This window comes from Phodopus roborovskii, unplaced genomic scaffold (genome assembly GCF_943737965.1).
Source record: "Phodopus roborovskii unplaced genomic scaffold, PHOROB, whole genome shotgun sequence".
NCBI classification, from domain to species: Eukaryota; Metazoa; Chordata; class Mammalia; order Rodentia; family Cricetidae; genus Phodopus; species Phodopus roborovskii.
The window spans coordinates 1,225,233-1,363,237 of NW_026125489.1; the positions used below are offsets into that span (position 1 = coordinate 1,225,233).

General features: G+C 49.0%; 10 protein-coding genes across 18 annotated transcripts in view; 3 read left to right on the top strand and 7 right to left on the bottom strand.

Moving 5' to 3' along the window:
• Positions 1-8,213: 8,213 nt before the first annotated feature.
• On the bottom strand, positions 8,214-11,302 carry Cnpy2 (canopy FGF signaling regulator 2). Its single transcript, XM_051176066.1, has 5 exons — positions 11,186-11,302; positions 10,936-11,051; positions 9,120-9,323; positions 8,762-8,858; positions 8,214-8,372 (listed from the first exon to the last, which is right to left on the bottom strand). Exons 1-5 carry the CDS (start codon positions 11,271-11,273, stop codon positions 8,329-8,331), a joined length of 549 nt encoding a protein of 182 aa, XP_051032023.1. The 5' UTR covers positions 11,274-11,302; the 3' UTR covers positions 8,214-8,328.
• A 1,634-nt stretch (positions 11,303-12,936) lies between these two features.
• Pan2 (poly(A) specific ribonuclease subunit PAN2) lies at positions 12,937-31,112 on the bottom strand. 5 transcript variants are annotated; one of them, XM_051176070.1, is made up of 26 exons: positions 30,967-31,112; positions 29,952-30,347; positions 25,710-25,879; positions 25,487-25,607; positions 25,258-25,335; positions 24,625-24,892; positions 23,466-23,808; positions 23,199-23,295; positions 21,031-21,150; positions 20,768-20,887; positions 20,335-20,463; positions 20,019-20,218; positions 19,786-19,919; positions 19,553-19,659; positions 19,320-19,418; positions 18,971-19,041; positions 18,726-18,873; positions 18,344-18,487; positions 18,144-18,203; positions 17,627-17,717; positions 16,059-16,216; positions 15,820-15,963; positions 15,519-15,698; positions 14,892-14,985; positions 13,890-14,087; positions 12,937-13,563 (listed from the first exon to the last, which is right to left on the bottom strand). In XM_051176070.1, the coding sequence occupies exons 2-26, from the start codon at positions 30,231-30,233 to the stop codon at positions 13,529-13,531; spliced, it is 3,591 nt and encodes a 1,196-aa protein (XP_051032027.1). In that variant the 5' UTR covers positions 30,234-30,347; positions 30,967-31,112; the 3' UTR covers positions 12,937-13,528. The 5 variants fall into 5 exon arrangements, 4 of the variants coding, with proteins under 4 accessions (XP_051032027.1, XP_051032025.1, XP_051032026.1 ...); XM_051176068.1 differs by having other exon boundaries at positions 19,786-19,922; XM_051176069.1 differs by lacking the exon at positions 12,937-13,563 and having other exon boundaries at positions 13,814-14,087.
• A 5,851-nt stretch (positions 31,113-36,963) lies between these two features.
• On the top strand, positions 36,964-38,783 carry Il23a (interleukin 23 subunit alpha). Its single transcript, XM_051176336.1, has 4 exons — positions 36,964-37,209; positions 37,422-37,523; positions 37,763-37,909; positions 38,011-38,783. The coding sequence occupies exons 1-4, from the start codon at positions 37,048-37,050 to the stop codon at positions 38,188-38,190; spliced, it is 591 nt and encodes a 196-aa protein (XP_051032293.1). The 5' UTR covers positions 36,964-37,047; the 3' UTR covers positions 38,191-38,783.
• A 285-nt stretch (positions 38,784-39,068) lies between these two features.
• On the bottom strand, positions 39,069-54,832 carry Stat2 (signal transducer and activator of transcription 2). Its single transcript, XM_051176071.1, has 24 exons — positions 54,738-54,832; positions 51,304-51,441; positions 51,051-51,198; positions 50,721-50,816; positions 50,289-50,378; positions 50,121-50,196; positions 49,659-49,744; positions 49,369-49,520; positions 48,130-48,288; positions 47,936-48,028; positions 47,592-47,651; positions 46,945-46,962; positions 46,199-46,292; positions 46,063-46,110; positions 45,897-45,980; positions 45,638-45,736; positions 45,380-45,515; positions 45,223-45,275; positions 45,012-45,106; positions 43,763-43,899; positions 42,495-42,677; positions 42,220-42,277; positions 41,234-41,514; positions 39,069-41,036 (listed from the first exon to the last, which is right to left on the bottom strand). Exons 2-24 carry the CDS (start codon positions 51,432-51,434, stop codon positions 40,897-40,899), a joined length of 2,517 nt encoding a protein of 838 aa, XP_051032028.1. The 5' UTR covers positions 51,435-51,441; positions 54,738-54,832; the 3' UTR covers positions 39,069-40,896.
• Positions 54,833-55,293: 461 nt separating this feature from the next.
• Apof (apolipoprotein F) lies at positions 55,294-56,872 on the bottom strand. 2 transcript variants are annotated; one of them, XM_051176337.1, is made up of 2 exons: positions 56,655-56,872; positions 55,294-56,425 (listed from the first exon to the last, which is right to left on the bottom strand). In XM_051176337.1, the coding sequence occupies exons 1-2, from the start codon at positions 56,668-56,670 to the stop codon at positions 55,482-55,484; spliced, it is 960 nt and encodes a 319-aa protein (XP_051032294.1). In that variant the 5' UTR covers positions 56,671-56,872; the 3' UTR covers positions 55,294-55,481. The 2 variants fall into 2 exon arrangements, with proteins under 2 accessions (XP_051032294.1, XP_051032295.1); XM_051176338.1 differs by having other exon boundaries at positions 56,520-56,680.
• Positions 56,873-66,501: 9,629 nt separating this feature from the next.
• On the bottom strand, positions 66,502-83,663 carry Timeless (timeless circadian regulator). Its single transcript, XM_051176272.1, has 29 exons — positions 83,516-83,663; positions 81,033-81,191; positions 80,741-80,894; positions 80,539-80,653; positions 80,384-80,446; positions 79,175-79,276; positions 78,783-78,938; positions 78,432-78,565; positions 78,165-78,252; positions 77,582-77,758; positions 76,802-77,019; positions 76,449-76,552; positions 76,168-76,337; positions 72,915-73,049; positions 72,686-72,837; positions 71,944-72,041; positions 71,746-71,863; positions 71,458-71,659; positions 71,075-71,220; positions 70,270-70,355; positions 70,063-70,180; positions 69,847-69,929; positions 69,566-69,708; positions 69,230-69,404; positions 69,082-69,150; positions 68,857-68,975; positions 67,627-67,882; positions 67,422-67,523; positions 66,502-67,311 (listed from the first exon to the last, which is right to left on the bottom strand). Exons 1-29 carry the CDS (start codon positions 83,661-83,663, stop codon positions 67,241-67,243), a joined length of 3,861 nt encoding a protein of 1,286 aa, XP_051032229.1. The 3' UTR covers positions 66,502-67,240.
• A 4,194-nt stretch (positions 83,664-87,857) lies between these two features.
• On the bottom strand, positions 87,858-92,447 carry Mip (major intrinsic protein of lens fiber). The gene is made up of 4 exons (XM_051176339.1): positions 92,088-92,447; positions 91,178-91,342; positions 90,715-90,795; positions 87,858-88,052 (listed from the first exon to the last, which is right to left on the bottom strand). Exons 1-4 carry the CDS (start codon positions 92,445-92,447, stop codon positions 87,867-87,869), a joined length of 792 nt encoding a protein of 263 aa, XP_051032296.1. The 3' UTR covers positions 87,858-87,866.
• Positions 92,448-102,437: 9,990 nt separating this feature from the next.
• On the top strand, positions 102,438-104,335 carry Spryd4 (SPRY domain containing 4). The gene is made up of 2 exons (XM_051176076.1): positions 102,438-102,522; positions 102,818-104,335. The coding sequence occupies exons 1-2, from the start codon at positions 102,438-102,440 to the stop codon at positions 103,354-103,356; spliced, it is 624 nt and encodes a 207-aa protein (XP_051032033.1). The 3' UTR covers positions 103,357-104,335.
• On the bottom strand, positions 104,305-120,024 carry Gls2 (glutaminase 2). 3 transcript variants are annotated; one of them, XM_051176074.1, is made up of 19 exons: positions 119,786-119,927; positions 119,550-119,646; positions 114,955-115,054; positions 114,504-114,625; positions 113,875-114,004; positions 113,210-113,289; positions 112,604-112,767; positions 112,367-112,425; positions 110,248-110,280; positions 109,915-109,973; positions 109,353-109,419; positions 109,166-109,216; positions 108,807-108,983; positions 106,809-106,940; positions 106,400-106,492; positions 106,172-106,233; positions 105,436-105,512; positions 105,087-105,150; positions 104,305-104,965 (listed from the first exon to the last, which is right to left on the bottom strand). In XM_051176074.1, exons 3-19 carry the CDS (start codon positions 115,033-115,035, stop codon positions 104,809-104,811), a joined length of 1,608 nt encoding a protein of 535 aa, XP_051032031.1. In that variant the 5' UTR covers positions 115,036-115,054; positions 119,550-119,646; positions 119,786-119,927; the 3' UTR covers positions 104,305-104,808. The 3 variants fall into 3 exon arrangements, with proteins under 3 accessions (XP_051032031.1, XP_051032029.1, XP_051032030.1); XM_051176072.1 differs by lacking the exon at positions 119,550-119,646 and having other exon boundaries at positions 119,786-120,024; XM_051176073.1 differs by having other exon boundaries at positions 119,550-119,927.
• A 12,666-nt stretch (positions 120,025-132,690) lies between these two features.
• Rbms2 (RNA binding motif single stranded interacting protein 2) overlaps positions 132,691-138,005 on the top strand; it is a 31,635-nt gene continuing 26,320 nt past the window's right edge. For both annotated transcript variants that reach the window (XM_051176079.1, XM_051176080.1), the window contains exon 1: positions 132,691-132,836. In XM_051176079.1, the coding sequence (XP_051032036.1) occupies positions 132,771-132,836 (66 nt within the window). In that variant the 5' untranslated portion in view covers positions 132,691-132,770. The remainder of the gene's footprint in view (positions 132,837-138,005) is intronic.

Consider the following 138,005-nt stretch of genomic DNA (forward strand, 5'->3'; position numbering starts at 1 on the left):
GTGAACTGTGGGGAATGTCAGTCTTACAAAGGCCCTCTTAATATGTAGGCGTCTGCGTCTTTCAGTCTTTGCGTCTTGGGCATATTCTGTCATCCTTTATACAACCCCATAGAGTCAGCCCACCTCACATTTAGCAAGAGGATGCAGATCTACCCTCCAGGCATTAGACACTCCCTGTTTGTTTGTTTGTTTGTTTGCGTCACATCATTCGCAGTATTTCCAAAGGGTTCTAGGACACTTCTCCTACTTGGCTATCTCTCTCATCCTCTGCTCCACCAGAAGCCATTGCACCAAATGACACAAGAATTTAAGATCTTACACAGCACTGGGTAGGACACCTTTAGTACTTTCCTAAGCCTATCATTGTAATTGGCCTCAGGGTGGAGAGAAACTGACCCAAGGATTAGGGCACCTTATCTATAAACTCCAAGTGAACGATCTTTTTTTTTTTTTTTTTATCTTCCCACATGACAGTACCAAAGTGCAGAGGTCTCGGTATCCATGTAAGCCAACAGTCCTTGTTTATAGAGGATGCAGTTTGTGGCTTAGATTTGAAAAAAGAGAAAGAACCTTCACTCCCTACAAGTTCTCCCATAGTGGTTCAAGTATCTGCCCAGCAGTGTTCGTCTTTTGGCTTGGGAATCAAGGTAGTTAGTTCTTGGTAGTCCTTTGGAGAAAATCTTCAAGAGAAACGATACCCCTGGAAAAGCAGCTACCTCCCTAGGAACTTCAAAGCTTCACTGATCAATATTGGCTCCCAATTTAGCATCTCACATAAGGTTTCCTCATAACCCCAGAATAGTCTGACCTGGCCCACTTCCCCTAGTTAATTATCCACAGAGATAGCCAGTAGGTTAGAGAGCTAAACTCCAGTGCCCTAAGAAAAAAAGGCTGTCACCATCAGGTGAGGCTAGCAAAGGCACAGTTATTGGGTGGCCATAATGGCAACTGGAGTTTTAATAATTGCAGGGATAATGTGGGGACAGCAGTGTTTTAATTCCCTTGGTGTAGGGTCCTGGATTTTAACTTCAGCATTCAAAGTTGTTCAATCCCTATATTCACGGTTCTAAAGGTGAAAGCCCAGAGATGAAAGGGGCTACGTGGAATCTCCCAAAAGCTGAATCTGTGTGTCGTCTGTCTCTGGGCGCCGGGAATTAAAAATGCAGCTTCTAAGCAGGGCGGCTGTGGTGAACACCTTTAATCCCATCACTCAGGAGGCAGAAGCAGGCGGATCTCTGAGTTCTAGGCCAGCCAAGGATACACAGGGAAAACCTTTCTTGGGGGTGGGGGGTGGAGTGGCTTCTATTGTGCTGTACTAATGCTCAAACACTAAGGCACAGCCCAGTCTACAGTCTCTTTCTGAATATAGGTGGGAAAGTTAGGGCTGCCATGAATATAATAGCTAAGTAAATCCCAGGTCCAAATAGAATCAAGTGAGTGAGAACAAGAATGGACAACTGAGAAGGCCCAGGCTTGACATCAGTGTGACCTTGGAAGGATGTAAGACGCACAGGGACAATGGTGCCCCCTGGTGGCCAAAAGCAAATGGGTACACACAGGCTCTAGCGCTCTTAACATTGTCTACTATAGGTAAAATGAACTTCCTTATTTAGACAGTGGCTTGCTCTCTGTGTGTGTACATGAACACGTGAGTGGTTCTGTGAGTCTAACATATGCTAAGCCATGAGTGGTAGCACATGTATGTAATTCCAACATTTGGGAGGCGGAGGCAGGAAGATCTGGTGTCCAAGGTCATCTTTGGTTACAGAGTAAATTCAAGGACAGCCTGGAGTATGAGATCCTGTCTAAAAGAAAAATTAAATTTACTTTGAGGCAAAGGCTCACTAAATTGCTCAGGTTGGCCGAGAACTTCTGACCCTCTGGTCTCAACCACTGGAGTAGCCAGGATCAGAGTCATGCACTGCTATGCCCAGCTGACAAAAGCCAGGATGTATTTAGTGCTTACCACTTCAAGTTACTATCTAACTATACTACATGAGTCACCTTAATTAATCCTCATGACTCTAAAATACGTAGACTCAGATAAAATATCTTGCCAAGAGCCATTGCTCATAATTGGCCTAGCTAGAATTCAGACTCAAGTCAATCTCATTCCAGAGCCCATGTCTAACTGCCAGGCTTTACCATTTACTCCATAGGTGCCGGGGGTCAAATCCAAGACATCCTACATACTAGGCAAATATTCTACCATAGAGCTACACTCTAACCCCAGAGTATTTTTTGAATCATGGCCAGTAGTGTCCTGTGTCCTGGAGACATCAGCACAATGTCTGGCTATAAAGATAATTTAAAAGATAATTATGCAGTCTCACCCATCTGTAAACCTTTGTACACCCATAACTGATATATATATATATATATATATATATAGAACACATACATTAAAAAAAAAAAGCCACCTAGAACAAGATGGACGCCATTTTCCTTGTAGTGGTAGGGACCAAATACAAGGAAGGGTTCGTGCACACTAGAGAAGGGTTCCAATGTGAACCACAATGTCAATCCTAAAACATTTTGGTGGAGAAACAGGGTCTTATACTATTGCTCAGGCTGGCTTCAAATGCGTAGGCTCAAGCAATCCTTCTGCCTCAGTCTTCCAAATGGCTTGGGCAACGGGCACGGACTACTCTGCCCAGCTGTATAGCAGACTGCTTCTTTTAGACAGTTCAGCCTGGAGCTCACGATCCCTCTCCCTCATTCCCAGAATGGGCATCTGGAAAAATAATCAGAGGGTGTAAAGCTTTTCTACAAGTGATTATTAGAACCCTGAACACATGCATTCAAACTTGGAGGTCATTTTCAAACACATTTTAGGAGTATTACTTTTACACAACTCCTAGAGACTCCCTCATAAAATGAGGTGTAGCAGGAAGATCACTGGCTAAGAAGATCATAGGCAATGGAGTCCTGCTTCCTCACTGACAAGCAAGACCACTTAACCTCTCTGAGTTTGCTTCTTCATCTATAAAACAGAATAATGAGAGGAGGTACAGTGAATACCTTGAATCCCAGCACTTTAGAGGCAGAGGCAGGCAAGTCTCTGAGTTCAAGACCAGCCTGGTCTACATCCAAGATAGTCAGGGTTACATAGAGAAACCCTATCTCAAATATAAAAATAAAATGAAAAATAATAAAATAAAATATTGCTTGGTATGGTAGTATGTTAAGAGCAGTTTTCCTGCCAGCTTGGTTCCACAGGCACATCAACCCCAAATAACACACAGAGACGCTGATATGTATGTATGTATGTATGTATGTATATATGTATATATGTATATATATATATATATTACTAGCATTTCTTTTTTTTTTTTTTTTTCCGAGACAGGGTTTCTCTGTGGTTTTAGAGACTGCCCTGGAACTAGCTCTTGTAGACCAGGCTGGTCTCAAACTCACAGAGATCCGCCTGCCTCTGCCTCCGGAGTGCTGGGATTAAAGGTGTGTGCCACCACCTCCTGGCCTGTTATTAGCATCTCTTATTGCCTAGCTCTGTCTTAAATATTAACCCATTTCTATTAATATAAGTGTTTCCACATGGTCTTATCTTACCAAAGAGAGGTACAGATCTCTTTTCTCTCAAGTCTCTACATCTTGACTATCCTCTCCAACAGCTCCCAGAATCCTCCTTGTCTCCAAGTCCTACCTATCTTGCCTTCCTATTTGCCAACAGTGCTTTATTCATTAACCAATAAGAGAAACATATTTACTGAATGACATCTCCCATCATCTCCTCTTTTCTGTCTAAATAAAAAAAAAGGGTTTTGACTTTAACATAGTAAAATTACATATAACAAAAGTTAATAAGCAAGAACTATAGTTAACAATATTTAGTCCATTAACATTACAAGAATTAAAGAAAATATTCTATCATCTATCCTATCTTTTTGAGTCTAAAGTCTTCTACGTAACTTATTTTTTAATCCTAACTAAGGAAAACTATAACCATAACTATCTGTCTTCAACTCCATCAAAGACCACAGAAGGATAATATATAAACTCTAGAAATGACAGAGACATCTTGTAACCACTGCCTGATCAGCCACCTGAAGTTCTTCTGTAATGTTCCATCTTCAGCATATAGGCCATAGTGCGTCTGAAAGACTCCTCAGCAAAGCAGGAAACTTTAAACTGTCCACCTGTAGGGGCAGTTTGTCAGTCACTTTTCTCTGTGTCCTGCAGAATGTCTGGCAGACTCTTCCATGGAGCAGAAACCCTACAGCAATGTCCATCTTGTTTCAGCAGTCACTTTCCTGTGGGTCCTGCCCGTCCAGTTTATACAGCATAAAGTCAAACAGTCCAGACAAGAGCAGATCTTGCCCAAATGGCAAGAAAAACCCTAAACCATTTTAAATGCTATATTCTGTAGGTCTATCCATTTGAAATATATCTCTGTATATCTAGAAAACCTAAGTTTCGACTATTATAGGTAACTATAATCTGTACTTAACTATACATTTTTAAATGAGCTATATAAACATACTACCTAAACAAAAGGAGAAATATACATATCACAAAATTGGCCATAAATTGTATCAATAAATGAAAATCCATTCCAAAACTTCAGGTGACTGACTAGGTAGGGACATGTCTGTCATTTCTAGAGTTTATACATTATCCTTCTATGGTCTTTGATGGAGTTGAAGACAGATAGTTATGGTTATAGTTTTCCTTAGTTAGGATTAAAGATAAGTTACATAGAAGACTTTACACTCATAAAACTAGAGTAGATGATGAAATGTTTTCTTTAAATCTTGCTAAAATGTTAATGGACTAAATATTGTTAACTATAGTTTTTATTTGATAACTGTTTTATTGTATATTTTACTATGTTAAAGTCAAAACCCTTTTTTTTTTTTATTTAGACAGAAAAGAGGAGATGATGGGAGATGTCATTCTGTAAATATGTTTCTCTTATTGGTAACTGAATAAAGCACTGTTGGCAAATAGGAAGGCAAGCTAGGTGAGACTAGGAGACAAGGAGGATTCTGGGAAATGTAGTAGAGGAGATTCAAGATATAGGGACTTGAAAGTGAAGAGGTCTAGACCCTTTCTCTGGTAAGATAAGACCATGTGGAAACAGATTAATAGAAATGGGTTAATATTTAAGACAGAGCTAGTCAATTAGAAACACTAGCAACAGGCCAACAGCTTCATTAAGAAACACTAGTAACAGATAGAGTCTCTGTGTTATTTGGAGCTGATGTGTCTATGGGACCAGGCTGGCGGGAAAACTGCCAGTAACAAAAGTGGTGCATGTCTGTAACTCTAGCACTTGTGGCTGAGGCAGGAAGATTGTGAGAGGCCAGCCAGGGCTTCATAGCAAGACCCTGTTTAGGAAACACCAAGCCCAAAGTGGTATGCCTTTAATCCCAGCACTTGGGAGGCAGATGCAGGTTGGTTTACATAGAGTTCCAGGCCAGCCGGACAGGACTACATAGTGAGATCCTGTCTCAGAAACAAAACAAAAATTCCAGCAAAGAAATAATGTCTATTTCAGTGTTTTGCTTTGTTTTTCTTTTTTCTTTTTCCATTGTTGAGAATAAAATTCAGGACACGTAGACGCACACAGGCTCTGGGTTGGCTCAGCAGGTTAAAGAAAGCTCCAGTCCAAGAATCATGACAAGGTGGAAAGAAACACACTTAGAGCTGTCCTCTGACCCCCACCAGTGCCCATATGCCATACAATGAGTTTTCCCCTTTAAAAACTTCTCTTTTGAGACAGGGTTTCTCTGTGTACCCTTAGCTGTCCTGGCCTGGAACTCACTCCGTAGACCTGGTCTCCACCTCACAAAGATCAGCCTACCTCTGCCTCTGGAGTGCTGGGATTAAAAATGTGAGCCACCACTGCCCGGCTTTTTTTTTTTTTTTTTTTTTTTTTCCTTAAGTGTGCTCCAGAAGCTGGGTGGGCTCAGTGGTTAATGGCATTTTTGTTCTTCTAGAGGTCCTGCGTTCCACTTGCTGCACCCACATGGTGCTCACAACTGTCCAAAAGTATAGTTCCTGGAGACGCAATGCCCTCTTTTGGCCTCCATGGGCACTAGGCAGTCCAGATATATACGCAGACATACACACATAAAACACTGGGAGAGATGCTCTGGCCAAGCCTTGGGGCAAGTGTCTTTAATCCCAGTACCTAAGAGGCAGGGACAGACAGATGTTTGGATTGGAGGCCAGTGTGGTCTATACAGCAAACTGAATTTAGGCCATCCAGAGCTACATGTTAAGACCCAGTCTCAATAATAATAAATAATAATAATAATGATGATGATGATAAATGAAAACTAAGTCACAAAATAAAGGTACTTTGTAACTACTTTAGATCAGATTGAAGGTCTGCAAAGTTATAGACCCAGTTTTAGTACTAAATTCAGGACTTTTGGATTTGTGGCCTCTTTGGACCCCATCTTATTCAGCTGCAACATGAGCAGAGGTGAATTACACGAATTTCAAGTTTGTTTGCTTTTGAGACAGAGCCTCACCACGAAGTTCAAGCTGGCCTCAAACTGGCACGCTTTCTCCGAAATGTCTTCATTACAGCTATGTACTAGCAAGCTCAGCCCAAGGTCTCTTTAGCGTCTACAAACGCTGTAATTTTTAAAAAGGTATTTACTTATTTATCATGTGTATGTTTACTTTTGTCGCCGTGTACACATGGAGGTCAGAGGACAACGTGTGGGAGTCAGTTTTCTCCTACCAAGTGGGGTCCAGGGACTGAACTCAGGTCAGGCTTGGCAGCAAATCTTGCAAGCGCTTTTATTCTTTTTCTTGAGGCCAGGTCTACGAAGCCCAGCTGTCCTCCAATTCTGGGCTTTTCTGCAAATGCTGGTTCCAGCTGTCTGTGGTTATCATAGTTTAATCTGATGGGTGGGTGATATGCCTAAACAGGTAAAAGCACTTGACACCCGTGTGAAGACCTGAGTTTGATCTCTGGACCCAGTCAGGAGAGGACTGACTCCCGAAGCTTGCTCTCTGACCTCCAAACGCAGTTCACAAACAAAATTAAAAAACAAAGAATCCAGCTGGGCCTTTAATCCCAGCACTCAGGAGGCAGAGGTAGGCAGATCTCTGTGAGTTCGAAGCCAGCCTGGGCTACAGAGTAACAGTCTAAAGTTACACAGAGAAACCCTGTCTCAAAAAACCAAAATAAATAAATAAATAAATAAATAAATAAATCCAAGATTCCACCCTGCCCCCAGTAACTCCACAAAGAAACAATAACAAAAAAAAAATTGAACAATTCATTCAGATGCCCTAAGGTGTATTCCTGAGACAAGAATGTTTTTAAACTCTGAAACATCTCAACATCAGGGTGTTTAAGAGGTTGCAAAAGGTAAGTATTTTACATTCCCAACACTATGTCCAGGGCAGAATAGTCTACTAGATTATCAATGGTTTGTGATACATGACGATACAATCTTTATTTTCCCTTTCAAGACAGGGTTTCTCTGTAGCTTTGGAGTCTGCCCTGGTACTCACTCTGTAGACCAGGCTGGACTCAGAACTCACAGAGATCCACCTGCCTCAGCCTCTGGAGTGCTGGGACTAAAGGGTGTACCACCTCCACCCAGTGACAAAACCTTTTCCTAACAGTGGATCAAAACCAGGGATGTTCACATGTTAGACAAGTTTTACCACTGGACTGCAAAGGAAAGACACACTTTAATTGCTGCCATTTGCGTCAAACCCAACACTTAAGGACAGCAACGTTCCTTACCTCCTCTGTCCCTATCTGACAAAGCCCTCACTTTTCAGCTGAGAAGGTCACATCCACTCTCCCTGTTCTGTCTCTGCTCTTGCTGGGCCCTCCATCTGGAATGGCAGAGGGAAGAATAATGCATGTCCATTCTTTACTCCTGGTCAAATTTCCAATTCCCACCTTTACTGTCCTCGGTGCAAATACAAGGCCTTTGTATAAGCTTGTGCCATCACTTATGTCCCTCTGCTCACACAGCTCTTCACAAGGCCAATAGCTACTAAGTGCCTGCCGAATAAATAGTTCCTGTGGGGTATAAGGAGACAGGGTCCCAGATGATGGAGAATTAAACGGTCAGGGCCTAACTTTACACTATGCCAACCCCCAAACTCTACCCTTTTTTTCTACCTCTTTTCTTTCAGTCGGCAATTCCCTACCTCCAAGCCTAATATAAATAAAGGCTAAATTTGGGCATGAAGAGACAACACAGTTCGTACTCTTGGTTTCAGACATTTTTTTTTCAGTTCATTTCCATAAAAACAATATAAAAGGCAATGCCACCATCTCCCCTCCTGGGGGCGCTCCATCGAGCTGGTCTAAGCTGCTGCAGTGATTCATAGCTCATCGTGAGATCTGTCCAGGGCATGGTCACAGAGATCTGCAAAAGGGACAGGACAATGTGAAGGAAACGACCACTCTCACACGCACACATAGCCCCTTTCAAGGAACTGACAACCGCCGCCACTGTTCAAAGGGCAGGCGTATAAATGACAAATTATCCCCACTGCTCTATCTCCCATATCTAAGGAGGACGAATGGACACACGTACTCTCAAAGCTGATGAGCAGAGAGCAGAGGGATTAACCCAGTCCCTAAACTAAGGGGGATGGATGGACGTCAGTTGTGGGACATCAGTCAGAGGTGTGAGTGTGTGGGCCTCGAGCACAGGAAGTAAATAAAGGGGCAGGCACTTAGGAAGTAAAGGGTGAGGAATAACTTAGGAAGTACAGGGGGAGTGGGCTGGGAAGCAATGGGGGCGTGGCTTACCTGTCCGTTTACTGCAAAGTTTGTCTTTAACATTGTCAGACTCTCGGGAAAAGAATTCTATAAGTTCATCTTCATATTCCTCCACAATGCTCTCGCACTGTCAAGCCAGGGGACACAGTGACACAGGGGCCAAGACATCGACCCAACCCTCTACTTGGGTTTTGGGAGAGAATCTTTATAGACGGGGTCTTATTATGTAGCCCTAGCTGGCCTGGAGCTCACTATGTGGACCAGGCTAGCCCTTCCTACCTCTGCATCTTGAGTGCTGGAATTATAGACACGAAACACCACATCTGCCTCCAACACCCAACTTACCACTAACAATCCCAAGAGCCCGCTACCCACAACCACAGCTCACCGCAAACTTGAGGGTGCCACTGATATCTGAATCGATTCGGATGCCCTGTAAGTCTAGTTCACTGGATTCTCCATTCCGGCCCATAACACGCACGTAGTTCTTGCGGTGGGTGGAAGGGTCAATCTGTTCCCCATACTCCTTCATGCGATCACACACCTCCTCCAACAGCTCTGTGAGGTGGGCTTCTGAGCGGGCATAAGGAACCTAGAAATGTACTAAGCTTTAGGTCTCTCCATCCACCTCAATCTGCACACTTATTTTCCCTTGCAAATCTAGCTCAAACAACTCATTTAAAAAAAAAAGAAAAAGAAAAATCTTCCTAGTAAGGAAAATATAGTTTTAATGTCTGCCCACCCTTCCTTTCAAATTACTTTCACATACACTTATTTTGTTTCTCTTGAAGCAGGATTTCATCCTGTAGGCCATGGCCTTGGGCTCATACAAATCCACCTGCCTCTGTCTCCCAAGTAATGGGTGTAAAGGAGTGTGCCACCACTCTAGGCAAATGTACCCCCCTCAACTTCCTTAGTTCCTACATAATCGAACTGCAACTCCAGTTCCTGGGGAATCAGAGAGCCCCACACAGACACACAAGCAGGCAAAACGCCAATGCACATAAAGTAAAAGTAAACCCTTCTTAAAAGTTCCCTCGTGTAATACTTACTAGGTATAGCTTTGTGCATGTATTTTTTTATTTTTTTTAATGGGCATAGGTGTTTTGCCTGCATGTGTATCTGTGTAAGGGTTCAGAACTTCTGGAGCTGGAGTTACAGGCAGGGGTGAGCTGGAAACTGAACTCAGATCCTCTGGGAAGAGCAGCTTCCTTCTGGGAAGAGTGGTCTTAAACTCTGAGCCAACTCTCCAGCCTCTGTCTATGTATATCTTATGTTTCTAATATAAACTTCTTGAATACAAACTTTTTTTTTAAAGAAGATTTTTATTTTATGCGTATGTTTGCTTGCATTTATGCATGCCTAGTGCCCACAGACAAAAGAAGAGGGTATCAGATTCCCCAGGAATTATGGGCCACCATGTGGGTGAGAGCATCTGAACCAAGTCGTGAACAGCAGCAAGTGTTCTTTGGTCTAGCTCCAAGGAAGACTCTGGGGACATGCGGGGATTATAGGTGAGTACCCGTATGCTGGGTTTATGGGACGATAAAGACCAAACCCAAGCGTTGTGCATGCTAGGCTAGCACTCTGCCACCTCAACTGTATAATCCCAGCTGGAGGAGACCTTTTATTCTTTTTTAAATAAATGTATTTAGTCTATGCTACTATAGCGAAGCAAGAGTCCTGTGAACGAGGGATGCAGAAAAGGAGACTGATCAAGGTCTCCCATCTGCTAACTTGCACAGCAGAAACAATGAATTGAGGTTTGCGACCAAGACGTCTGTAGGTTATGAGCTTCCAGCGTCTTCCAATAAGCCCGGCCAATAAACCCAGCTATGCGTGGTGGTATCTGTGCGGCAGGGTCTGGAGTAGTCCGGGCTGGCCTTGAACCCTTGATCATCCTGCTTCTACCTCCCAGTACTAGGATTACAGGCCTGCAATACCACACCTGGCATAGAGCCCAATCTGTCAGACACAGAATGTTCGGGTTGGTTGATGTTTTGTTTCTTTTCTCTTTGAAAACAGTATTTAATTGTGCGGTCCCGACGGCCCGGAACTCAAGAGATCCTTCTGCTTTAGCTTCTGAGTGCTGGGATTATTACAGGGTCAAATGGCGCCGCCTTTCTTCCCTTCCGAACTAAACCCCAGTACCTAGTCAAAGCCTGGGTGAGCGACTTTATGGGGGGGGGATATCAGTAAGTTACCTCCACAACTGACTGGCTGCCGTCTGGATTGATCCGGAACGATCCCATCTGAATGGTCTTCTTGGGGTCCACCCGGGCGATTTCCCACTCCAGTTCATCCACCAGGGCCCTGCAAGCTGGCGCCAGGAGAGAGAAACCGGGGTGTGATGAGGACAGAGGAGAATGGGCTCAACCATCCTTGTTCTACTCTTCAGATCTCACGCCTCCCAAGGGTCGGCTTCCTCCCCCTTCTCCTTGGTTGTGCCTTTACCTCCACAGTGTAGATCCTGGCTCCTCCGAGCCCAAGCAGTTCCCAGCAGGGCCCCCAGGAGTAGGGCCAGCCAACCCCAGCCTTTCATCTTTAGGTCGCTCCACCTGGGTTCGCGTGGAAATGAAACACACGTGTGAGGAGACAGATCCATTTCCCCCTGCCCGCCACCCTTTATCCCGAGGCCCTCAAAGTCCTCCGTGCGAATGGCTCCATTACCCAGGAAAAAGCCAAGTTACGAACCCCCGGAGGGACCAGAGTGCCTGGGGGTGGGAGATGGGAAGTGAGAGTTCCAGAAACTATGTCCTCCGCAGGTGACGGCCTGGTGATTTGTATTTTAGCACTGGAGGGCTCACAGAGCTACGCAGCAGCTACGGGATGGGGACTAGCAATCACGCAAGGACGACGGGCAGAAAGGGGCTGCCACGAGGCCAGCGAGAACACTCCATAACTAAGGGCCTATGCGGACCGAGCACCAAGGGTTCCACAACCCGCATTTCCAGCATGTGCAGACCGGGCCTCGGGCCCCTTCCCAGCCGCAGGGCGCCCACAGCCTCTGGTGCTCGCTCGCGTCTGTCCCACCTCTGCTCCCACGGCCGCCGTGGCCCAGGCACTGGGAAGCCGCCGGGCTCTCACTTTGTTTTCTGTGACTGCCACCCCGAGCAGCTGTCTGGGAGGAGCGAGGCTGCCCCGGCTTTTCCAGAGCGCTGCGGCGCCCGCCAGGCTCAGGGTGGCCAGGGACCGCCTGGCCGAGCGGCCCGCCCCTCCCTAGGCACCTAAGCAGGGATCGGACGGAGCCATGCGAGCCCCTGCCCGAAACCGATCCTGAGCCCGCCCCTCCAAACTCTCGCGCGAACAGGCAGTTTAGGAGCGCCTCCCGGACCGCGAGGACCCCTCGGAAGGTTTAAGGACCCAGACTTGCGTGGCGGATCCGTCCACGTGACCACCCGAAAGACCAAAGGTAGCCTCGCCTAAGGTGAGGCCCCAGCTCGAGTGGTGCACAGGGGATGATGCATCAGCCCGGGTGGGCAAGGACTTCCAAGCAGATGCAACTAGTGAAAGAGAGACCCAGGGTCCCATAGACAAAGATTTCTTTACACAGGAAACTACATTTCCCAGGAAGCACTGCGGTACCAAGCTTTGACAGTAGCTACAGGTCTTTTTGTTCTATTTTTTTTTAAAAAAAAAAACTAGTTAGTTTTCTCTTGTGCACAACTAATGAGTTATCGCGATTATGTATGGGGAAAATCACTTTTAGTTATTATCTGCCTTTTCAGGCGTTCTTGGAGAGTCCCGAGAGTCCCCTAAATTATCCTCTGAGGATGAGGGAGGAGCTGCAATGTTAATATTAGCTCGTGGGCTGTGACTTTCCTAGGGCAATTCCTCTCTGAAGTCCAGCACATCGCTGGTACTATTATAGGTTCGATGGTCTTGCTATGCAGCCCAGGATGGGCTTGAACTCAACTCCCATTCCAGGCTGGCCAGACTGTTAGGATTACAGGCAGACACCAAGCCTGGCTCCACGGGTCTTAGGATAAACTGGAATTTGTGATCTTTTTATGTGTTTAGGGCGCTAACTACCGCAAAGACCAAACACTGTCCAGGGGAAATTATATCCCTCCTGGATACACCCATTTTGGACTCCAGAATCTACCCTTCATCTCTATGTGTGGATCTGAACACAATTTTAATTCTTTCTTTCTTTCAGCGAACAAAGGAAGGGCAGAAGACAAAAGAACCCCACACTAGCAGTCTTCTAATGAGATAAAAATACTTTTATTTTATAAAACATGCTGTCTAAGCAAACTTTTGTAAAAAATTAAACAAAACTCAAGACAGAATGTATGGAAGACATACTTGTCAGCTGTCAGTGGGAATGAGGCTGATAGCTCAGCTCCCTCCACACTGGTTCGATTGGCCCATTAAGAACCCACATGCTGGTTCCCAGCCATCATCTCTCAAGCAGCAGGAGGCTTGAGATGTCTAGATCTCTTGATGTACCGTCACTGTCCAGGACATCAGTCTCTAGCTGGCTGGGAACTGAGAGTTCTGATTCTAGGAACTTTTGGTTTAGTTACCAGTCACTACCCAGGATATGTATTAAGAACACCAATTGTTTTCCACCTGGGTCAATTTAGGCTTTGCTTCTGGCCCACTATTTTGCAGAGGATAAAGAGAGAATCTAGCTTCTAGAACATTTGCAACAGCTCTGCTGCTTTCCAGTTCTATGAACGGCAGCATCTGCAGGCCCTGAGCAGATCCAGTTCTGGAAGTGGACAGGGTAAAGCTGACTGGAGAAGCCGTCTCTCAGGTCCGGGGACACAGGATGTGGATGGCAGGGGCAGGTCAGAGTGCCAGTACTGAGGGGAAGACAGCTGTGCCTGTCATGAGACACAGTGAGTGAGACAGAGGGTGAGTAGGGAAAGCGTTGGAGACACTTCCTATGCTGTAACTCTGAGACAAGGGAGGGCCTGGCACAGCTCCTCAGATGTCCTAGGATTGGGCAAGAGACTTCACACCAGTGGATAACTTAAAAAATAAAGTCCATCTCACTGGCTGTTAGAGCAACTGGGCCATCTGTCAACTGTCGGATGGCTCCTTCACGGGTAGGAGGCAGGAGTACCATTACATTAAGGTGGGGCTGTACAGTCTGTGCACACCATCAAAACCTACCCAACCCAGTTCCCTTGTCTCAACCCAGCCTTACTCTTGGGACTTGTCTGGCTTTCAGGCTCAGGCACCTTCCAGTCCATCTTTCGGCCCTTCTCATAAAGACCCTTGAGCACCTTGTGGAAGGACTCGGGCTCAGTGCCATTCTTGCTTAGTTCCAGGTACTTTCGGTAGAGTTGAAGGGCTGTGCGGGCGTCCTCAATACTGTCATGGGTCTCGCCTTGAATCTTCAGGTCTGGCATAAATACAGTTCATAAGGATCTCACACAGGGGGACCCCATTTCTATCCTGACTCCTGAAGAACTCCTCTACATGCTCCCCTACTCCCATGCCGACTCCCTGTCTCCCAGAAGACATCTTTAAACAATTAGGATTTATGTGTTCGCCTGCATGTATTTCCGTGCTCTACAGCTGTGCAGGTGTACACGGTGACCATGGAGGCCAGAAGAGGACGTCAGATCACATGTGGGTGCTGGAAACTGAGCCTGGGTCCTCTCCAACAGGTGCCTTTTCACCACTGAGGCAACTCTTCAGCCCCAGAAAGCTTCTTAAGTTACTGGCAGTGGCTAACGGAAACCATCAGCAGAAAAGACATTATAATTTTAAGCTGAGAAATCACTGTTTACTCCAAATGTCTCCTCTTCTGTTTTTGTTTCTGGTTTGTTGTTGTTTTAAGACAGTGTCTACTATATGGCCCAGGCTGACTTGAAACTTAAGAGCTGAAAGTATTAGCTTCCCCCCCCCCACTTTTTTTTGTTTTTGAATAAGGTCTTATGTAGCCCAGGCTAGCCTTGAATTCATTATGTAATGGAGACCAATCTTGAACTTCTGTTTCTTCTGTGTCTATGCCCCAAGTTATGGCTACAGGCAGGCATGTATCACCATGTCCAATTTCATGTGATACTGGGGTCTGAACATAGGGCTTTGTACATGCTAAGCTACCAACTGAGCTACAGACCCTGCTCCCCACTCCCCTACCCCCCACCCCTCCACCCCCATCTTCTATTCTTAATTGGTACAACAGGGCAGAGAGACTCACCTAGAAAGTACCAAGCAAGAAACCGCAGGGAGATCATTCGTTTCCGGGGCATGTGGAACAGGTAGACCGTGTCAAGGACTTGGTCCTTGGGCACCTGGCAGGGATCAAAGGGACAAAAGACAAGATAGGTGACCCATACTCTCCCTGAATACAAAACATGAACACGAAGAAGCCCACCCTCCAGGATAATTCCCAGGCCAGCAAGATGGCTCAGCAGGTAAAGGCATTGCCACCGATGACAGCCTAGGTTCAGTCCCCAGGACCAACATGACAAGGAAAGAATCGATTCCATCTATTCCCACAAGGTTTTCTCTGACCTCTACACATGCAACATGGTGCTCTCAGGAGGTGAGTGTGAGTGTGCACACACGGACTGCATGAGAACAGTAGGGACGGAGGGTGGGGAGAGGCTGCATATGAAAGAAGAAAAAAATGCCAGGCATGGTGTGCTGCACACCTTCTAACAATCAGGAGAAGGCAGGTGGATCTCTGTGAGTTCAAAGCCAGCCTGCTCAAAATAACTAGTTACAGGGCAGCCAGAGCTACATAGTGAGACCCTGTGTCAAAACAAACAAGAAACAAACAGTAACAACAGCAAAAACATTCCTAAATAATCCCTGCCCGAACCATGAGGTTGATGACCCGGAAGTCCTTCTGCAGACCATGACCCACAAACTTGACTCCAATATCAATGAGAAATCGAAGCTTTAAGTAGGTAGACTTGAGAGTTGTGAGGTGCTTAGAGGAAATTTTGGCATCAAGGTCTCCTGGCTTTATCCCGGAGTACTGAGTCAGGTAATCTACTACCTGCAGACAGACAGAAAGACAATCACTGGGGCACGAGAAGGCGCGGTCACTTCCTACCACTCTCCTCCGGCACTCTGTGCAAGCACAGGGTTGACTTAAGTGGCCCCTCATGTCCTCATACCTGCTCCTGAGTAGAGATGTAGTCATCAATGAAGGGGATGCCCTCATTAGGCCCTTGGCCCCGAACACAGGTGATCCTTGCTACCGACATCTGGCTTGGTTTAATGGTAGACTTGGTACCATCACTGCGTAACTCTGCTTCTTCCTATTAACGAGAGTTAATATGACACCAGAGAAAATACTTAATCCCTCATCCCCTCAGCACTCCCTTCCGACTCCCCATCTTTTCACTGTGGTTACCTCATTCAGTGTGACAAACTCGGCATCGAGGCCCACCAGGTCCCCCACCTGTGGCATCTCGTTCAGCATCAGCGGGATGAAGGTAGCGTGTGTTTTCCGCTGCTTCCGGGCCAGTGAGGCCTCTGCCAGCAGCACACTGGCCTCAATGCGGTTCTTGACTGGGGGAGAAGGCAGAGAAGACCAGGACTAGGGCAATGACCAGGGACAGACCCCAGGGTGGCTGCTCAGAGGCCACTGGTCTGTGTTGTCATCTATTGATAACCCAAGAAACTGGGTAAAAGCAGTGCATCTGGGCTGGCAGGATGGCTGAGCACACAGACACTCACTGCCAAGTCTGACAACATGAAGTTGATCCCCAGAACACACAGAGGAAAGATAGGACACACTCCCAAACTCCTCTGATGTCCACATTCATGCTGTAAGTGGTATAGACACTAACGCGCACACACACTAAAGCCCATGCACATACACACACTAATGCACACACACACTAAAGCACATGCACATGCACACACACTAATGCACACACACACTAATGCACATACACATGCACATGTGTACACACAAATGCACACAAATGTGCACACACACACTAATGTACACACACATTGCACACACTAATGCACACATGCACACACACCAATGCGCGTGTGCGTGCGCACACACAGTAAATTAAAATGTAGTAAAAATTTTAAAGAGACTATATCACAGTCTGCTATAAAACAGGACATCAAATCAGAAAATTACTAAGAAGTACACCAAGAAGAAGATAGAAATGGTGGAGGAGAGTGAGCAGGATTTTCACTTTAGCTTACAAAATTCAGAAAAACAAAGCTACGGAGAGACTGCTGTTTACAGGGACCAAATTGGTACCTGGGAAGGAGCTCATCCCCTGAGGAGAGGTGGCCATTGGAGGACAGTGGAGGGGCCTGGGGTCAGCTGGCAGGCACAGTGGGTAAAGCACTTGCTTTGAAAGCCTGACAACCTGAGTTTGGTGTCTGGAACCCATATGACAAGGAAGGGGAGAACTTACGCTACAAAGTTGTCCCTTGGCCTCTACACACACAATAACCATAAATAAACACAATTAAAAATGGCATCTGAAGGGAGATAGCCTATGGGGGCTGTTCTCATTCAAACTACTACAAAAAGGGGTTAAGAATGTTTAGAATCAAAACCATAACCTAAGCCATTATACAGCTTCCTCCTTCCTTCCTTCCCCACTGCACCCTCAGAATTTCAAGCTTCAAAGTTAGTTAATTTTGTTGTGTGTTTTTGAAACGGTTCTCACTCTATAGCCCAGGCTGGCCTTGAACTGACTACATAGTGGCGGCCATCCTTAAACTCCTCTCAATCATCCTGGCCTTTTGAGTGCAGGGATGACAAGCATGAATTACCATCTCCAACCAGCTTCTAAACTTAAGATCCGATCAGCAGGAGTTTCTTTAGTACGCACAGAAGTACTAGCTCCAGTTACCAACCCTCAATACTACAAAGATATCCCCCAGGGTTTCTCCTGAAGTCCAACTAAAACTGCCTAAGCCTTAGGGCCACTCGACATCACTTACTGTTCAGGTTGTATCTGGAATTGAGATTCCTTTTGACGTAATACAGGATAGCAGGTACTTTCCAATCCATGTCAAACTGCACAGCTTCGTACTAGAGGAGGGAAAACACAAGGGGCTGGAGGGGTAGCTCCAGGGTGCAGGGCTCGCCTGTGGTGCTCTTGGTTTAATGCCCAGCACTGCCTCACTCTCTAAAAGAAGACACTTATGTCCCATCACAGCAATGTGTCTTATTCCTTTTCCTCAAGTCAGACAGTGGTCAGGACCCAGGGCTGTTTGTTTTTTAAGCTCTCCTGATGCCATTTATTCCCAAAGCCTCTCTCCTCCCATTGCGAACTTTCCGAGCACTCAAAGGGGCCTGAGGGTAAGGACACTAACAAAGATGGGTACATAAAGGGGGAATGGAGCTATAATTACACCTGTAGTCCCCACACTCCAGCGGCAAGGCAACCTGATCGCACAGCAGCACTCTCTCTGATCTCCCCAGAAAAAGAGAGAGGGACAGGAATCTGGGATTTACCTTATCAATAGGCTCAATAAGGAAGTCATTGAAAAGGTACCACTGCTGGTGAGTCACGCCCTGTGGGGATAAACAGGCTAGCTGATGTCAAAGTCATGTCCCTGGTCTACTTGCTAGGAGCTCGCTCGGGGACAGACCTGGCTGGGACTGCACGGCAGTCAGCTCCTCCAGGAATGTCTCCCCTTGTCCATCTGACTCACCTCCTTGCGTTGGTGGTAGGTCTCGCCAACTTTGATGTGAGCCACCAAGCTGCCTCCTGTTCGTGAGTCCAGGATGTGTACCACAGTAGCCATCAGGTCATACACATAGACACCATGCTCCTCCTCTGCCCTGGCTGGACCCCACTGTGAGGGGGTACCCAGGCTGCTAAGCTATGTTTAGGGATTGGGGTTTGGGATGGGGGATGGGGATAAAGGGCAGAGGGTAGGGAGTCTTGGGTAGGCTGTCTCCATCTTAGCCCATCTGTGACTTCCTAACACTAAACTGTTACCCTGGAAGCCCCCACAGCTGGTAGACAGTCCCTTCCTTCTCGCCCTCCATCCCTTGCCCTGCTCCCCGTCTCCTCCCCACTTTCCCAACAACCTGCATCTCATCCCCATCCGTCCAATTGCAAACGTCCAGCCCTTTGTTCTTGGTCATCTGCATGCGGATGGAAAACGGAAGCCAGACGTTCTTCAGCTCCTCCATGGAGGAGCAGCACAGCAAGCCCTCTGCACTCCGTGGCTCCTTCCTGTTAGCGGAGAAGGAGAATTAGAAATGTGCTCTGAAGGTGTCTGGCCAGTGAGCAGAGTAGTCCCACCACTTGACAACTCTAAGATGGCACCTACCGGTCAGCCAAAGTAAACTCCTTGCTCTTAATTTCCCCACCGTATTTCTTTACCGCTATTTTGAAGGCAACCTGAACACATAGGAAAAACATCAAGAATCCTAAGAATATAATCATACAGAGAAGTAAAACAAGGAATGAAAAAAAAAAAAAAAAACTCCTCAAAAGTCCTGCTTCCAGCCAGGCGTTGGTGGCACACGCCTTTAATTCCAGCACTCATGAGACAGAGGCAGCCAGATCTCTGAGTTGGCCTGGTCTACAGAGTAATTTCCAGGACATCCAAGGCCACATAAAGAAACTCTGTCTTGAAAAACCAAACACCAACCAAACAAACAAATCCCAATCATTACCTCAGCTTGTAATCTCCAGAAATCAGCCTCTTTTGAGCTGTTCACTTCACAATTAATGACAAGAATATCTGGCAGATGTCGGATATTGCGGGTCTGAATCTGAGAATGAAACATGAAACGGCAGAGTCCACAGGAAAAGGAACCTAGACAGGGCCGGTAAACCCAGAGTTGTCCCCACTCCTGGGTCCCCGAAGGCAATGCTACCACCACCCCAGGCAGACCATTCTACTCACTGTGGGCTGGTACTTCTCACAGTTGTCACACCAGGCCTGTGTGTTCTGCTCCAGGCAGATACTTCGCTTCAGCACGTGAGCAAAGTCATAGTTCTTCCCGGATTTATCTGAGGAGAAACTGGACACTGCACTCCAGGCTCTCCCCGCTACCCACAGCCCCCCACACTCCCTGAGGTGTTAGAGTATCTGAGGAGCCTTCCCAAACCAGCTGCAGGGAATACCACAGATGCTACCCTCAGGGTAGGAGAGCGTGAACAGCAGGGTGGATGATGCCCGCACGGTCTCACTGCCACAGCGGCAGAGGCTACAGTTCTCCATCTCACAGCTGAACAGCTGCCCGATGATGGAGTCCCCTGATGAACAGAAACTGCTGGGAGTGGAGAGGGCAACATATCAGAGTATTACAAGACCCTCTAAGTCCCAGAGGGGCTTGCTTTGGTGGCTTCATTCTCGCCCAGCTCCATACCTGCCTCCAGCACCTCGGTAAGCCTGGGGAACTTCCAGCTCCTGCATATCTTGGTGCAGCTGCGTGAGAATGAACCGGTTCCACCTCTGGATGAGTCTGGCCAGACTGCCCTTGCCTGAAGCCTCATCCGAATCAGCCAGGATGAGGCCCAGTGCTGAGGCCTCAGGAATGGTGCGGAACGCTCGGAGGAAATTACTGCCCTGCAAGAGGTTGTTTTCTGTTTTGTGTCATTTGCAGAGGAGTTCCCTTCCCAACTACCCCCCTTCAGTGCCTTACCCTTTTAGGCAACCCAGGTCTGGGGGGGGGGGTGTCTCACCTGACAAGGATCACCTCGAGAGAGGTCCAGCATATGGAAGAGGAAGCCAAGCTCACAGGCCAGGCAGAACTCCTTCTGGCAAAGGTGGTTCTGGATCAGACATCGAACAGGTTCCAAGAAATAGAGCACCTGGAAGAAAAGGAGAAGCGGAGAAGCTAGTGCCAGAGACTGGGGGGGGGGGACTAGGAGGGGGGAGAAGATGGGGGAGAGCAGGGGAGCTGGGAGGGGGAAGATGAAGATGGGGGAGATGGGGAGAGCAGCAGGGCTGTGGGGGGAGATGAAGATGGGCACTCTGTGGGACACAAAGACGACTGTACTGAAGCAGTGGAGCTCACAGGAGACTTGAAGGAACCGGGGGGGGGGGGGGGGACCTAGAAAGAGCAGAGCAGGGACTAAGGGGCAATGAAGACAGGCAGGAGCACCCAGCCCTTACCTGGATCATGCAGTTGCAGTAGGCATTGGGGATGTGGGGCTCTAGTCCAGCAAACAGAGTCTTGTTGTAGTGTTTGAAGTCAAAGTCTTCCAGCCCTAGCTTGGAATATTTGATGGTTACCTAAGGCAGAAACAGTTTGAGTCAAATCCTTTTCTAGAACCTCCCTCCCAGGTCTAGAGTTGTAAAGGAAGGCTTGGGGATTAGACTCAACCGTTTTACACATGATACCCTTTCCCACCCCCCCCCCAGACTCTGTCCCGCACCTTTCGGTATTTCTTAGACACCATGTGGAGATGTGGCTCTTCTTCTCGCCCTATTGGTGACTCCGTGATTTGGCTGAAGTTGTCGAATTCACTGTCTGACTCCTTTAGTCGATAGGGAATCTAGGGTTTGTTTTTTTTTTGAAAAAGGAGGAACTCTGTTGGATGTCTTAAAGAGCGTTGGCTTCCCCGTACTGTACTTTTTCCCTTTCTGTTGTTGTTTTTTGTTTGTTTGAGACAGGGTCTCTCTATGTAGCCCTGGTTGGCCTGGAATTCAGTATGTAGACCAGGCTGGCCTCGAACTCCTGCCTTTGTCTCTTAAGTGAGAGAACTAAAGGCATGCCCCGCCACACCTGTTTGTTTTCTTTTTTAATTTATTTATTTTGAGACAGGTCTCATGTAGCCAAAGCTGACCTCAAATTCAATGTGTAAAAAACCTTGACCTGTCCAGTCACACAAGGCTGGGGTGCCACTCTAGGACACCTCATACAGTGCCCACTTAATTCCCTTTTTCCTCCTTTTTATCATGACTATGCTTACAGAAGCACATTCACACTGGTTAATAAAATGCAATTAAGTTTGATTTCTACATGGTTTATGATGGATGTAAAAGAGGCAACAGACCTGCCATCTAGTTTTCTTTTATCTACTACAAACATATAAAAGGTCTGACACTAAAATGCTGCCAACAGAAAACACTGAGGTCTATGCCTTTGGTTTGCCTTGGAAAAGTAACACATTACACTGTAAACATTTTAAAATTGGGAGAGTAAACCTGATGACTCCAGTTCAACCCCTTGATCTCAAGGTGGATGGAAAAACCAATTCATAAATCATCCCATAATCTCCACATGTGCTTTGTGACACATGCACCCTGTACTCACACACACATACACACACACACCATGCATACACACACAAACACACACACACCACACACACCACACACTATGCATACACACATACACCATACACACCCACACCATACACACATACCACACACACTATGCATACACACACACACCAAACACATACCATACACACATACACCATACACACCCACACCATACACACATACCACACACACTATGCATACACACATACACCATACACACCCACACCATACACACATACCACACACACTATGCATACACACACACCATACACACACACACCAAACACACATACCACACACACTATGCATACATACATACACCATACACACCCACACCATACACACATACCACACACACTATGCATACACACACCATACACACACACACCAAACACATACCATACACACTATGCATACACACACACCATACACACACACACCAAACACATACCATACACACATACACCATACACACCCACACCATACACACATACCATACACACATACACCATACACACCCACATACACGCACACCCACATATATACCCCACATACACACACCACACACCCATACCACACACACACGCGCACACACACACACACACATCACACACACCATACACACCACACTATACACATACACACACGTATACACTCACATACATGCACACATACCATACACACACGGGCATACCATATACACACACATGCACACATATACATACACACGCCATACACATACATGTATACCATATGCATACATATACAACAGTCACACCAAACACACACGTACATTCAGTAATAAAAAATTATAAGTTAATTTTAAAGTATATTAAATTGGCATAAATGTTGTAATGTCACAATACCATTTATTTCCTGACTTCTATGATGGTTCTGTTGTTGTCAACGTTTTCTTCATCCTCCATAACCAACTACTCTCAGGGCCCAGCCATCTACCAGCTATCTACCTATCTCCTTACGCTGCTCTTAACGGCTCCAGGCTGCATAACGGCCTCCCTTTGAGAAGGTCTGGCACAGACTGCTCATGACATCCCTTTAGCATTTAACAACAAGATATAAATAACTTCTGCATTGCTAATGTCTTACCTTCAACCAAATAACCTTCCTAATGGATAAAACCTCATCATCTCTGCCTTAGACATAATTCAACAAGCAAAGCTCCTGGAATTCTGCACACATACCCGAAACCTTTACTATCTAAAAACAAAACTAGTAAAAGGTAGGAGAACATGGTAGGCCCTGCCTCTGAACACACCTGATTACGCAGCCTGGTACGAGGGTTGGGTGCATAGCCAATGAAGCCCACTTTCTTCATGGTCCGAAGAATCTCTGCATCTACAGGTGGTGCCCGCCTGTAATCCAGTGACAGCCACCCATGCATTTCCCAACCCATGGGTTCAGAAGGGGAAAAAGCATTTAAGGAAGACAAAAATAACCATAGCAGTGTAGTAATAACCAGGCTAATGAAGCTTCTATTTCCCTGGGCCCCGTCCCTCCCTCCAACCCAGTGGTGAGGTCCAACCTGGGGGCAGGAGCAGAGTTGGCAGCAGGCCAGTCAGAGAGTAGCGTGTCAGTGGTGAGTGGGACAGGGATGAGGGAAAGCGGCAGCAGATCCTGGCTCCAATCCAGAGGAGGCAATGAGTCCACAAGACAGGGCAACGCGAATTCAGTCTCACGGGAGTAGGGATTGAAGGAAGGCTCGGGGGAGTCAGTCCAGAGATGCACGCAGCCCTCAGAGTCCCCAAAGGCCAGGGCCTGCTTGCTGGCTGACACATCAAAAGTCATCAGCAGAGGCCCCACAGGGTTCACATGAAAGATGTCGGCTGGGTTGGCCAGTCCTGTGGGTTCACAAAACTGGCATTGACCTAGAAGGGAAAAAGAAACAGACCAGTGAGCCCCGAAAAATGAAAGGTGGTTTAAAAAACTTTTATACTCTTGTGTCTTCTCATATCAGGTGAGATGGACGCCAGCAATCCATGCCTGTGGACAGAGAATGCCATCTCATGTGTCCTCATAGGCCACGGACACTTTACTCTGCAGCAAAGGATAATTCTCAAGTTATTTTATTTAGTTCTTCTTTTTTGTTTTGTTTTTAAGAATTTTTTTCCTCTAGGACGAGGTTTCTCTGTGTAACCCTGATTGTCCTGGAACTCAATCTGTAGACCTCAGAGATCCGCCTGCCTCTGCCTCCTGTGTGCTGAGATGAAAGGCGTGTGTCATCATGCCTGCTAAGACTTACTTCTTAACTATGTATTTATGTGTGTCTGTGTGTGGGTTACACAGGAGCACAGGTGCCTGCAGAGCCCAGAAGAGGGCATCAGATTCACGGAAGCCTCCTAAAGAGCAGTACATAGGCACTGTGGCAGTCTCCATCTTTTTTTGTTTTTACTTACTTTTGATGTACAGGAGACTGAAGCCAGGGACTAGCACCTTGTGAGCAGTCACTCTGTCACTCAGCTACAGCCCAGCCTGCCCTGTTTTTCTTTTTCAAGACAGGGCATCACTATGATTTGTTCTTTAGCCCAGGCATGGATTGAATTTGCATGGATTGAACCTAAATGAAACCCCAGCCTGGTGAACTGTTATTTCTACCCCCAACAAAGAGGTGTATGGGGGTTACTCCTTCTGGGATACCTCTCTGCTCACTGAGCTGCCCTACCCAATGCTGACCCCTTTCATACCCGACTGGGAGATGATAGCAAGACGGGAAGTATACGTAGGGATGAAACGCAAGAAGGCAGGATCCACGTGTACTTGAAGTGGTGTGATGGCACGCATCATGCGTAAGTCATACACCTTGAGGAAACGGTCACAGGCCAGGCCAGTGAGGCGGCTGGAGAAGCCACAGGCAGCTAGCAGGTTGCCGTGAACATCAAAATCTGACAGACTCCCTGAGAAGGCATCGAACTCGTGCTCCACTTTAAAACTACGGAGGTCTCGCAGGGAAACCTGAAGAAGAGAAAAACTGTTACCTGCCACTTGTGACAGGGAAGGGACCCTGCCACCTAATTAATCCTGCAAAAGCCCTGCCAAAAGGTTCTAGGATACTGACGACAGAGCGAAGAAAGGCAGAAAGCAGAGACAATTGATAGAAGAGATGCCCCAAAGAGTTTCTTTATTCTTTTGCCTCCAAGGCACCTACAGCAGAAAAGGTCAGTGTCCCAGATAATCTCAGGTGAAGTGTAACCCTCTAAGCAGGAACAATGTCACCACACACATCCCTCACCTTGAGTGTAATGAGGAAAAGCAGACCCCACCCAGTGTCTAGTGAAGCAGAGAAGGCCTGTGGTGGAGGAGATGTGGAGTCCGCTTACCTTGCCAGATGTGTGGCCGCAGAAGAAGAAGCGATTTGTCTGTCTCATGATGGTGACCCCAGGAGTCTCCACTGCATACTGGAGACAGAGAAGCAAGAGAAACCAAAGAGATGACTCTCCCCACAGATTAGGGAACAGAGAAGTCACAACTCCTTTCTGGCCCAAGCACACCCCTGCCATGACCTCAGGTCCCACATGGGTTTTTCCTGGGCTCAGGCCAGGTTCACACCTTTTGTGTCTCCTGGACAGTGTTCAGGTCAATCTCCAGTACGTGGTTCTGCAGCCCGCCGATGAGCAGAGTGCTGTTGTCAGTCAGCAGGAGACTGTGCATATCCTCACACTCGTCCAGCCTGTGGGAAAAGAAGGGCCGGCAGGCTGGGAGCTCAGCGGCTGCCAATCCTATCTCCCTGTAACTTTTTTCTCTTCCCCAGCTGAGTTGAAAAGCCACTTACAAATAGTCAAATATAATGAGCCCCCCACGGGCCATGTACTTGAGGTTGTTCTTGGTGAGGAAAAGGATGCCATTCTCCAGGCTCTGGATCTGCCGAATGTCGTCACTGCCATTGACTTGGAAGGAGGAGTAGCGCTCCAAGGCTGGACCAAAGAATGAAGTGGCATGGCCCTAGGAAGGGAGAAAGCAACAGGCACCGGAGTGGAGGGGCAACCATCCTAGACACATGGCAAGGACACCATTCCCCAGATCTCCTTTCTCCCCAGTCCAGTCTAGGGGAAACTGAGGCATAGGCCAGGAGCCAGCAATCCTACTGATAAAAGCAATGACTGTACCTTGTTAATGCGCCACAAATTATTTCTTAAAGATGTTTTTATTACACACACATACCCCAGAGAGACTGGAAGAGGGCACCAGATCCCCTGGAGCTTAAGTTACAGACAACTGTGAACTGCCATGTGGGTGTCGGGACTCGAACCCAGATGCTCTGGAAGAGGACAAGTGGTCTTAACCATTCCTCTAGTCCCAAATTATTTTTGTTTACCCAGCACAAAACACATGTATAAACCCTCATTTTATTCTCATGATGACCCTAATGAATAGGCAACGCTTCAGTTAATTAGAGATTTGTTTCTTAAGAAGGCCAGCGCCGCGGTGGGTCCAGGCTGGCAGGAAAAACCTTACTCATTACAACCGAAGCTCCAATGGCCACTTGTTTCATAGTTGGGTTTTTCGGGGGAGGTTGTTTTTGTTTTTTTTTGTTTTTTTTTTCTTTAAACAGGATCTTACACAATTCAAGGTGGCTTGACGCTTGCATGTAGACCGGGATGGCCTCAAAGTTACTCTGATCCTCCTGCCTAAGCCTCCTGAGTGCTGACAACTGGCGTCATGGTGAACCCTTTTTGTTGCTGCTTTGAGACAGGATCTCTCTGTAACCTTGGCTGTCCTGGAACTTGCTATACAGATGAGGGGACCCTCCTGCCTCTAGAGTCCTAGTTTGGTGAAACCTTAATCTCTATCAGCATATGAGAAATCCCTGAATCAACACAAGAATGTGAAACACACTTCCCCTGCTCACTCACTCCTGATTTCCCTGACTCGATTTTGACCCCTTCTGTGTGTTCCTTCTTTGTTGTTGTGAGAGACAGGGCCTTACTGTGCAGTCCTGGGTGCCCTGCCTCTGCCTCCCAAGTGAGATAGAAGGCATGTGCCACTCACTACACCAGCTTCTCCTGTTGACTACTCCAAATGTACACCTTCTCATTTTGTCTCATTTGCTCTTGAGAGGCTTTTACTTTAATTATATTTGTGCATCCATTTTTATTCAATACTAGCAATCAAACCTAAGAGCTCACATACACTAGGCAAGTCCTTTTCTACTTTGAGAGAGGTTCTCGTTATGCAGCTAGCACTCACTGGCCTAGGCCTTACAGCCATCTGCCTTCCTCGGTTTCTCAAGTGTTGAGATTACAGGCAATGTGCCTACCTTGAATGCCATTTCAATTCTCTCTCCTTTTTTTCTTTTTTCCCCTTTTTGGTTTATCAAGGCAGCCCTAGCTGTCCTGGAACTGTCTTTGTAGACCAGGATGGCCTCAAACTCAGAGATCTGCCTTCCAAGTGCTGGGATTAAGGGCATGTGCCATCATTCCCAGTCTTGATCCACAAACTGTTGTGTTTTCTTTTTTAACTGCTTATAACCAAGTTCTTCTACCTTGCAGTTGGCTGACTAACTAGTTTGAAAAAGCATGGTGAAGTCCTGGGTTTATATTCAAAAGCCTAGTTTTCTCATGCCTGAGGCATATGAAGTGTGTGTGTGGGGTGGGGGTTACTAAGGTTTGATCCCAAGGCCTTTTGTATCCCAGGCCAAGTGCTATCCCTGATTTACATCCCTAACTCAATTTTGTGTGCTCTTCATCCTGCTGAAAAAGGGAACATAAACTAAGTATCTACCTTTTTTCAGCTTCCAGCCACGTATGTATGTATGTATGTATGTATGTATGTATGTGTGTGCATATATATGTATACACACATATATGTATATATACATATATATGCACACACACATTTTAAGTTCAAAGCTAGGCATGTGGTGCATGCCTAGACTCCCAGCACTCAGGAGGTAAAGACAGACAGATCTCTGAGTCTCAGTCCAGCCTTGTCTACAAAGTGTGTACCAAGACGGCCAGAACTAGGAAGAGAAACCCTATCTCCAAAAAACAAAACAAAGCAACAAGTTCAACCAGGTACAATGGTAGATGCCTGTAATTATAATCACAGCTGGGAGATATATTCAGGAGAGTCATGAGTTCAAGGTCATTCCTGGCTACAAATCCAGCTTAAAGCCCTCCTTCGATAAAAGAGACCCTGACTCAGGCCTGGCTCTGATGGCATATGTATTTAATTCCAGCACTCACTCAGGGAGGCAGAGGCAGGCGGATCTTTGTCAGTTTGAGGCCAGACTGGTCTACAAAGTAAGTTCCAGGACAGAGACAGCCAGGGTTACAGAGAGAAACCCTGTCCCAAAAGAAGAAATAAAATAAAAAAGATCTTGACTCAAAACAAACAAACAAAAAAAAGTATTTAGTACATTGAAAAGATGGCAAGCAACACAGCTGCCTAGCTAGCCTAGTACATTGTAATAAGTTGTGGCCTGCATGCTACACTCACCACGGTATATAACATGGAATATATATGTATGTATATAACACAGGAATCTATGCTAAGGCAGCTTCCCCTTCTCCATCACTCCATCCTCCAGTTTTTCAGTCAGGGTCTCATGGAGCCGAGGCTGGCTTCAAACTCAGTGAAGTTGCCCAGATGATCCTGAACTCCTCATCTTCCTGCCTGTTTCCTCCAAGTGCTAAGACTACAGGTATATAACACCACACTCCACACACACCTATTTTACAAGGCTCAGTTCAGTTGTCCCCTTCACCCTGGTGACCCTTTCTGACCTTTCTCCATATTGACACTCTGATATTGTGTGTGAATTCAGTCAGGGAGGAACTCGGTTTTGGTGGTGGTGGTTACTACAGTAGTCTAAGCTGGCCTAGAACTTGCCATCCTCCTGCCTCAGTCTCTTAAGTTAGGGTTATAGGGTGTGAACAATCACATCTGTCTAAGGTCTGTGTTGTATTGTTTTATTCCTTGTGATTAGTCTTATGGAACTGAATACACCAGAAGGGGAAAAAATAATTTCTCCTAAGGGAAAAATAATCCATACCTCATGACAAGGTAAATAAGTAAACCAAGGTCTCACAGAAACCATTTGGTTTTATAGCATATATAAATACACATTTAAATTAACATTGATAACTGCTGAGACTAAAATCAGAAAAGGAAGATGATTCCAGTAGGTTTCATTCTACAATTGTAAGCCAGGTGTGGTGCATGCCTGAAAAGTCAGCACTTTGAGGCTGAGACAAGGCTACCACTAGTGCAAAGACACCCTGAGCTATATCGTAAATCCCAAGTCAGAAAGTGTCTCAGAGTGAGATCCTGTTTCAAACCCCAACCACGCTCCTAAAGGCTGGTTGTGGATGACCATATACTAAATGACAGGTAAAGGTAACCAAGCACGGGATTAGTGATATCACCTATAGTCTCTCACACTGGAGAAGAAGGCAGGGCTGTACATTTGAGGCCAGCCTAAGAGACGTCACAAAACCCTGTCTTGAAAACAACACAGGGCGGGCTTGTAGCTCAGTGGGTAGAGTGCTGGCCTACTGGAGGCCAAGCACTGGGATTTTATTCCCAGCACCGCATGAACCGAGCACTCAGGAGACAGAGCCAGGGGATCAGAAACTCGGGCTCATCCTTGGTTACACATGAAGTCCAAGGTCATACTTGGGACACACGAGACCCTGTCTTAAAAAAATAAAATAAACAACAGCCAGAATCGGTGGCACACGCATAAACCCAGCACTTGGGAGGCAAAAGCAGGAGGATTGCTGTAAGTTCAAGTCAACCTGGACTATAGAGAGAGATGCTGTCTCAAACAAAGTAAATGATGGGCAAACTGGCAAAGCAGGATGCCTTGAGTCCAAATACATAACTAATCCCCAGAGCCTAGGTTCCCCTACTCTGTCTCCACTCCCTTCTTGTTTTAAGAGATCCAGCGAGCTCTCATCACAGCGACTCAGTTTGGATTCCCTGCAAAGAGCCGTCCTTGGGCTAAGCTCCAGGTAAGAGATTACTAACACACGCACCCTTTCAGCCTCCAGCAAGGGGGTCTGGTTCTTACCCCGTGGCTCCCCACCCACAGCATCTCCTCATGTAAGTCGAAGTGGGAGACGGACACAGGCACTCCCACTTCGGCCACCACGCTGTGCAGCTCAGAGTAGACACCTTCCATTATGTGCACGGATTCCTGGACCGGAAGAGCCTCCAAGGCCACTCCCTCGGGGTCCAGATCCACATTCTGTAGCAGACTTGGGTTCAGGTGTGCGTCCAGGACTGGATCCAGGGTAGAATGCATAGCTGGGGAAAATTCGGCCAGTCCAGGATCCAGACCCTCAAAGTTCATGACGATGGTGGCAGGCGGTCAGACCTGAGTCACACCCTCCCTTGCCACGATTCCTTCCTACAGACCCAACCTTCAGCAGGGCAGCTCCAGTGGGCCTACAACGGACATCCTGGCCTGCAAGGGAAAGAGGCACCTCGGTCAGGGGCGGACCTACATACTGGTCGTGTCCTCTACGTGGGCAGGACGATGAAGCAGGCAGAAGGGATGAAACTGGCAGACGGGGGGTGGGGGACATGCGGGAAGGGGGGACACACGGCATTGCTGTAGGGTGCTGGGAACCGTGTCCTCTAAGAGGTTCCCTACCATTCCACCGAGTGAGCTAACCCCTGACTTCCCTTTCTCACGACCCACAGGGCGAAGGCGGCACGAGCTACAGGGACGGGAGTTTGGTAGCGAGGCCTAAGGATGCTGTGTTTCCTAGAACTGGATGCTGAGGGCGAGGGTTTGGGCAGCGCAGGGAAGCAAGACAAGCCAGTTTCCCAGAATCCTTCACAGTGGTACCCAGCCTTCTGCAGGGGGCGGGCAACGACAGCGGCCAGTTACCCTCAAACGGGGCGGGGGCGGCGGGGGTGCAGGGGGGGGGCAATGGGAACTGATGGCTACCCAGAATTCTCCGGGCGAGCCAGAGCAACCGGTTACCCAGAATCCTCCCCCAGCGCCGGGCACGGCAGGGGAAGGCTCGGGGCAAAGGTCAGCCGTGTTCCTGGGATGCTGACGGGGAATGGGTCATTACCAAGATTTCTCCATGGCGGATATTTTGGAGCGCGTGGAACTCAAACGGGAAAGGGGGGGGAGAGAAAGCGCCGTCGGCTCCGCGGGAAACTCCAGGTTCCCCACCACTCCCCCGCGCCGCGGCCTCAACCTAACCCCGGCGAGGCGGGGCGGACGACTGGCAGTGGCCGCCTCCAATCAGCAGGGGCCTGGGGGCTCTCCTCAGCCAATCAGGAGGAGCCAGGTAACCGGCGGCGCCGCGGGGCGGGGCGTGTGACGCAGATACGGAATGCCGCCGGGGACAAACTGAGTCAGGCGCGGGCCTCTGCGGAGCCCTGAAAAAGCAGTCCATTCGGTTCGAGGCCTGGTTCAACCAACGCGGACTTGAGCCCGGGAATCTGAGCTTTTGCGCTCCCCGAGTAGAAACCAGGCCGCGGGGGGCCGGAGGCAAAGCACCGGGACTCGCCTCCTGGTGGGTATTCCCGGCGTAGCCTGGTCGAGCCCTCCCTTCATCCCGCTGTGCCTGTGACCCCGCGGCCCCGAAACTCGCTGGCATTTCCTATGACTTGTGGACAAGGGAGAGAAAAAGGAAGCGGGAGCCTGACAGGAGCTTGGCCCAAGTGGTCACCTTTTCTGTATTTCTAAAGGCATCCATCTGAAATTCCCACCCATGTTTGTGTGGTCCCCAGAGGTCCCCATGATTTTCCCAAGGGACCAGACTCCCGGACTGTCAACTTCCCCTAGACGGTGGGGTTAGACATTGCCCCTCAGAGGGAGATAAACAGTAAACTGAGCCAGCTGAGACGTTCTGAGGGATTCTTAGCTGGCCTCCAACCCAGACATCCCCCCGCCTCTCCCTCTTCTGAGCGAGGATGTCACCTGGGGCCACAGCTGTGGAGTTAAACTGCTTTGGAATCGGTCTGAGATAAGAGATGTCTCAGGACACTCAAAGCTGAACTGTCATTACTGGGTTTTTGTTTGTTTTGTTTTTCATGAGAGGGTTTCTCTGTGTAGCCCTGGCTGTCCTGGAACTAGCTCTGTACATCAGGCTGGACTCGAAGCCGCCTGCCTCTGCCTTACAAGTGCTGAGACTAAAGGTGTGCGCCACCACCCAGTTTTTAAAGGCCATGTACAGCTAATGGTCCACACCTGCAACCCTGAATTTTTGTTCTTTTTGTTGTTGTTTTGCTTTTGAAACAGTATTTCTCTGTGTAGCTTTGTAGACCAGGCTAGCCTCGAACTCACAGACATCTGCTTGCCTCTACATTCCAAGGGCTAGGATTTAAGGCCAGTGCCACCACCAACCAGCAATCCCTGCATTCTTAAGGCAGAGAGGCAACAAGACCACACAAACTCAAGACCAGCTACTACACAGCAAGGCCAGGCCAGGCCAGCTATGGCTATTCAGTGAATCCCTCTTTCAACAAACAAATAGTGTGAGGGCCAAATTGTGGTATTGCCTATGGAAGTAATTCCTCACCAATAATAACTTTTAGAGCATGTCTGGGGCCGTGGAATAGTGGGGCATACTTATAATAACAGCAATCCAGAGACAGAGGCAGAAGGATTAGAGGTTCAAAACTAGCTTCTGCTACATTGCAAGTTCCAGGCTAGTCAGGGTTACGTGTGACAAGAAAGGGGAAAAAAAAAAGCCAAGCTAGATGGGTTGGCAAACCCAACACTCAGGAGGCAGCAACAGATGGATCTCTGTGAGTTCGAGACCAGCCAAGGTCTACACAGTGAGACCTTGTCTCAAAAAACAACCCCCCCAAAAAAAAACCACCCCAAAATCAAAAATGTCTTTCTTTTCAAAAAGATGAAGGGAGATTTCAAGATGGGACAGCAGGTAAGATGCCTGCTGCCAAGTGTGAAGGCTTAAGTTCCATCCCGGGGATGCCCGACAGTTGCCTTTACTCATGGACTGTGGCTCACACACATAATAAATAAATTTCTGCACACATAAGGAACAAGTTTAAATGTTTTTTGTAAAGTCAAGGGTGGGCTGGTGACTCAGTTGCTACAGCAACTACTTTAGCAACCACCTAGCAGGAACAAATCCCTGAGTTTAACACCAGTATCTCCAAAACTCAAAACCTTTCTCTGGGCTGAGTCTACAGATGAGTCATTTAGCACTTGCCTACCACATACACAAGAAGCCCTAGGTTCAACAACAACAGCAACACACACCCATGTTTATTTGTGCACTCTTGTTTCTCTCTCTTAATAAAAACAACTAAGTAGAACCTCATAAAACAGCCATGATGTAGAGGCAGATGGATCAGGAGTTCAAGGCCATCCTCTGTAGCATAGTGAATTTCAGGACACCCTGGACAACATGAGACTATCTAAAAACAAACAAACAAATAAATAAATAAATAAATGCTAAAGGGGGCAGTGGGCACTCCAGTATTCCATACTCCAAGGACTCCTACACCAAAATAGAAAACACCTCACTCAAAGGACCTCTGCCTTCACAGATCCTAAGATTGACGTTTTCACACTCAAAGCTAGGTGCGAGGCTTAAACAGCTTCTATATAGAAACCAATCTCTGTATTGAGAACTCATAATTCTCATTGAAAAGAGACCTCACAGACCCACAGGACTCAAGGAGGTTGACATGCATGGAGTAAAGAAGTTAGCTGTAGTTTTGAGCTGCATCCTCAAACTGTCCTTGAACTTGTGCTCCCCCTGTCTCAGTATTTCTAGTACTGGGGACACAGAAGGATGTCACCACACCCCACTCAATAAACTACTTTATGAATCAAGATCTACTTGCACTTGAGCTTCCTCACAGTACCCAATATAATAATGCAGGAATTTAAAATGTAGCCAAGCATCATACAGTGTGTCTGTAATCCCAGCACTTGGGCAGAGGAGCAGGAGGATGAAGAATGCAAGAACATTCTCAGCAGTCTGTACAAAAAGAAACTCAAAAACAGATAAGACAGGTGTTGGTAGCGCACACCTTTAATCCAGAACTCAGGAGGCAAAGGCAGGCGGTTCTTTGTGGGTTCAAGGACAGCCTGGTCTACAGAACCAGTTCCAGGACAGCCAGGCTTACACAGAAAAATCTTGTCTAGAAAAAAACCAAAACAAGCAGATAAAACAAACAACAAACTAAACTGCACTCTATGAGGTGGGCCTGATGCAGGTCTGTAACCCTTGCTATTAAAGGCTAATTTAGGAGAATCAGCTCACACCTTTATCCCTACAGGAGGCGGAACAGGCAGGCAGATCTCTAAGTTCAAAGCCAGCCTTGGTCTACAGTGAGTTCTAGGCCAGCTGGGCTACATAGAAAGTCCCTATGTGGCCATAGGTTCAGTCTTGAGAAACAAAAATGGGATATATATGAAGCCAGACGGGAAAGATAGCTCAGTGGGTAAAGGTTCCAGCTGCTGAACCCTGCCAGCCTGAGTTCAATCCCCACGAACCACACAAAGGTGGAGAGAGGGCTGACAATGTTGTCCTCTGGTGTCCACAGGCATACTGAGGCACACATGTACCCACACACACACAATTTAAACAATTGCTTAATTTCATGTACACTGGTTGTTTGTGGGTTTGTTTTTGCCTACATATATGTCTATGTGAGGGTGTCAGGTCCCCTGGACCTGGAGTTACAGTCAGTTGGCGAACTACTGCGTAGGTCCTGGGAATTGAACCCAGGGCCTCTGGAAGAGCAGCTCTTAACCACTGGGCCATCTCCCAGCCCAACATTTTATTTGTTTTTTTTTTTTTTTTCGAGACAGGTTTCTCTGTGTAACAGTCCTGGCTGTCCTAAAATTCACTCTGTAGACCAGGCTAGCTTCGAACTCACCCAGAGCCACCTGCCTCAGCCTCCCAAGTGCTGGGATCAAAGGCATGCGCCGCAACCGCCCTCCCAAGCCCAATAAGTTTTAAAAGTAGAATCTGAAGCCAAGTTGTTGGCACCACAGTGCTAGCCACTTCCTAGCCCAGTGGTCTCTGTTAAATAGTGTGTCTTCAAACCTCAGTCTCCCAGCTGTCAGATGCAGTATATAATACAATACTACTACACGGGATTTACTGTGAGACCTAGGTTCATGCACACAAAGTGAGAGTCGGATGCACATTAGCCATCGTTATTAACCACCTGGGGGAACTGCAACTGGACTTGGAGTCTGAGCATCCAGCTGGAAAGGCCTGTCTAGGAGTGTCTTGGAATGTGATTTGCATAACGGTTGAGGGCCAGCTGATGTCAGGGCTTCTTGAAGTTGCAGGTCAGCTGTAGCCTTGGAAGTGGTTCCAGCTGCAAGACAGCCCCACGGTCTCCCCACCAACACCACTTCCCACTCAACCGCTAAAGCACCAGGAAGTGAAACGCTGCAGCCCCATCGCCTCCAACTCACCCGGCTACCTCATCCTACCTTGGTTTCCTTACCTTCCTTCCCACCCTTCACCTCCTGTCTCTTGGGACTCTCAGGGCCTCCACCAGAGGTAGCAAAAGAGACACTACACAAAACGGAGTGGACTCCCTGCCTATGCATCTCCCTCCCAATCCCCTTATTCCATTTCTACCCATCCCCAAAACTGAGCCAATTCTAAAGGTAGGTAGCCTCATCACAGAATCCTAATAAAAACGTGTGCACCACAAGTTTCATTGGGCAGTTTAAAATAGTCCCAAAGGGGACTTGCTTCCCCGGCACATCCGGAAGGATACAGAAATTATCATGGCCCCCTTGCAAGGATGACATGAAAATCCGAAAGGCATTTTATATTTTAAAAAAATAGACTTCAGTTGGTGGTGGTGGCACACATTCAATCCCAACACTCAAGAGGCAGAGGCAAGCCAATCTCTGAGTTTGAAGCCAGCCTGGTCCACAGAGTGAGTTCTGGAGACAGCCAGGGCCACACAGAGAAACCCCTGTCTCAAAAAATTAGCAAAAACATTTGTCTCAGAGGAAAATTTAACTTGGGAAAGCTCTGAGAACGTTCCGTGTGATCGACAGCCTCATTCTGACTTCGAAATTGTTCTGGGACCCTCCCCTGGGGTTGGGGCAGTCCCAGCTCCAGACCACCCTCTCCTCCCACGTCCAACCTCACTCTCTGCTGCTTCCCTGGATGTTGCATCATGGAGGGTGATGAAATCATCCATCAGTGGATTTTACCCGTGGATGCAATAGGCTGAGGGACCAGCAAGGGTCATTGTCACTACACTTCCAACTCTCTCTCTACACTTTGGTAGCTATGGGGTAGGAGCAGAGGGGTCAGGGTGTTTAAGTTGGATTTCCCGTCCTTGGTTATGCTGGTTCCCTGAAAAGCCGTTACCTAAATCCCACAGAACCGATGACAACAACGTTAGGCTAAGTGGGGCGAAAAATCAAGCAGTCAGCATTATCACCCTGAAAAGTACCCTTTCCACAGTGAAGGCTGCCAGGGAGCAGCAGTCTCTCGCCACGCCCTCACACAGCAGCATCCCAGATCACAAAGCAGTTTCATGGTTACTGTTGCCTCCAAAACCAGGGCTGCCCCGTGAAAAGAACCCTTTTCCCACGGAAGAAAAGAAGAGCCTTGTTCTTACATGGAAGGGACCACACGGGAACCAAACTGAGCTCACCATGGGGTCTGGAGATGAATGAATGCTGTTTTGGTTTTTTCCTTAGGCAAGAGGAAGTGAGGAAATCATAGTGGGATGAGGTAAGAATAAAGCCTTGAGAGGCATTAAAAAAAGACGATTACACAGGAAGGAACTGGAGATGGTATTGATTTAAATGTTCACTACTTCCCCGCCCCTTCTGCAGCCATCTCTGTTCCTGGAGAGCATGACACAAGCATCCCGTCCTAGGCCTCTAGGCCACAGCAACCTCACCACTCACTTCCCTGGGGACTGAGGAGGCATACCTGGGCTCTCCACAGCGGGAGATGATGCAGAGAGGGGAATCCCACCTGCTCTGAGTCACCTGCTAGTGTAAAGGGCGGGCCTTGCAATGCAGGGACCTTAAAAAGAGGCAGCCAGACAAAGAGAAGAAAACAGGAAGCGGCTTAGAAACCGGGCTACAAGAGTCAGAGCAAAAGGAAGCTGTTGAGTCCACAAGGCCTGGTGCAGGCCACAGAGCCAGCGGCATCCGAGAAGCTGGCAACAAGATGCTGGACTGCAGAGCTGCACTACTGCTGTGGCTGCTGCCCTGGACCGCTTGGGGCCTGGCTGTGCCCAGGAGCAGCCGCCCTGACTGGGCACAGTGCCAACAGCTCTCTCGGAATCTCTGTACACTGGCCTGGGATGCACATTCACCAGTAGGGCATATGGTGAGTGTCAGCTCCTGGGGCCATGCAGAATCCCCTCTGAGCCCTCTAAGCCTGTAGATTTGATGTAAGCTGTGGCCCTGGGTGGACTCTAGGGGGCTGAAGGTCATCATGGAATTTGAGAGGACAGAAGACGGGACTTCTGGGAGAATCCCGGGCCAAGGATCCACTGGAATGCAAAAGTACTTATATCATCCCCCTCGTCCCTGTCCCAGGGTACACTAAGAGAAGAAGGAGATGAAGACACTAGGAATGATGTTCCCCACATCCAGTGTGGAGATGGCTGTGATCCCCAAGGACTCAAGGACAACAGCCAGGTACCACCAAGATGACTTTAGGGTACTTAGGGGAGGGGAGGAGGAGGAATGAGCCAGGCATCATAGCAACTGCTTAGCTATGCCTGAGGCAGAAAAGAAATGCAGTGGCATTGAAACCAGCCTGAGCTACATGTTAAAGGCCATAGCCTCAGCTGGTGAGATGCTGTCTAACACAGAAAGAAGGAAAGAGAAAAGATGAAGAGTATCCACAAGCTTCCAGTGCTTTCTTCTTTTCCTAGTTCTGCTTGCAAAGGATCCATCAAGGACTGGTTTTTTATAAGCAGCTGTTGGACTCAGACATCTTCACAGGGGAGCCTTCTCTACTCCCGGATGGCCCCGTGGGCCGGCTTCACACCTCCCTACTGGGCCTCAGCCAACTTCTCCAGGTACGAATCAGGGGTCTGGAGGATGGGGCTAGCCAGTGTCCGAGATGGAAGCCGGGAGCTTAGTGACAGAACCCTTTCTGACTCTGTCTGTGTCCTTTTAGCCAGAGGGTCACCACTGGAAGAGCCAACAGATGCCTAGCCTGAGTCCCAGCCAGCAGTGGCAGCGACCCCTTCTGCGTTCCAAGATCCTACGAAGCCTCCAAGCCTTTGTGGCGATAGCTGCCCGGGTCTTTGCCCATGGAGCAGCCACCCTGACTGAGCCCTTACTGCCAACTGCTTAAGTATGGCCCCCAGATTGCCATGGCTCAGCAATGAAAAGATTAATCTACCAACCCAGGCATCCATCAGCCAACAGAAGACCAACTGGCCCATTAGTACTTTTTGTTGTTGTTTGTTTTGTTTGAGAGACAAGGACAGTTTTGTTAAAGAATGATAATGATAATGATGATAATAATGATAATAATAATAATAATAATAACAATAATAATAATAATAATAATAAAAGCCCAGAGCAGGTGGCTCCCTAGAGGAAGGAGGTGGAGATTAGGAGTAGAGCCACGCCCTTTGCCACGGCAGTTGGCAAGCAATCACATGGTATAAGGGGTAGGATGTGGGGAGCACATCAGAGAAACAGCGAGAAGCCCAGAGTGTCAGAAAAATCAGGAAGAAAAAGGGGAAGTTACACTTTTCTGAGTAGCCGGGAAAAGTGTGCAGGCTCACAGTATTAAAAGTGGAATAGGGACTCTGACGCCTAACCTGTGACAAGCTGCGTATTTATTAATCGGGAAGGGGTATTTTGGTATTATTTATCCTTGTAACAGCAGTTTAGAGGATTGTTATTTATTATATTTATAAGGAATTATGTATTTTTCCCCAATAAAGCCGTATTTATGTGGCTCTCTGAGTCTCGTTTCTAAGCATAGTTGGGAAAAGAAGCAGCTGAGTAACAATGGGAGCTACATGTCTATTCCTTCCCTGCTGTAACATTCCGAGGGACAGAAATGGCTGCACCAACAAAAGAAAAGAAGCAGTGTGTCAAGAGGAATGTCCCAGAGTAGGCTTGAGAGGCCACTGCTTGATGATGTAATGCCTAAACATTACTGGCCTTGCTGTCCCTAGGGAATTAGCTTTGGGGAACAGACAGGCATGTGGAAAAGAGACACTTCCACCGGTTTTTGTTGTTGTTGTTCTAACGAGAGTTTATTAGGATGTACAAAAGACTCTGAAACAATAGTTCATTTTAGCTATAGGAAACATGGTGACAGATGCTACAGCAGAGAACCCAGGCACTTACAAAGGGACGGAACGAAGCATTACTATCATTTCAGGCACAAGGAATTCTCTCTCTCTCTCTCTCTCTCTCTCTCTCTGAGTACCACTGTGTCACCCTGGCTGGCTCAAAACTCAGAAAGATCCACCTTCCTCTTCAGTGCTGACATTAAAGTCACATACTACCTGCCTGGCTTTGCCAGATCTCTCTCTTTGCAGCTCTCTCTCTCTCTTTGCAGATCTCTCTCTCTCTCTCTCTCTCTCCTTTTCGTTCCTGCCTTCTCTCTTTCCCTCCCTGCCTTCCTTTCTTTATTTTTTGAGTCAGGGTTTCTCTGTGTAGCCCTGGCTGTCCTAGAACTTGGTTTGTAGACCAGGCGCACCTGCCTCTGCCTCCTGAGTGCTGGGATCAAAGGTTCATGTCACCACCACCTGGCTTTGCTGAATTTCTTAACTTCACCGGTGGGCTGGGGCCCTTTCTCGTATGGCTTCTGCTTTTAGCTCCCTGAGTTTCCTCCTCTTTGCGTGTCTTCCTTATCTACTTCCTTGGGTTTTGGTTTGTTCACTGTCCCCTCTCCCCACTGTTAACTCCTTCCGGAACAGGACTGTCACAGTATGGCTGGCTCGTGTTCACATGCCACTCAAGTCGTCCCACAGGCACACCTAAGAGCAGTGCAGCCGCTCCCCGGTCCCTGGATGTCCAGAGGCCTCTGATAAACCTTCAAGGGTCTGAGGTCCTTGCCTGGGTCACGCCTGAGGGACAGACGCTTTGCTTTCATGTTAAATAATGCACAAAAGAAGCAGTTACTACTTACTAGTAAGACAGCTCTTGCAGATGTCTCTCCGCTCAATTCTACTGAGTGCTAGAAGAAGAAATTCCCTCCGGGCAGTGGTGGTGCACACCTTTAATCCCAGCTCTCAGGAGGCAGAGAGGCAAGCAGATCTCTGTGAGTTCGAGGCCAGCCTGGTCTACAGAGCGAGTTCCAGGACAGCCCCCAAAGGTGAGGCTGCCTAATGCAGCAAAGCTTTACATCTTCCTAAGGGATCAGGGTTGCTGTGCAGGGGAAGGGTGAGCAGGGCTAGGAGGAACCCTATTTGCCAAGCCCGTCCTCAGGATAGAGTTCACATGGTGGGCTGAAGCAGACAGCTCTCAGCCTGTACAGGAAAAAATGAGATTTAGAATTGGAGTCAGGAGCGAAGAGAGAAGGAAAGGGTCAGTTAGAGCTGTAGTGACCAGAAGAGAGGACTTAAAGGACTTGAAGTATGGCTCAATGACATCATGATTACCTACCACAGCTGAGAGTTTGGGTTTGGCAAGACCCAGGATAGCAAGGCGGGAGGGAGGACAAAACTCCATCCATCTCTGTGCTCCCCACAAGGTCCAGCGATGGTTCACACCATTTGGCCTTACCAGTCACCAAACCATTAAAATCCTTCCATATTGAAAAGATACCACTGCCTTGGACCCTCTACCAATCTCTCAAATGTACTGGCTTGCCCTCAGGACCCCTGTGTCTCCCAGCATGCCAGGCAGACTCAGGATCCTAGCAATACTTCGGCCAGTGTCTGTTCTGACTATTTGGTGCAGCTTCAAGGCCATCTTATGCTTTTACCTCTTACTCCAAAGTTCATGGCTAACCCCGCTCAGAAGGCCTCATTCCCACTGCTGGAAGCAATGCTCTGGTATGGGAGGTAGGAAGGACAAAACGGGAATGTGGCTCTTAGTCATCAGAAGGAATCAAGGGTCCATCCACATCAAAATGGCTTTGGCAGGACATGTAGGCTTCATCTATGATGTTTTGGTCAGCCAACATCGGGTCACCGTGGGGCATGATGTCATCAATATTTATGGTGCTGAAGACTAGCACACAGAGAAAAAATGTCAGGCCCTGATCCAAGTTAGACAGGCACACTCTGGAGCTGAATGAACGAAGGAGGTCGCTTGCATGTCCTAACATCAGGAGTCACCGGGAAGTTAACCAGGGCCTTGGAGCTCCCCCTTTGGAAATGGGTCAGAGTGAGGTAGCTAAGGATGTCCCCTCTCCCCTTCTCACTTACTTTCCATATCCACCGTGTTCAGCTGCTGCAGATCATGAGGTAAGTCTGACTCTGGTGACAGCTCCGAGGCAGGTCCCGGGCCGGCCTCCAGCAATGTTTGTGTGGTCACACATGGTGTGGGCTTTGGTTCCAACCCTGTCCCCAGATCCAGCCCTTCCTTCATCAGCATCTGCAACTCCAGATCTTCTAATGTGGCTGGCATGAGCTCTGAAGTGAGCTCTGAGGGACCCAGCTCTGCTTCCGGTTCAAGCTCCGGAGGTTGCTGCAGCTCGTCCACCTGCCTAGGTAGACAAGGACAGACAATGGGACAAGACTCAGTGAGTGAAAAAAAAGTGAGTCATGTCAGAGCAAGCAGAGGCTGTGTTTCTGGTCTAAGAAGGTGGCAGGGAACTAGGTGTGTTTGCTCACACCTTTATCCAGCACTCAGGAGGCAGAGGCAGGGGAATCTCCGTGAGTTTGAGAACAGTCTGGTCTACATGGTGAGACCCCTGCCTGGGGTGTGGAGCCAAGATGCAACAGTCTAAAACCTTGGGCTTTATAATCAAGATTTTAAGATTTTTGTTATTATTCGTTCTTTCCTTGGGACAGGGTCTCGTGTAGCCCAGGCCAGCTCTTCAAATCTCTACAGAGCCAAGGCTAGCCTGGAACCTGTGCTCCTTCTGCCCTCTACTCCCCAAGTGCTGCAGTGCCTGCCTGGCCTTGAAATCAGGGCTCACCTGTACTAGCTAGGTGAACCGCAGATTACCATTTACAACTTTTTACGTTTATTATTCTTATTTCCTGTGTGCAAGCATTTGCCTGTTACCCACTCCAGTGGGTCCTCATAAGGGCTGAACAGGCAGGGTCCCATTACATGAGTGGCTACGGTCATGGCCACCAGGGAACACATATGTCGACAGCAGGAAAGATGGCCGCAGGAGACCATGAGGGGAGAGAGGTTGGTGAGCTGGGGTCGGCAGGCAGGGGCCCTTGAGTTTGTATCTCACCTGTTGGAGACCACAATGAGCCTGTGTTTCAGGTATTTCCTCCGCTCTTCAAAATTAACTGTGGGGACAGACAGCAGGTGGGAGGGATCAATGTGCTGGACACGCCCGGGTCAAGTTGCCCTAGAGCAGGACAGTCCTGACAAATGGACCTCCCAATTAAGGGGCATGCGCCGCCGAGGAGAAATGCGCCCTGTGTGTGTGTGTGGGGGGGGGCTGGATTTACCAGTATCTGAGGAACCTTTCACTCTAGGAGGGGCTATGCCAATGATCCCAACCTTTTTCGTGGTAGTAGTGCCCGAAAGCTTCATCCCGAGGGATTCTGGGATAGAGGAAGCGTAGTGGGTTCTCAGGGATGTTCTCCTCGGCAAGAACCTGGTAGTGGCGGATGATCTCCGTCAGTGCGAGTGACTGTAGCACTTCCTTGGTGTACGGCTGCACGGAGTAGATGAGCACTTTGTCTGAAAGACAGACTCGCACAAGTGGGCTTGAGGCGAGGCTGGCCCCAGTTTCCCCCCCGCCCCCGGCTACGATGGGATCCAGGCGGAGCCCCAGAAACCACGGGTAGGCAGAGAGGGTCAGAGGGGGTGGGGCGGGGTGCCTGGCGGAGAATAAAGACTGCAGGAATGGTCGAGGGGGTGTGTGAGTGTGAGGACGGTGCGGTGTGGGTGACAGGGTGTGTGTGTGGTGGGGGATGTGATTGCGTGTGTGACGTGTGTGATGGGGGAACGACAGGGTTGTGTGTGTGGTGTGCGTGTGATAGGAGTGTGTGAGGGGGAGGAGGGGAGATGTGGGGGGCGGGTACTGACGCGGGGGCGGGTACTGATGTGGGGGCGGGTACTGATGTGGGGGGTGTGGGGGCGGGTACTGATGTGGGGGGCGGGTACTAACGTGGGGGGTGTGGGGGGCGGGTACTGATGTGTGGGGGTGTGGGGGGCGGGTACTGATGTGTGGGGGGTGTGGGGGACGGGTACTGACGCGGGGGCGGGTACTGACGTGGGGGGGTGTGGGGGGGCGGGTACTGATGTGGGGGGCGGGTACTGATGTGGGGGGTGTGGGGGCGGGTACTGATGTGTGGGGGGTGTGGGGGGCGGGTACTGACGTGGGGGGCGGGTACTGACGTGGGGGGGTGTGGGGGCGGGTACTGATGTGTGGGGGTGTGGGGGCGGGTACTGACGCGGGGGCGGGTACTGACGTGGGGGGCGGGTACTGACGTGGGGGGCGGGTACTGATGTGGGGGGGTGTGGGGGGCGGGTACTGACGTGGGGGGTGTGGGGGCGGGTACTGACGTGGGGGCGGGTACTGATGTAGGGGGCGGGTACTGATGTGGGGGGTGTGGGGGGCGGGTACTGACGTGGGGGCGGGTACTGACGTGGGGGCGGGTACTGACGTGGGGGCGGGTACTGACGTGGGGGCGGGTACTGACGTGGGGGGCGGGTACTGACGTGGGGGGGTGTGGGGGGCGGGTACTGATGTGGGGGTGCGGGGGCGGGTACTGACGTGGGGGGATGTGGGGGCGGGTACTGACGCGGGGGCGGGTACTGACCATCGTCCTGGTGCTCCACCCATGAGCATGTGATGCCCCCCTCAGAAGTCTCACTGAAGCGCAGCAGAAAGGTCCCCGACACCATCTTCTTGAGCAGTCGCCGTTCCTGGCTTCGGCTCACAAAGCCCATGATAAGCCTGGAGCAGACACAGCACTGTGAGGCCCGCCCGCCTGTGCGGGGAGTGGGAAGGGGGTTCGGCCCGTTCTGTCCCCTTGACATTGCTCCTGCTGCAAGGGTTTGAAGAGGCGTGAGCACTCAGTGAGGGCACAATGATGAAAGCAAGAGGCGAGGGGTCACAGCTAAATGTGCCTGCCCACCTGAGTTCAGTGTGTCAGACACACACTCACACACACTCACATCCACACTCACGCACTCACACACACTCACACATCCACACACACATCCATACTCACACACACACTCACACTTGCTATATAAACCATGTTGGTCTTGAACTCACAGATCTACTTGACTCCTGAGAGCTGGGATTAAAATAGTAGACACTATGCCCCCGCTCTGTTTTATTTTTATGTATTGTGTATGTGTGAGTGTATATGTGTGTGTGTGTGTGAGAGTGTCATGTGAGTGTGGATGTATGAGTGTGTGTGTATGTGTGTGTGAGTGTGGATGTTTGAGTGTGTGTGTGCGTGAGTGTGTGCGCGTGTGAGTGTGGATGTTTGAGTGCGTGAGTGTGTGTGGGTGTGTGTGTGAGTGTGTGTGAGTGAATGTGTGAGTGTGGATGTTTGAGTGTGTGTGAGTGTGTGAGTGCATGAGTGTGGGTGTGTATGTGTGTAAGTGTGGGTGTAAGAGTGTGTGTATGAGTGCATGCGTGAGTGTGGATGTGTGAGTGTGTGTGTGCCTGAGTGTGGATGTTTGAGAGTGTATGTGTGAGTGTGTGTGTAAAAAACGACAAAGGCCAGGTGATGGGCAGTTGCCCAGGCCTGGGTCTATTCCCAATTCTGCCCATTGAGCAAGTTCCTAATTCTCCAAATGGGTCTCCTCACGAGACCGAAGGTGGAACCGTTCACCACCCAGTGTGGTTTTAAAGGACGGCATGAACATGAGCACACCCAGCAGGCTCTGCCACGCTGCAGACACTTGACACACAGAGGCCACAATTCCTAACGGGACCCCTCCCACCCGTGTTTGGTCCCTCCTGTGCCATAAGGGGGCGCACGAAGACCACTCCTGAGCCCATTGGGACAAAACCCTGGGCAGGAAGGCTGAGACGCCTTACCCATCCCTTACCCATCGTTCCAGAGCTCCTTCAGGTGGTCGTGGACCAGCTCCAGAATTTTGTCCAGCCATGTCCAGAAAGGGATCTTGCCAGGGGGGCTGTCTCTCTGAAGGAGGAATGGGAAGGCAGGAAGAGATTGGAGCTGCCCTTCGTGTAGGGAAGGGTCCAGGCAGGGCCAGTACTGGCCTGTGGCCTAGAGGGACACAGGCTGCTGGGAGTTACCTTAGTGAAATCCACCCAGGACAAGGACGCATCCTCCATCTTGCAGTTCTTCCCTGCGGGACAGTCACAGATGGTTTGGGTGACTGAAGGGGGCCGGGCCGGGCAGAGGGTAGGGCAAGCTAGGCTGGGGACAGGCTGAGGGCAAAGACGGCGGTACCAAAGAGCTTGTTCTTCAGCATGCCCAGCTGCTCCGAATTGAGGCCTCGGCCAACGTAGGAGGAGAACTGCCAACTGAGAACAGGCCCCAGCAAGCTCCAGGGGGCTTTAGGAGCCTGGCGGAAGAATTGCGGGTTCTGCGGGGCAGGGGAGGGGAGGGGAGGGGAGGTGAGATGGCTCCCAGCAGCCCTTCCCTCCAGGCCGCCCGCCCACCCCCTGCCCGCCACTCCTCTCTGCTCCTCAGGCCTCACCCTCCTACCTGGGGGGTTGGGCTGAGCATGTTGAACCAGAGAACTGAGGCCCAGGCGATGGAGAGCTGGTTCATGTTGGAAATGATCACCACTGGGAGAGTGTCCGTCTGGGAGAAAGACCGAAGTCATGGACGTCTGCCTCGGGGGGCCTGGGTGCCGCCTCCATGGGTGTGGCGGCGCCTCCCTCCCTCCCTCCCTCCCTCCCTCCCTCCCTCCACCGTGTGCCTTCGGAATCTGCCCACCCGTTCCCTGCTTTCCCTCGCTCACCTGCAGCTCCATCCTCATGCCCTGGTACACGTATCGCACCACGACGCTGATGACGTGTAACTCCTCCGTCACGGCCAGCGGCCCCTGCAGAGTCACCGCAGGGGTTAGAGGGCTCTTTGGCCATCACTGGCCTCAGCTCGCGGCTCTGGTGAGTCCCCGGCCTCACCTTATTGGTGCCTTTTCCCGGACCCACAGAGCGTTGCTCCACCAGCGTCTGTGAATGGGGGAGAATACAATGCCAGGAAGGGGACCCAGAGGCCAGGACCTGGAAATTAGTTGCCAATGCTATTAATCCTTCTTACCAAGAAGCCGAAGTCCCAAATTAACCCTTGCCTCTGGCCCTCCTCAGGGGTCAGGGTTTTTAGGTTTGAGGTCAGAATGTTGAACTTCCGGAAGCTGTTCCAGGGAAAAGGTAGATGGAGACAAAAAAGGCAAAGAGTAAGGTTGGTATCTGCTCCCCTCTCTCTCTCTCTCCTCTCTCTCCTCTCTCTCTCTCTCTCTCTCTCTCTCTCTCTGTGTGTGTGTGTGTGTGTGTGTGTGTGTGTGTGTGTGTGGCCCAGGCTGGCCTTGTATTCACAGTGATATTCTTGTCCCGGCCTCCTAAGTACTGAAGTTCCCAGATGTAACCCACCGTGCCGTACTCAGAGTTAGTTTTAGGAATCAGCAGGAAAGGGCCAGTGAGATGGCTCAACAAGTAGAGAGGCTTTCGGCCAAGCCTGATGACTTGACTTCAACCCCCCAGGACCACATGGTGGAAGGAAAGAACAGACTCCCACTAGCTGTCCTCTGATCTACACATATTTCCAAATTTCTCTCTCTTGATCGTGCACATGTACACACACACACTCGCTCTTTCCGTAACTAAAATTAAAAGAAAAATATACAACTTAGCAGGAAAACAAAAACCCCACTTCATTTCAGATTTCCCCTTCTCCTCCTGTCCACGGGCCACGCAAATCCCCTTCCTCCCATGGATTCCCACCAGGGTTGCCGAACGTGGCAGTGCAGGTCAAGGCATGCAGAATGCATGTGTGCATCAGGCACCTACCCTGGTAACTCTGAATTCCTGAAAAGGAAGAAAAAAAAACAATCACTGGTCCTGTGGGAGTGGGGGGGAGACAGCTCAGAAGCTGCCCTTCCCACCAGCCTCCACCTGGGGGGGTAAAGCAGTTAGGGACTTGGTCTGGGTGGTCAGGACAGGTTCTAGAGTTCGCTAACCACATGCCCTAGAGGAAGAGACACTGTGAGTTCGTGTCTTGTCAGACACGTTGGTAACGCCTGTCTGGTGGGGGTGTTAGCACAATAAGCCTGAGACAGGCTGCACCCTGCACCCTGGGTGCTCAGCGAGGGGGGCTGGGCTTTGTTGCTGTTGTTTAGGGTCGTGTGTGTGTGTGTGTGTGTGTGTGTGTGTGTGTGTGTTTTGTTGTTTTGAGACAGGGTTTCTCTGTGTAACAGCTCTGGCTGCCCTGGAACTCATTTTGTAGATGAGGCTGGCCTCGAACTCAGAGATCTCCCTGCCTCTGTCCCCTGCCTGCTGGGATTAAAGAATGCACATACTATCACTCCTGGCCTGAGGGAGGTGTTTTTACTTCTGCAAGGTAGACTAGAATGGACAGAAGGCACCCTGCGGGTCTGCCTATGCAGCGACCACCACCAGTACCAGCCTATTCCTACTGGGCATCTTAGTCAACTTACCTGTCAATGGAGACCTCTGCTTTGAGTGACTCATTGCCCTCCTGGAGTCTCACCAGCAGTCTGGGGGAAATAGGAGGTGGATGGGATATAGGGGTCAATCTCAAATTTTGTGGTTGTTTGTATTTTCAGACAGGGTTTCTCTGTGTAACAGTCCTGAAACTCGCTCTGTAGACCAGGCTGGCCTCAAACTCACAGAGATCAGCCCGCCTCTCTCTGCCTCCCAAGCCCTGGGGTTAGAGGCGGGCACCACCGCTGCCTGGCTTTCAAATTCTTGATTGGGTCAGTTGTGGAGAAAGGACTGTGTGTGAGGGGAAATTAGAAGGGAAAGGAGAAAATCAAGCAACCTTGTTCGGACAGTGAACTTGCTCCCAGTCTTCAGGATAAGGGGTCGATGGAGAGTTTGGGGCATGCAGGGCTGCGTTTCCACCACGAAGGACCTAAGGAAAGGAGAGAAGATAACAGTTCAGTGTCTGTAACAACAGTCACCCCGTGTTGCCTCCCTGTCCCTCCCCCCCAGGCCCCCCCCAGGCCACCGGACCTTTGCAGCAGGCGTTGTAGTAACTCTGTGACTTGGGCATTCTGCAGCTCCACCCCTTTGCTAAACATGTCCCCCTCATACTTAAGCATGTGACTCATTTCTTTTAGCTGTTTCAGCAGCTGCCGAAGATGGAACAAGACCTTTGCTCCGGCTGTCAACCTGGGTGACAGAGTCCAGGGAGAGAGGATGAGTTTCAAGGACCCCGCTGAGGTCCTGGGTGCCCTGCTCTCCTTCCCCCCCCCCTCCTTCCTTCCGTCCATCCTTCCTTCCTTTATTTATTGGTTTTTGGAGTCAGGGTTTCTCTGTATCACTTTTGAGCCTGTCCTGGAACTCACTCTGCAGACCAGGCTGGCCTCAAACTCACAAAGATCCGCCTGGCATGAGCCACTGACACCGAGCTGTACTCTCTCCTTCTAATGATGTAGAGGACTGCGGAACTGACTTGAGGGGCTGGAGAGATGGCTCAGCGCTTAAGAGCACCGGCTGCTCTTCCAGAGGACCCTGGTTCAATTCCCAGCACCCACACGGCGCGGCTGTCTGTAACTCCAGTTCCACGGGGCCTGACACCCTCCCCAGGCATACATGAGGCAAAGCACTAATGCATGTAAAACAAATTAATTAATTAATTAATTAATTAATTAAAGAAAACACTGACTTGACTAAAAAAGAACCCAGAGCCAGGTGAGCCACTGAGCCAGCCTGGGACACATGAGACCCTGTCATGGAATCCAGGAAGCATATGACAAACTTTCCAGCACACTTTTTTGTCCCCTAGACAGAGTTTCTCTGTATAGCCTAGGCTACCCTGGAGTTCTCTCTGTAGACCCGCCTGCCTCTGCCTCCGAGTGTTGGGATTAGAGGAGTGTGCCGCCCCACCACCACCCGCTGGGATCTGAACTCAGACCTTATGCTCCAACTGCAAGCTTGTTCCTCTAGGAGACATTTCCTCAGATACTGGTTTGTTTGTTTGTTTGTTTGTTTTCTGCGTGTGTCCTCAAGGCAGGGTCTATGTATACACTCCAGACCAGCCTGAACTCTGAGTTCTTGTGTGTTTCCTCCATAGAGCCTGGGTCCCTGGACCCCACCGGCAGCCACACTCAGCTCAGAGTCCTCTTTTTGTTCATTCTGCTGTTTGCTTTCCAAACCAGGGTTTCTCTATTTAGCCTTGGCTGTCCTGGAACCGTGAGGGCTAGACCTGGTGTGTGCCTGAGGAAGGGGAAGGAAATCTCTCCCTCTTACCATTGCTCCAGCTGTTCCAGCTGCAGCTCCGGCGGTGGGGCTCCAATGCAGGACCTCTGCTGCTGCACCTTCCACTCATCCAATTTTGGCAGCAGCAGATCGACCAGGGTGGTTAATCGGCCTACTAGTGCTCTGGAGGTATCCAGCACCTCCTAGCAAGGGGAAAATTGGAGTGCTAAGCACCTCTCACCAGCGCCTCATCAACCAGCTGACCAGAGAGGCCAGGCCCCCTTCCCCCCACACCCCTCTCCCTGCAGTCCCCTGCAGCCCTGTCTGTCAACCGCCTTCACCTTTCGCATCCTGTCCAGTTCGTTGACCGTTGTCTGTACGAGCTCCACCTGTTCCTTCTGATGCTTGTCGGAAGACTGTGTTTTCTCTGAAACGAAGAACCGAGAGTCAGCTCACAGCTTCCTTGCTCTTCCCTGGCCAGGGTCTCTATGACGGGTGGAGGGAGAGGCAGGGAGTACCAGGCAGAGTAGAGGCGCCTGGGACCCCACGGGCAAATTCTGAATGGAACAGAAGCCCACCCAACTGCCGTGGCAGTTTGACACAGAAGCCCTCCATCATTCACCAGCCAAGCTACTCCGTCCCCTACAACACACGCTGGACCTCTGTTTTGTGTGCTGACGGGACTGTTGACACTGACATGTATGGCTGTACGAACTGCTGCTCGCCAGAGCATTCAGTTTCTGTCATCATCCACTAGGCCCCCGAGATGGACCCTGGCTTTCTCCCACTTTGAGTGGACCTACTTTGAGTGAGAATTGTGTATCTGAAGCTGAAGACGTCATGCAGGTCTTTCAGTTGCCTGACGGATCTCACCAACATCTGTGGAGGAAATGGGACCCCAGTAAGTCTGCTTCTGCGGGGGCCAGAGGAACTGTACCCTCTCCGCCCTGACACTTGCCGCATCCACCAACCTCAATCACACCCTGCAAATCCAGGATCCGGGATTCAATCTCAAGCTGCTGGCTTCCCACTGTTGCTTCGGGGGCTGGCCTGGCTTGTACCTGAAACAAGAGGTTCTGAACATGTCTGAATCCTGACTTTCTTCTCTTTTCTGAGACAGGGTTTCACTATGTAGCCCTAGCTGTTCAGGAACTCGCTCTGGAGACCAGGCTGGCCTCGAACTCACAGGGCTCCGCCTGCCTCTGCCTCCCGAGTGCTGGGATTAAAGATGTGCACCCCCTCACCTTCCCAAGATGAACGATGACTTTTCCCTCCTAAAATCGGGACTGAAATTAAACTGCAGAATGGGGGGAGGTCCTGGTCGGAGACAAGTTCACTGAGTCCTTTGTTTCCATAGAGTCTTTCTATCCAGGAGCTTTCAACAATCCCCATATTGTTCTTACCTCCTGAGCCCTTTGAGCCAGATTCAAAATTCTTTTCTCTTCCAGGAGAAGGTTAAAGATCATCTCAGCCAGCTGGATAGGGCCCTTAGGAAAGGTCTAAGTGGGAAAAAAAACCAGAAGGATTGACCTATTTAACTACCTTAACAACCAGCCAGTCCAGACCCTGCTCTCAGTGTTCATCAGGGTCCCTGGCCACCTGTATCTACCTGTATCAGTCCTTTACTCTGCCAGTGATACCCCAAGCCCAGAGTCCCTCCCTTTGCATCTTTAGGAACAGTCCTGAACCCCAGCCCTTACCCTACACCCCATTAGCCCAGCTCTTCCTGGTACCTGGATGTCCCGGCTGAATTTTCGCAAGTTATGCTGCAATAAAAAGCAGTCCGGGTCTGAGCAATGGTCCCACTGGTTCAGCTGGTCCAGGATGTTGAAGTACAGCATATTGGCCTTGGAATGATCACTGCCTAGCACGGCCTCCCCCCTGAAGACCAGGCAAAAAAGGACTAAGACCTCAGTAAAGTTGTCGCTGCTGTGAGATCTCCCACCCCACCCAGGACCCTGTGGGCTGAACTCCCGAAGCCCTCACCAGTTCTGGTCTTCAATCCAGGCAGCCAAGTGCTGTCGGACAACCATTGGCAGGGTGCTTTGAGAGTAGAGCTGGTGCAGCTGGTCCAGAAATGGGCTGTCAATGTTCTGCAGCGTCTCCCACTGTGCCATCTGGAGTCTGAGTGGAAAGGATGTCGGTTCTCAACTCGACATTTTATGGAACCAAACCATCCATAGTCTCACGATGATTTATGAATCTATTGTCTGGCTTATAAACACGGACAGGCCGCGCGGTGGTGGCACATGCCTTTAGCCCCAGCGCTGGGGAAGTCAGGCTATGGGACATTTGTACATTGTAAATATGTATTACTCTCACTGGCTAATATAGAGGTGGCTGGCCTATAGCTAGGCAGGAGAGCCAGTCTAGGAGGGTGCTGGGCGGAAGGGCAGGGTCTGGGGAGCCACCAGCCAGATGCAGAGGAAACAAAATGAGGTAACAAGCCATGAGCCACGTGGCAGTAAGTAAAGGAATAGAAATGGGTTCGTTTAAAACATAAGAGCTAGGGGCTGGAGAGACGGCTCGGTGGTTAAGAGCACTGACTGCTCTTCCAGAGGGCCTGGGTTCAATTCCCAGCACCCACGTGGCAGCTCACAGCTGTCTGTAACTCCAGTTACAGGGGACCTGACACCTTCACACAGACATGCATGTAGGCAGAACACCAATGCACATTAAATTAAATAAATTATTTAAAAAAAAAAAACCCCTAAGAGCTAAAATGTAGTTAGTAAGAAGCCTAAGCTACGGGCCAAGCATTTATAGTTAATAACAAGCCTCTGTATGCTTAGGGAGCCGGCTAGAGAGACAGAACTGACTGTTGGGACAGGAAAAACTCTAACTACACTGGACATGAGACCTTGCCTCAAAAAAAAAAATTGTGTAAGGGTTGTTTACGTATACATTATTCAACTTAACAAATAATATTTCCACTATCTAATGCCATCTAGGCCATCCAGTTATGAGTTATGACTCGGGCAATCCCTAGTCTTCTCTCTCTCCTTCTCTGTCTCCTCTCTCTTTTATACAGTGTTCTGCCTGCACGTGTCCCTGCAGGCCAGAAGAGGGCGCCAGATCTCATTACAAATGGCTGGGAGCCACCGCGTGGTTTCTGGGACTTGAACTCAGAACCTCTGGAAAAGCAGCCAGTGAGTGCTCTTAACAGCTGAGCCACCTCTCCAGTCCCTTACTGCCTTCTCTTACCTATTATGGGAATTAAAAGTTACTCATCTGCTCCCACCAGCTGCCCAAGGAACCTCTCTGATGATGGGCTATGAGGATAACAGAATATCATTAGGAATCATTTCACTGAATTTTTTTTTTTTTAAGAGCTTGGGGAACCCTGAAAGAGGGGGAGGAAGAATTGTAGGAGCCAGAGGTGGTAAAATGACACTGAAGAGGTAATCACGGAGCCTGCATGGGTTACCCTAGGTCCTTCCCATACATGCTGGGGTTCTTCCGGAACTCCTAGCAGTGGGAGTGGGGCTGTCTCTGACTCTTTTGCCTGCTCTTGGGGCCCTTTTCCTCTTACTTGGTTGTCTCTACCAGGCTGCCTTGTCCATCCTTGACATGACCGTTTGTGGCTAGTCTCATTGCCTCTTGTTATGTAGGGTTCTGTGCACTGGGAGCCCTGCTTCTTTCTGAAGGGAAACAGAGGAACAGTGGATCTGGGGGCAAAGTGGGGAGCAGTGTGGGGAGAGGGGCTGCAGTCAGGCTACGTTATATGAGCAACAAACACTCCCGTGTTTTTCGAAGTCACATGATTCTACTACACAGCAAACAAAACATCTAGGGTCTGTGAGCTGGCTTTCTTCCCCTGAAGTAGGAATAGGGAAGGGAAGAGATTGGACAGGAGATACAACTTTTCTTAATTCACAAACAAAGGAAACATTAGTGTGTGTGTGTGTGTGTGTGTGTGTGTGTGTGTGTGTGTGGCTGGGATTGAGTCAGGAAGGGCTGCAGACCAGAACAGGACTTCAGACTCCCTGGAGTTTAACTTTGAGGGTATTGTGAGTCTCCCAGTTTGGGCTCCGAGAACTGAACCCCAGTCCCCTGCAAGGGCAGTGAGCTAACTTTTCCTCATTTTAGCCTTCCATCAATAATCCTTGGCTGATCCTTGCTGGAGACCAAGCCTCTCTTGTACTCTGTGAATGTTCTAGATGAACTACATCATCAGATGGGCATTTGACTTTTTTTCTTCTTGTTTTTTCAAGACTGGATTTCTCTGTGTAGCCCTGGCTGTACTGGAACTCCCTCTGTAGACCAGGCTGGCCTCAAACTCACAGAGATCGCCTGCTTCTGCCTCCAGAGTGCTGGGATCAAAAGTGTGCACCACCACCTGGCCTGGATTGCTTTTAAGAAACAAGAAACAAAAACTTTGCTGGGTGGTGATGGTGCACACCTTTAGTCCCAGCACTTGGGCACCCGGGAGGCAGAGGCAGGCGGAGCGGGCCCCAGGGACACAACAAAAACTTCATTTTAAAGACAAGATCCTAGTTCTTCAGGAATTAAAGGTCTAGTAACAAAGCTAGGGAACAGGTAAACTCTGAGATTTAAATAAGAAATCAAAACATAAGGGAAAAAAAGTTGTTGGATGTGGTGTTACACACCTTGAATCTCAGCACTGGGGAGGCAGAGGCCCAGCCTGGTCTACATAGCAAGTTCCAGGACAGGCAGGGCTACACAGAGAAACCTTGCCTCAAAAGGAACAAGTAAAACAGTCTTCCTAAGTGGATTGTACTGTGGTTATGGAAGCTGTAACCTCTCAAACACCAATTCTGCACTAAATAAAATTTTCTGAAACAAACTAGACTTTGTAAGTAACCTTAAGCAAACAGTTTCACCTTCCAGGACTTCAATATATATATATATGTTTGTATGTATATATGTGTCTATGCATATATACATAACAAATAAGGATGTCCATGTTTTCATTTATTTATTAATTCATTTGTTTATTTTGGTGAGGATAAAAAAAATTATGCAAAGGGGTTGGAAAGAAAGATGATGGCTCGGCAGTTAAGAGCACTGGTTGCTGCTCTTCCAGAAGCCCCCACTGGGTTCGACTCCCAGCACCCACAGGGCAGCTCATGACCAGCACTCCAGTCTCAGGTCTGGCGATCTCTTCTGACCAACACAAGCATTGCACGCATGTGGCACACAGAGAAAGCATACTTAGAAATGAAATAATAAATAAACAGACAGATAACGCAGGGGTTAAAGCTTTGGCTTGTGACAGGGGACAAATGCTGCATGCCGAGCTTCAGGGGTTGCAGAGGAGTTTTGAAGGAAGTCGACAGGGCTGAGAAGTAGAGCAAAGCGGGGGTGTGACATCCCGGACAGGGGCATCACCGGGGGAGTAGCCTTCCCCGGATCGAACTCGCGCCTCCCTGCTGCGCACACGCTCTCGGGGCCTGTACCTTCTGAGGCTCCGGTGCCGTTCCTCCCAGTGCCTCCCGCGGCAACGTCCACTCCTCCGGGCGGCTCAAGAACCCCACCCCGCCCCCGACTTCGGCGGACCAGGACCACGATCACCGGGCGAGCGAAACGGATCCGCCTTTCCGGGCTCTCACCGGGGCGACCCTAGGCTCGCTCACGTCCTTCCCACGTAACGCCCTCATTGGCGGAGCCCTGACCCCGCCCACCGCTGGGCTGGGCGAGCTGCTCGAAACCACACCGCCGACCTCCGTGATTGGCGGAGAGGCTCCCGTTAGTGCCCGCCCCCTCTCACCCGTCCCAGTCCCCAGAGGGGCGGAGCCCAACTAAAGTCAAACCCAAGATAAAGCAGCTGACTTTCCCGAACCTGCACTCCCAGGAAAAAGAAACGAAACCAGAGTGTGCAGAGGCACCAAGGGCTCCGCAGAAGGGGTGCGACTTGCATTTCGACCATTGAGGAAGAGAGGGAGGGAGGGAGGGAGGGAGGGAGGGAGGGAGGGAGGGAGGGAGGGAGGGAAGAGCCGATACCATGGGTTCGTGTTACCGGTTTTTAATTTCTACAACCACTTGTACAGATGAACTCACTGCTCCCTCACTAGAAACGTAAAAACCGAGTTTCCAGAAAGAAATGACTGGCAAGTGATGGCAATACTCCAAACCCATCCATCCGTCCATCATCCATCCTCCTTCCCCTTGCCAGAATTTCCCATTTATTTGTTGCTCTGTTACTACCTCTTATATGCCCAGACACCGAAGTTCTTGACCAAAGTTTGGTCCCAGTAAGAGGATGTACTTTCAACTTCTGACACCAAATCAGCCATGGTTGTTTCTTGGAAGTCATTGCCTTCTGGGGTTCCGTCCTTCGTGGTCTCCGGCTGAGGGGTGTTCACCTCTTTCTCACCATAATAATATCGGATCAGCTGCTGCACCCCAGCCTTCATGGCTGGCTTAAGAGCACCACTGATCACCACAGCAGCTGGGCCCCCTGACACACCCATCATGGCCATCAAAAGGTCATAACCCAGATCTATGGCCCCATCTTCGCCTCGCTCCTTGGCCTTGTCAGAGCAGTTCTGAATGGCGTAATACAAAGCTGTGCCTAGGTTGTAGTAGGTCCCCACGGCCGGCAGCAGCCCGACCACATTGTGCACTCTCTGCTCCTGCTCGTTGTCACAGACCGAGTTAGAGATGGAGCGTGGGACCCTCTTTTGACCTGGCTGTTCCCAGGCCAAGAGCTGCAGAGCAGAGGACAGGGCGTCCACCGACACTTGCCGGTCTGCGCGGCGTCCACCTTTCTGGAGCTCTTGGAGATGGTGGATGAGGGCCTGTGTAGCCTCCACACCTCCCAGGCGGTAAAGCTGAAGCTGCAGGCCCCAGACGTCAGCCTGGCAGCCAGCTTCCTCCAGAGCATTCCTCAGAGCCAGGCCTACCAGGAACTGGTGGAGAGGGGGCATCTGAGTGAAGCCAGGCAGGGACTTTGGGAGCAGGCCCCGGCAGGACGAGGGATCTGGAGATGGCAACTGGTATGCCAGCGCCGGCGGAGGGAGCGCCGTAGAGGGACTTGCTGGCTCTCTGTGTGGAATGGCATCCACAGGACACTGCAGCAGACAGCAAAGCAGCTGAGTTGTTATCACCGTGAGTCCGAGGCTACGCATGTCTGGAGCAGAGAACCCTGGAAAAGGGAGAACCCCAAAACATGCAAACCATTTCGCTGAAGGTGATAGCCTTAAAGGAGGCCCAAGATTCCCCCGGCACCCATCACCTACCTCCGACCTTTTGCTCTTTTTAGTAAAGGGGTAGGATATGGGAAACGCAATGCGATTTCACTATGGCCTCTGTCATTTCTAGGTCACAGGAACCTCCCTGTTTTGTCCCCACCACTTATGGGAGACCCGGATTACCATACAGTCCAGTCATGGAGAAGTACAACCACTTGGGTGGGGTTGGTAGCGCCTCTGTTCCACCCGGTTCTCTGTCCCCTGAAGAGAGGAGATATTTGAGGCCCTTGCGTCAGTCCCTAGGGGGCAGATGAGGTTCCCAGTGTTGACATTGGCCAGGGCCTTTGCAAATAAGCAGGGATAGGAAGGTTCAACAGCGAAACCAGCTGCATTAACCAGGACATCGATCGATCTTACCCTCAGGAAGGCCGCCTGGCGCTGATGCAGGATGGATGAGGGCAGAGTATATGCAGGTGCGCTTGGAGCCGGAGGAAATGGTCAGTGGTGCCGTGGTCAGGTGACTGCTGGGCTGTGTCGGTAGGCACCAGGTGGTCCTCAGTTGCACAGGCAGGCACATCTTCACCCATATCCTTTTTTGGTCTTTTTTGTAAAGATCTGTGTTTTGTTTTTAATTTTATGTGTATGAGTGTTTTTCGGGTACGGAACTGGAGTTACAGATGTTTGTAAGCTGCTGTGTGGGTGTTGGAACTGAACCTTGGTTTTGTGCATAGCGGCACGTGCTCTTAACCAATGACCCATCTCTCCAGCCTTTTCACCCATATCATAGAGTCGTGAGTCCAGCGAGGCAGACCACGGTAGTGCACATCTCTGAGTTCCAGGCCTGGTCTACAGAGTAAGTTCCAGGACAGCCAGGGCTACACAAAGAAACCCTGTCCAGAAAAAAAAAAAAAAATACATATTGAGAAAAAAAAAGTTATGGGAGAGCTCCCCTAGTTTGAGGGGAAAGATAGAAGCAGGTAGAATAATCATCCCATTTGCCACGGTCTCTTCATGATCCGATGAGTATCGTTTTTAATCCCACCTTTTCCCTACCGCGACATTAGGAGGCCTGAATGTTATGGTTACAAAAGTGAAGGATCTGGTAGTTACCGATATTTACTGACTCTTCCTGGAGCCGACTCTGTCTCCCTCACCTTTGTCCCATGCTGACAAAGTGGTTTTTCGCCTTCTGATGCCTGTCCCTCCTACCCTATGTCCTGGTCCCAAGGTTTTGCCCTAGACCTAGAGATGAAACGAGAGAGTTTCTTAGCATCTTTCAGAGAAGGTGATATGTCCCTCACTTCTGGCACACCAGAGGACGGCATCCAGGGTCCTATCTCTATTAATTTTTTGTTTGTTTTGTTTCTCTGTGTGTCTCTCGCTGCCCTGGAACTAGGTCTGTGGACCAAGCTACCCTCAAACTCACAGAGATCCTCCTGCTTCTGCTTCCCAAGTGCTGGGATTAAAGGCCTGAGCCATCACTGCCCAGGATACCATTTTTTTTTGGTCATTGAATTGCAGGTTCTATCTAAGACTTAAAAATGGCATAAGCTAGCAACAAAAATGTAGAAGAGTATTTATTTAAAACATTTTATGACTAAAATATTAGTCAAAAAGAACTAGTGGGTCTGGAGAGGTAGCTCTGTGGTTAAGAGTACTGACTGCTCTTCCAGAGGACCTGGGTTCAATTCCCAGCAACCACATGACAGCTCACAAGTGTCTGTAACTCCAGTTCCAGGGGATCTGAAACCCTCACACCAAAAATAAATAAATAAATAAATAAATAAATAAAGGTTGGGCTTGGTGGCACACACCTGATTTCCCAGCACTCAGGGGGCAGAGGCAAGAGGAACCACAGTATGCCCAAGCCTAGACTGGTCAACTTAGAAAGTTCTAGGCTAACCATGGAGGTGACAGAATGAGGCTCTGTCTCAAACAAACAAACAAACAACAACAACAACAAAATCAGAGCTGGCAATTCAGCAAGAGGACCACTAGTTTGAGGCCAGCCTGGACTGCACGAGAGAGAGTATAAAAAGCAAACAAATATACAAACCTGGTAAATTTCCCAATTCTGCTCATGAAAATAACCTTAATTAAACTCAGTTGGTCACAAAAGGAAACAAAACAAAAAAACAAAAAACAAAACAAAACAAAACAAAAAAAAAAACTGGCCATGGTGGTATACATCTTTAATCCCAGTATTTAGGAGTCAGATGTAGTTGGATTTCTGTTCTATATAGTGAGGTCCAGGTCAGCCAGGGCTACCTAGTGAGATCCTGTCTCCAAAAAAAGGAAGGAAGGAAGGAAGGAAGGAAGGAAGGAAGGAAGGAAGGAAGGGCAGTGGTGGCTCACGCCTTTGATCCCAGCACTTGAGAGGCAGAGACAAGTGGATCTCCATGACTTGGAGGCTACCAAGGTCTACGCATTGAATTCTAGGACAGCAAGGGCCATGTAGGTGGACTCTGTCTTGGCTCTCCCCCCAGAAAAAGGACTTGGTTTGCACCATCATCCCTATAATTTTCCTTCTCCCTCCCATCCTCCCCTTCGCCTCCCTCTCCTCTTCCTCCTCTTTTACTCCATTGTTGCAGTAGTCATCTCTGGAGACAAGAGCTTGCTCTGGAGTCCACAGATACTTGCCCTGGTGGTACTGATGCTCCTGCGTTCGAGCATTGCAGGCACACACTGTTTCTATTTCCTGCAGACCATTTTATTATTATTTTCTTTAAATTAAGTTTAATGCTTCCTTTTTGATAAAAAAAAAAAAAAAAAAAAAAAAAAAAAAGCACAATTCCTTGCCTTTAATCCCTCCCAGAACTCAGGAGGCAGAGGCAGGAGGTTCTCAGTGAGTTTGAGGCCAGCCTGGTCTACAGAGTGAGGTCCAGGTTCCAGGACTGTTACATAGAGAAACGCTGTCTTGAAAGAAAAAATTACACAATTCCTAGAAGAAAGAACAAGGAAGAATGTTCACACATGCCATGTCTTCCCCTGAGGAGGTACAGGTTCCAGCCAGAATGATTCTGCAGAAATTCGAGGCCAGTCTGGGCTAGGGTGGAGAATCCATCTCAAAAGCAAAACAAAAAACATAGAACACCTGGGAAAGATTATACCCATAAGCAGTACAAGGAAGGAAGTAATACCAGAGTAGAAATAGAAGGTAGAAAACAATAGATAACAATCAGTGAAACTAAAATGTTACTCTTTAAAAAGTTGAACAAAATCAACACATTGTTATCTGCCTGACCAGGAAGAGAAAGAGAGAATATTCGAAAGACTTAAATCAGGAATGAAAGCAGAGTCATTGTTGCCTATTTTACTAAAATTAAAATTATAAGAGCTGGGCAATGGTGGCATTCACCTTTGATCCCAGCACTCGGGAGGCAGAGGCAGGCAGATCTCTGCGAGTTCAAGGCCAGCCTGGTCTGCAGAGTGAGTTCTAGGACAGCCAGGGCTACATAGAGAAACCCTGTCTCAAAAAAACCCAAATAAACAAAACTTTTAAAAGTAAGGATAACCTCTCTCAGCAGGTCTTTTATTACTCCAGGGCCTACTCAGTCTGGTTGAGAGAAACACATTTATCTACCCAAATCAAAATGTCAATACAAGCTGGGCATTGGTGATGCACACCTTTGATCCCAGCACTCGGGAGGCAGAGGCAGGTGGATCTCTGTGAGTCCGAGGCCAGCCTGGTCTACAGAGCCAGTTCCGGGACAGGCTCCAAAGCTATAGAGAAACCCTGTCTGTGGAAGGGATTTCAGGATGATTTAAGCCACTCCATCAGCTATCAAAGCAGATCCTGGGGTTATTGCTCTAGAGAGCAGCCTCAGATACCAAAGAGGAACAAGGAGCCCAAGTAGATGGATGCAGCCTAAGCCCATCGGCAGAATCTGCCGGACTCTGATTACTGTATTTAAAAAGGACCCTGAGTTCTGGCTCCTCTGAGTCCTATGCCTAGGGCTCTCAAGCTAATAACGGTTGCCTTCTCCCTTTCATTTCTGTCCTGAAACCAGGCAAGGACTTCCTAGTCTCACTTCACCTGGCTGTTGTACAAATGATTCTAGGGTTATTCTGTGTGTGTGTGTGTGTGTGTGTGTGTGTGTGTGTGTGTGTGTGTGTTAAAAACAGGAAGTAAAACTTAGCTAAGCAATCCAAAGAAAAGTAACCAGTTTATCTCTCGGCTAAAATCCAGAAACATTCTTGGGACTCTTAGCAGCCTTATCCCTGCCAGAGGTCAAAGATGCCAACATTGTCGGGGTATGTGTGGGGGCTGGGGAGCTCTGATATCTGATCTGGATCCTAAATGATTCTAGTGTCTCTTTAGTCTCTCTGAGAGGAAACACTTCCTGACCAAGAGACTAGAATTGCAGGCCTTGGTGGGGACCTGACATGGCAGTTGTACCAGATCAATTAATGGCCAAGGGATTCACCTTAAGCCATGCTAAAGAAATAAACCTGTGAAGCTTCAGTCAGTATCACATACACTAAGATTGGAATGGTATGAAGGTTAACATGACCCTTGTGCAAGATGACAGGCAAATTCATGAAGCATCCCATTATTTATATTTGGTTCTGGTGACCCTCTCTCTGTGACATCCGACCAGGCCCTCTTCTGCGTACAGCAGAACGGGGCCAACTATGCTGTCCATATCAACACTCCAGGAATTTGATGTCTGGTACTCAGGAGCCTGGCCAGATGTGGTTGTTGTCTCTTGGGGCAAGATCTGAATGGAAACCAGTAAAAGTCAATGCTAACGGTCTTCTCTGCTGGTGACTGAGACCTTTACCCGAGATGGCTGGTCCCTCGAAGCCTAGAAATGAGGACTAAGGAGGTAGCTAAAGACCTGGGGGTTCCCACCACCCCTCTGTCCGTTAAGTTTACACACCAGCTCACTATTTGGTCAACCAGGGCTATGTTGAGAGACGCTGTCTCAAAACAACAAAAACAACACCTTTAATCCCAGCAGAGGCAGGCGATCTCTGTGAGTTCGAGGCCAGCCTGGTCTACAGAGTGAGTTCCAGAACAGCCTCTTAAAGGCACAGAGAAATCCTGTCTCAAAAAACAAAAACAAAAACCAGAAAGAGAGAGAGAGAGAGAAGAAAAAAGCTGGTGAAACCAGACCCTATTAAAGGGGAAAACAGCAGGCACCACTTCGGTTAGAATAACAAGCAAGGTTACTTCCTCTCCTGGTGTTCTGCTTTCGTGAGCACAGTGCCTGCCCTTCAGAAGCTCGGCCTTGTCAAGACACCTGGACTGAAATGGTGGTCTCTTTCTTTGTGATTCCAAGCTTGTTTCTGAGAGTTCACAGAAACACATGCAGACTAAATACTCATAAGGTTTTTTTGTTTTGTTTTGTTTCAAAACAGAGTTTCTTTTTGTCTTGGCTGTACTGGAACTCACTCTGTACACCAGGCTGGCCTCAAACTCACAGAGATCCAACTGCCTTTGCCTCCCAAATGCTGGGATCAAAGGCGTGTGCCATAACCCAGCAAAAATCATATTATTTTTGAGACAAGTAAAACTACCCAAGTAAGACCAGGCTGGCTGGTCAGCTGGGCCTCAGAGACCTATCTCTTTTACCTCTCTAGTGCTGGCGTTACAGGTGTTAGCCACCATACCTAGTATTAAGTGTAGGTTCTGGGAATTGAACTCAAATCCTTAGACTTGCAAGGCAAACATTCTGCTAACCTTTGGTTATCTGTCTGAGACAAGATCTTATGCAGACCGGGCTAGCTTTAACTCCTGATGATATGTCTGCATGTATGTCTGTTTGAGGGTGTCAGATCCCCTTGAACAAGAGTTACAGACAAGCCAGGCGGTGGTGGCGCACACCTTTAATACCAGCACTCTGAAGGCAAAGACAGGCGGATCTCTGTGAGTTCCAGGACAGGGTCCAAAACTACAAAGAAACTCTGTCTCAAAGAACAAAAAGATGTGTATTTGGGGCTGTCAAGATGGCTCAGCAAGTAAAGGTAATTGCCACACAAACTTGGCAATTTGATTTTGATCCCTGGAGTCCACATAACAGTGGGAGAGAAACAACTCCACAAAATGGTCCACCACATAGGTGCCACAGCACACATCCACACATCATCATGTACACAATAGCTGTGTAAACTGACAAAATGCCCCTCCATGGCATGAGTAGGGGAAGATTTTGTTTTATTTTATTTTATTTTATTTTGAGTCAGGTTTCTCTGCGTAGCCTTGGCTGTCCTGGAACTCACTTTGTAGACCAGCTTGGCCTTGAACTCAGAGATTCACTTGCCTCTGTCTGCAGCACGGAGAAGGCTTTTTATTGTAGACAGGAGAGACAGAACTGTTAGAGGCTTCTAGAAGAGTCCATACCAGGCAGAGAAAGAAGTAGACTGATCATGGCCAGCAGAGTGGCTTTGGTTATGAGACGGGAGAGTGGCCCAGAGTTGGAGAGTAGGAAAACAGCAGGGTTATAGGGGGCTGCAGGAGTCTAGGGTAGGGGAGGAGGGGAAAGGGCCAGGATGCCAGCGTGGACTCTGAAATGTGTCCTAGGGGAGCCTGGGAGCCAGCTTGTGTTTTGGTAAGCTGACAGGCACCACAGGTGGCCCTATGTCCCTTCTGCCAGTGCAGGGAAATGGCTCCTTTTAGTAGAGGGGAACCAGTTTCACAAGTTCCTGAGGAATTCTGGCTTTTATGTAACTGCCAGAAGTCCTCCTATAACCAGGTTGAGCCCATTTCCGGATATTTGGACTACCTTTTGTAGTTTAGTTTGGGGAATTGGAATTTCCTTTGGACTTGACAATAACAATAAATAATAATAAATATATTTAAAAGATGGTCATATATATGTGTGTATATATATGAAATGTATATGTATACATACATACATTCATACATACATTCATATATATATTTGTCTATGTATGCATATTCAAGACAGGTTCTTGCACATAGTCCAGCAGCCCAGGCAGGCCTCAGATTTCTTGGTGCTGGGACTACAGATGTATGCTATGACACTTGGTAAACTCTGCAATGATGTTTAGAAAATAAACTAAAAACAGGAAGTGAAAACAAGTTTAATTATAAGAGTTTTTCTTAGAATGAAGAAGTAAAATTTCAGACTGTATAGATTTACAAGATCTGAAACAGATTAAACACACACTCACACACATGTGCACACACAAATACACTCATACACACACAAGCCTGGCAGCCCCCAAACCCCACTGTGGTTTAAACAGCACAGATTTATTTCCTCACGCTTTTTTTGAGGTTAGCACAACATCAAAGGATCAGCAGACATAGTCTTTACCCTCCCCACAACGTGTGCCGCCCTGGCTGGGTGAGGAATGTGAGGACAGGAGCTGGCGTAAAGACCCCCAGAAATGAGGAAACAAGGGACCACATCTCAATCTGGGGTCTGTAAGAAATGGCTATACAGACAGACAGCAGGCGGCACTGAGGGCAGACCAGAGGAGGCTGAACTGCACCAGAACGTGCTGTATGGACAACAGGTCTCGCGCTGCTTCCCTCGGGCTGCAGCCTGAAGAGCCAATGCGTTTACAGAGCAGGAGTGTGGGTGAATGACCCTAAGGCACAGATGATGGCCGCCCCACCGCTGCTGAGCTGGGCTCCTTCCTCCAGTTGATACATGCTAGTCCCTCCCTGAGGCCGCGAACAATTAGGGCAGAGTTGCCTGTAATTGACTGGGAGAAGTGGCTGGATACTCATGAGGACCCATGAGCTTCTGCCCCTCCCTCTATGAGGAGAGGTCAAAAGCCAGCAAGCCCAGCGGTGGTGTATTTTGCAAGCAGGCCCCATCGAACCAAAGAGGACGGCAGTAGTTTGGCTCAGAAGATACTCTGGTACATCTCAACCTCTCTTTTTGTCTTTGTCAGTTGGGCTCAAGAAATGAGAAGCAGGCCGGGCGATGCCCACCAGAACCGGAAGGAACTGGAGTTTAAACAGTGAACTACCCCGCAGGTGCTGGGAATCAAACCCAGGTCCTTTGGAAGAGCCATCTCTTCAGCTCCCATAAATATTTTTTTTAAAAAGAAGTCTAGTTAGAGTGGGAAGAGGAGTGGCTATATTAATACAGAAGGGTAGCAAACCCTTTTTTTTCTCTCTTTGAATCAGGACTTGCCTCAAACTTCCTGTGTCAAGGCTGGCCTTCAACTCCTGATCATCCTGCCTCCCATCTCCCAAACGCTAGGGTTACAGATGTAAACCACCATCCCTAGTTAAAGAGTAGACTAAAGAAAAGACTAGTGATGTCGTTTGAGAAACAGACTGGTATGTTATAAAGTAGGTATTTGGTTTCCAATCCATTTTCTAATACTTGTTTTAAAACCCTTATATTCTGCTGAGTGAGGCATGCTAAAATGACTGGTGCCAGTTGTCAAGGGAACCAACCACGTGTTGAGAGGGCGAAAACTCTCAATCTGACCACCCAACCGCAAGGGGGTAAGGGGCCAGCTTCGATAAAGCAGTGGTCAATGACTGTAATCCATCACACTTATGTCATGGATTTCATACCTCCCCCTGAAGGTCAGGGTTCCAAGGGCAGCTGTTCCGATGAACAGCCCCATCATGATGCGAGAGGACAGATAGTATTTTTTAGGGTAAAGGAAAGTGCTTGGCTCAGAACCAAGAGATGCCAAGACTGGTCAGAGCCAGAAGGCACCAAAGCCCTTGGAAACGTCACTTTTTTTTTTTCCCCCTCCTTTTCTTGAGACAGGGTTTCTTCTGTGTAGTCCTGGCTGTCCTGGAACTTGTTCTGTAGACCAGGCTGGTCTCTCAGAGATCTGCCTGCCTTCCAGGACTAAAGGCGTGCGCCACCATTGCCTGTAGAGCCCTTGTATCTTAACAAGCCATGTCTGAATCTTACCTTCAGCTTGGTTCCACTGGAAGACAGGGGCAGGAAGCTGGCTTCGAAGGCTAAGCACAGGGCCTTTGTTCGTGTGGCTCATCACCCAGGACTGTCCTGCCGTCGTATGTCCTGTCCTTTGCCTGATGCTGACAAACTGGTTTAAACCCTGTAGCTTCTGCTTCCCCAGTGCACAAACGTTAAGATCCATTCTCAGGCCGGAGAGAAGCCTCGTGGGTATTAGGACCCCAGGTCAGTACTGTCTTAATCAGGGTTTTTATTCCTATGAAGAGACACCATGACCCTGGCAACTTTCATGAAGAAAAACATTTATTTAATTGGTGGCTCAGTTTCAGAGGTTTAGTCCATTGGCATCATGGTGGCCCTCAGGCAAACATGGTGCTGGAGAGGGAGTTAGGATTCCTGTATCTTCAGGACAACAGGAAGTGATCTATCTCACTGGGCGTGGCTTGACCTCAAAGCCCACCTCCACAGTGACACACTTCCTCCAAGTCCATACTGCACCTCCTAACAGTGCCATTCCCTTTGGAGGCCATTTTCTTTCACACCACCACCCAGCACCCACACCAGTAGTCCACAACTGCCCACGACTCCAGCTCCAAAGGGTCCAGGGCCCTCATTTGGCCTCTTAGGTGCCCACACAGAAATCTCTCATACTTACACATACATACATATGAATCTTTTTAAAAGATTTATTGTGTATACCGTGTTCTGCCTGCATAGAGGGCGCCAGATCTCATTACAGATGGTTGTGAGCCACCATGTGGTTCGTGGGAATTGAACTCATGACCTCTGGAAGAGCAGCCAGTGCTCTTAATCTCTGAGCCATCGCTCTATCCCCTGAAATAAATTTTTGAAGATGTATTCTCAGTGTTTGATTTGTTTGCTGTTGTTTTTATTTATTTATTTTTCAAGACAGAGTTTCTCTGTGGTGTTGGAGCCTCCTGAGTGCTGGGGTTAAAGGTGTGCGCCACTATCGCCCTTATTTTTTAAGGTACTTTCACTAGTTTGTTCAGGATGACCTCAAATTCAAGATCTTATCCCAGCCTCATGAGGAGCTGAACCAACAGGCTGCACGCATCCTGTGGCCAGCAAGACGAAGCTTCCTGGGAAGGGCAGAAGAAAAGAGAAGCCTCTCTTTTTAAAATGACATTTATTGGGCCTGGCATGGTGGTACACCCCCCTTTTCCCTCTCTTTGTGGTAATCTGAAATGACTGTAACTCTAACTCTTAAAGTTCTTCCAAAGACAACAGATGGCTGGCTGCTGAACTCAGCCACAAGAAATATCAAGATCAGCAACTTTTTTTTTTCCAAGACAGGGTTTCTCTGTAGCTTTGGAGCCTGTCCTGGCAGTCCCTCTGTAGACCAGGCTGGCCTGGAACTCACAAAGATCCGCCTGCCTCTGCCTCCTGAATGCTGGGATTAAAGGTGTGCGCCACCACCGCCCTCGGCAGCTTTTAATTTCATGTTTACTATGAAACACAAATCAAGGTTTGTCAACTTGAGAGCAGTGCATCCCAACACTGCAGGAATGGACTCATGTGTGTCTTGGGGTCAATCACTGGAAAGACGAGAGAACCCCAGTGCCTTCCAAAGGCGATGCGCACCCCCCATGTACTTATGAAGCCCCGTGCCTGAGGTTGAGACCACGTCCCGCAGGCAGCCACAGAGAGGGGTGCGGGCTGCTCTGTGTGTTTCATTTACTTGTCTTGTTTAAGAGACGGTTCCAGAGATCAGCGGTTCGCACTGATGAAACTGGGGTAGGGCTGACTGCGGAGTCTGTCTGTCCGTCCGTCCGACACTGCTGTAAGACCCCTGGGCCGTCAGTGTAGGGAAGGCGTCAGTGTAAGCACAGCAGCTGTGGCGCCTTTCACCTGCACCCGTGTCCAGCACGAGGCCCAGGCTTCTCAGTCATCGTCGTCGTCCTGTATTTGAAACCGTTTCTTCTTGTGGATTACTGGAGTTCCCAGCTCTGGTGCTACGGGAGACAGACGAGAGGCAGGAAGAGAAGACGTCTAAGTATGTCAAAGGGTAAGGCGAAGGGCAGAGTGTCTTCAGAGTGAAGACAGCAGGGCAGTCGGGGCCTACCTTGTCCCCTCCCCTCATTCTCTTCCTCGCTGTCCAGCAGTCCTCGCTTCTTGGACACTATTTTGCTTTCTTTCTCCCCAGTGGTCTCCTCCTCAGAGCTGACTGTAAAACACAAACTTAAGGAACTAGGGCTCCCTCATCTCAAAACGCCCTGCCAGCCCTCACACCCCCGCAAGTCAGCAAGGGGTGAGCAGTGACACTTTACCTTCTGGAGACACCTGGCCTGCTTTTTTCTTGCGGGCTGACAAGAAGGCTCTCAGGGCCTTGGCTCGGTTCTCCTCACTGGGACGATGCTCCTCACTGGCTCGGTGCTCCTCACTGGGACTGTGCTCCCCAGGGGTTCCTGGATGTAGCTCTAGTTCCTCTTCCCTTTCCTCCTCTTTTTCTTGTTGATTCAAAGAAGCTGCCAATCTCCTAAGCTGGGTGGAGCTCAACTTGGCTGGAATTCGCCAGAAGGTTTCCTACAGGGGCACAGCATGAGGACCAGCCTCTCAGGACACTAGATTTTTTTTCTATTATTCATTGAATAAATATGAATAAACTGAATAAATATGAATAAACTCTCCGGTAAGATGAGACCACGTGGAAGTACTTAGATATAGAAATGGGCTAATATTTAAGACAGAGCTAGCCGATAAGAAACAAGTAACTGGCCAACAGCTTTATATCTAATATAGAGTCTCTGTGTGTTATTGGGGGCTGGTGCGGCAGTGGGCCCAGGTCGGCAGGAAAAACATACTCTTAACAAAATATAAAATAATAAAGTTGAATAAACATATAGAGAATGATCTACAGGAGTTGTAAACTTGACTTCTTACTCACAACAGACACCCAGTGTCTAGCTCAGGACCTCCTTCAGGGTCCCAGTACACACAGCTGTTAACAGCAAACGTAGGAACCAGACGGGAGCCACGCCCAGAATCAGCGGGAGAAAAGCAAGGTGCAATAGCGCTTCCGGACTGGACACCAGAGTGATAACGTTTGGCTCAGGGGTTGGACAGGCAGTAAGACTGCTTCTCTGAGGGGGAGTGGGTGTGCGTGGGGCGCGCGCGTGTGTGTGCATGTGTGTGCGTGTGCGCACGCGTGTGTGCATTGTGTGCGTGTGTGCGAGCCTGTGTGCGCGTGTGTGTGTGATGGCCATGAGGAGATAGGCATGCCAGCCGGAGGCTGTGAGCACACAGAACCATCAAGTACCCCAGACAGAGAAGACATGGAGACGGGACATGGCTTGGGGAAGGGAGCATGGAGAGAGAGACAGCAAGAGACCGGATGCAGGGGCCCTGGAGAGTAAAGAGAAGGCAGCAAGGGGGCGGGGCACACCCAGGTGTGTTCCCACAGAGCCAGAAACACCAGACACCACACCAGCTCACGCTGCCTGCCCGGAGGTGGGGCCCGCACCCCTAGCTTGCTGACACAGTCCTGCGCTAACACTTGCCTGCCCCAGGGTGGGGGGTCGGATCCCTAGCTTGCGTAGAAGATGCTGGAACTGTCCATTCTCCATGGCTTCCTCGTTGTCTTCTGTCAGAGGCACCAAAGGGATTGCCTGGGCGCAGCCTGGAACAGTGTGCCACAGCACACGGTGAGGACATGAAAAAGGACGGCCCTGCCACACTGGCCCCGCCACACTGGCCCCGCAGCCCTGGTGTTCCAACGCGCTTACCACCCTCTTGCCGATCGTCTGCTGCACGGATCAGGCAGTTCTGGAGCCACAGGAGTGGAGCAGAGAGGCCTGAGTGAAGAAGGGAAATTGGCAGTGGGCCCCTTCCAAACCCTCCACCGCTGACATCTCTCCCAAGCGAAGGCCTCACCTTCCTGATGCAGGCTTTGACCAAGGTTCCCAGCAGAGAGAAATGAGCTGCCCGGCACGGGTCCTGCCTCCAAGTCTTCCTCTTCCTCTTCCTCACTGTCTTCCTCTGGCAAGTGATCTTCTTCCTCTCCCGGATCTTCCGGCCAAGAATCCTTCAGGGCCTCGTCTCCATTTAGCTAAAATTGATAGGAGACAAAGGAATGGGGGAAAAGGCCGGAGGGCCTCAGGGGGGCCTCAGTGAGGCTTTGCCCCCTCTCTGCCACCGAAGGACCTGAACAGCAGGGAAGTGCTCTGTGAGGGGAGGCCCAGGCCAGAAGAGCCAGGGTGAGATGGTTACCGTGCAAGAGGGCACCAATTTCCTTCGCCGTTTCTTGTACAGTTGCCGCCGCTCAGCCACCAACCCTAGGGCTAGCAATTTATCCACTATCCGAGCCCGAGAACGCTTGGCTGTGATATTCTTCATGATATGTCCGAGAACATCTTCAGAGAGAGAGAGAGAGAGAGAGAGAGAGAGAGAGAGATCGCCCACTCAGATACTCTAGAACAACCGGAAAGGAGTAACAGAAATCAAAGGCCAGCTCGGCTCACTCCAAGTGAGGCAGCCAGTGCCTTACTCACCATCAGAATCCTGGAACTCCTCAAAGAGCCGCTGTAGTTCCAGCTCCTGATCCTCTGTCCACAAGACGATCTGGGTCCCTTTCCTATTCAGGCAGGCGTCAGTGCCGGGGAGGCCTCAGGCACTCACGCGCACACTCACACACGTACACACGCGCGCGCGCACACACACACATACCACCCCCGCCCTTGTTCCCTCCAGAGCAAGCGCCTCCTTGCCTTTGGAAGTCCTTGACGCTGTCAGCCAGTCCCATGCGCACCAGATGGTGGATGACCTGCCTGCGTGTCCGAGGAACAGTTTTCAGGTGCGCAAGGATGGTTCCCACTACATCCTGGCCTGTGTGGGAGAAGGAAGGGGGCAGTATGCAGGAGTCCGAGGCCCAGGCTGCCCCCCTCACAGCCTCTCCAGACCTCAAAGCCTCACACCTTCCACATCCTTATGGGCGAGGTACAGTTCCTGGAGCTGGGCCTCTTCCTCGGGGCTCCACGCAGCGGCTCTGTGACCTGAAGACCTGAATAGTGAAAAAGGTGCACGGAGGCCACTGGTTTGGAGAGACAAGGCCAGAGCTAGCTCTACCTCATCAGTTCAGAACAAAGGACGAAGCAGGTAAAGTCAAAGGAGCCGAGGGCAGAGGCCTGAAACACACGCTTCCCTTTGCTCCTGCCATTACGGATGTACAGAACCGGACAGCCTAGGACTAAGATCCCAACGGGAAGAGTGGGGGGAGAGGAGACAGAGGACGGCATTCCTGTGAAGCCTGCCTTCTGTTAGACCAGGTCTCATGGGACCCAGGGTGGCCCCAGGGGGACCTGAACTCTCATCTTTCTGTCCCAGTCTCCTAAGAGCTGGGGTCAGACGTGGGTCACCGCACCGGGCTTGACTCCCAGCACACACAGACTCGCTGGGAACTACCCCACTGCCATCAGTGGCCACCTCTGTGAAGGCCGGTGACAGAGACAGAAACTAAAGTGGCAGGAGACCTAGGTCCATCTTCTTCCTGTCTTGGGCAACCTCAGGAAGAACATTTCACCTTATGGGCCTCTTCCCTCCCTTCTGAAAGGAGAAGAAACGTTAGAGCAAATGATGTGGACGGCCCCGTGATACACCACCGTCCTCTGTTCCCCAGATGATGCGGACGGCCCTGTGATACACCACCACCCTCCATTCCCCAGATGATGTGGACGGCCCTGTAATGCACCACCGTCCTCCGCTCCCCAGCCATCAGCTCACCCACTGTCGAGGGAGCCGTATCCCTGAGTCATCTCACGGACAACTGCAGTGTTCTTCCAGAACAGCAGCTCCACAAAAGCTTTTTGGTTGACTGCAGCCAATGCGAAGAACTTGCCAAGGATGTATTTGGCAAAAGTCACCAGCTCCTGAAGAGAAAAGCTACCATGGCACCTCAGTCCAAATGAATTTGCACACCTGCCCCGTTCCACGGCCGGTTGCCAGCTTGGCTCTACCTTCTCGCTGCCTCTCTGCCACCCTCCGGCAGCTTCCTCAGTGCTGATTTCTTTACACCGCTCACCTCTCTGCCCTCAATACCTCAGTCCTCTTTCCTCTCGAGAGCCGCCCCGCGCCCCAATGCTTCCCACCCCTGGGCAGCCTCTCACTTTGTAGGCCCTGGCAGCCGGGTCACTCAGCAGCTGGTTAAAGACGCAGAACAAGGACAGCTGGAAAAGCAGGGCTTCCATCCCCAGGTCGTGGGCCAGCCGGTGCAGCATCTTGGCGACACAGTGGTTGGTGTGAGCACTGTTCTGCCGGTAGCTCCGCAGCAGAAGCACATAGGCCCGCACAACGGTTGAGCACGCAAAGCTGTGCCAGGACACGGAGGGAAATTACTCAGCATCAGACAGCCCCGCTCAGTCTCACGGGGCCCAGTCAGTCCCCTAGGCCCGCACCGTCTCAAGTAGTCCAGAAAGTTAAACTCCTTCTCTGACACCTGCACCACCTGCAACTCCTCCTCCTCTTCCTCCTCCTCCTCTTCCTCGGCCTCTCCTTCTACCGGGTCCTGCTGCCCTGTACAGACAGAGGATTGCTGGGTTCCTGCCATGCTGGTGAGGAGCACAGCTGGTTAGAGATGGGAAAGAATGACTCACTCGGAAGGGAGGCAAGAAGGATTTGTTTCAGCAACTGGATTTCCTCCCCTGGGGATGTGACCGGACAGCCAAACACGTTTCCCTCAGGCCACACCTCCCTGGAGACAGAAGTGGAATTGCGGTTAGGACTGGTAGGGGAAATTTGTGTCAGTTGAAACGAGAAGGTAAGCTGCTACCTCAGCGATGCCACAGGCTGGGAGTCATATAGCTCTTGCGCAGGACCTGGGTTTGATTCCCAGCACCCACATAGCAGCTCACAACCATCTGAAACCCCAGGTCCAGAGGGTCTGAAATCCTCTTCTGGATTCCACAGGCAGACAGGAACGTATGTGGCGCACATATGTACATTCAGGCAAAATGCTCACACTCATAAAATAAGTCTACTGTACATACACAGAGAGAAGGAAAAACCACTCACTCAAACGAGGAGTGCAGGGTCTCATGCCTGTAGGGGTTACAGAATAGACACTGAAAGGTCACACATCAACGTGTTAGCTTAGCTAGCCATGGTCAAGCTTGGCTGGCAGAATTGTATTTATTTTCTTCCTCTGTGAACTGTGTTTACTGATACTTCTAAAAACAAAAAGCTCCCACTAGCCCATCAAAGTCTAGGAAGCCAGTGTTGAGTAGAGCTCCACAGCCTCTGTTGAGACACTTCTCTCTGAGACCAGAGAATGCTGGACCCCAGCAAACACCTCCCATTCCCTCGGAGCCCAGGGGGATGGGCAGGCAGGCTTCTTACCGGGCAGACCGCAGGAGTGCCAGGGCTTGTGGAGCGTGGCCAGCCAGAAGGCCGTCTTGGATCCTCACCATGGCTTCTACCCGCTGCTCTTCCACTGGTACCTCTGAGGCCGCGTCAAAGGGGACGATGGCGTCTGTGCTGAGCTCAGGGTCCTGCAGACAGACACAGCCATGGGAGCAGAGCGGGAGGAAACCTACACGTCCGTAGGAGCCCTGTCCTCAAGACCTACCTGGGCACACCGCACCAGCTCGTCTTCTAGGACTGGCCACAGGGCCTCCAGCTCACCAGGGCTACGGGAGGCATTACCAGAAGCCGCATCTTGGTCCTGAACCTTCTTCTTCTTCTTTCTCTTTTTTCTTTTGTTCTAAGGGGAAAGAACTGTACAGTAATTGCAGAAGAGCCAAAGAAGTATCTGTCCCTCAGTGTTAGTGAAGTGGAATGCAGGCAGAGGACACGGGACAGCAGTGGACACTATCTCCTTGTCCTCCAGAAGAAACAGGCAAGTCAAGAGAAAATGCCATTGGAGCGGAGGAGCTATGATGACGATGAGCATAAAATGCCTATTTCTTGGAGTAAGAGTTTGCCAAAGATGGCAATGTCTTTCTTTTTATTAAAAACAAAACAAAACAACAACAACAACAAAAAAAAACAAAACACACACAATTATTTTATTTTGTGTGTTCATGGGGATGTGTGTGTGGAGAACAGAGAAAAACTTGTTTGAGTCAATTCTCCACTCCAACCATGTGGGTCCTGACCGTCAAACTCCATCTGTCAGGCTTGGTGCCAAGTGGCCCTTTGCCCACTGGGCCATCTTGTCAGCTTAGAAATACTGAAGAATTGTGCAGAGCATTGAGAGCTGAGTCAGCACAAGGGTCAATACAAGTGCAGAGCCTTTTTGAAAGGCAAAGCAGGGCCAGCAGGACAGCAGAGGGTAAAGGTGCTTCCAGTCAGTCAGACTCAGTGGTGGGAGAGAACGCATTCTACAAGCTGTCCTTAGACATCCACCTATGTGCCATGGCACACCCAGATGCGCGCGCATGCACACACACGCTCACACACACACACACACACGCGCGCTCTCTCTCTCTCACACACGCACACACATATACACACACACACACAGAGAGAGAGAGAGAGAGAGAGAGAGAGAGAGAGAGAGAGAGAGAGAGAGAAATAAATGTAAAAGACAAAACATACATAAAGAAAGCCTGGAACTTTTTCCTTTGGAAAAAAATCAGGAGTGGTGCCGCACACCTTTAATCCCGAGCACTCGGGAGGCAGAGGCAGGCAGATCTCTGTGAGCTTGAGACCAACCTGGTCTACAGAGTGAGCTCCAGGACAGCCTCCAAAGCTACACAGAGAAACCCTGTCTCGAGGAAGGAAAAAAAAAAAAAAAAAAAAAAGAAAAAAAAGAAAAGAAAAGAAAAAGGAGTGTGAATCAACACCTGAATTTTGCAATTTGCTCTTGAAAATCACGGCTATGAGGCAGCCTGCTGCCTGGGTAAGATGAAAGTCGGGAAGCTGGGCCAGCACTTGAGGCAGAGAGGCAGAGGCAGAGAGGCAGAGGCAGGCAGATCTCTGTGAGTTTGAAGTCAGGCTGGTCTACAGAGTGAGTACTAGGTTAGCCAAGGCTACATGGTGAGACTCTGTCTCCACCCAAAAAAGTCAAACAGGATGGGCAGATGGATGGGGATCCCTGGGGATCATGCTTGATTCTAGGACCTAATAATCAAAGGCAGGAGGAGCAAGGGCTCTGGGATCCAGGAGGCCAGGATGTGAACATGGATGCCAGGGAGACCAGGCTGAGCCATCTTAACTGCTTTGTGCATCTCTCCTAATGCTCTAATGCTGAGTACATGAGACCTTAGGCACAACAACACAAATGACCTTTAGCATAGTACCTGACATACAAGTAAACACTGGGGAAAGGCCACATAAGCAATGACCACAAAGTCCCGAGGGTAACCTTCTTTTGTGCCTTTCAAGTGTAGCTCTGACAGGATTTATTTATGTGTTTGTGTGCTTTCCCCGCATGTGTGTATGTGCACCACCCATGTGTGCAGTACCTGCAGAGGCCAGAAGAGGTCATTAGTAACCCCAGGAACTAGACTTATAGACAGCTGTGAGCGTCTATGTGTCCTGGAACTGAACCTGGGTAACCTGAAAGCCCCTTTCCAGCCTCAATCTCTCTCTCTCTCCCTCTCTCTCTCCCTCCCTCCCTCTCTCCCTGCTTTGTTTCCCAAGACAGGGCTTCTCTGTAGCTTTGGGGCCTGTCCTGCCACTCACTCTATAGACCAGGCTGGCCTTGAACTCACAAAGCTCCACCCGCCTCTGCCCCACCCCCAGCCCCAATGCTGGGACTAAAGGCGTGTGCTAACACCGCCTGGCCAGACTTCTTTATGTTTATGTGTATGAGTGTTTTGCTATCTCATATATGTATGCATGAATACACACACACACACACACACACACACACACACACACACACCCGCTGTCCCTGTAGGCGCTGGATTCCCTGAAGTACAGGTGGTTGTGGCCATGTGGGTGCTGCCATGTGGGTGGTGAGAACCAAGCCTGGGTCTTCTATAATGACTGCTCGTAATCGCTGAACCACAGCTCTACTTCAGTTCTAATATTACCATTTATTTTTTATTATTTTATGTTCACTGGTGTTTGTTTTACCCTCTGTGTGAGGGTGTCAAAAGCCCTGGAACTGGAGTTGCAAACAGTTGTGAGCTGCCATGTGGTTGCTGGGAATTGAACCTACGTCCTCTGGAAGAGCAGGCAGTGCTCTCAAGCACTGAAGCCATCACTTTATGTGTGTGTGAGAGACAGTGAGATAGAAGTAAGGAAGTCAGAGATACCTTGGGGAAATATTATCCTCTCTCTCTCTCTCTCTCCTTGGTTTTCTCCTTCTCGTATGTGAGTCTTGGCATGCTAACTCAGGGTACCAGGCTTACCAGTAAGTGCCTTTACCTGCTGAGCAATCCTGCCAGACCCATAAAAAAAGTTCTTGAAAAAACACGTTTTTACAAAGCCAAATCTCTGTGTCTCTAAGGTAAAAATTTGTTGGAGTTCTCTCCTTGACCTTTTGTCTTTGTCTTTTCATCTACTACCCAATTTTGGACACAATCTCAACTTTGGAACCCGGAGACTGACATGAAGTATTTGAGTATCCTAACTGTAATTAATAGGGGACTAGCCTGACCTACTTACGTTTACGTGTGTGTGTGTGTGTGTGTGTGTGTGTACATCTATAGTGTATGTGAATCTGTATGTATGAATGCATGGCAGAGGTTGGTGTGTTTTTCACAACACCTTCTACCTTCCCCTTTGAGGCAGATTAAAGATAAACCTAACAGGCAACTCCACAGTGACAAAACCACAGCCTTTAGCTCAGAATAGTTCTAGCAGGTGATCGAGGAACCCTGTCCTTCACCCTCCCCACAGATCTTCCCACACCTGGAGCTGCCCCGTACCTGCACCATCAGGTTCCCACGGCTCCGACAAAACCGCTCCAACATTTTGAGGAACAGGTGGGTGGTTTCCACCAGGTCACGAAGGAATGACCGTGGGTGGTATCTCTCATCGAACTTTCGGAAGAGTGCCAGGAAGAGCTCTCGGTACTCCATCATATAGAAAATGTTGTCTAGGAGTGGAAACGAGAAAGGAATGAAAGGGCTTGGAAAAGGAGAGATGGAGGATGGAGTTAGGACAAGAAATGGGAAGGCCGGGATCAGAGACCAGGCCAGGACCTCACTTTTGATGATGCGACTGCTCTCTCTCACAGCCTCATCTGGGCAAATGTCCATCTCATTCACTGTGGCCAGCAGCTCCTGGTAGGCTTTCAGAGCCAGGTGCATCCTAACAGAGTGGAGGGCAACCGGTAAAACGAGCGCACCAGGCAAAACCGAGGGCAACTTAAGGCTTTGGCAAATGTCAATGTCAAGCCCCTCCCCAAGAGTGTCTCTAAAATGAGAAGAACCCACCAGTTCTTGCAGCAGACTGACCACCTCAACCGTGAAATAGGATAAATGATTATCCACGATTCTGGTGGTCAGACTCACAGTAGGCTAAGCTGCCCACTGTGACCCCAGTGGCCTCCCCACTGACCGGCGTGCCCAGGAGGCGGCCTCCTTGCGGTCAGTCAGCATCATCTCATAGTAGTTGGTGAGGTTCTGCTCCACAAAGTGGAAGGTACGGACACTGAGGGTCTCAGACACAAAGCCCGGGCGGAAGGAGGCTGCTCGGTTGAAGGCCATAAAGAAAGCCAGGGCCCACATGTAGTACGTCTCATCGTGCTGCTGGGCTCTCTCCCGAAGCAGGTGATCCTACCGAAGAGACCGCTGTGACCTCAGGGCTTCTAACTGCCTTCCAGACGCTCTTGCCTGAGACAGCGATGTAAGATTTCCTAGAATCTACAGTTTCCAGTTTCCTCAGGTCTGTTCATAGTCTTCTCCCTTTTCTCTGGGGATATTGCTCCAGAGCCTCCTTTTTAAAAAGGTTCATTTTATTTTTTAATTAGTATGTCTCTTTGTGCGTGTGTACATACGGGTGTCCATGTCCCCGGAAGGCAGAAAAGGACTTCAGACCTTCTGAACTGTAGCTCCTGGCAACATCAAGCAACCTGATCTGGGCTCAAACTCTCTGCAGGAGCAGCAAGTGTTCTTAGCTGATGAACTATCCAGGCCCACCCAGAACTCTGTTTTTTTATAGTCATGCCAATAATCACCCATTTCTGAGACTCCGTTCCGTCAGGGGGTCCTCTGCCTCTGCAGCCCTCTCAAGTCCAGCCTCCCTTGGGCCCCTGGGACAGGGTGTCCTTGCCAACCGCTGGCCACATTACTCTCCGCTCTATCCCTAATTACCTGGCTGTCCTTCCTGGGCTCTCACCTTGACGGCACCCATGAGCGGGTTGTAACAGTTCTCCAGGAACTCAGAGCAGAAGTCCCTGAGGAAGAGCCTCACGTTGAGGGCAGAGCGGCGGTGAGTAGATAGCTCCTGGGCAGCCTGGCGACGCTTCGGCACCCTCCGGGGCTGCTTCCCCAGATCTGAGCTGTAGTTTCGGAGCTGAGGGCATGGGTTGAGGCATCAGAGTAAGTCCTGATTACGCCGCCCCTCGCAGTTCTTTTATAGTCCCTGTCCCGAAATTTTCACATAAGAGATGCCTACAAAGATCTCCGCCTCTGGCCCTGGTGATGCATCGGTGGTCACAACACCACACCAGACAACTTCCTGTTTCTTCCTTCCTTTCTTTTTTTTTTTTTCCCCCAGACAAGGTTTCCCTGTCCTGGAACTCACTGTGTAGACCAGGCTGGCCTCGAACTCAGAGACCCGCCTGCCTCTGCCTCCCGAATGCTGGGATCAAAGGCATGCACCACCAACTCCCAGCTTGTCACCAAGTTTCTGAGCCTAAGAACAGAACCCCTCTCAGATTCTGCAACTCCCATGTTTCTGTCTTGTCATATGCACTCACATTGTGAAGGCCTTTGTGAAAGATGACGTCCCTCTCCCCAATGGACTTCAACCCCTGGACAATGTAGGAGCCCCCAAATCGAGAATGCCTTCAAGGAAAACAAAAGTTCCAAAATGACTCCTCGGTTCTCTCAGAGCGTTAGGCAGCTCTCCTGTCAGTAGCTCTGTGAGAGTTTCAAAACATTTTCCAGCCTCAAATTGTGGAACTGTGCGTGCTGGCTGTTTGCTGCTGTGACTCGGGGACACAGCAGGGCGCCCGGCCACCCACCTGTTGCCTCGCTGCAGGGTCCTACTTCTCTTCTCCGCCATCTCCCGCTGGCGCAGAACCGCCAGCTCCGCCACATCCGCACTTCGCTCCTGAGCCAAGCGGCCCTGCCCTACTCCCGCTAGCTGCTCAGGTTTCTGGGTTTGGAACAAGAAAGGAAGGATCAGAACCAGGGTCCTTAGCCCTCGTGTCTAAGCCTTAGTTCACCCCTACTGGGGACCGTAGACACACAGGAGTGTTGATGGCCTCGTACAGAAGACAGAGCCACCGCACACACCACCTGCTTCCCCAGTGACTCCCCATTACCACCACAGCAACTGGCCACGAGGGGCCGGAGAGTATGCAGGGCCTCACCTGGTCCCGGAACATGAGGGAAACAATTTCCAGCACGTGGAGACTCCACTGCTGCTCAGCAGACGAGCTAGACAGAAAGAGGAGCAAGTCGTCCATGCCGCTGAGATGAATTGCCCAAAGCAGGCGGTCATGGATACTGGCATCATCGTCGATCCTCTGGGCAGTCAGCAGAGAGGGAGGAAGGACAGGCTCAGCAACACAGCCACCCTCCAGAGACACGCTCAGTAACACGGCCACCTTCCAGAGACACGCTCAGCAACATGGCCATCCTCCAAAGTCCTCAACACTCCTTGGCTAAGGCTCTTCCCCAGAGTCATCAGCAGATAAAAAAATCTGAAAGCGGAGCGTTCACCCCAACCAGCACAAGAACTCAGATGCCGCAAGACCCTCACCTTCTCCTGCTCAGGGTCAGCTGGTACATGGAGAATATTTCTGACCAGCAGCAATATCCGTTCAATCAGCAAGTTGTCTTCTTCCTGCCGATCCTCCCAGCCCTGGGCAAAAGGAGAAAAAACTGGCACACACAGAAAGAAAGAAAGACAGACAGACAGACAGACAGATACACACACACACAAATGCACACACACTAATAAATACATAAATTTCTAAAAACAAAAAGAAAGAAAAACCAGGTAGCACATGTCTTTAATCCCAGCACTCAGGAGGCAGAGGCAGGGGAAGGATCTACTTAGTTCCAGGCCAGTCAGGACTACAAAGAGAGACTGTCTCAAAACAAACAATAAATAAACAAACAAGTAAGTAAGTAAGTAAATATCATCATAGTAAAATAAAAGATTGGGCCAAGTCTGGTGGTAAAGGCAGGTAACCCCAGCTCCTCTGGGGCAGAATGACTACAAACTCAAAGCCTGCCCAGATTACAGAGTGAGTTCAAGGATATCCTAACAACATAATGAGATCTTGCCTCAAAAACAAAAACCTAAAACAGAGCTAGGGATATATTTCAGGGATAGAGTACTTGTGTAGCATGCGTCAGAGCCTGGATTCAGTCCCCAGGACGATGCGGCAAGGGGCAAGTACGGTAGTGCATGGCCACAGTCCCAGCACTCAGGAGGGAGAGTCATGAGTTCAAAACCATCTTCAGCTACACAGAGAAGTAGTGAATTTAAGTGTGTAGCCAGCCCGGGCTACATGCGACCCAATCTCAAAAAAAAAAAAAAAAAAAAAAAAAAAAAAAAATGGGGAGGGGAGGAGGGGGCCGACTGGAGAAATAGCCCAGCAGTTAAGAGCACTGGCTGCTCTTGCAGAGGACCTGGGTTCGATTCCCAGCACCCACATGGCAGCTCACAACCATCCACAACTACAGTTCCAGGGGCTCCAATGCCCCTTCTGACCTCTGAGGGCACCCGACACACACAGCACACATCCATACATGCAAGCAGAACACGCATACATATAAAATAGATTTTAAAAAAGAAAAAAAATGAGAGAGTAAGGAGGCAAAGAAAGAAAGGGGGGGGGTCCAGCAGTCCCAAGGTAGCTAGAAACTCTAGAGCAGACTACCATATCGCTAAGGATTGAGGGCCTTCCCAGGCACAGCTCCTTCCTCTGCAGAGGGATGCGCAGGGCAGAGACTCACTCACCAGCTGCAGCAGCTCATACAGGGTTTCACTGAGGACTCCAAAAGTCTTCTCACTGGCGAAGGCCTGTGGGACAGGGAACAGCTGGTAGGTGGTGCCTGCCTCCTCCTTCCTCCCTCTCCAAACTTGGGCCTAGAGCCTCTGGAGGAAGGCTTCACCTCTTTGTAGGCCTGCAGGTGATTTAGAACCTGCAGGAAATGGTGCCGCACACTGGGGTCCTTAGGCACGCTGCCGAAACAGAGCAAGGCCGGCTGAGTCAGATTCACCATCAGCCTGGGGAGACAGAGAAGGAAGAAGTAGTTAGGCTTCCCTGCCAGCAGACGCCAAGCATGGCAGATGGCAAAAGGCAGAGGAACCTGCCTGATAACAGCATCGAAGAGAGGCTTGTCCTGGCGGTGCTGGGTGAGGATGGGCAGGAGATCGCTCTGCAGGATCTTCGCAGCCCCCAGCTGCTGCCGCACATCTCTAGTCTCGTCCTCATGCCTCAAGTAGCGGATCAAATCCTTCACGCTCTCTTTAGAGACAGAATGGAACACATACTTGTGCCCTCAGAAGAAGCTGCCCGGGTCCATTTGCTCTTCACACCCTCAGCCTGAGAAATCCAGAAGACCTCAAGGGAGTTTTCCACCTGCTTCCTCAAAAGGCCACTCACCTAAGCAATCTGGCTCCTTGTGGTAAGTGTCCCCTTCCAAGTACCCAAGGGCACTACACGTGGCTAGAAGTTCACAGTTCATCCTGTACAAGTGCACACACCGGAGGCCCAATGACCAGCAGGATGGGCAGTAGAGACAGCAGACGAAAGCAGCGAGACCTGTAGCAACAGGAACACAGATGTGGGGCCCCGCGTGGTAAGGAAAAAGAACAAGCTAGGGCTTACCGATCAAGAAGATGCTGGGCTAGACCCATAATTGATGGAGATGTCCTTCTGTATATGTTTCTCTTATTGGTTGATGAATAAAACACTGTTTAGCCAATAGAGGCAGGACTAGGAGAAGAGGAAAAGTCTGGGAAAGGCAGGCAGGAGAGCCCGCCAGAACAGTCGTGATGTAGCAGGCAAAGGAGTCGCAGGTCCGGCATTCTCTGGTAAGCCAAGACCACATGGAAGGAAGATTAGTAGTTATGGGTTAATCATTAAGACAGAGCTAGCCAATAAGCAACTGTATTACAATTAATGTCTCTGAGTGTTCATTTGGGGCTGACACAGCTGTGGGACCAGGATGGCGGGAAACAGTGCTTGCAACACTTAATTGGTTCACTTTTATAAGAACTAAAAGTGATGATCCCAGGCCCAGGAAAAACAAACTTCTTTTAAACTTTTCTTTTTTGAAATTCCTGGTTTTTGAGACAGGGTTTCTCTATGTAGCTCTGGCTGTCCTCAATCTCAGAGATTTGCCTGTCTCTGCCTCCCAAGTGCTGAGATTAAAGGTGTGAGCCACCACCACCCGGCAGGAAAGCAAATTTTTAACTATCAATTGTGGTGCTGAGAATCAAACTCAGGGAGGCCCCGTGCATGGTGGGCAAGGCTTCTTTGTACCAAAGCCTAAAGTAGCTTCAATGTGTGAATTAAGACCTGGCACATCCTACAGCCAAATCCTGGAACCACAGAAACGTGTTTCAGAATTCTACAGCTTTCCCCCATACAGCCCCAGCTCGGATGTCCCACAGGCATAAAGAGTCCTAGCTTTGGCCTGGCGAGATGGCTCAGTAAGTGAGGCTGCTTGCCAACAATGCGGAGAACCTAAGTTCTTCCCACAGAACCCAACACGGGAGAAGGAGAGGACTGATACCGGTTGTCCTCTGACCCCCATATGTCTCCCTCTCCCAAACACACAGTGATCATATGTGAGATTTATGTATGTAGCTAGTGGGGATCCACAGTCCACACACACACACACACACACACACACACACACACACGCACGCACACGCACACACACACGACACATGCATGTCTGTGCATGTGTGTGCAGGCTAGGGGTCAACCTCAGGACCCTCCACCTCATCACTTTGAGACAAGGCATCTCACTGGGACTGGGGACTTGCTGGTCATGCAAGGGTGGCCAGCCAGGGAGCCCTAGGGATCCTCCTGTCTCTGCCTCCTCAGCACTGGAATTGCAACCACAAAGCTCCAAGCCTGGCTGTAGCTTGAACTTAGGTCTCTCTGCTTGTAGGACGCTGCTGTGGGCCGAGCTGTCTCCCCAGCCCCTATAAAGACTGATTGACAGCTCACAGGACCTCCTGGGTTTCCCAGGCACTGAGGTTGGTAAGAAAGCGCCTTCCCAAGTCACTCACATAGCCCGGCAGAAGTCAGTGGCTCTGACAGGGTCCCTGCCACTGCCCCAGGAGCAACACCCTCCTCTTCTGAAACATGACCCATTTGTCCTGCACCCTCACCAGGTAAAGGTGTAGTCACTGACCCAGAATCCTGAGTGACTAACACTCCAGATGCACACAAACACCCTGCATTCTTTACCCAACTCCTCTGGAAGGTCAGGAATACTCATCAATCTTGTCCCCTAGGAACTTGGCTGCACCTCACTTTGCTGTTGGAAGCATCCTCTAAAAAGACCTTTTCTGGCTGTGGTCCCTAGCTCAACACCCCAACTCCATCCCTAGGGTACACAAAAAAATGTTCAAAAGCCTAGGGCCTAATGATGGAAGGTATCTCCCTGTACTTACGGAACTGGCCTACTTCTTCACATTGCCTGCTCTCCTGCCCCCCAACCCCCGCCCCCAACTAACCTACTTCCAGCTACAAAGCTCAGCAGTACAAGGAGCCAGAGACTCACTGAATGACCAGGAGCCTTTTCTTTGCCGCCTGTTCTCAGGGATCTGGTCTCTGGTGAGGCAGCTTCTGTAGACACAGCCCCGATTCTCCCCAAAGACACACAAAGCTTTTCCAGGGGACACACACACACACACACACCACACACACACCCCAGACCAAAGGCCTTCCCCAGGGCTGACTTAAGAACCTGTCCAAGAAAAAAAAAGAGCTGTCTCAGATGATGAGCACCACAATAAAAACAGAAAAATAGAAAACACAGAAAATCTATTTATTTATGGGTTTATTATTTTGTTTTGAGACAGAGTCGCTCCATGTATTCCTGACTTGTCTATGCTGGAACTCAGTACTGTGGACCAGTGTGGCATCAAACTCACAGAGATCCCCCTGCCTCTGCCCCACCCGGTCCAAGGGCTGTTTTAGTCCTGTGTCTCCATGACGGGAGCTTTTACCCCAGTTCCAGTGAGCAGCCTTACGACTGCGGGGTTCCTGACCCATGCTCTCTGACCTTTTTCCTTTATTGCCTCCCCTTCGATGGAAAGGACTGAGAGCAGCTGGAGGTGGCAACCCTAGTTCTTTTACATGAATCCTGCCTGCCCTTATCTGCCTGAACCGTTTCTTCTCTTCCTCCTCCACCAATGTTTTGGGAAGCAACAGACAAAGAGGAGGCTAGCCAAATAACCCAGCAGGTAAAAATATTCTCCACACAAGCTCAATGACCTTAATTCAGACGGGAAGACAAAGAAGTGGCTGGCTGGCTGGCTGGCTGCCCATAAGGTTCAGCTTTGCCTGGAATACCCAGTGTAAATAAGACCCGACTCAAACTGGAAGGTGAGAACTGACCCCTCAGAGTTCATAAATTTAAGTAAAAGGGGCAGGCAGCACGGACAGAAAAATTAAGAGTTCACCCTCCTCTTTCTTGTTTCTTCTACAATTTGTGGGTACTGGGAATTGAACCCAGGTCCTCTGGAAGAGCATCCAGTGCTCTTAAACCACCCCCCTTTTTTGTTTGTTTGGGGCTTTTTTGTTTTTGGAGACAGGATTTCTCTGTAGTTTTGGAGTGAGTTCCACTCTGTAGACCAGGCTGGTCTCAATCTCACAGAGATCCACCTGTGTCTGCCTCCTGAGTGCTGGGATTAAAGTCATGCACCACCACCAACTGTCTCTAATGATCATGGATTTTCAGAGCATGGTTACTGACTTCCAGGGAATGGAGCTTGGACAAAAGTGTTCTGAAAGTGCCCCTGGGCGATGCTCAGGGCGTGGGGTCCAGCTGGCCCGCCAGGGATGCAGGAAGCCCTGGGTTGCCTCCTAACACTGCTAACATGGGGGTAGTGGGGCATCTGTACTCCCAGCACTTGGGAGCCTGGGGATCTCCGAAGAGACCAGTCTGGCAACTCAGGGAGTCTCCCCTTTAATAAGGCAGGAAGGAGAGCTGGTTCACACAGGTAGTGTCAGCTTGGCGCACCGGCCTTTGGTTCAGTTCTCACTACGGAAAGACGAAAGAGAGTACTTCTCAGGTGTTTCTAATTCAAGTCAGCTCACAACAGCACTAAAATGTCAGCTCCTCGATCCCATGATAATGCAGGTGATTAGTAAATGCTGTTTCCTAGACTGAAGGAGACAAGTCTTGACAATAAGGTGTGCTTCAGGGGGGTGGGGGGATGCAAAGGCTGGAAATTGGGAGGCATCAGACATACGGCAGTGAGCACAGGGAGGAGTTAGGGAGGATTCCCTGTCACCTTGTCCCTGTAACTGCACTGTAATTTACATGTTTTCCCACAAGTCCTCAAGGACAGGAACTCCCCACTCTTGGCCCTGAACACTTGACACTCAGGGCCATGCATGCTACATTATTAGCTCAATACACTTTGTTTAGTGTCACTGATAATAATCAAAGGTACAATACTTCAGGGACACAAAGAGATTGGCCAGCATTCAGGAGGCAGAGGCTGGTGGATATCTGTGAGTCTGAGCCTAGTCTGGTCTACACAGAGAATTACAGACCAGCCAGGACTGTCCTTTTATTCATGTATTTGTTTCGTTTGTGTGTGTGTGTGTTCCTGTTTAGGCGTCAATTTGAAGGAGCCAGTTCTCTCCTTCTATCTTGTGGGTTTCTAGGGTTGCACTCACGCCTTTAGGCTTGCAAGTAACACAAACGGCTGAACCCTGTCTTTAAAAAATAAAAATTAAAAAAGCAGGGGTGGGAATGACCAGCTCGGAGGGTGGAATAAATTGAATTACTGGATTATAGGGCAACCACACTTAGTCCTCTAAGATAAGTTCACCTGTTAAAGAAAGTGACAAGAACTTCCCAGCAATGGGAGTTCATTCAGATCGCGCGAAGCAGAGGACGCATCCTTTCCCTGAAGCTGAGAGTCAAATGGGATGAGGAAAACGTCAGGGATGTCCCACACCGACCTGAATAATCGTAAACCCTAGCTGAGCAAATTGGGCTTCAAAGTAAACGTAAAACGACGGGCGTCACCCCCTCCCCGCCCCCAAAAGAAAGTTCTAGAGACAGCATCAAAGGCAGAAAGAAATGGTTTCCTGGAAAGAGGCTTGAGTCATGACATCCCCAATGGAAGTCGTATCCTCCTTAGGTTTCACCAAATCGGGGGGCAAGCGGGTTAAACCCCATTGTAAGAACCCCCAAAGCCCGAGGATTCCAACTTCTGACGACTCCCAAGCCGATGTATGTCCGGGTCAGAACTGGACCGCGAGCTGCAAAGTGGCAAATGCCGGGAGTCTCCTGCTCGCTCTGCTTTCCGATCCCCCGGCCTCAGTGCCTCCCCTACCCCGGGTTGGAGGCTTGCACAGACGCTGCTCCGCTGCCTGCCAGCCACGGAGCACGGAGCAGCGTCAGAACGCGCGTGCGCGGCGGGAGCCCCGCCCCTCCGCCGCCTTTAAACCGCGCGGCGGGACCGCGGCCTCGGCGACGAGGTCGCACTTCGGCCCGCAGCCCCGAGGCTGCCCGAGCCAGCCCTGGGTCCTCTCGACACACTCACCCGCTCTCCGCGCGTCCCCCGGAGCCTCGGAGAGCCAGCGGCCCTGACGTGCGGGGCCGCTGCCTTTCCCGCCACTCGGCTGAGAGCGGCCAGTGTGCGCCTGCGCGGGGGCGGGGCGGGGCGGGGCGGACAGATCCACTTGACTCCGGAGGAGGGGAGAGCGATAATCGGTGATGAAATAAGACCGGAAACCAAGAAAGATTGTTTTATCTGAGTAGGGCGTCTGTACTAAAAGGGTAAAGCCAAACGCTGTGGATTTTCTACGGAATTATAATTAGAATCAAGGTCGAGTTAAAGTTTACATTCTTCCCCTGCCAGTCAGGTGGACTATTCCGAAGTCTTAAATGTTTTATTTGCAAGTGGAGAGTGTGGTGTATGGGATCGGGTTAGGGTTGTCTGTCTTACCATAGGCATACATACACCTTAAAGCTTGCGAAGTATATACAGGAGGTTTAGAATAGAAAGATCTGCAATAAATACTCGTTGTTCGGTTCAGGGTCACCCATGCCCCTGCTGAGATGGTGCTCTTGTAGTAACAATACAAGATGGAGCTCAAAAAATTCATCTCCGAAATTAAGCGTTTGGCTAGAGGAGATGGAATTCTGGGGCATGGGGGAGGATAGCTCGGAGGAAAGTGGAAAGACACACAGGGAAGACGGCGGATCTAGTGATGAAAGTACAAATATGTCATCTGCAAATTTCAGTTTGCGCTAAATAAATTTCCCCGCCTTGCTCGCCTCAACTCTGTACGTTTGCCTCAGACAGCAGATTTCCTGTTTTAGCCTCAACCATCGATTCCGGGGTTCGTGGCATTTGCAGAGGGCTAGTAGGTGGGCCTTTTAACTCACTTCTTATTTCTAGACTCTAGGCTTACCTAATCCCTATTTCGGTTGGAAGGTCCAACCTCTGCCAAGGCCTCTGAATGAACACGCAACCCAGCCAGTGGATGTAGACAGGTTTATGCGGCTTTACAGAACATCTCAAGCCCCGTGTTTTCTTTTCTCAGAGCTTCCGCCCCAGACATTGGGGCAGGTATCCCTGAGATAAGTAGGCCATATTCTCCCATAAGCTCCCTCAAAACCTTTAGGCACACTTGCCTAGTGGATTGGAAATAAAATCTCCCACCCACCCACCCTGAATCCATCCTCCCAACCCCTGGAATGCCTTGCCTCCATCTGTCTGTCTGTCTGTCTGTCTGCTTCCTGAGGAGAGTGACATTCTCTCCCCTGATCCTTCAAAAACCAAGATTCATACACTTGACTGGAAGCAGAGTAAAGTCCAGAAACTTCAGCTCTCAGATTCTAGAAACTTCAGCTCTCGGATTCTCTGCGTTGACCAAACTGGGCTGGGGGAGGGACATAACATGTTGACACCTCTTTTCCCTTCCCTAGCTTTTGTGTCCCCCAAACTTAGACACAACCACACACACCCACGTTCATATGAACAGTCAGGCACACACGGCGAAGGTAGTCGGGGTGGGGAGGAAGGGAAGTTTGCACCAACCAGATCGTGAATGCAACTTGAAAGATTTCACACAGCAAAAGGAAAAAAGAAAGAAAGAAAAACACACATAAGTTAAAAAATAAAGAAATACATGCCCTCCCCACAAGTGTCTTCCTTCATCCAAGGCCTGGCTTGGCTCCTCCTTGAAACCCCATGGACTCCATGGACTTCCTCTCTCCACCTGGATCTTTCACAGGGCCTGAGTCTTCAGCTCCACAGGCTCCCCTGTACCCTCGGGCTGTCCATTGGAGTCGCTGGGCCTGGCCCCCTTGAGGATAGACAGTCTCTCAGAAATACTCTTGAGCCGGGGGAAGAGGAGAAAGTCATAGAGGAGGCTGCCCAGACCGCCTCCGATGATGGGGCCCACCCAATACACCTGTGGGAAGAGAGAAGGCAAGCTCAGGCTTTGGGACTCTCAGGGGAAAGCAAGACTTCCTTCAGCTGTCTAAGTAGAAGTCAGTGAATGTTGTTGTTGCTGCTGCTGTATTCAGGCCCCCAAGTGTAGAGCATGTGTTCTAGCGCTGAGCAAACATTCTAGACTCCATGGGGCTGGAGAATGTCTCAGTGGTTGGTTAAGAACACTTGTTGCTCTTGCATAGGACCCAAGATCAATTCCTAGCACCCACATGGCAGCTCACAACTGTCTGTAACCCCAGTTCCCAGGGATCGGAGTTACACACAGGTATGTAGCACACAGACACACATGAAAAATACCTATATACATAAAAAAAAAAATACAGCCTGGCATGGTGGTGTCCACCTTTAATGCCAGGACTAAGGAGGCAGAGGCACTGGGTCTCTGGGAGTTCAAGGCCAGCCTGGTCTACAGAGTGAGTTCCAGGACAGTTAAGGTTACATAGTGAGAACTGATCTCTACAACAAAAAAAATCACAAAATAAAACAAAAAAATAAATAAAATAATATTATTTTGAAAATCATCTAGACTCTACTGTACATCAAAACCTGTCATTTTCTTCTGATTTACTAACGTTTTCCTGTCCTGCCTCTGCCTCCTCAGTGCTGGGATTAACAGTGTGTGTTACCACCGCCTGGACATTTTCTGTTCTTATTCCTCTACCTATACCTCCTTAGCATACATTATTCTAGTTGTTGTTATTTTGAACTAGTTATATATTTCTTAGAAAATTTGTAAATTATTACATAAAATGTACCTTATTAAATATTGTCTATGATTTTTTTTGTTTTTGTCTAGTACAGGATCTCATTGACCTCAAGATGACCTGAGACTTGCTGCATAGCTGAAGATGACCTTGAACTTCTAATCCTCTGGTCTTCCCAAGTGCTGGGATGATAGGCATGCGCCACTATCCAAGTTTACTCAGTGATGGGGTAAAAGTGTAAATAAGCAGGGATACTGGCTTGGGTTAATCATAGCACTTAGTAGGACAACTTAGGAGAGTTGCCTTCAGTATGAGGCCAGGCTGGGTTACACAGTGACTTTGACACCCATCTTGGGTTACAGAGTGACACCGTGACTCAAAACTAAACGGTTCTACAGAACCTGGCACACGTGCCTGTTAATCTCGACATTCAGAGACAGAGGCAGGTGGATCTCTGTGAGCTCCAGGACAGCCTGGCCTACAGAGTGAGTTCCAGGATGGCCAGGGCTACACAGAGAAACCCTGTCTCAAAAAAAAAAAAAAAAAAAAAAAAAAAAAAGACTGTGGGGCTCAGGAGTGTTCAAACTCAGTAATGTTATATATTCACGTTGTTGTATGCAGCCATTAAGCTGCTATCTGACCGCAGCCCCTGGCAGCCACCCTGCTACTCCCTGTCTCCCGTGTTTCTAGCAATTTGTGTTTCTTTTTCTTCCCTTTCCCTCCTTCTCCTCTTTATGGAGTCATGTAGCACAGGCTGGCCCTGAACTGCTGTGTAGCCTAGGATGACCCGGGACTCCTGACCCTCTTGAATCTGCCTCCCGGGTGCTAGAAATCTAGGCGCATACCACCGCACTGGCCTGTTTGAATGGGTGTGAATACTCTACCTCGTGTAAGTAGAACTATATGAGAATTACCTTTTGGTGACTGGCAGTTCCACTTTGCATAATGTCCGTGAGGTTTATGTCTAGCGTATGGGAAATTCCATGTGAACACTGGCCACGTCCTGTTTTTCCACTCCTCTAGCAAAGGGAATTAGGGTTGCTTCTACCTCCTGGCTGTTGTAACTAATGTGTGTAGTGTATGTGTCTGTTTGTGTATGGTGTGTATGTGTGTGTGTGTGTGGTGTATGTGATGTGTGTGGTGTGTGTGATGTGTGTGTGTGTGTGGTGTGTGTATGTGGTATGTGTGTGTGTGGTGTGTGTGGTGTGTGTGATGTGTGTGGTGTGTGTGTGGTGTGTGTGATGTGTGTGGTGTGTGTGTGATGTGTGGTGTGTGTGTCTGTGTGTGTGTGGTGTGTGTCTGTGTGTGTTGTGTGTGTGATGTATGTGGTGTGTGTGGTGTGTATGTATGTGGTGTGTGTGTGTATGTGGTGTGTGTGGTGGGTGTGTATGTGGTGTGTGTGATGTGTGTGGTGTGTGTGTATGTGGTGTGTGTGGTGTGTGTGATGTGTGTGGTGTGTATGTATGTATCTGTAATTGATGAACAGAGGCAAAGAATGACTTATTAGTCAGAATCACATACAAGACTAGTAGAATTTAGGTGCCGCTGGGCCTGCGGGCACACACTCCGACCTCAGGAACCAGAAGTCCTTGTCTGAAATGTAATTGGCTTTCCAGTAGCCTCCAGTCCAGGTCTTGCTGTGCTGTCTATGCCAACTCCAACTTTCCGGGCTCAGATATTCCTCCTGCATCAGCCGCCTCCCCTGCGCTGGAACTACAGGCTTCATATCACCACACCCAGCTAAGAGCTTCTCTTTTTGACAAAATAATGCAGTGTGCGCATGTGAGCATGCCAAGGTCCCTGGCAGCCTCCTTAGCCTCATTCTGGCCTGGGAGCAGCCAATGCATCCCGATGGAATGCAACCTGCAGTCCAGCCTGCCAAAAGGGCCCTATGCTCTTATCCCGCGCTCTACTTACCCAGTGATTGCTGAAGTTCCGGGTGAGGATGGCAGGGGCAAAGGAGCGGGCAGGATTCATCCCTGCCCCAGTGTAATACATCTGCAAAAGATACAGTTATGGCTGAGACATTCCCAGCCCAACCTCTCTCTGCAGCCCACATTGCCAGTGAGAGCCGGCATCTTGTCTCCAGCCAGCAGCACATGGAGCAGGGCCAGCTTTCTAACTCTCCACAGTAGATAGTGACACTGATATTCCATCTGGGTACAGAACTATGGACCCAGAAGAACGACCCAGTTCTACCCATGAAGTCAAGAAAGGTCAGATATAGTAATTAAAAAAAAGTTGGCCCCTTGGTGTCAATTGATAATGAAAAGGGTGGCTAACACGATTAAAGGTGGGGAAGAAAGTACCCTTACAGGTTGGTAATGCTTTGGGGTCCCTGGAATCCTGGAGTAAGAAGTTTCCCACCTCTCCAGCTTACCCCGAAGAGGTGCCCCAAGGTGAGGGAGAAGCCAACAGCCAAGGCCACGGAGCCCATGCGGCCATTCCGCCTCTCGTCATACGTGGCAAAGATGCAGAGCACAAACTGGAGTGTCAGGAAGATCTCCACAGTGGTGGCCTGGCCCACGCTTACCCCAGCATGCAGCTGGCCAAGGGGGAAAAGGGAGGCGATCATTAGCACTACCATGCTATTACCATGGTACCCTCTTATCAATCAGGCCCCTGACGGGAAGGGTATGGAAGCCCTCCAGCCATGTATTTCTAGCTTGGTTTTTCCTAAGGGCACTTCTCTGTTGCTCTTTGGAAATGATGGCACTTACACTGAGTAAAGTAAATCTCCTTAAGGACCTGGAAGGAGAAATAGGGAGGACTCTCATTTGGTATTTCTTGCCTGCCTAAGGCCCTGGGTTCTGGCATGCCTGGTAGCTTAGCACTTGCAGGGTAGAGGCAGGAAGAATATCTTTGGCTACATTGGAAGGCCAGGGTTAGATCCCCCAGATCACAACAACAACAAAAGAACCTATGTAGAGTTGGGAGGAGAGCTGAAATCTGAGATAAGCTTTCTCGATTGATCCTTCATGGAGGGCTCTGTTCTTTTTCCTTACCCCTCCTAAGCACTCATGGCTCACACACACACACACACACACACACACACACACACCTACACACTCACACACACACACTAAACCTACACACCACACACACACACATCTACACACCACACCTACACATCACACACACATACACACCAAACACACACACACACACACACACCCCTACACACTCACACACACACATACACCACACACAAGCCTATGTACATACACAAGCAAGCATGTTAGGGCGACAGTCAAGATACCATCCCCCCCCCCACCTAATCCACCCCTTACCGTGTTGAGTGCTAGGTTTCCTCTGACAGCTGGCGGGGTGACGCTGTACAACACAGCCGCTCCAGCCACAGCTCCCAGAAGCTGAGCTGCCATGTAGCATAAGGCTCGGAGCAGGGACATCTGGGAACCCACGAGGAAGGCAAAAGTGACTGCAGGATTGACATGGGCTCCACTAATGTGACCCACAGTCTGCACCAATGTAGCTAGGGCCAAGCCAAAGGCCAAAGCCACTTGGAGAACATGCAGGGGTCCAGGGGCCCAGCGCAGCGAGGCTCCCAGCCCAAAGAAGACGTAGAAGAGGGTGGCAAAGAACTCAGCAAATATGGCCCTCCAAAAGGAGGCAGATCGAAGTTCCCACATGGCAATGGGGGGGGGTGGGCACGGTGCCTGGGTCCCTAATAAGCCCCTGGACTTGCCTGGGTGGACAGCCCCCTTTATAGAGAGCACTCTTAATCCCTGGGAGGGGCAGCTGGGGTAACTGGCTCTGCCTCTTAACCCCTTCAGGGCTGTGGATGTCCAAACACCTGATGGAGAGGCTGGGATTTTTCTTTCTCTCTTCATCTGGGGGATGAGCCAGAGAGCCAGGAGGCAGGGGTGTAGGGTTCATGGATGGAGAACTGAAACAGTCTGTGTCAAAGTTGGGGTTCATGGTCCTGACTGAGATCTGATGGCTTAGAACATTCCTCAAATTTCTTGGAAGGTAGTCAGGTTGAGTTCACTTCTCAGGATATGGGCTGGGCTCCCTTCTGGGGGTCTCAGGCTCCTCTGACTCTATCAGGGTTAAGGGTGGGGGGTGGGGGGTAAGGAGTGGGGTACAGTAGGGAAACTGAATAACTGGAGAGAATTCTTTAGTGCCCTAGGATTAGAGGGCCTTCTCCCATTGGCTGGTTCAGACAGGAATCTGTGGACCCTGCAGCTCTGGAACAGAATAGTTCTGCTGTGTCTGGCTTTCTCAGAGCCCCGGGTTCCCTACCCCCAACCCATGCCAGCACCTCCCTTTCCAAACCCTCAGCCTGCCCTTTTAAACCGGAGAGAGCAAGAGGAAGAGCAAGAGGAAGTGTAAGCGGAAAGTAGGGTTGGGGGTCTGAGAAGGAGGAAAGAGGTCAGTGGTGTTTCCATCCTCCTGCAAACTAGACACAGTTTGAGGTTGGACTGGGGAAACGTTACCATGTCGATGTCGGTGGAAGGGCTCTAAGTACCTACCAGCGGGAGGTGGGGAGGTCAAGGGCACTCAGAGGGACTGATTCAGGAGAAACGACACCCCTTGGCTCTTTAATGTTCCAGGAGCACCTCAAGTCTCCTGACTTCATCTCAGCCCATGATGCCCCTAGATTCTGGTCCCCTCTGTCAACCTCAGAAAACACAGGGTTTGTACTGCTTCCAGAAAACACCCTTAGACAGGAGCAAGGGTAAACAGATACATCAAGGATAAGAGTAGAGAGCCTAGAAACAAGTGTGAGGGAAGGTGACAGAAATAGTTGCAAGTACTGGCTAGAGTGTAGACTCTTTGACATATAGACAGCACCATGTGCAAAAAAGAAAAAATGAACAAATACATACTTCCTGACTCAAGAATTGCACTTACAAACCCAGGAGAAACTCTTCTATAGACGCCCCAGCAGACATGTGCAAGAGCAGCTATTCAGTTGCAAGAAGCAAAACTAATGCAGACACTTGCCAACAGGAAATTGAAACCACAAACAGCAGTATAGTCCATAGTAGTAAGAATATTATTCAATAGTCAACGTGAGTTAATAGTCAGTGACACTCAATAATAAGGACATATCTTAGCAACAAAATGGTTTCTAAAAAGTTCCAGGGATTGTCCATCTGCACATATGACAGCACATGCCTATAATCCCAGATCCATGGGAGTTAAAGTGGGAGGGTCTCACCCTGACCCATCCTCAAAGCCAGGGTCAGTCACATGGGATGAGAGACTTGTGCCTCTACCAAGATTAAAGTGACAGTGCCCAAGCCAAGGCCAACCTAGACTACATGACAAGCACTCCGCTAGCCAGGGCTATACAGGAAGACTGTCTCAGTCTATATCTGTAGAGATGGGGTGGATGGCTGAAGAGATGGCTCAGAGACTAAGAGCATTTGTTGCCTTGAAGAGGATGGGGGTCCACCCACATGAACGTGGTGGCTCACAACCATCCATAACTCAAGTTCCAGGGGATTTGATGCCTTTTCTGACCTCCACAGGCACCAGGCACATGTAGGGTACACATACACACATGCAGACAAAATGCTCATACATCTAAATTAAACCTAAAAGACACACACACACACACACACACACACACACACACACACACACTGTGATACTCTTTTTATAAATGTAAAAATGGATGAGGATATGGTCTGGTTGCTAGAGCACTTACCTATAAAGTGAAAATGCATTTTTTAGAATACAAACAGATGAGATGAAACCACACACAGGGGAGAGCATAGCACTAATATGTATCTGTGGTTCTGGCACACGGGAGGTAGAGGGCGGAGGTTATGAATTCAAAGCAGGCCCTGGAGATGCATAGTGCGACCTTGTCTTGAGATGGATGGATGGATGGATGGATGGATGGATGGATGGATAGGTAGGTAGGTAGGGCAGTGGTAGTGCATGCCTTTAATCCCAGCACTCAGGCAGACACAGGAGGATCTTTGAGTTTGAGGCCAGCTTGGTCTTCAGAGAGGAGACTTCCATGACAACCAGGGCTACACAGAGAAAACTTGTCTTGAGAAAGCAGAGGAAGGGGGTGTAAATTTCTGTTGAATCAATTTAATATGAGCTCCTTGGGGCTCAGTCTCTTCTTCCTCAAATAAATATTGTAGTAAAGTGCCTCACACAGAACAAAACACTCAACACACAGAAGGCAGTCAAAAGCCAAGGGTTCTATTAACACCAAAAATATTTTCTCACAACCTGGTACTCTTTTATAAGAGGAACAGAAGGGAGTCAAGTCATCACCAAATGGTCAGATTTCCTTATCTGCAGCAAAACCCTTCCCTCTTCATCCCTTGGCAGATGTCAACAGTTAGCCAGATCTGTAATCCCAGCGTTCCAGAGGCTGAGGAAGGAGGCTACCCACTCACTTAAATACAGCCTCTTTCAAACATAACTGGGGTCAGGCAGTGAAGCGCTCAGTGGGTTAAGCTGCTTGCCACCGAGTCTGGTGACCCCAGTTTGAATCCTCAGATTCCCATAGGAGAAGGAAAGAATCGATTCTTTCAGGTTGTCCTAACCTCCATGCACATGTCCTGGCCACACACACAATAAATAAATAATAAATAAACGTAACTGAACAAAACCCTAACTGGAGATAAGCTTTACATATGTTGACATATAATTAGCATATTAATTTATTTCTATTATCTTTGTTTTTATTTATTTTTGAGACAGGACCCTACTGTATAGTCCAGGCTGGCCTTGAACTCCTCCTACCTCCTGCTCTGAGTAGCTAGGATTATTTTTAATGTGTATTCTACTACACCTAGCCTTAGCCTAGAATTAAAAAGGGGTGGGGGTGGGGCTAGAGAAATGGCTCAGAGATGGCTTTGTTCCAGAGGACCCAGGTTCAATTCCCAGCACCCACATGGAGCTCATAACTACCTGTAACTCCATTTCCAGAGCATCTGACACCTTCACACGGACCTGCAAGTGAAACACCAGTGTACATGAAATACAAATAAATAAAATTTAAAAAAAAGAGCAAAAAATGAAAACAGGCTGCGCTTCCCTTGAGAAGTGAATCTGACCTTGCACAAGTACTTGCTTGGTATGGGTAGGAAATCGCACCTCTGTTATTGATCTGGCCACCAGGGGGCCCTCTGCCAGGCTCATTTCCTTCCCTATCACCGCTGGGAGCCACAGGGAGCATGAGGAATGCCACTTGGAACCCGTGGAAAAACTCCATGCTCAGAGTCTGGTCTTCCATGACTTTTCCTGCTTACCCGTGCGTGAGACCAGGAGTTGGAGGGACACAATATTCCTCTCACCACCAGCCCCTGCCATGGCTTAAGTAAGAACGGTGTTGAATGACATGTTTCCCAGGGTGGTGTTATGGGGAGGTGGCAGGGCTCAGAGGGGGTTGTCCTTATATGAAGTGTCCAGGTCAAGGAGGGGTGCCCTCAGACTGGTTTCTCCTTCCTTTTCCTCTCTAGATGTATCTCCTGGCTCATGACAAAAGCCAACTGCCCGGCCGTACATTTCCACCTATAGAAGTGCTGTGCTAGCTGGCGGTCCAGAGCCACAGTCACTCAGGGTTGGACCCTTTAGAAACATGAGTTACAAATAAGAATTTTTCCCAGTCGGGCCATGGTGGCGCATGCCTTTAATCCTAGCACGCTCGGGAGGCTGAGCCAGGAGGATCTCTGTGAGTTCCAGGCCAGCCTGGTCTACAGTTGTCTTAGTTCCAGGACAACTAGGGCCGTAACACGGAGAAACCCTGTCTTGAGAAAATAAAAACAAAACAAAACTTTTCTCTTCACAAGATATTTTCTCTTATGACAGGCAGTTGCCTGATGCAGCGCGCTAGGAAGTTTTTGGAGACAGAGCTAAATCAAGTCACCCTGAATCCTGAGCTGTAGAGTCTAACACAGTAGCCTTAGCACCTGTTCAGGGGCACTGTCCTATTCCAGGGTGAAGGGAAGCTGGCTGTAGAGTCAGGGGCGAAGGAACTAAGGCCAGGATGTTCCTGTGCTGTCTCAGAACATAAGTCTCCCCTGAACAGAACTGCGGCAGGAGCCACAGCTGGACTTCTCCACCCCTACCTGACCTCACCAGACCTGAGCCAGGCTGGCCAGCAGCAGTCCTCAAGCCAGGGCTGGCTGCCCAGGACGAAAGAGTTGTCCCCAGCATGGAGCCTCCACTGGGGCAGGGGGCCTCAAGGATCGCCTCTACCAAGACCCTGGTCCTTCAAGATGGGTCAGTGTGTGGAGGAACTTGCTTCCAAGCCTGATGACCTGGGCTCATCCCTGCAGCCGTGCAGTGGAAGAAGGGGGTGGACTCCAGTACGTTGTCCTCTGACCTCCACATGGGCGCTATGGTTTGTACCTTCCTCGTTATTTACTTTAAATGGTATGAAGAAATTAATGATGACTAAACCAACCAAACAAAAACATCCATCTCTGCCTGTCTGCCAGAGAAGGAGTAAAGCAAGACAAAGCTTTGTGCCCTGGCTGCGTGAGGCTTTCTCTCCTCCCCATCCTCTCCCTTTCCCCTGAAGAACCTCAAGAGGTGGGAAGAGGGTTCTACCTCCAGGTTATGTGGTCCTGGGGCTCCAACCCAGGGCTTTGTGTGTGATTCATAAACACTCTGCCATTCTGAGCTTCTCAAGTTTTCTTTCTCAATAGGAACTATAGAAGAGAGAAGATCTGTAAGATAATAAAATTGGGTAATATCAAATATCTTTTTTTTTGCAAATTGTATTTGTTGTTATTATTAGGGTGTGTGTATGTACATGTAGTATCCATGTGTGTGTGGAGGTCAGAGAACAACTTTTTGGGGGTGTTTCTCTTCTTCCATCCTTATATGAATTCTGCGGATTAAACTCAGATTGTCGAATTTGCAAAGTGCCTTCAGCTCTGTTTCTTACGTCATTTTTTCTTTTTTTTTCTTTTTTTTCTTTTTTGAAACAGGATGTCTATGTAGCCAAAACCAGGCTCAAATTCTTACCCCTCCTCCCTCCCATCTCCCACACACGGTACCACTGCATTCATCTTACAGGTTTTCATTTGTTTTAAAGATGTGTGTGTATTGTTTTCAAATGTATAGACAGGCATGTGTGAAGTGCCAGAGGCCTCGTGTCTCCTGGAGCTGGAGCCCCAGGCAGTTGTGAGCTACCAGACATGGGCCTTGGGAACAGATCTCCAGTCCTCTGGAAGAGCTGAAAGAGATCTTTTGATTTTTATTTTGTACTTTTTGAGGAGTGCCTCTCCTGAACCTGGAGCTGCCTCTTTGTTCTGTTTCTTTCTCCAGACAGGTTTGCAGCCAGCAAGCTCCACTGATTATTCTGTCTTTGCTCCTCACAGGGATGTAAGACGACACTAGGCTTGTTATGTGGGATCTCGAGTCCAAACTCGGCACTGTGCAGCAACTGCTCTAGGCCAGTGAGCCGTATCTCCAGCCACTGTTTGTTTGAAACAAGGCCTTTTATGCAGCTCAGACTTACCTCAGACTTGCTATGTAGCAGAAGCTCACGATCCTCCTGCCTTTGCTGTAGCTTTGCCTTTATCACGACTTTTCTTTTAGACATCTATTCGGCCTATTTGTTTATCCTGATCCTTATTTACCGCGATATCTCTGAGCATCCCTGACTGTCCTGACTCTGTATGTACATCAATCTGGCCTCGAACTAGGTGATCCTCCTGCCTCTGCCTCCCGAGTGCTGGAATTAAAGGCTTGCGCCACCTTTGTAATACCGACCATCTTAATAATATGTACATTTTTTTGAGACTACCTCTCCAGTGTCTCAGGCTGGCATCAAACTTGCCGTGTGTCTGAGGGCAATTTTAAACTTGTGGTCCTCCTGCCTCCATCTTCTGAGTGATGGGATTCAGGTGTGCACTTCGAAACCCAGTTCATACAGTACTAGGCATGGGACACACAGCTTAGTGCATGATAGACAAACATTGTACTGAGCAACATCTCCAACCTACTATACATGTGAAGTTAGCTATCTTAAATAAAAATGCAAATTAATTGATGTGTGACTTAATCATATATTAACCTAATCTGTGTTTATCATGTAGCAAACATCCACTCTAGTGGTTTCAATATTCACAAATAGAGATGTGGCCCTCAGGGACAGGTGACCATTCATTTCTGTTCCCATCATGTAGATTCTATCCTAGGTCCACATTCAGAATGCCATGTCAGCATGTAACCCAGCTCCATTGTGTGGACAGTTTCAGTAGGACAAAGGCCCCAACATAACACCAGCCAGCCCAGCAGCCCCTTTGGCTAGGTCCTGAGGCCACCCCCCTTCTCTCGATCTCTCTGGTTATGCTTTGCTGACTGCTGACTCCTGGCATAGTCTAGAACAATCACCAAGCTCCCAGCTCATCATCCCTTTCCCCACTATAGTCAAGGGCTCCAATTAGCACTTGGACTGGACCAGAACCCTATGTATCTGGAAATGCAACATGTAATCCAAGTCACAGGGTAAACAAGGGGTTAGTCTGTCTTGCCTGTACCCTTATTTCCCCTTTCCAATGAGCCAGGCACAACCCCTGACCAGACCTACCCATGCTCACTACAGGGCAGGTCCTGCTCTGAGCATTTTATATGTGTCTCTTCATGTATTGCTATCCCCTAGGGCTACACCTCTCTCTGTTTTCCCACTTACTCTCCTGGGATTCCTTCATCTATAAACATCCCTCTCTTGAAAATTTGTATACCCGTGGGAATGGGAGATGGGATAGTTAAAACAGAGTATGTGGGGAAAGCCTTATGGAAACCCATTACTTTGTAAGGTAGTTAAAAAATAGAATGAGGGGGCTGGAGAGATGGTTGAGAGGTTAAGGGCACTGGCTGCTCTTCCAGAGCAAGTGGGTTCAATTCCCAGCAGCCACACGGTGGCTCACAGCCATCCACAATGAGATCTGGCGCCCTCTTCTGGCCTGCAGGCGCACATGCAAACAGAACCCTGTATACATAACAAATAAATACATCTCAAAATAAATAAATAAATAAATAAAATAAAAGACAGGCAAGGTTGGCATAGGCCTTTAACTCGAGTAGTCGAGAGGCATAGGCGGGCAGATCTCTGGGTTCAAAGCCGGTGAGTTCCACGGTAGCCAGGGCTACAGAGAAACCCTGTCTCAATAAATAAATAAATCAATGAAGGGGACATGCTGAACATAGGTACCATGCTTGGCTGGGGTGGACATGCTTTCCCAGAAGATCACAGTGCATGGCCTCCCATGAGTTATTGATCAGTCCCACACCAGAACCCAGGCTATAGCCATTGCCTTAATTGTCTACAAGAACTAACAGAGACTCAAGAACTAACAGGTGAAACTCTCTTGCTGAACATTCGGTTGAAGGACACAGAGAAATCTAGTGGAATTCACCTGGAAAACTTCCCACCCGCCGGCTAGGCACCATAGTGCCAGGAAAGCTATGCCGGAGAAAAGCCACCAGTGAGGGCATCTATCGGCAAATCCTGCTTGCTACGATATAGACCTGCCAGGCACAGTGTTCCCTTGGTGCAATCGTGGGTGAATGTTGTGGGGACTGGATTTGAGGCCTACCTCACAGGAGAAAAGCCATGCCTCCTATTGTAAGCCAGGTCAAAAGCATGACTGGGGAGGTAAAAGAACCCAGGACAGAAACTACTACTGTTGTACTGAAAAAAAAAAAAAAAAAAAAAAAAAAAAAAAGCCATGTTGTGAAGCTTCAGTTGGAATATTTATGTTTATACTCATAGATTGGCCAGGTTACTCAACCTTGGCCGGGTACAATACCCCATCACTCAAGGCTCAGGGAACATCATGACAGAGAAGGCAGAGAGAACCTAAGAGCTGGAGGAGAGCTGCGCCATCTTCTAGACATGACAACAGTCTTTGCACTGGGAGCTCACAGGAGCTATGGTTACCTACACAAGGCCTGCACAAGAGCAGTTAGCGTGCCAGGTAGTGGGGGCACACTCCTTTAATCCAGCTCTCAGTGAGTTCAAGGCCTGCCTGGTCCATACAAAGCGAGTTCCGGGACAGCCAGGGATACCCACACAACTGAAGAACATTTCCATGTGGCCGTCCCATAGACACCTCAAATTCAGCTTCCCTAAACGTAGCCAATCCCCCAACACTTTCCATTCCTTCCCCATGTAATCACCCACCTCTTACGTACTGGGTCAGATCATGTCTTCTGTAAGATCTCCGGTGGCCTAAATCCTGCTTTTCTGTTTCTCATCTCATCCCCTCCCACCAGGATTCATGCATGCTCTGTGAGGTTTCCAACTTTGCCTTTGCATGAGAATCTAATTTATCAGTCCCTTCTTGCCGTAAACCACCCCTGGATGTCTGAAAGAGTGATTCACATTTCCTCGTAACGTATGTCATTATGATTTGGCCCCAAGTTTTCAACTGTTCTACCATCCATCCTCTCAGTGCAGCTCTCTGGCCAATTGTGTCCCTTCTGGGCCCTGAAGTACTCTGTTTGGATAATCCCAGCCACTCAGGAGGCTGTGCCAGAAGGGTTCAAGTTCAAATACTGCTTAGGCTACAGTGTGAGTTCCAAGGCCAACTTGGTGAGACCTTGTCTCCAAATTAAAACAAAACATATGTTTAAAAAGGGGGGGGGGCTAGGAACACAGCTCAGTGGTCATGATCAAACAGAGAGGGTCGGGAGAAAGGAGGGAAAGGACTAGGAAAAGGAGGGAAGAGGAAAAAGAGGGGAGAAGGGGAGAGGGAAAGGAGGGGAGGGGGAAGGAGGCGTGTCTTAAGTGACTGCGAAGCCTATTGGTGCTTCAGCCCTCCAGCCTGAGGGAGAACCAGTCAGTCCTACAGAGACCCAGTTTGAAACAGTTCTGTCGTCACTACCCAAACCCAGAGCATTGGCAGAGACGAGCAGGACTTCTGCGGAGGAAATTCCCTGACATTTTTGCTCCTGGGTTTAAAAGTCATCAAACCAGAAGGAGCGATTGCCAGGACCGCGGTAAACAAGCGGGAGCTGGCCATGAACGAGAAGCAGGGGACCTGACGGCGGGCGGGCGGGCGGGGCGACTCGGAGGTCGTGCGCAGCTTGGTGGCTTCGTGGCCAACCCCCTGGCCCTTTGCCTGTGTGCCCAGAGCCAGCGCCACCGAGCTAGTTTCTCCCTGGAGAGCTAGCTGGCGGGCTCCAACACCGATGGCATTCCGGCCCCTTTATGCTCTCTCCCCCCGGGCCACCCCTGGAGGTGAGGCTACCCTTTTCCCGCTTTGCTTTTTTTTTTTTTTAAACCCTGAAAGTATTAAAAGTAGCTTTGTAATTAGGAAAAAAAAGTCAACACGCTGCACCTCTCTGATTAAGTGAATGAAAAGGCTAGGCCTGACTGCACCCTGGTGGAGAGAAGGAGTCACTGCACTCTACAAAAAAATAAATGAACAAATAAATAAATAACAAATAAATAAAAGTTCCTCCCTTCGTGTTCATTTACACATTAAAAATAACGAGCACGAGCCGTGCTGCTCATCCCAGCGCCCGGGAGGCAGAGACGGCGCGATGTCTGTGACTAGGGTCACTCTCTTGCCGGGACTAAAGAGCCATCACGGATGCGGGCGCGTTCCGCCCACGTGATCCCGACGCCGGCCAGCCATTGGTCGGTCCCCCGGCGGGGGCGTGGCCCCGGGCGTCAGAGGCACAAGATGGCGCTGCCCTTTGCACGCTGCTGGAGCTCGTGCCGCTGGGGAGCCAAGCGATGGGGGGTCCCTGCCGGCCAAGCCCGGAGAGGTAGGGTTGCTGCTTCTCACCCTCTCAGTCCACTAGTTAACGCTCCTCCTGCCCCGTCTGCCCTGGGCTAGCAAGAGACCGCACCCCCCAACTCGGCCGTCATTTGCGGCTCCCGGGGCTGCGATCCTGGAGCGACAGCTCCACCCTTTGCATCTTAACGTTTGGCTGTTCCCGATTTCCCATCATCGTTTCCGATCAAGAACCAGCCCTAGGGTTCTAACCTGTCACTACCCGTTTTTGTTTTTGTTTTTTTGTTTTCTTTTCTTTTTTTTTTTTTTCCTGGCTCTGCCCTCAGGCATCAGTTTCAAACTGGAAGAAAAAACTGCCCACAGCAGCCTGGCACTCTTCAGAGGAGACACAGGTGTCAAATACGGCTTGGTGGGACTGGAACCCACCAGGGTGGCCCTGAACGCGGAGCGCTTCCGGGAGTGGGCGGTGGTGCTCGCCAACACCACGGTCACCAGCGGCAGGCACTACTGGGAGGTCACAGTGAAACGCTCCCAGCAGTTCCGGATAGGAGTGGCAGATGTGGACATGTCCCGGGACAGCTGCGTCGGCGCTGACGATCGTTCCTGGGTGTTCTCCTATGCCCAGCGCAAGTGGCACAGTATGCTGGCCAACGAGAAAGCCCCGATTGAGGGTATTGGGCAACCAGAGAAAGTGGGACTGCTGCTGGACTATGAGGCCAAGAAGCTGAGCCTGGTGGATGTGAGTCAGACCGCCGTGGTGCACACACTACAGACCGACTTCCGAGGCCCAGTGACCCCTGCCTTTGCTCTTTGGGATGGAGAGCTGCTAACCCACTCAGGACTAGAAGTGCCCAAGGGCCTCTAATGCGGCCGTTACCCAAGTCCCTTAATCATGCGTTCTGTTCAGAGAGTTTAACGTCGTTTTACATTGCCTCAAGCAGCTGGTAGCTCTCACAATTCCGTTGGGATCCCTTGTGCAATACTTTAGCCATCTTCCTCTGGTCCCTACTCTGTGAAAGCTAGGTATGCAGCCAAACTCTGTCCTCCTCACATTACTGCCAGTTTTCTAGAGCATCAGGTGAATTTTCTCAAGTTGCTTCCTTGAGTCCTTCTGCTCGTGCCCAGGTATCTTAGACCGCTCACTCTCGGGGGCCCCAGGGGGTCCTGTCTTTCAGCCACTACCTTCCCCTTACCCACATGTAACTTGTTTGGGGGTTTACCAGCTTCTCCTGAGTAAATGCTTTCTACCTCTGGCTGGAGGACTGGTGGCCTTTTCTCTTACCAGATTCTTGGGTGCTGGCCCCTTCAGGAGACCGGCACCACACGTTGGTCCTACACAGATGCAGCTATCATCGAACTCTTGAGTCATCTGTCTTCTCTGCACCACCTCTCAAACCCAGCCAGTTCTTGTCATAACCATTGTGCCAGTTACAGCTGTGACCAAAGGGGAAGAGACACCAGGGGATATGTATAGGGCTGTGGTGCCAGAGACTCCTACCTTTGAGAAGTTCCATCTGCATATGTGCCACAGTTGGGAGCTTCGGAGAAAAGAGGGGCGTTCTACATTACCCATGTCGGAGCCGTTCAGATCCCAAATCCCCACCACTCCCCCCTTGGCCACAGAATATTCTTAATCAAAGCAGTATTTTGGGTTGAGGAAACCCTGGTGGAAGAGACGAATACGTGTGTGGAGTCTGTATCGTTTGGGCTATGTATGACCGTGATTCTGTCCTTAATTATCTATGATGGTGATGAAACTGGATAGCCTTAAGGGATAGAGAGAATGACTAGATTTAGCAAAGAAAGAAAAAACTGATGTAATTAAAGTTTATTCGAACACAAAATACTTTCTCTGTCTATAAAATTGCTGTCAGCAGATGCAGCATGTCCTGCTATGGGGACAGATCTCTGCAGGCTTCTAAAACCAGGTGCTTGGGCCCCCACCCACAGCTCATCCCTCCTCTGTGGCGGATACATATGCATGGTGGCGAGAATCTCTCCAAGGAAGTCTCTTGTTCTCAGGATGATTTCTTCAGAGAGGAAAAGAGGACCTGGGTAAAGACCTGGGCTGCTTTTGAGTGGATGAAGGAAGCCGTTAGACTACACCTTGAGGTCTCTGTGGGTGCCCACTGAGGCTCCTCTGTGGGCTGTTTACTGGGGGGGATGGGGTGTTTTGATTCTCACAGAAAACGCTGGCCTGTGTCACCAAGTGGCTGTGTTGATCCCCACTGAAGCAGCTTCCCATAGAGTTAGATGTGCGTTAGATGTATGGCCAGCACATGCTTTTTCTTGAGCAGGGACTGCCCCCCGCCTGGGCTCACACCATGCTTTCTAAGTTCTCTTTGGACAGGGTCTCAGTTGCTTCCTCGGCCTGAGTGTCAGATAGCACGTAGGAGTCGTGGTAATCCTGAAGCAGTTTGACCACCTCCAGGTGGTTGAACTGTACAGCATCGTCCAGGGGAATATTGCCCCACCTGTGAGGCACAGGGATCACGGTTAGGCAAAGGCAGGGAGGGTGCCTGGCTGCACGTATGTGACGGTGGCTGCAGGGGAAGTCGGGCCACCCTCCTTCCCTTTCGGACTGATCCTACTCACCTGTCCTTGACGAAAGGGTTCACTTTGCAAGCCTCGATCAGAAATTTGACAACTTCAACGTGTCCTAGGAACAGGGGCAGAAGGAAGATGAGAGAGTACTCGGGTAGGTCCTGAACCATTTGGTGCAGACCCTTGGTGTCGAGAGTCTGGACCAAGAGGGAAGGAGAAAGGTCCTTGCCAGCACCTAGTTACAGTGTGTCGGCTGATGGGCCCAGAGACAAAACTGGCTGTTGTGTTGCCTTTTACAAGCACAATGATAGGAGGTGGATAGGAAAATAGAGGGTGGGTAGGGGTGGGTAGGGGCGGAAAAGGGTCTCACACTGCTTTTCCTCTTTAACCCTTTAAATACCTTCAGCTGCAGCAACATGCAAAGCTGTACGGGAATCATAGTCCTTCTGCTCCATATCCATGGCTGACAGAGCAAACCTGAGGTAGTGGAGAGCTTGGGTTACCCATGACCGTCTGGAATCACTAGACAGCATTCCGAGGTGGGGCCAGACCGGATGGGTTCATATTATCATTTGAGGCAGAGTCCTCACTTCAAGGGCTAAGCTTGTCACACCCACAATCAACCACAGCGCCTGCTGTTATCAGCTCCCAATTAAGCTAAGTCGGCCTGCTTTTTTTAGTTAAGTTCTTAAAACAACAAACAGAGCCTAAGGCTGCAGAGAAGGCTCAGCAAAGTCCTTGAGGGGCAAGCATGCGGACCTGAGACCACAGTTTGATTCACACAATCCATATCAAAACAAAGCAGGCATGGCAACACGGGCCTGTAATCCCAGACTGTGGGAAACAGACAGGGAGTCTTGGGGCCTTGATATGTTGGTGAGCTCAAGGCTAGTGAGAGACTGTCTGGAAAAAGCAAAGTGAATGGCCCCTGAGGCATGGTACCTGAAGCTGTCTGTCCTCTGGCTGCCACATGCACGCGTGCGCGCGCACACACACACACAGAGGCATGCACTCCTTTATAGTGCAATCTGTCCTTTCTAACCCTAAAACTGAAGTGTTTAGCAAACTGTGTCCTAATTAATAATATGTCTGACCCAGAGTATTTTATCACGTTTATTTAGTCACACTAGAATTACCTTCGAAGAGCTGAGACGTCTCCACTATATGCAGCAAATAACAGGTTCACCACGGTCTTGTTCTGAAACATACATTGTACCCACCTGGGATTAACTGTGGCTTTGAATCCAACCATGCCCAGCTCCGCCCCTGCCCTCCTCCATGGGTGCTTCACCACAGATACTGCTGAAGCATTATGGGATGTTTTGTTCTGAAATATCCTTTAGACTACCCGGGGTTTTCTTTACCCGGACTTCTCCTCCTTCCCGTCGTGGGTCTAACTTCCGGGTACAGTGCCGCAAGTTGTCATAGTTGTGGAAGTTAAAGAGAGACACCAACTTCTAGAATTAGAAGCCAAAGGAATTGTTTACTTTTCCCTTGCCCCCTCTAAGAGCTCAAAATTGCTTTAATTATAGTGACTACCATGAATTAATTATTTATATTTGGGTTTTTTGTTTTGTTTTTCAAGACAGGGTTTCTCTGTAGAGAGGCTGTCCTGGAACTCACTCTGTAGACCAGGCTGGCCTCGAACTCACAGAGATCCGCCTGTCTCTGCCTCCCAAAAGCTCAGATTAAAGGCGTGCACTACCACCACCACCACCAGGCTCATTAATTTATTCTCAAACAGTACTAAGTACTATTCGCAGAACACCTTACCTGGCAGAAGTTGATGCCCCTTTGGCTGTTCCCCAGCTTGTCTAACGGAGGTGACAGACACATCATCCCCATGACATTGGGGACAACCAGGAGGATGGCTCCTGACACAGCGGACTTGGCTGGCAGACCCACCTGAGGGACACGGTGGGCTAGTCTAAGTAACAGCACAGACAAGGCCACGGCCCACCTCAACTTCTCAGCTTTATTTTTTTATTCCTCCTGCTCCCCCACTCCCTCCCCCCCATCTGCTCCTCTGAGAGGATAAGGCCTCCCCTAGGAAGTCTACTAAGTCTGCCCCATCATCTCATTGACAAAGGACCAAGGCACCTCTCTCCCCACATCCCTGTGTCTAGGCTGAGCAAGGTATCTATCTCTCCATACAGAATGGGCGCCACTGAAGACAATGGTTTGACTGGGAAAACATACAGGCCGCTGGCAGTGGGTCTGAGATCTAACACTAATGCACACATTCCTCAGCTTTTTAATTTGCCTCTGGCTCCTACCCTGTGAGTTAATGCATCACGGAGTGCTTGCAAAGGTGCAAGCAGCACTCTTCTGGGAATTGTGCTCACACTAGGAACCCTCTGCAGCCCACAGATGAGTGAGTGAGTGTGTGTGTGTGTGTGTGTGTGTGTGTGTGTGTACGTGCCCAGCCTGTGTGCCTAGTGCCCGTGGAGGCCACAAGAGGGCCTGGGTCCCCTGGAACTAGAGCTGCAGATGCTCCTCTCCCAAAGCAGCAAAGATCTTAAACACCCAGCCCCAGGAAACATCTTTCACGCAGCTTTTATTCTGGCGGTAGGATATAGACAAAAAGTGAATAGGGGCTTAAGGAATGGCTTGTCAGGTAAAGCTGCTTCCTCCTACAAAGCCTACCGACCTGAGTTTGATCTCCCACAGCCCACAGAAGTGGACGGAGAGAAAAACACTCCACACATGCACCATCATGCGTACACACACACGGATGATAAATATGCCTTTAAAATTAAAAATGGGACGGGGGGGGGCTGGAAAGATGGCGCGCGGTGGTTAAGAGCACTGGCTGCTCTTTCAGAGGACCAGGCATGGCAGTTGTCAGTTTACAACTTTCTGTAACTCCAGTTCCAGAAGATGCTATGTTCTCTGCTGGCCTGTGTGAACTCTGTGTGCACCCGATGTACAGACACACACGCAGACAAAACACCCAAACATATAACTTTAAAAAACAACTTTTTTTGAGACAGGGTTTCTCCATGTACCTCTGTCTGTCCTAGAACTCACTCTGGAGACCAAGCTGGCCTTGAACCCATAGAGATCCACCTGCCTCTGCCGCCCAGGTGCTGGGATTTAAAAAATAAATAAATAAAATACTTTAAAAGGAGTGGGGGGGGAGGGGCTGAGAAGGTGGCTCAGTAATTAAGAGCCTGTACTGTTCTCACAAAGAACCCACATTCAATTGCAAACACCCAAACTGGCAGGCTCACAACCACCTGGATACTTCTAGCATCAGTGGGCACCTGTACATACTCCCCTGCAATTTAAAAGTAAATCTTTAAAAATAAATAAAATAATTATAGCAAACACGGGAGGAAAAGAAAACAGGACTAAGGTGCTCTGAGCAGAGGTGGAGACGGTTCTGTTGAAACACAGCCATCAGAAGGGTCCCCAGGGCTGGGACACAGCTCAGAGCTCAGTGGTGCAGTACTTGCCCAGCATGGGTAAGACCTAGGTTTGACCCCCAATTCCAAACAAAACAAGAAAAACGTCCAGGTGTGGAAGTGCATGACCGTAGTTGAGGCAGGAGGATCACTGGGAGTTTGAGGCAACAAACAAATCAACCCTGCCTCTCCTTGGGAGTGACGTCTAAGATGGGAGTCAGCTATGTAAAGGGTCTGTGTAACGTGATGTAGTTGGCAAATTTGCCTAGGGATTCCTGGCCTGGTTGCCTGGCTCGATGTCTATGAAGGGGGCCAGAGTAAGCCTGGGACCACGGGAAGATGGGCACAGAGCGGGGACACTCACATGGAAGGCAAACTGGCCAGAGAAGTCATACATGCCACAGGAATGCATGAGGCTAAGGGTGTTACGCACGGCTTCAGCACTCAGGACACTCTCGCCCGTGATGGGGCAGATGCCCCCATTGGCGAGAGTGGCTGCCATGACACTGCCCGATTCACAGGTGACCTCCACAGAGCATAGCTATGGAAACAAGAGAGGTCAAAGGGCAGTGTGGACACGGGCACGGTCATGGAGAACGATGCTCCTAACAACTAGAGCTTTCAACACGTCTGACAGGACCAGCAGAGAGGTGTGTCTACCGTGTGACTGGGAGAGAGAGGGCAGGCTGTCCTGTCCCCTTGGCCCAGGGAGTGTCTGCTTACCTGGAAATAGAGATCAAGGGCAGCCATCATGTCCACCCCCTTGGGGAAGCACTGGGCAAAGAACAGGATGAAGAAGTTTCTTCAGGACATAGTTCCACACTCAGATTCTCAGACTCCAACCCCTCCCCCTGGACCCGGCAGCAGAATTCCCAGGGACTTCCTCTACTAGCCTCTCTCTCCCAGTTACCTTCTTTTCCTTGAGGTAATAGCCGATGGCGTAATTCCGATCCCCAGTTTCCTTCTCTGACTGGAATCTAAAGCAAATACCAAACTTAGGGCTGGACATTGTAAGAGGTGGGTGGAGGGAGGAGGGGGAAACCTGCCTTTCCTGGGATATAGGACCTTACCTGGATCGGCCCCATTACAACGCCTCACAGAATATTAGTGGGGACTTCTGAATCTGAGCAAACACTTGGTATGGCTTTGTGGTAAAATGTAAACCAAAACAAAATCCACCCAAAGCTGCCTAGCCGTTCTGTCTTGGGAATCTGGCAAAGCTTTTGGCTTTGATGGTCTTGATGGGGCTTAGGCACAAAATAGCACGCTGCCTTTCTCATTACGTCCAAGTTGGAAATCGTCGCTATTTCTCCAAGTAAATAAATATCAAAGAAGGGGCTCAGAGGAAGCTGGGAGGCCAAAACCCCCTTTGAATTTCTCCCTAAGATGACTACTCTCTCTTCCCTTCCCACCAATCATGCACATTTACACAGGTACAATGTGCTCGGCTACTCCTCTAAACAGAGCCTTACGTGGCGTTGCTGAACCCCATGAATTCATTCCCAGCCATCTTGTTCAGATACTGCAGGACCTGGAAGAGAAGACCCCTTTTGACTAAGGAGCCCTAGAAAACACAGCCCAGGCTGGCAAGCCACTCTGAACCTCTCAGTCCTTATCCCAGCTTTGCCCGGGGGGTGGGGTGGGGGATGGGGGAGTGGGGGATGGGGGGTGTTCCCACCCTTCTGGAGTTAGCACTTCTGCTATAGGTTGGTGGAACTGTTGGCTTAAGCCAGGCACTGAAGACAGCTGTAGAAGACAGCACGCAGCAGGAAAAGCCAGCAAGAGGTTCAGTGCAAGGGACTTACAAAATCAAACTTCTCTGCTTTGTTACAGTCCATCTGCATGGGGGGGGGGGAGAAAGAGAGAGCGCAGTCAGTGTTCCAGGCCTAGACGGATGGCAGACACATTAAACTAGCCTTGCTACCGGGAAAGGTACATTTTATAGCGTCTTGTTTGTTCTGAGACAGGCCTGTGTTGTCCAGGCTGGTGTGTGAGTTAGTTAGTCTTGTTTGTTCTGAGAGAGGCCTGTGTTGTCCAGGCTGGTGTGTGAGTTAGTTAGTCTTGTTTGTTCTGAGAGAGGCCTGTGTTGTCCAGGCTGGTCTGTGAGTTAGTTAGTCTTGTTTGTTCTGAGACAGGCCTGTGTTGTCCAGGCTGGTGTGTGAGTTAGTGAGGGCCCTGTGCTCCTCTCTGGTGTCTGAGTAGCTGATGTTATAGGCTTCTTGTTTAAATAGTTGAGACCTTCCTGCCTGCGGGTATATGTCTAGTAACAGAGAACACCAAACTCCTATAGTCGCAGCATTTGGGAGACTGAGGCAGGAGGATTACTGAAAGATTTCAAGGGCAGCTTGGGCTACATAAAGAGATCTCGCCTCAAAAAGGAAACAAAAATTTACATTATCACCAGGCATTGGTGGTGCACACCTTTAATCCCAGCACTTGGGAGACAGAGCCAGGTGGAAGATAGATCTCTGTGAGTTTGAGGCCAGCCTGGTCTACAGAGTGAGTTCCAGGGCAGCCTCCAAAGCTACAGAGAAACCCTGTCTCGAAAAACAAAACAACAAAATTAAATTATCAAGGAATGAAGATTCAGATAACCTCACCCCATCCATCAGCCCCACCCCTCCCCCTCCCTAACATCATCTCTCCCCAGCCTCACCCCTACTTTCCAGCCTCAATCTTAAATCCTCATCCCTGTCTCTAGTTCCAATTCTGTCCCTAAATTCTATCCCTATCCCTAATTATTACCATCCATTTTATTTATTTACATTTTTAGTAAAGGTCTCATGTATTCCAGACTACCCTTAATCCTTCTGTCTGAGTTCTGGCATTACAGACATGTGCTACCATGGCCTAACTCCTTTCAAGACGGGGTTTCTCTGTGTAGCCCTGCCTGTCCTGGAACTCACTCTATAGACCACGCTGGTCTCGAACTCAGACCTGCCTGCCTCTGCCTCCCGAGTGCTGAGATTAAAAGTGTGCTCCACCACTCAGCTCCCACACACATTCTTTATACCCATTCTACAGCCTTACTCTGGCTACACCTCATTCCCATGCCCTCTGTGACAGTATGGGGATATGTCTGTTGAACAGAGTTACATTGATAAATGATATCCCCCCCACCACCACCAGGATTGAAACTAGAACCTCACGCATGCCTGTCAAATGCCCTGCCACTGAGGTACGTCCCCCAGCTACATTGATGAACGGAACAAAAATGATTTCTTTTTTGCAGTCTCCATAGATGGGTGGCACAAACGTTCTACCAATGAATTCCCTCCCCTGAAGCTAAAGTTTAAGAGTCAGGCTCACTGAGCTAATTAGATGAGAATGAGACCAGGCTGGCCCAGAAGACGGGACTGTAGACAAAGCTGTCACAGAACAGTGAGATGATAAGCATTTGCCTTAGACTCCTCCCCCAGATTCATGACCCCCTGCTTGTGTCATCTATAGAGTCAACACTCCGGGGACTCTGACACCTGAGGTCCTAGGGGGAAGGGTTCCTAACACCACCTTCCTCAGGAGGGGCCGTGATTGGCCCCAAAGTGTCGCGGCCCACGCCCATGGGCCTGCCTGACACCCCTTGCTCAAGGCCAACTCACAGCCCCAGGTGACGTGAATGACTGCCCTGAACTGGCCGTTCACCCTTGTCTTAGCCTGTCTCTCACCCAGGAGTGGCCAATCAATGCCTAATGGTGTTGTCCTCCCCCTGCTGCTGGCATTCGGCTGCTGGTGCGAGGCAGGGGTCACGACCTGCTCTCCTCTCCTCTGTAAGGGACAGGAGCTCTGTGCAGCAGTTTTAGGTGGGGGCAGGGCGGGCTAAGGTGAAGCGATGTCACTGGCCCTCACTAACATCCATAGCTGGGGAGATGGCAGGATGAGGGGATCAGAGAATGTGACGGCTCAGAGGGCTAGACTGGCACTGACCTTGATCAAGGAGCTGACAACAATGGCTCCAGCGTTGACCATGGGGTTGTGGGGGATCCCTGCGGAAACACAAACCACTCAGAGTCGTGTGCGCCACTAACAAAAGCCTACTTTACATCACTCCCGCTCTGGCTGGGTCTGGTTCCTCCCTGGGTGAGAGAAAAGGCAAAGGAGGGAGGAGGTGGACTGCAGGGCTGAGGAAGGGCAGGTGTGAGCGTGAGCCCCGGAGATGCTCACCTTCCTCGTTGAGGGAGAGTTTGTTATAGCGCAGGCCACTGGGTTCCTTGCCCACAAACTTGTGTACATAGTCAGTACCTAAGGTGCTCACGGAGATGGCGTAAGTGAGGGGCTTGACACAGGACTGCAGGCAGAAAGGGATCTTCGTGTGGCCCACAGAGTGCCTGGAGACAGAGGGTACCATAGAAGGGGTTGAATTCTGTTCTGCACCTGCACCCTGCACCTGCGCCCTGGATCTCACCCAGCATCTCCTTTTGTTTGTTTTAGTTTCTATTTGTGTGTCTTGGTGTTTGACCTGCATGTAGGTCTGTGTGAGGGCGTCAGATCCCCTGGAACTGGAGCTACAGACAGTTGTGAGCTGCCATTCGGTTGCTGGGAATTGAACCTGGGTCCTCTGAAGAGCAGCCGGTGCTTTTAACCGCTGAATCATCTCTCCAGCACCCTTGTTTGGTTTTGAGGCAGGGTCTCTCTGTAGAGCCCTGGCTGTCCTGAAAGTTGCTCTGTTGATCAGGCTGACCTTGAACTCAGAGATCCTCTTGCCTCTGCCTCCCAAGTGCTAGGATTAAAAGTGTGAGCCACAAGGCCTGGCATCACCCAATATCTTACCGCTGACCATCCACAGTGCACAAGGAAACTCCCCAAAGGTCTGGGTTTGACTTGGCCAAGTGAGGGATGTAGGCTGCCACCTGGGCATGAATAGTAGAGAAAGGGAAGACAGGTCAGTATGGAGGACAATACAGCTGTACTCAGGGTCAGAAACTTTGGTAGAAGCTAACCATCTGGTACCCACATGGCAGATGGTTCCCGTCTATGTTCTGCCTCCAAAACACCCACACCTTTAGTCCCTGGCAACCCTACCTCTCTGTAGCCCTAACCCTGGAGGGATAGCAGTAAAGCCCATAGAACATAAAAAATAAAAAATTGGCAATTCTAGGTCTGGGTGTTCAGGTTAAGTCTCTGTAAATCTCCTTGAAGGCTCAATTGAACAACTTTACTTGGAGACCTCAAACTTTTGATCCTGCCTTAACCTCTGGAAAGTTGGGATTACAGGCCTGTACCACCAAGCCTAGCTCCTGCCATCCATGTCCACAAAACCTGAGATCTTGTCACATGCCATCAGAATCACACGTGGAAACACATGAAACCATGTCCTTGTTTTTGGAGGCTCTGCTTCTCATCCTCTGTCACTGAATCCCCAGACCCAAGAAGCATCTGAGAACCATGTGTGTCTGGCCCAGAGCCTCCCCGACCCCCACATTCCCGTATCTCACTTTGCCTCCAGTGAGTTCTTTGGCATCCTCAAATATGCGGTCCACGTGGCCGGTGAACTCCTCAAAATCAGGAATGACAAACTTTTTTCGGAAAGCCTGGGTCAGGAGTACAATGTTGCTCCTCACACACCTGGGTCCCAGATAGAGTGTGTTAGGGACTGGAGCTGGGGTGGGAGGTTGGAAGTGTTCATCTGGTTTTGGACAAACAGCTGTGTGACTTTTGGCACGTCGTTTTATCTCACGAGGTTTAAATGTCCTAAACCTTCAAAATGAGAGGTTCTAAAGACATAGGAAGATATCCCAAGACATTATGAGAAAAAATATTAAAATCAGAATAAGCATTGCATATGAGCTTTAGCATTGAGAAATCCTAATATACACAGCCATAAATGTATGTGACCACATAGGACATTTTCTAGAATATACTCACTAATCTGTCAACAATGCTTAGGTCTGGGAAAGGGGCTAGGACTGAGTAGAGAAGGGAACATATGGGAATATATTTTGGTGTTATTTTTCATAACGACTATGTATTACTTGTACAATAAATAAAACAAAATGAAGGGTTGTCTCTTCCTCCCACAGAGCAGTTCTGGGGGGGGGGCGGTGCTCATTTCTGGGGCTCTCACTTTTGGAAGAGGTCTCGGTCCAAGAGGCCACCACTGCTGGACTCTTGAACCATACGGTGCATCTTGCTCATGCAGTCCTGGAGCCTCGGGTCTGACGTCTGCAGTCCAGTGGCCTTCAGGGCCTTTGTGGGAAAGAAGCGGCCTGGTAAGGTCAGCCAAGGATAGCAATCTATTCCTCAGTTTTCCAAATAGATATTCAAATCACTCAGTGCTAATTATTACAATCGGCAGAACAGATGGGTTTGGGAACTGAGCAAAGTGGGACTACCTTACAGGTTAACAAGTCTCTTGCCACTTTTCGCGGAAAGCGTTATCTTCTGGACTTGGAGGAAGGATGATGGCACTGGCTCTCAGTCCCAGGCAGCCATTATCCCATCCTCACTCAGCAACCCATCAGCTACCCTGTCTTTTCTCACGTTCCAGAGGCTCTAAGGAGCAGACAGTCACTTACAGTCGTGAACTTGTGGATGGGGATCCGTTCCTGTCCCTCGGCAATGGTGTAGAAGAGCAGGTCACCAAGGCGGGGCAGCATGCCACTGTTACAGGAATCACTGTTTGGGGGGAAGGGGTGGGAAGGCGGGAGCCTGAGGATGCTCCCTCTCCTCCTGAAACATGGACCTGTCACCACATCCATCCTGGGCTCCTCCCAGCCACATCACAGGGTCTCTAATCCTAACTTTCTCCTCTGGTATGAGTTTCTGTAAATCTAACTCTCCACCTTCCTTTTAAAAGGAGCTCTGATCTTTAGGCCTTTCTTTCAAGCTGCCTTCCAGATGATTTCATGTCCAGATGCCCCCCACACACTGAAAACTGAACAACACACTCAGCCAGAGCTGTCTCAGATGTCCTGTACACACGGAGAACTGAACACACCCCACTCCCTCTAATTCTCTCGCCTTCCTACTCTCATGTCTGGCTCGTGCTTAATTCTTAGTATGGCATCCACCAATCTTTAAAACTACTGATTCTGGGGGCCTGGAGAGATGGCTCAGTGGTTAAGAACACTGACTGTTCTTCCAGAGGACCTGGGTTCAATTCCCAGCAATCACATGGCGGCTCACAGCTGTCTGTAACTCCAACTCCAGGGGATCTGACATCCATGGCAAAACACCAATGTATATATAAAGTGAAAATAAATAAAAAATTTAAAACTACCAATTTTCTAATTCTTTAACATTTTTCCTTATGGTTGTTATGCTAAGTAACTCTGAACCCCAATTATGGCTTCCTTAGTGGGACATACACCATGAGGCTTCGTGGCCTTTCCTTACACTATAAGCCCTTCATGATTTTCTTCTTCAACTGGCTTTCAAGGTGCAGGCAAAATGGAGCCAACCCTGTGTCAGCTCTCCTGAATTGAGTCTCCAGGGAGTTTGTGCTGCTAGTGTGTCTCATACACATCCTAGTGGATGCCAGACGGCTCACTCACTCCACTGTTCGGTCCCTGTGCTTTGCACGTCTTTCTCTCCCTAGATGGAGCAAGGTATCTAAATCACATGGTCCTTCAATAATAATGACCAACTTACATTATGGGGAAGGCCCTTAGACCCCAAAGATCTCTCCCACTGGCATAATATTCCTAAAGCATCTAAAGCAGGAGTTCTCAACCAGTGGGTCGCAACCCCTTTGAGGTAGAATGACTCTTTCAAATAAAGGATAACTAACCCTAAAATCCACAGACCCAGAGAGGCTAAGTAACAGGAAGAGCTGGGGGGTGGAGGGGGGGCAGGTGGGGATGGGAACAGGAAGGATCAGGTGTTGTGGAGAGAGGGAGAGAGAGAGAGAGAGAGAGAGAGAGAGAGAGAGAGAGAGAGAGAGAGAGTACTGGGAGAGATGACTGGAATTGGGAGGCATTTAGGGGGTAAGATAGAAACCTAGTGTAATGAAAACTCCTAGAACCTACGGGAGTGACTCCAGTGAAGACTCCTAGTGATGGGGGATATGGAGCCTGCTGCCTACATGGCCGGGAACAACACGGAGACCTAGGATAGAATCAAACATGACTGGCCAAAAAAAGCCAATGAAATGATCCCTAAAGATATTTTGACTTTACCGAAAGGAATTATAGGAGGAGTGGATCAGGGGAGAGGGGAGGTGTGGGGTAGAGACCGGCAAGAGAAGAGACAGGGAAACTGTGGTTGAGATGTAATGTGTGAGAGAAAAATAAGTAAGGAAAACACAGATATGTATGTTATGTTTCATAACAGTAGCAAAATTATAGTTATGGAGTAGCAACGAAAATAACTTTATGTTTGTGAGGATCACAACTATGTTAAAGGGTCTCAGCATTAGGATGATTGAGAAACACTGATCTAAAGAGCTCTTGGTCTTCAAAAATACTCCTACCAATATTATCTCCCCCCATCCACCCAGAGACAGCCCTGGCTGTTTTGGAAAATGACTTTTAAGGTGGTTTCATTTAGTATAGGCTGGATTTGAACTTGAAATGTAGTTGAGTATGATCATGAACTACTTCCCCAGTGCAAAAACTGTACAGTTATACACCACTAAACTGGGCTTAAATTTTTAGTCCACTTTTTTTTTGGGGGGGTGGTGAATTAGCTCAGCAGTTAAGAGTACTTGCTGCTCTTCCAGAGGACCTGAGTTTAATCTTCTGCAGCCATGTCGGGAAGCTGACAGCTTCCAGTAGCTCCAGATCCATGGGATCCAATACCCTCTTTTGGCTTCTACAGGCACCCTTACAAGTAGCATAGGTTTAAACTGTCCCCCCACACACAAATCTTTGTAAAACTATTTAAAAGTTTTCTTCTCAAGACAGGATTTCTCTGTGTAGCTTTGGCTGTCCTGGAACTCACTCTATAGACCAGGCTGACCTTAAAACTACTTTTCAGCTGGGCATGGTGGCTCACTATTTAATCCCAGCACTCAGGAGGCAGAGGCAGGTGGATCTTTATGAGTTTGAGGCAGCCTGGTCTACAGAATTTCAGGATAGCCAATGCTACACAGAGAAACCTTGTCTGGGGGGGGGGAGGGAGGAAAAACCAAGAAAAAAGGAAGAAAGAAAAAAATTAAAAAGAATAAAGCAAACCAACAATTTTGTTTTCTTGTGTGGTGCTAGAGATCAAACTTGGAGCCTTAAGCTAGGCAATGTGCTACCACTGACTTCCATTCCTGAGCCAGAGGAAATATTGTATCGGATTGTGTCCAAATAGGACAACTAGTTAAGGTTCAGATCCCTTAACCTCCTTTACTCAACAGGATGACTTCCAGAAATGTATCCTGCAGGTGTACTAAGTAGCATATTCTCAGACGCCCACTGCATTATGGGAAGACTTGTCCAGACTGGAGCATATCCTTATAACTCCACAACTCTTGGAAGGCAGAGGCCTTCTTTGTGTGTAGGGCTACACAAAGAAACCTAGCCTCAAAAAAAAAAAAAAAAGAAAAAGAAAAGAAAAAGAGAGGAGTGTGCCACTATACCCACACCAGGCGCTAAGTATTTTATTTTTAAATGTTTTAAAAAGACTTATTTTATGTGTATGAATGCAAACACCAGTGCCTGGGAGTTACAGATGGCTGTGAGCCATCATGTGGGTGCTGGAAATCAAACCCTCAAGTATTCTAAACAACTGGGCCACCTCTCAAGCCCAAAAGTAATCTGGATTACGAGGTATTTCCTCTTTGCTGACCTCCTTTACCCTCCAAACACAGAGACTTCTCTACCTCATGGTATCACACTCCCAGAGCCCATCACTCTCCAATAAATACTGTCAACCCCGTTGCCCAGGGAGCAAATGTTCATTCAAGACCTTTTACCAGGCTGGTGGTGGTGGCACATGCCTTTAATGCCAGCGCTCAGGAGTCAGAGGCAGGCAGATCTCTGTGAGTGCTAGGCCAGCCTGGTCTACATAGTGAGCAGGCTCCAAAACAATACAGAGAAAGCCTGTCCTGAAAAACAAACAAACAAACAAAAAAAGAGACATTTACCAAAAAGTTTTCTTGAGCATAAACTATGTCTCCTAAAAACATTCTACCACCTACTACCCTGAATTACCATGTGTTGGGGGTGGGGGGAGACATCCAGGGTGTGCCTCTAGGCAACACAAGGGTTAAAGGGCCTTTGCACACCCCACCACTCTCTCCCCATGGTAACTCTTTGAGGGGAAGAAGGGTGCAGTGGACATTATAACTCTGGAGGCAGTCTGTCCCTGAGAAGGGGCTAATGCAGAAGCGCCAATAAAAAGGGTTATTAGTTAGTACTTCCTGGTCTTCTACCTCTCAGGAAAGGGGACATATTGGTGGTGAGGGAGTTTGCTATGTCAGTCTACTTCAGTTAATTATAATTATGGTGTGCGCACATTTCTAAACGCCATCAAGTATGGAAAGATGGTCCATTTCCTATTCTGCTACAATGGTCAGAGGCTACTTGGCCACGTCTAGCTGGGTATCTGGGGAAAACAAGATTTTCTTGCTTCTCGGGGGTAGGGAGGAAGCACCAAGCATTCCTGGGCAGTGTGCATGTGCCTGTGGGGGTGGGGTAGGGTGAGGGTGTTGCGGAGGGGTTCGACTTCCTGGGTTGAAGATGGGCCCTACAGAAAAAACAAAAACCAACAACAACAAAAACCTCTCCGATTCAGGGAGACTGGACTACATAGTAGCTCTGACTGTGGTTTGGAAATCCGCTTCTCACCACCGGTTATTTAGGAACAACCAACACATTCAAAGACCAAGTTGGAAAGTTGGTATGAGTGTTTTGCCTGCACGCAAGATATTCTCCAGGTAAGCTCTGCTACAAAAACACGCCGCCGGACACATACGCACATACGTGCGCATCAGCAATGACGCGCACTACACATTTCCCACTGACGACACGCAGAAACAAGAAACACCACCACGCAGGCAGACCCAAGCGCACTTGGCCCTGGGGCAGGAAGGAAGCTGTTCCACACCCACGACCTTCCCTAAAACACGGGGGCCGGAGAAGGAGGAGAGGATGCGGATGGGCAGGTGCGCAGTCGGCCCTGCGCTCAGACACGTGCACCAAGCAACGCTGCGCCCCATCCGCGTTCCCAATTAAGTACGCACCTTGGACAGGCATCATCTCGAAGACCGACCTGCCCAAACGCCCTCCCGGGCGGACGGCACCTGGCCGCCCGAGCGCGGCGGACCCAAAGCCCCACATCTAAAGGAAAAGGCATCGCAGGCCAGTGAGCTCGGAGAGGAGAGGCGCTCTCTGGCGAAGGGCGCTCCCAGGGAGCTAGCGAGAACGACAGTGGGAGTGGGAGCCAGCCTGTCCCCTGCCCCTGTCCCGCGAGCCTTACTGATCCGTGTGCTGCGGCTGGTGGCTGTGCGGCGTCCCCCTGCCCTGCGCCGCGGCCTCACTGAAGCGGTACCGGACGCCCCCGCCCAGGAGCGGGCCCCGGCTCGGGTGACCCCAGCCTCCCCGCCGGCGGTGGCTGCCCGCGCGGCTCAGCGCGTTCTGCAGAGCCCTCATGGAGCGCATGCCCCCGGCGCGCCACCCGCTCTGCCCGGGCGCCCCAGACGTGCGAGCGGCGGCGGCGAGGAGGGAGGGAGGGAGGGGCGGAGAGCGGCGGGCGAGCCTACGAGTGGGGGGACAGGCCGGCGGCGGGCCGAGTCGGTGAGGTAAAGCCCCGGCCGGGTGGGTGGGGTCGGCACCGGGGGAGGGGCCAGCCCCGGGGCCACACGGACCCCGCAGGTGCACACACCCTGCCTCCTCCAGCGGGGAGTGCTGGGGTTCGGGCGAGGAGCCGCTGCGAAGCGCTGGGGCGGGGGGGGAGAGGGCGGGACCTGGAGTGAAGATGGCCAGGACGCGGGTCCAATCATCGAGGAGGGAGAACCCCGGGAGGCGGGGAGAGTCAGGTGCCAGCGCCCGCCGACTCCCGCGCACGTCACTGCGGTGCTGGGGAGAGAACCCCCGGCTCTGCGCAGCCCGAGTTCCAGGAGACGCGGCAGGCCTGGGGACGACGGAATTCTCTTGGTGCCGATGAAAATACTGCTCGAGAGGGGAAGAAGGACGAGCGCGAACGGGATGCAGGAGCCACCTAGTGACCGGGTGGCGCGGCGCGCCGGGGCCAGAAGGGACCCGTGCGCCCCGACACGCTGTGCGAGCTGCGGGCTCAGAGCACCCCAGTCACCGGCGCGCGCTGGCGGTGAGTGGAGAGCAAACCCGTCCAGAGACACGCGCTTCAAGGCGAGTCGTTACGGCGCTAGCTAGGCTCCCAGCGGAGTCCCCTACATTTTATTTGGTGGCAGCGGAGGACTTATCTTTCTATAAAGTTCATGCACTAAAATAAGCTAGCGAACACGAAGACTTTTTGTTGTGTTAGAGAGAGGGTCTCGTGATGGTGCCCGTGGGGCCTTAACACTCAATTTGTAGCCAGGGTTGGCCTTGAACTCCTGGCAAACCTTCTGCCTCAGCTTCTGAAATGCTGGGATTACAGTTGTGTGTGACACAGACAAACACACACACACACAGAGAGAGAGAGAGAGAGAGAGAGAGAGAGAGAGAGAGAGAGAGAGAGAAGAAACACAACATTATATAAGCACCCCCCCCAATTTTATCTTATTTTTGAGACTGGGCCTCTATGTGCCCCTAGGTAGAGCAGGCTGGTCTCAAATTCAGATTCACCCCTGCCTTAGCCTCCACAGTGCTGGGATAAAGGCGCATGCCACCATGTCTGGCCCAATTTTGTCTCTTGATCACTTACCCCTCTTATTTTCTTCTATGGGGAAAACAAAACAAACAAACAAACAAAAAAACCCAGAGAAACCTTGGAGACTTAAGGGTGTGTGGAGACTTAAGGCATGTGGAGGCAGCTGGGTCCGAAGTTCAAGGCCACCTTCTGCAACCTAAGGGCAGTGTGGGTGGGCTGCCCGAGGAATGTCACACCACCTCCCGCACTTCTGTTTAGTAGGAGTTATAGTAAGTGAATTATTGAGTTGAGTGTATAGTGTGTCACTCACTAGTTTCTCTTTCCTCAGGAGTGACCTATGAAACAGTTATATCAGGCCTATTTGAAGAGAGGAAACTCAGAACAGAGAATCTCTGTGGGTAAAGGCGCTGTGCCTGACTGACAACTGCCTGTCTTCAACCCCTGGGGCCCACATAGCTGAAGGAGAGAGAGACCCGACTAGACAACACCCTCATGCTCCACCCCCTGACTAGACAATGGCTCATGCTCCACCCCCCACCCCAGAAAAATAGGTTTTTTAAAAAACCTTTTTAATTAAAAGAAAGTTAAGACTGCTTGCATAAGATAACCCAGAGCAGAAATTAGACACAAATCTAGAATTGCAAACTTTCTCCTCCATACCGCCTTCTCCAAAACTAACCCAGGAGAAAAATATGTCACTCCTGAAAAAGGTTATTTTGTGCTATGAGATAGTACTGGGTGTTGCCTCTTGAGTTGCCCGGGCTACAGGGCTACATTACCAAACTCTTTTCAGTTTGAATTTAAATGACCATGGCACTGGCCAGGGGTGGTAGTGGTAGTGGATACTCCCAGCCCCTGAGAAGCTTAGATGGGGGCGTCAGGAGGGCAAACTTGGTTAGGCTATGTGAGGAGAACTTGCCACAAACTAAATATAACCACGGGAGAATAAATATGAAACAGAACAGCGGCCCTCCTTACTGTTTGGGGTGGGTGTTTCATTTGAAATCACTTGGACTTCCTTCTGTTCATCTTTCCTTCTGTTAACCCTGGAGCCAGAGTTACAGATGATTGCGAGCTGCCATGTGGTTGCTGGGGACTGAACTTGAGTCCTCTCCAAGAGCAGCCAGTGTTCTTTTGTTTGTTTATTTGTTTTTTGTCTTTCTTTCTTTCTTTCTTTTTCGAGACAGGGTTTCTCTCTGTAGCTTTGGAGGCTATCCGAGAACTCGATCTGTAGACCAGGCTGGCCTCAAACCCGCAGAGATTTGTCTGCATCTGCCTCCCAAGTGCTAGGACTAAAAGCGTGTGCCATAGTGGCCTGCAGCCAGTGTTCTTAACTGCTGAGCCATCTCTCTGGTTCCCACCTTTTTTGAGCGAGGATCTCTCATGAACCTGGGCCTAGCAGGTTGGATGCCAGCAATACCTCACCCCAACACTGGAGTTAGGGTTCCCAGCTCACATAGCCAGTACTTGAACTAAACTGTTTTCCTATCCCCTCATTAGGGTTTCTTAAGTTTTTGACAGGCTAATCTTACCTTTCGTTCACGTTTTTTTTTTTTTTTTTAAAAGATGTACTTATTTATTAAGTGTACGGTGTTCAGCCTGCATGTATCCCTGCAGGCCAGAGGAGGGCACCAGATCTCATCACAGATGGCTGTGAGCCACCATGTGGCTGCTGGGAATTGAACTCAGGACTTCGGGAAGAGCAGGCAGTGCTGAGCCATCTCTCCAGCCCCCAATGCCCGGCTTTCTAAATTAACTTTTTTATATCACTACTAATGAGTTTCTGCCTTATTGGGTGTTCTCCTTACATGGGAGCTGATTGGGCAAAGACCTACCAGTAGAGCTCGCCCCAAGTGCATTTTAATTTTTTGAGAAAGAGACTGAAGGATGAACAGTTCAAGGCCAGCCTCTGCTACATAGTGACCCCCCCATACCCCCCCAGCGCTTGCCTCAAAACAAAACAGCCGAACAAACAACCGCTGAAGTTGTGGTGACAGAGACAGCCCCGTGGGGAAAATGTTACCCAAATCTGAATCTAGCAGCCCAAGTGTGGTCTCTGGAACCCAAGTCAAGCTGAAAGTAGAGAAGCCACTCCACAAGGTAGCCCTCCAGCTTTCATATGGACTGTCCCATCCCCAGTGAGCCCGTAAGATCTCCCTCTGCCCTCCAACTTCTGACCTTCCTTGGCTGCTGTTTCCTAGAGGAAGCAGGACCTGCTTTGCCCAGCAGGTGGCAGTGTTTCTCCTAATATTCTTTGGGACTCTCACATTGGAGACAGTCTATAAAGGAGGAAAATCACATTCTGTCCAGCAAGCAGTCATGAATCTAATTATGTTTGGATGGTGTCCTGGTTGGGTTTTTGTTGTTGTTGTTTGTTTATTTATTTATTTGGGGAAAGGGAGACCTCACTTGAGAAAATGCCTCAATCAGAACGGCCTGCAGGCAAGTCTGCAGGACATTTTCTTGATTAATGATTGATATGTGAGGGCCCACCCCTGGGCAGGTGGTCCTAGAAGAAAGCAGGCTGAGCGAGCCACTAAGCAAGCCCATTTCTCCGTGGCTCCTGCCTGAGTTCCTGCCCTGACTACCCCTCATGATGGACTGGGGTGCGGATAGTAAGTTGAGATAAACCCTTTCCCATCCCACCTTTGTGGCTTTAGGTTATGGTGTTTTATTACAGCAATAGAAAGCAGGTAGAAAAGGTTTAAAGATTAGTCTCAAGGATCAAAGATGCCTTTAATCCTAGGACTTTGGAGGCAGAAGCAGGCTGATCTCTTGAGTTTGAGGCCGGCCTGCTGGTCTACAGAGTGAGTTCCAGGACAGCCAGGGCTACACAGAGAGACCCTGTCTCGAAAAACAAAACAAACAAACTAAAAGTTCCTACTTCATCGGAGTTCACAATCTACGAATCTGGGAGCAAGATGTGAGAATGTGGGCTGCGTGTAGTGTATCTCAGTTACAGTACCTGCCCTGGATTTGCGTTTCAGAACTGGAGGGCTGGGGGGTGGGGAGGGTTGGGTAGAGCTGCCTGTTGGGTATGTACGTGGTACCTGATCGTTTTGACACACCTGGGGGGAGTTGGCTCCATCAGCTTGTCCTATGAAGGAACGTGTCTTTGGGGCATTTGATTGCTGATAGGACCCACCCTACTGTGGACAGCAGGTGTCAAAAAGCCAACAGGAAGCTGGAGATCTCTGCTTCAGTCCCTTCCCTGTGCTCCTTAGTGAGGGGTTATGACAGGGAAGAGTGCTCTGGTCACCCGGCTTTGTGTGTCACAAGTGGGAGTCATCAGAGGAAGGAGCCTCAGCTGAGGAATCGCCTCCATGAGCTCCAGCTGTAAGGCATTTTCTCCATTAGTGATCCGTGCAGGAGGGCACAGCACGTTGTGCCTGGGGCCATTCCAGGCTGGTCCTGTGTTCCAAAAGACAGCGGGTTAAACAAGGCAGTAAGCAGCTCCCCTCCATGGCCTCTGCATCAGCTCCTGCCTCCAGGTTCCTGCTCTGTGTGAGTTTCTGTTCTGACTTCCTTCAGTGATGGATAGCAATGTAGAGTGTACGCCCAAAACACCGTTTAAGCCTCAACTTGCTTTTGGGTGGTGGTGTTTCCTTTCGGCAACTGACTTGCTAACTAAGACAGAGTGAGCCCAATAAAACCTGTGCTCCCCACAAGTTGCTATGTTTATCACATAAAATTTCAGTACCAAGGAGGCCGAGTTGAGAAACCGAGTCCTATCCCAGCCTGGATATTTAGGGAGAACTTATCTCAAAATAAATAAAGCAAACCAACCTGAAAGAGGTGAAAAGCTTACAACTCTACCAAAAATATTCCAGTGAGTGGATGTGGTACCTCACCCTGGGATGCCTGCACTTGGTTTGCAGAGGCTGAATCAGATGTTCAAGGTCATCCTCCGTAGCCAATCTGAGGCCAGGCAGGACTATTGTAAAACCCTATCTTAAAAAAGAAAAAAAACAAAACAGGCCAGGCAGCCTTTAATCCCAGCACTCAGGAGGCAGAGGCAGGCGGATCTCTCTGAGTTTGAGGCCAGCCTGGTCTAAAGATCAAGCCTCCAAAACCACAGAGAAAACCCTATCTTGAAAACAACAACAAGCCAGGGGCCAGACAACAAGCCAGGGGCCAGGTGTGGTGCCCCGTGCTCCTCATAAGCAAACAGACTAGAATTGAAGGTCAGAGATTCTAGACTCCTAGCTGGCATGGATGTAAATACACCCATAATCTCCGTGTTCTGGAGGCTGTGGAAGTTTGTTTGCCATGACCCGTAGAAAATTTTTATTATTTGACAGTTTTATACGAGGTATATAGTTAAGGCTAAGTTACTAGATTTCTTTCCTTTTTTCTTTTTTTCTGGTTTTTTTTTTTTTTTTTTTGGCATGCTGGGGATTGAACCTACGTCCTGTGCTTGTGAGTCAAATGCTCTACCATTGAACTACAACTATGCTGTCTGCCCTCAGTATTTTGTCTGGTTGTCATCCTCATGGTCTTACACTTATTTGCTATATGCTAATGTAGCCATGTGAAATTACCAGTGTTCAATGATAAAAATATTGAAATTCATCTATAAATATAGTAGTTTAATGTGGTTGAATCTAGTAGTTGAGTTGAAATCATGACCCCTGCTGGGATCATTGGAGTTACTTGCTTTAGAGATAGCTAGGGCTAGGCAAAATTAGTATGTCCGGTGAAGAAAACACATGAATGGAACCGAGCCTTTAATCCCAGCATTTGAGAGGCAGAGGCAGGCAGCTCAGTGGGTAAGAGTACTTACTGCTCTTAGAGGTCCTGAGTTCAGTTCCCAGCATCCACAAGGTAGCTTTGTAACTCTATTTTCAAGGGATCCCTCCCTCTCTTTCCCTCTCCCTCCCCCCCCATGGGAATGAGGCACACACATGTGTTACATACTGTGTGCACATACATATGCTGGGGGAATATACATGGGTGCCATACCTGGTTTACATGGTGCTGAGGCTCAGGACCAGGGATTCCCTGGATAGGAAGCGCCTCTCCAGCTGTATCCTCCGCCTTCTTTTTCCTATCTCTCTTTCTTTTCCTTCCTTCTATTTTCAGGACAGCTTTGGAGCCTGTCCTGGCCCTCACTCTGTAGACCAGGCTGTAGACACAGAGATCCACCTGCCTCTGCCTCCAGAGTGCTGAGTTTCTGTTTGTTTGTTTGATTAATTTATTGAGATAGATTCTCACTTTGTAACCCTGGAAGTCTTGGAACTCACTATATGTAGACGAGGCTGACCTCAAACTCAACAAAGATCTGCCTGCCTCTGCCTCCTGAAGGCTCAGAGTGTGTGTGCTACCATACCCAGCAAGGATAAGTGCCCTTCCCCAGTTCACATTCTAGAGAAATTCCAAACCAGCCTATACTGAATCAAATGTCTCATTTCCTAAATGATATTACAAATAATTTCTACTCCCTTCCCCCAAAGCAACTCTTAGCCTGTCCACAGTGGCTATAATCCTACCTCTTGGGGAGGAAAATTCGGAGTTTGAACTGGGAACCAGGATGAGCAGCTTAGTGAGCGCTTCCCCACAAGAGAACTAAGAATTAGAAATTGACTAAATCTAGAAAAACGTGAGCAATATAATGAAGACAGAAAAATCAGAGCACACATGTGCTTCCCGAGAAGAACCCCAGAACCCTGCTGCCTCCTACCTCCTTCACAAAACTCTACACCTGCCTTTAAAAATGTAGGTAGCTTCGCTCTGTTGGACTTGGATTTGACATCCAGCACCACAAACAAATGCAAATGTACTCACCAGATTTGCGGTTTCTAGTTAAGTGTTGCTCATGCTGTTTGACCTAACTTTTTTTTTTTTTTATTATTATCAGTTTGTATATCTGGGACTTTTTACTTTTGTATCCCTAAATTTATTGGACAGACTATAAAAATCTAGCAGTATATCCAAGGGTGAAATATGACTTTTATGAGGCTCAAGACTTAACTATTACCTCTCCTCCATCTCTGAGACAGTTGTATAGACCAGGATGGCCTCAAACTCACCAGGTAGCCAAGGATGACCTTGAGTTTCAGATCCCTCTCGAGTGCTGGGGTTACAGGTGTATGCCGCCATGCCTTGTTTTAAACTATACACACACACACACACACACACACTATATATATATATATATATATATTTTCCCCCTTTTGAAGCTCCAGGACAATTGTATCAGAGTTTGAAAGGAAAGCAACAGGGCAGGCCAGCTATCAATCTTGGGAGATGCCTGGAGGAGGAGGTGGATTACGAGGCAGAAAGAAAGTTGATGCCTTTTGAGCTGTGATCCAAGAAATCAGGCAGATTCATCAACAGAGGTCTACAAGCAGCTGCACTGGGGAGAGAAAGACTCTCCTGCTCCGGGCAGAGAGAACATCCAGAGTGAGGGAAATGTTGCTTAGGATCTAAGAAGAAAGAGATGGGGCCGGGGGTGGTCATTCTTCTTCAGTTGGAACACAGAAGTGGGTAGGCTTAGCTGTGAAGGTCTGCAGACAACTGCCAAACTTACCTGACGTTTTCCTGGTGTGTAGTTGAGCCTCCTTGGTCAATCCTAGAACGGGCTTTGTTTTCTAACAGGGTTTCACTATGCAGCCCCGGCCGGCTTGGAACTCCAGTATAGATCAGGTGTGTCTGGAACTGTGGCTGTCCTCTTGAGTGCTAAAAGGAAGGGTGTGAGCCTCTAGTCCCGAAGTCCTAGATAGTCTTGGTATTTAAGATGCTTTAAGTTTCAAGCCAGGTGGTGGTACATGCCTTCCTTTAATCCCAACACTTGGGAGGCAGAGACACGTGGATCTCTGAGTTCGAGGTCAGCCACCTGCTCTACAGAGTTCCAGGACAGGTCCCTGAGACAGTGAAACCCTGACTCAAAAAGCCAAAAAAAAAAAAATTAAATTTATCATTATTGAGTGTATGTCCTCAATGAGGACAAATGTGTCTTGGCGTATGTAGGGAAACCGGGGAATAACTCTGGGGAGTTGCATCTCTCTCCACGGTGGGTTCCAGGTTTGAACTCTGGTTTTTCCAGATTTGAGCAGCATCCTTACCAGCCGAGCCATCTTGCCATCCTGTGGTATATTTTTGAATGTGACTAAGATAGTAGTTTTCCGAAGTGTTCTCCTAAAGTCTTCAGTGTTGGTTACACGGCACTCACAGGGATGCACACTAGGGGACAGTAATAACCACGATGGGACGACAGGACAGACAGCTGGGTGTTTACTAAGTATCCCAACAAGGTGCATGGCAGGGGCTTCATTTTGTTTCACTTACAGTGATAAGAAATAGGTAATTATATATATAAAAAATAGGTAATTATTTGCTGCATTTTACAAATGAAAAAATATCTTGAGATACAAGGGACTATTTAATTAAAAAAAAAAAAAAGATGAAGATCGGTATGACAGCTTAGCAGGTAGAGGTGCTTGTGCATGGGTCTGGGACCTGACTGAGTCCAGTCCCCCCTCCCACAGGTGGCTGCAGGGAACTAGCTCTGGGAACAGCTTGAGAGTCATTCTGTGACTACAAGCGCACAATGGAATGTGTATACACAGACACAAACTAATAAAAGTAAATTTTTACTTTAAGTTTCAGACATGTGAGGGTAGTTTTTTTCAGGGTCATTTAGCTGGTGAGTTGAGGGACAGGACTAAATTATTAACAAAACCCTGCCCTAGAGCAGAAAAAAAGTTGTTTTCATCACAAAGGATGTTTGAAGGGACAGATGTTTAACCTGACCTAAATATTATACAGTGATTACATATATAAAAAACATTATGTATATGTATATAATATGTTGACTAGTGTTGGTTAGTATGTATAACACTGATTCGGAGGCTGCATAGTGAAACTTTACTGCAAATAAAATAAAACAATTTTCCTTTTTAAACATTAGACAGGGCAGTGGTGATGCACACCTTTAATCCCAGCACTTGGGAAGCAGAGGCAGGTGGATCTCTGAGTTCAAGGCCAGCCTGATCTACACAGCAAGTTCCAGGGCTTCCAGGGCTACACAGAAAAACCCTGTCTGGAAAAACCAAAAAAGAAAAGAAAAGAACCCTGTTATTATTATTATTATTGTTATTACTATTACTATTATTTGAGATGGGGTTTCTCTGTATAACAGCCCTGGCTGTCTGCAACTTGTTTTGTTGACCAGGCAGGCTTCAATCTCACAGATCTTTCTGCCTCTGGGGTTAAATGTATGCACCACCATGCCTGGATTTTTTCTTTTTTTTTTTTTTTTTTGTAATATTTATTTATTTCTTTGAGTCAAGGTCTCACTGTACAGTCTGGCTAGTCTAGAACTGGCCATGGTGAGCTAACACTTAATATCATTTAAGATGACTGTTCTAAAAGCACAAGAATGAGTTGGGAGATGATGAATGAAAGTTTCTGAGGGTGAAAAAGGAAGTTCTTGAGAAATTCGGTGTCCCTGAGAGATGCCATTATTTACTTATTTACTGTATTGGGCTGCCGTCCCCATTCTCAGTTACAATTCCCACACTGAGGCTGTTCCCACCCTTCCTGTGTCCCTTGAGTTTAGCAGCCACTTCCTGCCCTGTTGTAAATGAAAGTTAGAGTTGGGGGTAGCTCTGCATGTGTGTATTTACTCTGCAGAATGCTGGAACTGTCTGTTCAGCTATCACAGCAAAATAGTGACAGGAAAACCAGAGAGCAGAGCCTCATTGTAGAGTCTGGCTTTAATGTCCGTCTTGACAAAGATGGTTAATTTACTTCTGGGGAATGTGTGAGGACAGCCGGGAGGCCCGAGGAAGGGCTCTGAAGCTGCTCAGTAGCCCTGTTCTGGTCGGATGGGTAGGCCTCCTAGGTGTCAGTAAGTTTTTTTTTTCTTGTTACAACTGCTCTTTCTTGGGCATATTGGAGGTGAGTGTTACTGAGCAGCATGAGATTCTTGACTCCTAAATTCTGTTCTTCCCTAAAATGTCTCATATTTTCCTCCTTAGAGAAACATGTCTTTTAAAGACTTCTGCTTTGTTTGACAGGTCAGAGACGACACCCTAACTCTGTGAACTTCATTCAGCGTGGCTCTCAACTCCACACCAGGTGAGTTTTCCTGCTTGTCTAAGTTTCAGGGGTTTTAAGGGCTAAGAAATCAAAGAATAAAAAGTCAAAGAGTTGGGCAAGATGGTATAAATTCAGAACCTGGCCCCCCAGGAAAGCAGACAGGAGGATTAGAAGTTCTTCATTTCTGGCAACGTGGAATTCATTGACAGCATGGGCTGCTTGAGACCCTGTCTCAAAAATATCAGACAGGGCTGGAGACTATTCAGTGGTTCAGAGCTAATACAGAGGACCCTAGGCTTGATTCCCAGCGCCCACACAGAGGCTCACAAACATCTGTAGCTCCAGTTCTAGGGAATCTGATGCCCTCTTCTGAGCTCCATAGGTAGCAGAAGCATATGTGATACATAATACTCATAAATAACTAAATAAAACTAACTTAAAAAAAAAAAGCATCAAGTGTAAGCTGGAAGGTTGGGAGTATGCTTGGTCATCTAGCACCACCAAAAGAAATGGTCAAAACCGAACACACAAAAGGATGCTAATGACCCTGCACAAAGGAGTGGAGGGGCTGAGTTTTGGTCTGAGAGCTACCGAGCAAGACCCTGTCTTACATAGACCAGCAAATAAAGTTAAATAAGGCGGCTTTCACTGGGGCTGACGATACTGCTTTGTATATAGCCTAGTGAGTGGTAGAGGACACTGGAGCCTCTGGTTTTGATCTCTGGTGTCACAAAATTGACAAAAAGAAAAAAAGAGTAAAAGGGCAGGAGGCAGTGGCCGCTCACGCCTTTCATCCCAGCACTCAGGAGGCAGAGGCAGATGGATCTGTGAGTTCGAGGCCGGCCTGGGCTACAGAGAGAGTTCCAGAACAGCTAGGGCTACACTGAGAAACCCTGTTTCAAAAAAAAAAAGGTAAAATAATAATAAAATAAGAGGCTTCCCACTTGTTCCCCCCCCCCAAAAAAAATCACAAAGCAGTGAGCTTTATGAAATTGTTCTGATGGATGATTTTTGTTTGTTTGCTGCTTTTTTGCTGGGATTAAAGGCAAGAGCCTCCACTCCTGGCTGATGATGAAGTCCCTGCTGAGAAAATCTAAAAGGGAATGCCTGTCAGTGTCAGCCAGAATCAGGACAAAGGCTCTGAAGTCTTTTCCACCATATATTTAATTGGTGTCTGTTCTTTGGTGTATTCACCTTTGTTCTCGTCTGTTACATTGGGTGTGTTTCTGTGTGTGTGTTTGTGTGTGTGTTTGTGTGTGTATGTGTGTGTGTGTTTCTCTGTGTGTGTATGTGTGTGTGTGTTTGTGTGTGTGTGTGTGTGTGTGTGCATGCCACAGCATGTGTGGAGATCAGAGAACAACTTCCAAAGTGGGTTCTCTCCTTACCACGTGGGTCCCAGAAATTGAATCCAGATCTTTGGGCACCTTTACTGTTGAACGATCATCCAAGGAAAATAGTGTAGCATAGGCTGTCCTGTACTTTGGCCCTCCTGCCTGATCACCGCAGGCTGTCCTCACCACCACTCTGGTGACCTTCCGAGTGCTGCAGTTACAGCTTTTACACAATACATCACCATCCCCATTCCCGGGACATGATCTTTCTTTTCCATCAGCGTCATTATTTATTTATTAGGATCCATTTTCTGGACTGAGAGAAAAACTGTTGGTTTTTCGAGATAGGGTTTCTCTGTATTGCTTTGGAGGTTGTCCTGGAATTTGCTCTGTAGACCAAGCTGGCCTCCAACTCAGAGAGCCTCCTGCCTCTGCTTCCCAAGTGCTGGGATTAAAGGCGTGATCCTAATCCCTTAAAATCACCCTAAATACAAAGTAGTTTGAACTTAAACTGGTCTCACACAGCATCTCAGTATAGTTCTCTTTGCATGCTTTTCAGGAGACTGAAATCTTAAAACTGTTGTGTGTGGCTTATTTTGCATGTGCATGTGTGGGCATGCCACACTGGATGCTTGGGGGGGGGGCTCAGAGAACAGTTTGGGGTAGTTGGTCCCCTCTTTCTACCTTGTAGATCTGAGGACCTAACTTAGGCTTGGCAACTTTTACCACTAAGCAACTTGCAGGCCAAGCTTGAGATTCGGGAAAGAAAGTTCCAAATCAAAACAACAACAACAAAAAGCCTCTGTCTTTTCATGGACGACAGGAAAGTTGTCTTTTTGTGATAATCGGAACTTGTTCATGGAGGAGTGGTGATCCGTTTGAAAAGGGTTAGACCCAAGAAAGAACTAACTCTTCTTTCTAACCCTATGTAAAAGAAACCCAAATACAACATTCTGGGCATTAGGACCCAGTGGAACTGGTTTGTCCTGACTCTCAGTTAACTTCTGTCAGTGACGTGAGGCAGTCCCAGCTCATTCTTCCCCTCCACTCACTCACTCTCTCTCCCCCCTCTCTCTCTCCTCTCGCTCGCTCGCTCCTTTTCTCCTCTTTCTCCTCCCCCTCCCTTCTCCCTTTCCCTCCCTCTTTCCCTCCCTTCCTCTCTCTTCCCTCTCCTTTTCCCCTCCTTCCTCCCTCTTCCCTCCCTCCCTTTCCTTCACTCTCTTCTTTCTCTCGCTCAGCTCCCTAAAAGTAAGGAAAAAATGCTGCTATCAGTGACTTCCAGGCCTGGGATTTCGACTTTTGGGTATAACAAGAACAACAGGAAGGTAGGAACCGGCTTTTGGAGACTCCAGCTACTTCCTCTCCTAGGGATCCGGGAGTGCCCTTGGCTTAGCGTTCTCCTTTAAGAGGGGAACTGGATCCCTCTCTCCCCTCCCAGCGCCTCCCTCTTTGCCTTTTTGCACCTGGTTCTGGAGTTCCAGGAATGTAGAGCCAGGGTTTGTGAGGCTGGAGAAGGCTGGGGGGCTAAAAACAACCGACTTTGCAAGTTTGTATCTTGTGAAATGAAGTTAGTTTGACTAACTGTGTCATCCCAGACAGGGCGTCCCTAGGCTTCACTCCCCTCCAGATTATTTTATCATTTTGGTTAATTTCGTCTACCCTTACCTCCATCCCACTGCCCTTCCTACTCAAACCAGATAGCTGAACTCACAGGTAGCCTGAGAATTGAGTGTTCGTGCTTCTGGACTAGAGACCCTACCCCACCCCACCCATCCTGGCAGAGGAATTTGGGGAGATAACATGCCTTGGGATTAAGGAAGAGAGCTCTGTGATTCTTTGGGTCTCGCCTCCTGAGCGGTTGCTTGGAAGCCTGCAGACAGCCAGACTTAGCCAGGATCCTTATGATTAACCCATGGTTGCCTGAGAAGTTAAGCTATGGTTGAGTGAACGAACAGACAGCCTGGTGAGAGATGGGCAATCTTGCCCATGTTTGCCAGAGAATATCCTTGGCAGTTTCTTGGTGTTTTGTGGCATGCAATGCTGGAGAGGAACTTTAGCAGGAAGACTTTTTACCCACTCGGAGCATTGTAGTTCTTTAGAGATCCATGTTTAGCTTACCTGGTGGAATGTTGGAGGCAGGTAGGAAAAGACCTCAAGAGACCTTTTCGGAGACTCAAACACGAGGGTCTTATCTGGGCAGTACCCTAGTGGGTCTTACTTGTCTCAAAAAACAAGGGGAAAAAAAAAAAGAAAGAAAGTTCTAAACATTTTTTATTTTATGTCATGTATCAATATGTATAATGTATAGACTGATGGTCTATCATATAATTCATTTGTGTGTGTATATATATGTGTGTGTGTGTGTTTGTGTGTGTGTGTGTGTTTGAAAGGGGAATAATCCATCTGTCTTTAGTCTCCTCATATCTATATAGTACTATATAAAAGTTTCCTTCTTTCTCTCTTTTTTTTTTTTTTTGTTTGTAAGTTTTTGGGGTTTTGAGATGTGGCCTCCTCCTTTACCCCAGGTTGGTGTAGAACTCATTCTGTACCCCAGACTGGTCTGGAACTCACAGAGACCCCCCTGCCTCTGCCTCCCGAGTCCTGGGATTAAAGGCGTGCGCTGCCCACCCTGTTTCTGATTCTTTTTCCATCCAAGTTTTTCAGGGTACCCCCTAAAATAAACAAACGTACTTTCTGTCTTAGGGTTTATTTGAATATATCTCAACTGTCTTGTCTCAGCTCTCCATTCCCTTTGGATTATGAGAGGGGTTTTAAGATTTAGATTCTGGTTTTTGTTTGGGGGGAGGTGATGGATGGAACTTACGGCCTTGAACGTGCTAGAAAGGAACTTGGAAACTAAGCAAACAGCCTGATGTTTAGTTTCTAAGTGTAGGAGAGTTGGGGCTTGGATGTAGCCTCTTACCTAGTTATAAGGTCTGGGTGGACATGGGGGGGACATCTGCATTGTCACTAATACTGGTCAAGAAGTCTTTGAGGGCTGGAGAGATGGCTCTGTGGGTAAAAGCCATTGCCATACAAACCTGATGAGCTGATTTCCAGCCCCACATCGCATCCAATGATAGGAGGATAGGATCACCCGTTCCAGAAATTTCTCATCAGATCTCCACACACAGACTACGGCATATGTACAAACTCACACACACATGTACTAGACATACACTAATGATCATAATGAAAAAGGAGTAATTGTGAAAGACTTTAGGGGAGCCAGGCAGTGGTGGCACACGCCTTTAATCTGAGTACTTGGATGGCGGAGACAGGCAGATCTCTGAGTTCAAGGCCAGCCTGGTCTACAAAGTGAGTTCCAGGACAGGCTCCAAAACTACAGAGAAACCCTGTTTCAAAAAACAAACAAAAAAATCTTGGGGGGGGGGAGTCTGTCAAGATGACTCAGCCTGCAGAGGTCAAGTCCCATCCCCAGAGCCCACATGGTAGGGGACTCCCACAGGCTGTCCTCTACATGCACAAAATAAATAGTGTTAGGTGAAGAAAGAAGTCTTTGAAATTTTGCAAGTCAATGTTCTGAAGCATCTGAGGAAGTTATATTTGCATATTGTGGCTGATTGGGCACACGACTGATTTCTCATATACATACATACATACATATACACATATACATATATTTGTTAATTTGGGGCTGTGTTGCTCTTCATCTTGCTGTGGACAGATGAGGTTGATAGTTTGTATTTTCTCACGTGTGCTTTTTTTTTTTTTTTTGGATGTTTTCTGTTTTTACTATGTAACCTTGGTTGGCTTAAAACTTTATTCTGTAGCGGTGTAAACCAAGCTACCCTCCCCACTACAGTCCCCTAGGATTACAGGCAAGGACTGCCATGCAAAGCAGTGTGTGCATTTTTTTAACGCATGTGTATGTTTTTCGTGCAGGTATGTCTGCATACCACATGTGTATCTGGTAGCTTTGGGGCCCAGAAAGGGTTCCGAAAGCACCGTGAGCTACCATGTGGATGCTGGGAACCCAACCTGGCTTCTTTGTAAGAACAGCCAGAGCTTTTAATTACTGAGCTATGTCTCCAATCCAGTTTATGCACTTTTTTTTTTTTTTTTAAACATAAAGTTAAAAAGTTTAAAGCTCAGCCGGGTGGTGGTGGTGGTGGTGGTGGTGGTGGTGGTGGTGGTGCACACCTTTAATCCCAACACTTGGTAGGCAGAGGCAGGTGGATCTCTTGATTTCAAAGCCAGTTTGGTCTACAGAGCAAGTGCTAGGACAGGCTCCAAAGCTACACAGACAAACCCTGTCTTGAAAACAAAAAACAACAACAAAAAATTTTAAAGCTCTTTGGATGGTCAAGGTAGCCTTCTATAAATTTGAGGCCAGCCTGGTCTACATAGAGAGAACTTGTCTCAGAGAAACAAGAAACCTTGCCCAGTAAGGCACACTTTTAATCCCAGCAGAGGCATACAGATCTGAGTTCAAGCCTAGCCTGGGCAGCCAGGATTATATAGAGAAACCCTGTCTCAGAATAACAGTGAGGGAGACGAAGAGGGAGGGAGGAATTTAAAAATCTTTTGTTAACTTTTAGTACTAAACATAAAGCGTGCCCTTTTAAAAATTAAAGAGATTTATAAAATAAAGTCCTGTCGCTTCTTCATGTCCTGTAAATCTTACTGCAGCCCCACTCTGGAGGAAAATGCCTGACAATACTTTGGTGTACTTGTTCTTCCAGACTCTTTTTTTCGAGACAGGGTTTCTCTGTAGCTTTGGAGGCTGTCCTGGAACTAGCTCTTATAGACCAGGCTGGCCTCGAACTCACAGAGATCCGCCTGCCTCTGCCTCTGAGTACTGGAACTAAAGGCATGCGCCACCACCTCCTGGCTCCCAGAATATAGTTTTAAGTTGTCATTTGGGTTCTGGGAACTGACCTGGATCCTCTGCATTAGCAGCCAGTGTTCTTAACCACTGAGCTATAACTCCAGCCTCTAGTGCTGGGGATTTGAACTCTGGTCCTAATATTTGCACAGTAAGCACTTTTACCCCCCTCCCCAGTTACCTGCCAGTCTTTATTTTTAATTAATTTGTTTGTCATAACTATACTAGTGTAGTCAAATATAAAGAGAGTGTACTGATGCATACTTGTAATCCCAGTTGTTCAGGAGACTGAGACAAGACAGTCTTGGTTTCCTGAGGCCTTGTCTAAAAGAAACAGAGTAGAGGGCAGTGATGGATGTCTCTGGGGTTAAGAGTATGTATATTGCTGTTGCAGAAGATCAGAGTTAGATTGTGCTTCTGGCCTTTGGGGCACCTGCATTCACACACACACTCACACGCATGCTCACACACACACTCACACATGCACACACTCTCACACATGCACACACTCTCACACATTCACACTCATACACACATGCACACACACGCATGCACACACTCACACATACTCTCTCTCACACACACACACATACTCACTCACACACACACTCACACACACTCACACAGGGGTTCCAGATCCCTTAGGGGCAGAGATGTACAAGCAGTTATGAACCATCTGATGTTGGCGCTGGGAGCTGAACTTGAATCCCTGCATGAGCTCTTAACCACTGAGCCATCCATCTCTCTAGTCCCTAAAAGCCTTTTTTTTTTTTTTTTAAGTGATGGAGTGGTAACTTTTTGGTAGAACACTTGCTTAGTTTACTCAAGGTTCTGCATTCACTCCTCAGAACCACAAACAAATAAATAAAAATTTAAAACCAGCTAATAAAGGTAGTGTTTCTTGGGATGTAGTATTAACTCTCTGTCCATTGGAATTAAAATGGTTAAAAAAGGGGAGCAAGCATGTTGGCACATGGCATTTGCCTGGAGTCCCAGCTCTCTGGAAACAGAATCAGAACGACTGCATGGAGTTCGAGGTCAGCCTGTTCACAGGGCAAATTCCAGCTGACCCCGAGAAGACTGTCTTAGGGGTGGGGGAGGGGAGGAGGCTGTAAGTAAATATATAAATAATTCAGCGTGATACATGAAAAAAAAAAGCTCATGGTCTTGGGTGAGGTTAAAACATGGAAAGGAAGAATGATTAGCTTGTAGGTCTCAAAACTGCCCTCATGTTTGGAGGCGGTGTCTCTGCAGAGATGAAGTAGGTAAGGCAGGAAGGGAAATGTTTGGTAATAAAGGGATTCTGTGCCTGGGAAGGCTGACCCCGCCTTCCCTGACGTCACCTCCTTGGCATTTGGCATTTGTTCTATAATTTATCTCCTCACAGCAACAACCGTTTCCTCTAGAAAACAAAAAGAAAACAGACTACTTTTGGTTTTGTTTGCCTGCCCCGTGTGTTTTATGTGTGGATGTATGTGTGCTCACATATATGTGATGCGTGTGTACACATGTAAGAAGGCTCTGGCCTCACCATACCCATGGAGGCAAGGTCTGTGCACTGCAGTAGAGCTCAGCATTGCAGCTGCTCTGGCTAGCCCGCTTGCTGCAGAGGTCCGTCTCATTCTCAACTTTGGAATTAGGTGGG

What these genes read in the sequence shown, in the direction of transcription:
- Cnpy2 (XM_051176066.1), bottom strand. Translation starts at nt 11,273, where the DNA reads ATGAAAGGCTGGGGTTGGCTGGCCCTACTCCTGGGGGCCCTGCTGGGA. An exon ending in CCAGGATCTACACTGTGGAG is followed by an intron (nt 11,052 to 11,185) that starts GTAAAGGCACAA and finishes TCCTGGCGCCAG; the next exon opens with CTTGCAGGGCCCTGGTGGAT. An exon ending in GCAGCCAGTCAGTTGTGGAG is followed by an intron (nt 9,324 to 10,935) that starts GTAACTTACTGA and finishes GTACATTTCTAG; the next exon opens with GTTCCTTATGCCCGCTCAGA.
- Pan2 (XM_051176067.1), bottom strand. Translation starts at nt 30,233, where the DNA reads ATGAACTTTGAGGGTCTGGATCCTGGACTGGCCGAATTTTCCCCAGCT. An exon ending in CACGCTCTCCTACCCTGAGG is followed by an intron (nt 19,660 to 19,785) that starts GTAGCATCTGTG and finishes GTTTCTCCTCAG; the next exon opens with ATAAATCCGGGAAGAACTAT. An exon ending in TCTTGCTTGGTACTTTCTAG is followed by an intron (nt 14,088 to 14,891) that starts GTGAGTCTCTCT and finishes TATTTATGCCAG; the next exon opens with ACCTGAAGATTCAAGGCGAG.
- Il23a (XM_051176336.1), top strand. Translation starts at nt 37,048, where the DNA reads ATGCTGGACTGCAGAGCTGCACTACTGCTGTGGCTGCTGCCCTGGACC. An exon ending in ATTCACCAGTAGGGCATATG is followed by an intron (nt 37,210 to 37,421) that starts GTGAGTGTCAGC and finishes TCCCTGTCCCAG; the next exon opens with GGTACACTAAGAGAAGAAGG. An exon ending in GACTCAAGGACAACAGCCAG is followed by an intron (nt 37,524 to 37,762) that starts GTACCACCAAGA and finishes TTCTTTTCCTAG; the next exon opens with TTCTGCTTGCAAAGGATCCA.
- Stat2 (XM_051176071.1), bottom strand. Translation starts at nt 51,434, where the DNA reads ATGGCACAGTGGGAGACGCTGCAGAACATTGACAGCCCATTTCTGGAC. An exon ending in TGGATTGAAGACCAGAACTG is followed by an intron (nt 51,199 to 51,303) that starts GTGAGGGCTTCG and finishes CCTGGTCTTCAG; the next exon opens with GGGGGAGGCCGTGCTAGGCA. An exon ending in CCTGGGTGGATTTCACTAAG is followed by an intron (nt 45,107 to 45,222) that starts GTAACTCCCAGC and finishes TTCCTCCTTCAG; the next exon opens with AGAGACAGCCCCCCTGGCAA.
- Timeless (XM_051176272.1), bottom strand. Translation starts at nt 83,663, where the DNA reads ATGGGTCAGGAACCCCGCAGTCGTAAGGCTGCTCACTGGAACTGGGGT. An exon ending in CTCTTCGATGCTGTTATCAG is followed by an intron (nt 80,654 to 80,740) that starts GCAGGTTCCTCT and finishes CTGTCTCCCCAG; the next exon opens with GCTGATGGTGAATCTGACTC. An exon ending in CGCCCATAAGGATGTGGAAG is followed by an intron (nt 70,181 to 70,269) that starts GTGTGAGGCTTT and finishes TCTCCCACACAG; the next exon opens with GCCAGGATGTAGTGGGAACC.
- Mip (XM_051176339.1), bottom strand. Translation starts at nt 92,447, where the DNA reads ATGTGGGAACTTCGATCTGCCTCCTTTTGGAGGGCCATATTTGCTGAG. An exon ending in CCTTGGGGCACCTCTTCGGG is followed by an intron (nt 90,796 to 91,177) that starts GTAAGCTGGAGA and finishes TATCTTTTGCAG; the next exon opens with ATGTATTACACTGGGGCAGG. An exon ending in GGAACTTCAGCAATCACTGG is followed by an intron (nt 88,053 to 90,714) that starts GTAAGTAGAGCG and finishes CTCTTCCCACAG; the next exon opens with GTGTATTGGGTGGGCCCCAT.
- Spryd4 (XM_051176076.1), top strand. Translation starts at nt 102,438, where the DNA reads ATGGCGCTGCCCTTTGCACGCTGCTGGAGCTCGTGCCGCTGGGGAGCC. An exon ending in TGCCGGCCAAGCCCGGAGAG is followed by an intron (nt 102,523 to 102,817) that starts GTAGGGTTGCTG and finishes CTCTGCCCTCAG; the next exon opens with GCATCAGTTTCAAACTGGAA.
- Gls2 (XM_051176072.1), bottom strand. Translation starts at nt 119,967, where the DNA reads ATGCGCTCCATGAGGGCTCTGCAGAACGCGCTGAGCCGCGCGGGCAGC. An exon ending in TGCACTGTGGATGGTCAGCG is followed by an intron (nt 112,768 to 113,209) that starts GTAAGATATTGG and finishes CTCTGTCTCCAG; the next exon opens with GCACTCTGTGGGCCACACGA. An exon ending in GCATGTTGCTGCAGCTGAAG is followed by an intron (nt 105,151 to 105,435) that starts GTATTTAAAGGG and finishes CCCTGTTCCTAG; the next exon opens with GACACGTTGAAGTTGTCAAA.